The 144,179-nt window shown below is 37.4% G+C and overlaps 1 protein-coding gene across 2 annotated transcripts; it reads right to left on the bottom strand.

The window, feature by feature from the left end:
* Positions 1-61,153: 61,153 nt before the first annotated feature.
* Positions 61,154-112,176, bottom strand: LOC131077998 (ribosome biogenesis protein slx9). Of its 2 annotated transcripts, XM_058015616.2 has the most exons (8): positions 111,931-112,176; positions 109,595-109,663; positions 109,450-109,481; positions 100,645-100,733; positions 73,661-73,710; positions 62,083-62,222; positions 61,708-61,945; positions 61,154-61,619 (listed from the first exon to the last, which is right to left on the bottom strand). In XM_058015616.2, the coding sequence occupies exons 1-7, from the start codon at positions 111,931-111,933 to the stop codon at positions 61,732-61,734; spliced, it is 597 nt and encodes a 198-aa protein (XP_057871599.2). In that variant the 5' UTR covers positions 111,934-112,176; the 3' UTR covers positions 61,154-61,619; positions 61,708-61,731. The 2 variants fall into 2 exon arrangements, with proteins under 2 accessions (XP_057871599.2, XP_057871598.2); XM_058015615.2 differs by having other exon boundaries at positions 61,154-61,945.
* Between the last annotated feature and the right edge of the window lie 32,003 nt (positions 112,177-144,179).

Raw genomic sequence — 144,179 nt, 5'->3', positions numbered from 1 at the left:
ATTTTGTGGTATTTTTTAAGGGTCTCATTTTCTTCAGCAATAGACATAGTACTGAAACCATCCTTCTGAATTTGGACCTGTATTTTCTTGAGGTCATCCTGGACTTTTACTTTGGCCTCAAAAATATTCCCAAAGCTGGATTTATTCCAGAGTCTTATATTGTCCTTTACACTTTTAAGTTTCTTTACAACTCTGTACATAGCGGTTCCCTCAACTTGGATACTCCACCATTTCTGAATATTACAAGTGATTTCTGGGTGATGAGTCCACATTTTTTTAAATCTGAAAGGAAAATGTCTTCTTCTATTAATTGGGTCAGCAATGAAGGTGATGCGAAAATGATCTGACCCAACCCGGATATGGGTAGACAGGGAGCAGAAGTAATGTTTGTACCATTCATCAAAGATAAGAGCCTTGTCAAGGCGAACTTGGATAAGATCATTACCAGTTCTCCTATTAGTCCATGTGTAATTGCATCCCTGTATCTCCACATCATTGAGAGTCTAAGTATTTATAAAGTCCATAAGGGCCAACCTACTTTCCAACTGAGAGGGGCTGCCACCAAATTTTTCCTCCTCTCTCAAAGGAGTATTAAAGTCTCCCATGACAAGCCAGCTAAGATTTTTGAAGCTATCCCTAACTTAAAGAAGTTTTTTCCAGAAGGTGTTTCTAGCTTTCAAGGTGTTGGGTGCATAAATATTGGTGAGGATCCATGATGTTCCATCTTTTAAATGTTCAAATCTGATGCAAGAGAAAAACATTTCTTGAATAAGAACATGGCCTTTGAAACTATTAAGATTCCAAATGGTAGCTATACCTCCCGAAGCACTTTCCGAACTACCACCACTGATACTCCCATTTTTTAAAACTTCAAAGATTCAACTTTTTCTCTACTCATTTTGGTCTCTTGAATAAGAAAAATAGTAGGTTTGTTATCCCTTATCATATCCCTAATAATATCGTGTTTGTGAGGATTACTAAGTCCCCTAATATTCCAAGAGATAATCTTCATAGTTACTTACCGATTCCTACCTCCTTAAGAGTCTTCTGGGTCCCATCAGCAATGTTCTTACTGGCCTCCTTGTCTCTGACTTTATGGTTAGGAGGTCGACCTGGGGAAGAGGAGATATACCCAACATCAGCTTGAGCTATTCTGCTAGATTTCCTTAGTTGAGAAGCCGAGGGAGTGGATCCTTTCTTATTCCTATTTTTTGGTATTTTCAAGTTAGCTTCTTTCTCAAGAACCGCTTCCGGATTACTGAGGATTCTGGATATTTCATCTTCATTGCCCTAGTTAGGGAATCTGGAATCATTTGAAGCACTGTTTACTGTTTTTGAGTTCTGATCTGAATCTGAAAGGTTTATACCCATTATTGCCCATTTTTGGGCTTCTTACATTTTAGAGCTTATCATGAGTGGGGAAGAATCGGTCTTTTCTTCTTGGGAGCCAGGGATCTCCCCTTCCTCAGGTTGATCCTCTTTCTTTTGAGTTTCCTTACCAACATAAGTATCAGCAATTACCACTTCAGCTGTGTCTTTTGAAGATTCAGTCTGTTCTTTCAGTTCCTCTATTTGGATCTGCTCTATCACAAAGTTGTTTACTTTGGTTGGCTCGTTTCTCAATACTTCTTGGGTTGGAGGATTGGAGATAGAATTTGAGGACACTTCATTATTTTCCCCCAATGGTTCAAAACAATTATTGTCAATAAAGTCAGCTTCCTTCTTCTCTGAGTTTTTTACTTGCCATACCTTTTTTGTGGGACCTTTTTACTTTCAACCGGGGGTCTAGTCTGCTTGAGCTCTCCTTTCGGCTTGATAGGATAGGATTTTTCCCAATGACCAACTTTCTTACAATGGAAGTAGGAAAAGGGGATCCCCAACTTTGACACTATATATATCTATTCTGGCATGATGCATGTCTGCATCATGGGCTATCCCTACACAAAACCTAGCATGAGTGAGTCTCCTTTTTGAAGCTATGACTGGGTCTATAGTGAGGAGTTCACCAAATGAGCTTGTGATTCCTGAGAAGATGCTTTCTGCCCAATATTCAAGAGGTAGACTTGGTAACTTTACCCATACTGGAACTTGAGCCAAAAGAGAGTCATTCATGTTCAGATTCGGATGCCATTTCCGAAGAACCAAGGTTGTCTTTCCTACCATCCAGAGACTTCCACAAAGTATCCTTAATTTATCTTCTTCACACGAGAAAGTAAAAGATAGGAGGCCTTTAGGAAAAGCCGAGATTTCAACATTACCATTCAGAGCCCATTTTCGCTTGACCATAAGCCCTTACAACTTCGATGTTTGGACGCGAACCCATAAATTTTCCTACCAAGGAGTTTGACATACTATTTATATTATGATCCAAAACCAGATCAGGGATAGAGATAGCGAACTTTCCACCGGATGGATCAGAAACATTCTTGATAGGAGATAAAGAGGATTTACGAAATGGTTTTATTCCAAAAAGGGATGACCATTTTCTAGGTTCTTTTCCATTCTCCAAGGTCTCTTCATGTGGGTTGGACCCTCCACTAGACCCCTCCCCCGAAAACCCAAAATCCAATTTCTTCTCTGGCAAAGTACCACCAGTCTATGGAATGTCAACAGCCTTCGGAATATCTAGAGGCTTGTCCTTCCCTCCCATGGGACCAGCACCTTCGATCTAGCCGTTCCCACCATTGGAACCAAAGTTCCCACCTTTTAGAGAATTTGAATTTTGAATTCTCCTATTACCACTTCCTACTCCCAACTGCATGTTTAAAAATCAACATGATCTTCTTTGTTCAGTGCATTGGAAAAAATAGTAAACTAATTCAAAAAAAATCTAAAATATATCTATGCACTAGGTATTGATGTCTTCTTTCTATCAAAAAAAATAAAATTGAATTTTGATATTGTTGGCCATTTGGTGGAATTGATTATGTGTTGCATTGATGTTTTGTCATTGATGCCAATACTAGTTGTTTGGATGCTTTACCGACACCCTTATGGTCCCAGTAGGTTGAGTGGTTTCTGGTTAACTTGGATCTGGCATGATCCGGTAGGCTCCGGTATAGTCTGGTGATGGAATTGGCTTGTTCATGATACTCATGCTCATATTTGGTCAGTTGGTTTTGGTCTGGTGAACGGATGCTATCCTACTTGCTTAGAAGATTGGTTTCTAGTTTCAGCGAGGGTTTCACCGGCAGAGCTTTTTGTGATCTTTGATGAATTGCATAAGTGGTGTTAGTGCAGCTTCTGGTGGAGTTTCTGGATGTTGTTGGTGATCATTTTCGAGACTTGGCAGATGGAGATCATTGCTGAAGCGTGTGGACTTATATTGGGTCTCAGTTGATCTAGGTTATGGACTGACTTTAATGTAACATGTGGATAGGACCTATTGATGTATTTTCAGGATGTCTTATGTGTTGATATTATTTGTTTTTCCTTAGGTTGACATGGTTTGTAATTATGTAATCAGATTTTTTTCTGGTGGCTGACCTGATTGTTTATGGTCGAGGGTTTTTATATAAATAGATGTAAGATCTCGTAATGTGTGAATAATGTAATATCATTCAGGAAGAGTAGTTGGTCGATCATTGGAGATCGAATTGGGTTTGTGTAAGAGGAGTTAGTCCTCTGGTATTGAGCTTAACTGGAACTGTACTCAGACATAGGAGATGTTATCCCTTGCAGTTCAACACTTCTCTGGATTGTAGTCTAGATTTCTATGTAGTCAGTGAGCCTCCTTTTGTGATGAGCAGTGAGCTCTAGGTTGTTGGCCTTCCTGCAAGTGCAAGCCCCTCAATTGTAATTCACATACTTACTACAAAAGTATTAGCTAACCATGGGTAGGCTTCCCACCGTGGTTTTTCCCTTTACCGGATTTTCCACGTACACATCTTGGTGTCATGTGGATGGTATTTATTCTATAATTATTGTTTATGCTTAATTGGTTTATCTACTATTATGGTATTAATGTCTTGGGTTCCCTATTAAAATTAAAATTGCTAAAGGTTTTGGTAATCTGAGACAACTAATTCACCCCACTCCTCTCAGTTGTCTTCCAGTTATTTGAATTGTCTAACAATTGGTATCAAACCTTTGGTCCTCTCTGCAAAAAGCTTAACCACTTGAGGAAGATCCTATGGCGAGTAACAGTTCAAGTTCATCCAGTTCTTCTGAAGCTATCTTTCGAAGGGATATTCTGAGGCTTGATGGAACAAATTACACAATATGGAAGATTCAGATGGAGACTCATCTGAGATGTCTTGGCAAGGAGATTTGGGAGATCACACAGAATGGTGTCACACCCTATAATCCGGGTGTAAAGTTATTTCAATTTCAATTAAAGAACAAGTTATGAACTATGTATGCTATAAATGTATATGAGGAATTATGTTGAAGTCTAATAATTCTGATTTTATCTGCAGGTCTGAAAGAGAGAGATCATTTTATGTTTTTCTATGTCTCCTCCAAATGAATTCAATTGGTATATATGTAATTACAAAGGCATGACCGGTCAATACACCCATTGATCGGTGCCTTTGTAATTATACTATTAACACAAGGTTGTTTATCGGTTCAAAACCTCGATAGCATATTGTAATATAATATAATGATTGATCAAGATGATGAATCGGTTCATGTAAACACCGATAATTCAAAATGCACAATGTATGTAATCCAACTGGTGCAGTTGTTAACCACTGTTAATTCCAAATGAAGCGGTGTATGTATTAAGCCCGATAACAAATATGCCCGATGATTAAGCCCGATAACAGATGTGGATCGGTGCCAATAGTTATGCACCTGATAGCAAGTATGTATCGGCTAATAACCCGATAACTTATAGCATTTAATATGCTAAGCAATGTTTGTAAAATCCGATAATCATATGCAATATAAGTTTAGACATGAAGCATGTAAATAACAGAACAAGGAAGGTTAGAAATATCTTATCTTGCATAAGCTACCATGCATTAACACTCCCTCTTAGCTTTGGAAGATAGATAAGGCAACCTACATCACATTTCCTTTTCATAACTAAGATAATGTCAATCAACAAAAATCATTTATACATGAGAAGTACCATCAAGACATATGATACAAAATAGAAGAACGTCACCTGAGTATGTGACATAAAGTATTATTTTAACATGTGATAAAAGTAAGAGAATCATCACCTGATCATGTGAGAAATCACCAAAACATGTGATTTGTAAGATTCATCAAGATATCATCTAACACGTGATATTAGTATTGCCTAATACGCAATACTTAAGGATAAGTCTATGAGAAAGGTTAGTTTCTCATCATATCCAAGTTGTGATAAGTGCAATAACATTTGTAAATGTTTATCACAACATAGTCATGGCAAATCCATGACTTACCAGAGATCCAATCATGATCAATGGTTGAGATATCACCTACACATGATATCAGTATTGCCTAACACGCAATACAAGGATAGCCATATGAGAAGTGCTTAATTTCTCATTATATCCAAATTGTGATAATGCAATAACATTTGTGCAAATGTTGTATCACAACATGGTCATGGCACATCCATGACTTACCAGTGATCCAACATGATTACTGGTTTGACTATCATAAGATCGTCACCTTATGATGTCTACATACAAGTGTTCAGTATCTGAGAGATCGTCACCTCTTAGATATGAACACAGGTGGCAAGAAGCCAAGAGATAGTCCAGACATGACAAAGAAGTTTACACATTAAACATCTTAAATATATGTAAGTATAGATTACAAAGCAGATTACCTTTCTATCATACCTAAACCCTTTCTGAAGTGATCAACCTTCACTCTGGAAAGTGGTTTGGTTAGAATATCTGCAGTCTAATCTCCTGTACACACATATTCTAACTTTATCACATTCCTGTCAACCATATCTCGTACATAGTGATATGGAATCTCAATATGTTTGGACCTGTCATGAAATACTGGATTTACAGAAAGTTTTATACAGCTTTGATTATCACACTGAATAACTGTAGGTTTCATAGGTTCTCCAAATAATCCCACGAGCAATTTCCTTAGCCATACTGCTTCTCGGGCAGCCATTGAAGCTGCAATATATTTAGCCTCTGTGGAACTCTGAGCTACTGAAGATTATTTTCTGCTGATCCAGGATATCATGGCTAACCCTAAACTGAAGCAACACCCTGAAGTGCTCTTTCTGTCAGTCACACTGCCAGCCCAATCTGAATCTGTAAATCCATGTAGATCTATGTCAACCTTTTCATATTTAAGACCAAGCTTTAGGGTACCTTGTAGATATCTCATTATATGCTTTACTGCAACCAGGTGTATCTCCTTAGGTTCACACATGAACTGACTTAAGGCATTAACAGCATAGCACATATCTGGCCTTGTATTTACTAGATACATCAGGGACCCAATCATCTGCCTATATTGAGTGGGGTCAGTAGGTCTTGATTCTACTGCTGCTTCTTTAAGTTTATGGAAGTTGGTTTCCATAGGAGAGGTCATGGGTCTACAGTTTAGCATTCTAAATCTTGTCAATATGTCCAACGTGTACTTCCCTTGGTTCAGTACAATATTATCAGAATTCTGCCATACTTCCAATCCTAGGAAGTAATGAAGAAGCCCCAAGTCTTTCATATCAAATTCTGTGGATAGATCTTTCTTGCATTGATCTATTAGGTGATTATCTCCTGTAATTAATAAGTCATCAACATATAAAATTAAAATTAACATATCACCTTTATTTCTTTTGAGGTAGAGATTAGGATCTGCATCATTCTTAGAGAAATCCAGCTTTGAGAGGTAGGTGTCAATTCTTTCATACCAAACTCTGGGAGCCTGTTTGAGCCCATAAAGAGCTTTCTTGAGTCTACACACATGAGACTTTGCATCATGAATTTCAAACCCTTCAGGTTGCTCTAAGTAGACTTCTTCCATGATCTCGCCATTTAGGAATGATGTCTTAACATCCATCTAATGTACCTTCCACCCCTTTGCTGCTGCAATGGCTAGGACAGCTCTTACTGATGTGTACCTGGCAACAGGTGCAAATGTTTCTTCGTAATCTATTCCTTCTTCTGTGAGAACCCTCTAGCTACAAATCGGGCCTTGTGTTTTTCAATACTACCATCTGCAGCGTGCTTGATTTTAAACAACCATTTAGAAGACACGATAGACTTCTTGGTTGGCCTAGGAACGATCTCCCAAACATCATTCTTCATAATGGACTGATATTCTTCAGTCATGGCATCTATCCATACTTTATGTTTGAGTGCATCTGAAACATTGTTAGGTTCAGCTTTAGAGAGATCATTCATAAGTGCAACATAGTTGACGAATTTATTAGGCCTCTTGCTTTCCCTGAAGGTTCCTGAAGGAGCAGCGAACTTCTGAGCTTCTGCTATAGTTTTGGTGGCCCATAGTGGTCTTTTCTTGTGATTATCTATAGGTGGGTTTTGTGTTTCACTTATAGTTTCCTCAAGATACTCCCTCTGAAGCTCAGGAGTAGGTTCTTCTTCTAGGTTAGAAGTAGGATTATGAATTTCAGGTTCTATTGTATTTTGAGCCCTTTTGAAGGCTAAATCTTCTTCGAAGATTACATCCCTACTGAGTTCAATATTTCTCTGTCCTTGTACATAGATTCTGTAGGCTTTAGAAGTTTCACTGTATCCTACAAGTATTCCCCTTTTTCCAGAGGGTTCTAGTTTTAGTCTTTTCTCTTTAGGTACATGAATATAGACCGGACACCCAAATATCCTAAGATGGCTGATATCTGATTTTGTTTTGGTAAAGACTTCCTCAGGAGTTTTATCTTCAAGGTGTGAATGAGGACATCTACTTTGTATGTACATAGCAGTGTTGGTTGCTTATGCCCAAAGGTTCAAGTTTAGATTTTGATCTAGTATCACGGCTTTGGCAGCTTCTACTATGGTCCTATTTTTCCTTTCAGCTACTCCATTTTGTTGTGGATTATAAGGTATTGATAACTCCCTCTTAATCCCAGAATTTTTACAAAAGTCTTTTAATAGTTCTGATGTGTATTCCCCCCCATTGTCAGTTCTTAAGTTTTTAATTTTGTTTTCAGAGAGATTTTATGTTAATGTTTTAAACTCTTTGAACCTACTTAGGATCTCTTCTGATTCTTTACATTTCAGAAAGTAGATCCACGTCTTCCTAGAGTAGTCATCAACAAAAATTACATAGTACAAAAATCCCCCTAGCGAGGGTACGGACATAGGTCCACATACATCAGAATGAATTAACTCCAAAACTTTGCTAGTTTTCCTAGTACTATTTTGAAATGCATTTTTGGTATTTTTACCTAAGACACACCCTTTGCAAGCCTCTGAATGATATTGCTTCAACTTAGGTAGACCTGTGACAAGGTTTCCCATGGTTGACAAAGCTCTATAATTCAGATGACCTAGTCTCCTGTGCCATACTTCATTTGCATTAGTTGCTTCATGGATCAATGCTAGATTGGGCTCTGTACATAGCTCATACAAATAGCCTTGTCTTCGACCAATGACCTTAGCGTCTTTGATGGAGGATCTCTTTGGCCAAGCCAACACCTTGTTTTCCATGAAGGTCACTCTGTATCCTTGATCTTCTAGTGCTGATATGGAGATTAGATTTCTTTTGATGTCTGGAACATATAGTACTTCTTCAAGTCGTAGTGACATGCCTGACTTCAGTTTGATGGTGCAGGTTCCAATTCCTCTGACTGGATGTGAAGAATCATCTCCGATGGTTACTTCCTCATCATCTTTCTCTATAATGGAGTCTAGTATTTCTCTAAAGCCGATGATGTGTCTGGATGAACCATTGTCGATCACCCATGAGTTAGATTTGTTTGAAGTATGGCTTGTAAGTGCTGAGTAGAGGACATAGTTCTCGGAGTCATTTTCTTTTCTAGATTTCTTCACTTTTGCAAATGTGGCTTGCTTCCCTTTCTCCGGATAGTTTGCAACATAGTGTCTGAATTTGTCACACCTATAACATTGAACATGTGATAGGTCTTTCTTAGAAGTGTTCTTGCCTTGTTTGGCTTTTCTTTTCTTGAATTGCTTCTTTTTGTACCTTTTATTGATGTTTTTATTTAGGACTTGCAAGTCTTCATCTATATTCTTCTGTTTTATTCCTACTTTGTTCAATCGGGATTCTTCTTGTAGACAGTCATCTCTTAGTCTTTCAAACTTAGGATATTTGGACCTTGCACTGATGCCTTGGACGAATGTGCTCCATCCACTAGGCAACCCATCTAAAGCAATGAGTGTTAGTTCTTTGCCACGGATCTCGTAGTCCAAAGTTGCAAGTTCATCTTTTAGAACTGATATCCGCATGAAGTAGGCGTTGATTGTCTCCCCTTTGTTCATGGTGATATGATTTATTTCTCGTTTTAGTGCTAGAGTACGACTTGCATTTGATATCTCAAATGTCTTTTCAAGTTCCTTGAACCTTTTATAAGTCGTCTCCTGCTTTCTAATGATGGGCATTATATTATTTCTTACCCCATCCACTATTATTTTAATAGCCTTATCATTTCCCTCGATCCATGTGGATTTCTCGGTTTCATCTTCTAGTTGTGCACTTTCAGTTTGGACATATGAATCAACTTTGTTTTCTCTTAAAATCATTTTGATTCTAAACTTCCAAGCTGAAAAATCTTCGCTACCTCCGAGTCTATCTTCGAATCTGATAGCGTTGGCCATTATGGAAATGTGATGTAGTTTATAACTTAGTCCTTGAATTTTATCAAAATTGAATAGCCTTAGGTTCGATTACCTTGGCTCTGATACCATGTAAAGTTATTTCAATTTCAATTAAAGAACAAGTTATGAACTATGTATGCTATAAATGTATATGAGGAATTATGTTGAAGTCTAATAATTCTGATTTTATCTGCAGGTCTGAAAGAGAGAGATCATTTTATGTTTTTCTATGTCTCCTCCAAATGAATTCAATTGGTATATATATCATTTAGGCAACTGGTCAATTGGTGTATTGACCGGTCATGCCTTTTAGGCATGACTGATCAATGCACCCATTGATTGGTGCCTTTGTAATTATACTATTAACACAAGGCTGTTTATCGGTTCAAAACCTCGATAGCATATTGTAATATAATATAATGATTGATCAAGATAATGAATCGGTTCATGTAAACACCGATAATTCAAAATGCACGATGTATGTAATTCAACCGGTGCAGTTGTTAACCACTGTTAATTCCAAATGAAGCGGTGTATGTATTAAGCCCAATAACAAATATGCCCGATGATTAAGCCCGATAACAGATGTGGATCGGTGCCAATAGTTATGCACCCAATAGCAAGTATGTATCAGCTAATAACCCGATAACTTATAGCATTTAATATGCTAAGCAATGTTTGTAAAATCCGATAATCATATGCAGTATAAGTTTAGACATGAAGCATGTAAATAACAGAACAAGGAAGGTTAGAAATATCTTATCTTGCATAAGCTACCATGCATTAACACCAAGATCTGGCAAACCTGGACAAGGAGCTTGAAAATTATTGTAGAGCAAGAGAAGCCCTCTTGTGTGCACTTTCTGGTCAACAAATAATGGGATTAACTGACAAATCATCTGGAAAGGCTATATGGGATAAGTTGGAGACTCTTAATGAAGGTGACCCTACAGTGAAGATTTCTAAACTTGATGGTTACCGAGTAAGATATGAAAACCTGAAGATGGAAAAAGATGAAAGGATTATTGAATTCATGGAAAGGGTAAATAAGATTGTTATGGGAATTCAATGTTGTGGTGGAACTCTGAGCGAAGATGAAATTATTTCTAAAGTCCTGAGAGCCCTACCACCGGTTTACAAAATGAAGGCTACTGCTATTAATGAGTTGAGAAAAATGGCCAATACATCTCTCAACAGAGATACTTTGGTTGGGAAACTATCTTCTTTTGAGCTTGAAGAATTTGGACCTTCTGGAGTCATGAAGTCCAAACCTGCTTTTCATGCATCTACATCTACAACTGGTAAGCAAGACTGGAAAGCTTTATATGCAAAGGAATTAGAAGATATGAAGAGAGAAGATGATGAGTTTGAGAAACTTGAAGCACTATTTTCTAGAAGAGTACCTAAAGGACCGGTAGGAAGTAGGTAGGAAGTAAGTATGAAGTAAAAGTACCTTCTAAATGTTTTGCATGTAATAAGATTGGTCATTTTGCATCTAGATGTCCTGAAAGGAATTCCCGATTTGAAGAAAGAGTTAGAAGATCATTTAAGCCTAACCTTGGATATCATAACAAGCATAAGTACAAGAAAAACATAGACAAATCATGCTACATAACAGATGAGGAAGGCATTACTAATTCTGATGATGAACTGCCAGAAGACTCTGCTAGTGGATCTGGCAATGGGAAGGAATGGGTATTCTTGGCTATCAAGGAAGATGATCTGACACTGGAAGAGAATGTACCTGAAGAGAAGACACTTGCTGCTAAAATTAAAGAGAAGGATGAATGGGTAATTGAAAGTGGTTGTTCACATCATATGACTGGAGATAAAGGGAAATTTTTGTCTTTGCAATAATTTGATGGTGGTCTAGTTAGATTTGGAGATGACAAAACATGTATGATCAAAGGAAAAAAATCTATATCATTGGATGGTAAGAACAATACTAACAATGTTTATTATGTTGAAGGTTTAAGGCATAATCTTTTGAGTGTAGGATAATTGGTAGCTAAGGGATTTCAATTATAGTTCAAGGATGGAAAATGCAAAATCATTAACATATTTGGCTTGGAGATTGCAACCGGTACACAAACAAAAGGTAATATATTTCATTTGAACTTCGGTGAAAAGACATGTTTGATTACACAGATTGATGAGAGTTGGCTATGGCATAAAAGGTTGTGTCATGTGAATTTTGATTGTATTGTGAATATTAGTTCAACTATGGCAGTTAGGGATATACCTAAGATTATGAAGCCCTATAATCCGATATGTAAAGAATGTCAAATGGGTAAACAGGTCATAACCTCTTTTAGGAGTATACAAGACAAATAAAATGATGTTCTTGATCTTATTCATACTAATTTGTGTGGCCCTACTAGAGTTAAAAGTTTTCAAGGTGATAGATATTTCATGCTAATCATCGATGATTATTCTAGAATGATGTGGGTTACTTTTCTGAAACAAAAATCTGAACCATTTGAAGAGTTTAAAATCTTTAAGGCTAAAGTGGAAACTGAGATAGGATTGAAGATTAAATGTTTGAGATCAGATCATGGTGGAGAATTCACATCCAGTGAGTTTAACAACTTTTGCGACAAGCATGGTATAAGAAGACAATTTTATGCTCCCCAGAAACCTCAGTAGAATGGAGTTGTGGAAAGGAAGAACAAAACTATCTTGGATGCTGTTAGAACAATGATGATGGAAGCTATTCTACCTCATATCTATTGCAAAGAAGCAGTGATTACAGCGATTTATACATTCAATAGAGTACATATCAAAGGAGAAACTAGTAAGACACCTTATGAATTATGGTTTGGCAATACACTTGCAGTTAAGTATTTTAGGATTTTTTGTAGTAAATGTTACATCAGGAGAGATGATATTATTGAGAATTTTGATCCTAGATGTGATGAAGGAATATTTCTTGGTTATTCTAATGAAATCAAAGCATATAGATGTTATAACAAAATATTGCAAAGAATTGTGGAGAGTGCTAATGTCAAGGTAGATGAGTTGAACAGAAGTCGAATCAGAGTTTATGAGAAGGAACTGGCAGTGGAAATGATTATATCTGAACCGGTAGCACCTTTACCAGAACAAAGAGTTGAACCAGTTACTCCGGCAGTATCATATAATTCTATAGTAACTGAAGAACAAGGAAGAGAAACAGAAAGTCAGAAGACTCCTAGGTATGTGAGATTGAATCATTCAGAAGATCAAATCATTGGGGATAAGAGAAATGGGGTGATGACAAGAAGAAGATTGGCAAATAATGAGGTATGTTTAATTTCACAAGTTGAACCGGTATCAGTAATTGAGGCATGTAAAGATGAATATTGGTTGAAACCTATGGAAGAAGAATTAGATCAGATTGAGAAAAATAACACATGGACATTGGTTCCCTAACCTAAAAATAAAAATCTTATTGGAACTAAATTGGTTTTTAGGAATAAATTGAATGGGGATGGTCAAGTTATAAGGAATAAGGCTAGATTGGTTTGTAAAGGATATTCTCAGAAAGAAGGAATTGATTATGGAGAGACTTTTGCACTTGTAGCTAGGATTGAAGCTGTAAGATTATTTCTTGTCTATGTTGCTTATAAAAACTACAAGGTTTATCAGATGGATGTTAAATGTGAATTTTTGAATGGGGATCTTGATGATGAAGTTTATATTGAGAAACCTGGTGGTTTTTCACTATCAAATGATACAGATATGGTTTGCAGGTTAAGGAAAGCTTTATATGGATTGAAAAAAACACCTAGAGCTTGGTATGCAAGGCTGGATAAATTTCTTTTGAAGCTTGGTTTTACTAAGGGCAGTGCTGATAGTAATTTATATTATAAAATTACTGATGATGATATACTAATTATTGAAGTATTTGTTGATGACATTTATTTTGTAGGTGAAGATAAGTTATGCATAGAATTTTCTAAGAATATGGAGAAAAAAATTGATATGTCTATGATTGGTGAGATGAATTTTTTTTTAGGTTTGCAGATTACTCAAACTGACAAAGGTATTTTCATCTATCAAACTAAATATGCTAAAGAATTGTTGAAGAAATTTGGTATGGGAGATTCTAAACCAGTAAGTACTCCTATGGTTACAAGTGAGAAGTTGACAACAAAAGATGTTTCTGCACCGGTAAATCCTACAAGATACAAATCTATGATTGGAGGTCTGTTTTATTTGACTCAGACCAGCCCTAACATTATGAATGTTGTTTGTATTGTTTCAATATTTCAGAGTGATCCTAGAGAAAATCATGAGATGGAGGTGAAAAGGATTTTTAGATACTTGCAAGATACATCAAAATATGGCTTGTGGTACCCTAAGGATGATAACTTTATTTCATGTGCATATACAGATATTGATTGGGCTAGAGAGGTTGATGACCAGAAAAGCACTTCCGATGGAGCTTTCTTTCTTGGAAAGAAGTTGGTTTCATGGATCAGCAAGAAACAATCATGTACTTCTTTATCTACTGCTGCAATTGAGTATGTTGTGTGAGGATAACTGGTGAACAACTGAGAGGGCGGGGTGAATCAGTTGTTAACAAATTGTGTCAATCAAACCACTTTATAACCTTTGACTAGATCACATAAAAATTAACTACCAGAATAGAAAAAATAGATACCGGTAAACAATACAACTTAACAATAAAACAGATAATCAACACAATGCAACCATACCACATAACACCATGATTTGTACGTGGAAAATCCGGAAAGGGAAAAACCACGGTGGGAAGTGGTGCAGGAGCACCTCATCAAACCCTTCAAGATGACAAGTCAGACTCTGAGAAGGGAGGATAAGGCATTAACAATGTTTTTAGGATGCTTTATATAGGTTTTCAATCATGCATTATATGTTTGTAATAATGAACCCCATCTTGTGAGCCAAACTCCTATTTCAGCATTTCTAATAGCCAATTAGGACTTTTAGACAATATGGGGATCAAATGTGTTGGTTTTAAGTGTTTTAAGATGTTTTAGGAGGGTTTGAACTTGACCCAAGGAATTAGGAGGTGAAAGATGACATTTTAACAACTTTTGCAAAAGTTGTCAAAAGTTGTCATGAGCAACTTTTATGCACTTTTTGCTTTTTGTAATTTGAAACTCCTCTAATGGCTCTAACCTCTTGATTTTTGGTTGAGAGAAGTTGAGGAATGGTTTATACACCTCGTGGATCCAATTTCCAAGAGGTGATTGTATGGAGAAGATTTTTGATGCAAACAAACTAATAATTATGAGTTTTTCCTGCAATTCTAGAGTTTTGGTCCGTGGTACGGTTCTGTATGGATTGGGATCCATTCCCAATGATGTGAATTGGTTGGAGAGGAGAGTTAAATATTTTTTGGTTTTGATTTTAAGTCTTGATTGTGTGTGTTGCTCCTGATAATCAAGTTTTGTTGTAGGTACCCGAAAAACCAGGGTTTACCTTGGGTTTTTCCTCCTCCATGGCCATATCTTGCATTTTACCAATCTGAGGCTCATGGGATTTGGTGAAATGAAAGTATGGTCAGCGTAATTTAGATTTCCAAGAGTGTTTTTTAGGAGGATCAAAGGAGAGAAGTGTTTGGAGCGACCCTAGGTAGACATCTCTATGTGCCTACCTAGACCTTGAACAAACAAAAGTACCTTGTGTGCAAATGGTGATGATTCCCTATTGATTTATGTTTCCCAACATTCCCATGGGATTTTAATTGACCGGTTCATTCATCTGAGCATAGTTGCTTCACAAAAGAGGCTTAATTAGCCCTTTTAGGATAGTCAACTTCCTACTAGAAAAGACCTTTAATTTCCAGACCTTGACCCTTCCTTTTGGGGACTTGTATAACTTCCAAAAGGGTGTTTGAATCCATAATTTTTTTGCCAAGGTGTTTAGGAAAATTTGAATTTAAGGTCCCTTTACACACTAAATAGGGCTACAAGTAACTAGGCCTAATTGGGTGAGTTTCTTAAGGAATGAGCATGTATCCTTGCAAACGGTGCTTTGTCTGACCTTAGGGAGTCTTGTATGACCCAAAACAAATGTGCAAATTATTTGTAACCCTTGGAGGTATCATGGAGTGTGTTGTAGCAAGATACCCCTGATTGAGTAGGCAAGAGTCTTAGAGATGGTGAGAAGAGTGTACTAAAGTTGTAGAGCCTTGTCTTGATAGGATCCCATTCATGTGCTAGGGGGTCAGTGTCATAGATTTTGAGGTGTTTAGCAGGTAACAAGGAGGGCTCTGCATCAAGTGGTATCAGAGCTAGTAATGACTTTGGTAAGAAGATAGAGAACTGAGAGATGTCAGAGGGACAAGAAGAAGAGGTCCCTAGAGGACTAATCACCAACATGGAATTGGCAAAGATTGTGAGAGAGCATGTCACTATTTGCAAGGCAATGCAAAGGGAGCTAGAGAGGTTGAGAGGCAGAGTAGATGGGAAGGAAGATGGAGGCACTGGTAGTTGTGATGAAGGGGATGAGGATGAGATCCCTATGTCGAAGAAAGAGGCAATTCCTCCTGAGTAGAGGCACTTCCTTAATACCCTCAAATCCATGGAGAGGAGAACCATGGAGCATAAGATTGATTTTCCAACTTTCACTGGGAAGATGGAATGAGATGTTGTGATGGATTGGATAGACTCCCTGTCTAGTTTCTTTGAGTGTGAAGACATTCCAGGACACCAGAAGGTGAAGATTGCTAAGTCCAAGTTGAAGGGAGTAGCCCTAACTTGGTGGAACTTTGTCCAAGAGGAAAGAGAGAAGTACAATAAGCCTATTATTGTTTCTTGGAAGAGGATGGTTGCCTTAATTAGAGGCCTATGTACCCAAAGACTATGAAATACAACTCCATAAGAGGAGACAAAATCTTAAGCAGAAGGAGATGGATGTCAACTCATATATAAAGGAGCTCCAAAGGCTATGCATGAAGTCTAAAACAAATGAGGAAGAGAGTGAGAAAGTTGTCCGGTACCTGAATGGATTAAGGTACAACATTCAAGAAGAATTGAACCTTATTAGCCCGGATACAATTGGTAGATGCCATCAACTTGCTATCAAGGTGGAAGAGAAGATCAAAAGGAGACAAGAGCAGAATAATAAAGGAAAAGGAAGACAGCAAAGGGGTGGAAGAAATTTTTTCAGAAGTAAAGGAAATGGCTTTGGAAATCAAAGTGAAACCAGTCAAGAAGGCACTAAAGGAGAGAGCAGTTCCAATAACAATGGAGGATACAATCAAAGAGGTAACTTCAGAGGAAGAATACCACCATTTAGAGGGAGATCTCAAGGTAGAGGTACAATTAGATGTTATAACTGCAATCAAGAAGGACAAATGGCTAACAGATGCCCGAATAAACCTACTAATTCCATAGGAGAAAGAAAAAGTAACTTGATTTAAGAGGTAGACTACCAAAGTGTGGAAAGTGAAAACACATACCAAAGTGTCAATACCCCTAACAGTTATGGATACCCTGAAAGAGGTGAAGCCTTGATGATTAGAAGAGCAGTAACCACTATGAAGATGTCTGATAGGGAACCCCCATAGAGGAAGTCTCTATTCAAGACCACTTGCAAAGCAGGTGGAAAGGTCTGCAAGGTCCTAATAGATTCCGGTTCAACTGAGAACTTTGTGTCTCTAGAGATGGTGGAGAAGCTTAAGTTGAGGAGATTATCTCACCCTTTCCCCTACAAGGTCTCGTGGCTCACACAAGGACAACAAGTTGTTGTGGAAGAGAAGACTTGGGTGGAATTTCATATTGGAACCTATAGAGATAGGTTGATATTTGACATTGCAAAAATGGATGTTTTCCATCTCCTATTTGGGAGACCATGGTAATTTGATTTGAAGGCACAACATGATGGTGCTAGGAATACATATTCCATCACCAAGGATGGTAAGGTGATTGAGTTCCTACCTTTAATGGAGGGTGAGGAGGAGACCAAACAAAAGGAAGCCAAGGTGTTGATATTAGGAGGAAAGTAGTTCATGAAGAACATGGAGAATGAAGGCATGGTTTGTTATGTCCTTATCCCTATTCCAACAGTAACAAAGGTGGAGAAGTCTAAGGATAAGAAAGAGGACAGATTGAGGTCAATTGACCCTGCAGTGAAACAGCTACTAGACAAATACAAGGGTGTCATCTCTGATGGCATGCCAAGGTCACTACCTCCCATGAGGCACATAAACCATTGTGTAGACCTTATACCTAGATCCACCTTGCCTAATAAAGTAGCATACAAGCTCACACCGGATCAGAATGTTGAGATGGCAAAATAGGTTGAAGAATTGTTGGAATTTGGATTGATTGGAAAAAGTTTGAGCTCATGTGCAGTCCCTGCAGTCTTGGCACCCAAAAAGGAAGGCACTGGGAAGCTTTGCATTGATTCAAGATCTATCAACAAGATTACTATCAGGTATAGGTCTCCCATTCCTAGGATTGAGAATTTGTTAGATTGTTTGATGGGTGCTAGATATTTTACAAAAGTTGATTTAAAGAGTGGTTATCATCATATTAGGATTAGGCCGGGAGATGAATGGAAGACTGCATTTAAAACAAATGTGGGGTTGTATGAGTGGAAAGTCATGCCCTTTGGCTATTCTAATGCACCTAGTACCTTTATGAGGTTAATGAATGAAGTCTTTAAGGATTTCATAAGGAAATTTGTTATAGTCTACCTAGATGACATTCTAGTTTTCAGTCAAACCAAAGGAGAACATCTAAAGCATGTAGACCTGGTCCTAAGGAGATTGTATGAAGAACAATTAATGATCAACTTGGAAAAGTGTTTCTTTATGCAGGAAGAGATCATTTACTTGGGATTTGTGGTCTCATATGGTGAATTGAAAATGGATCAAGAAAAGGTGAGTGCTATATTATCTTGGCCTACACCTAGGACAACGAATGATGTTAGGAGTTTACATGGCTTAGATACCTTCTATAGGAAGTTTATAAGAGGATTTAGCCATATTTGTTCCCCTATGCTTGATACAATAAAGGGAGGACAAAAGTGCAGGTTTAGTTGGACAAAAGAAGTAGATAACTCTTTTGAAATACCGAAAAGAAAAGTTTGAGAGTAGACGGTCCTTGCCCTACCTGATTTCAACAAGATCTTTCAAGTGGAATGTGATGCTAGTCATATGGCTATTGGAGTAGTGCTCAGTCAAGAAGGAAGACCTATTTCTTTCTTCAGTAAGAAGTTGAATGAGGCAAAGAGGAGATATTCATCTTATGACCTAGAGATGTATGCTCTAGTCCAATCCTTGAAAAAATGGAGACACTACTTGCTACCAAAAGAATTCATAGTTTTCATAGAAAATTGGGCCCTTAGCTTCATAAATTGTCAAGAAAAGTTGAATCATCGGCACATGAAATGGGTAGAGACCCTATGAGCTTTCACTTTCATTCTTAAGCACAAGAAAGGAGTCAAGAATAAGGTGGCAGATGCTTTGAGCAGAAGAGTCCTAACCGCAAATCAAATTCAGTTGGAGAGTGTTGGAATAGACTCTTTGAAAACCTTGTATGAGGATGATGAAGATTTTGGAGAGGCCTACAAGGTATGTACTTAATTTGATGAACGGTTTCATGTTGAGTATTCTGAATTTTTGATTCAAAATGGATTGTTGTTTAAGGGTGCACAACTATACATACCCAAATTCTCTATGAGACTGAATATCATTAATGAAAAACATTGTGGAGCAATGGCAGGACATTTTGATCTTGACAAGACATTAGATTTGGTAAAAAGACACTATTTTTGGCCCAAACTACAGGCAGATGTCAAAATATTTGTGGAGACATGTGTAATCTACCAAAAGGCAAAAGGAAATTCCACCAATGCAGGCTTATACCAGCCTTTACCCATACCTTCAAGACCATGGGAAAGCATAAGTATGGATTTTGTTTTAGGATTGCCTAGGACAAGGAAAGGATATGATAGTGTTTTTGTAGTGGTGGATAGGTTCAGTAAGATGGCACATTTCTTGCCATGAAAAACCACTTGTGATGCTTCTTATGTAGCAGACTTGTTCTTTAAGGAGATTGTCTGGATACATGGTTTGCCTTTGACCATAGTCTCTGATAGGGATGTAAAATTTATTGGTCACTTATGGAGGACCCTTTGGAAGAAGCTTGGTACAAATTTATCCTTCTCCTAATCCTACCATCCCCAAACAGAGGGTCAAACTGAAGTTGTAAACAAGTCACTCGGGTATCTACTAAGGTGTTTGACTACACAGCATGGAGAAAGGTGGGATAGTATATTGTCTCAGGCAGAATTGTCCTATAATGATACATCAAATAGGAGTACCGGTAAGTCACCTTTCCAGATTGTATATGGCATCCACCCAAGGGGTGTGCTGGAGTTGAGAGAGATACCTCAAGGAGAAGCCATTAGTGTAGATGCAGAAACCTTTGATACTATCATACAAGAGATCCATGACCAAGTGAAGACTCATCTTCAACAATCTGTAGAGAGATATAAAGCTCACGCTGACAAAAAGAAGAGATATGTTCAGTTTGATGTGGGAGACTTGGTGTGGGTTCACTTGAAGAAAGAAAGACTTCCAAAAGGAAGATACATAAAGTTGATGCAAAGAAAGATTGGACACTGCCTAATCTTGAAGAAATATGGTCCAAATGCCTATGAACTTCAACTACCATCTGATCTTGGTTTGTCACCTATTTTTAATGTTTATGACTTAACTCTTTTTAATTGTAGTGTTGATGCAGGCGAAGACACTGTAAAGCGGAAAAACTGAACCCTAGTCGTTCTCCCCTCCCCAACTCCAAGGAGAGAGAAGGGAGAGTCACTAGGGTTGATGGTTTTCACTTAGGAGAGACTTTACATTCAAAAGAGGGGTTGAAACCCACAAGATCCAATCCCACACAATGCAAGATTGGATTCTAAATGAGTTTCAAGGGTTAGGACATCAAGGATACCCTCTTTTGTAAAGAATGTAGATAGAAAGATTGAACTAGGAATGCATATAAAGTAGGAAAGATTCGCTTTAAACAGAGATAGGGATATGGGATGAAACTGCGGACCTGGAATTAGCAGTAAAATGTCGAGACGGTGTTGTTCTGCAAATTTGAGCGAAAGTTGACGGGACGATGGCACCCGGTGTGCACACGGTCCTCCGAAAAATCCGCGAAACGAAGGTGGATCTGTTCGTCTATGCATAAGGATTCCAGATCTTCAATTACAGCCGTGTACTTGCAACCTACACATAGAAAAGAGAGGACGATTGGGGGGGTTAGGGATGAGGGGTTTGCCTTTAGGTCAAACCCCGATTTTGGAATTAACCAAGAAATGAGAATGCTGTAAATGTAAATGTTTGTAATGTAAATAAGTACTGATACCTTGTTGTAAGAATGTTTGTATTCTTACATGCGAAGGTGTAAATGTTGTTGTATGTTGTATGCTGTAAGTGATCTCCTCTTCAATGGTTGAATCCTTGTCTTGAATGCAACACTTAGCCTTGAATGGAGACTTAGAATGATTAATTGCTTGAAGGAATGCTTGAATGCTTGAATATCGCTTCCGCCTTTTTTCTATCTTCCCCCAAAATGAGAGAGGAAATGCAGTTTTTATACTTGTCAATTAGGGTTGAAAGACTGATTTTCCCGACCTTAGGCCGACCAGGAAATATTATTTTCCAATTTGCAAACTTAAAGACCTGAAGCCCCAAAAGAGATCGGGCCCAAAATAGGGCCAGGGACCAGGGCGTTGGGCGCCATGGTCCTAAAGGACCAGGGCGCTGGGCGCCATGGTCCCACCTCCAGGGGCAGCAAGGTGCAAGGAGGATCAGGCCAGGGTGCTGAAAAATGCAGTTTTTGATGTCATGGACAAGTTTCAGGGTCTCCATTCAGGTTCAGTGTTGCGTCGCCATCGTGAAGACCCAAATGCGGTCAAAATTGCAAGTGTTGCAATTTTAGGACGCTACAGACACAATGCAGGATATTGTTGGTGATGACATTCCCAAACATGAACCACCAAAGTTGCATAAGGTTCTAGATACTAAGGTTGCCAAGCAAACTAGGAGTAAAGTCTACATGGAGTATTTGGTGTCTTGGAAAGGACAACCTGCTACTGAAGCAGTCTGGATGATAGATCAATAAATCAAAGATCATGGTGCAGACCTACAGACTCTCATCTCAAGTGGACTTGAGATTTCTTCTTTCGGAGAGTATGGTGAAGGAGCACCTCATCAAACCCTTCAAGATGACAAGTAGGACTCTAATAAGGGAGGATAAGGCATTAACAATGTCTTTAGGTGCTTTATATAGGTTTTCAATCATGCATTATATGTTTGTAATAATGAACCCCATCTTGTGAGCCAAACTCCTATTTTGGCATTTCTATGAGAGAATTAGGAATTTTGGACAATAGGGGATCAAATGTGTTGTTTTTAAGTGTTTTAAGATTTTTTAGGATGGTTTGAACTTGACCCAAGGCATTAGGAGGCGAAACATGACATTTTGACAACTTTTGCAAAAGTTGTCAAAAGTTGTCATGAGCAACTTTTATGCACTTTTTGCCTTTTGTAATTTGAAACTCCTCCAACAGCTCTAACCTCTTGATTTTAATTTGAGAGCATTGAGGAATGGTTTATACACCTCATGGATCCAATTTCCAAGAGGTGATTGTATGGAGAAGAGTTTTGAAGCAAACAAACTAATAGAATTTTGAGTTTTTCCTACAATTCAGGAGTTTTGGTTTGTGGTACGGTTCTGTACGGATTGGGATCCATTCCCAGTTATGTGAATTGATTGGAGAGGAGAGTTAAATCTGTTTTGGTTTTGATTTGAATTCTTGATTGTGTGTGTTGCTCCTGATATTCAAGTTTTATTGTAGGTACCCAGAAAACCAGGGTTTACCTTGGGGTTTTCCTCCTCCATGGCCATATCTTGTGTTTTACCAATCTGAGGCTCATGGGATTTGGTGAAAGGAAAGTATGGTCAGTTTATTTTATATTTCCAAGAGATTTTTGCAGGAGGAGCAAGGGAGAGAAGTATTTGGAGCGAGCCTAGGTAGACATCTCTATGTGGCTATCTAGACCTTGAACAAACAAAAGTACCTTTTGTGCAAATGGCAATGATTCCAGATGTGTAACCTAGAATCCCTATTGATTTATGTTTCCCAACATGCCCATGGGATTTTTCTTGACCGGTTCATTCATCTGAGCATAGTTGCTTCACAAAAGAGGCTTAATTAGCCCTTTTAGGACAGTCAACTTCCTACCGGCAAAGACCTTTAATTTCCAGACCTTGACCCTTCCTTTTGGGGACTTGTATAACTTCCAAAAGGGTGTTTGAATCCATAATTTTTTTGCCAAGGTATTTGCAAAAATTTGAATTTAAGGTCCCTTTACCCGCTAAATAGGGCTACAAGCAACTAGGCCTAATTGGGTGAGTTTCTTAAGGAATGAGCATGTATCCTTGCAACTGATGCTTTGTTTGACCTTAGGGAGTCTTGTATGACCCAAAACTGCTATGAAAATGATTTGTAACCTTTGGAGGTATCATGGAGTGTGTTGTAGCAAGATACCCCTGATTGAGTAAGCAAGAGTCTTGGAGATGGTGAGAAGAGTGTACTAAAGTTGTAGAGTCTTACCTTGATAGGATCCCATTCATGTGCTAGGGGGTCAGTGTCATAGATTTTGATGTGTTTTGCAGGTAACAAGGAGGGGTATGCATCAGGAATCCTACCCACTATTAGATGATACTTCTACAAAAATTATGTGATATAATGAGGGGCCTGGGGCCTGCACATGCAGGAAGGCACACTGCCTAGAGCATATTACTCATTACGAAGGAGTCTCACTGACTACGGAGAGGTTATAACCACCTCAAGATGAATGGACAACAATCCAGAATAATGAACTGCCAGAGATAGCATCTACCATGCCTATTTATAGTCCTGATTAAGCTCAATACGGGAGGCCTTTGACCTCTTCCTTAATCCCAATTCGATCACCTATGATCTACCAAATCTCCTTTGCATATGATATTACATTTCATAGTGAGATCTTACATCAATTTATTCCAACCCTAAGGCCTAAACCAATTAGGTTGGCCACCTAAAAGATATTACAATAAGATCATTACATACATCTATATTACAATGATATGTCATGTCGGCTTGAGACCAAAACAACAATAACCAATCCATAAATCATCCTGGTAACGTGTAGAGAACACGTTAACGTGATACAGGTCCATAACCTAGATAGGCACCCGACCTAATCTGGGTCCACCACGCCAAAGCAATGTCTTCAATCAGTTGAGGCATGATCAAAGAACATCTTCAGCATCCTGAAATCCATATAGAAGCCGCACCAACACCACTTATGCATCATGTCAAGATTTCTCAGTGAAAGCTATGTCAGTTAAACCTTAAACCCATGTCGGTAAGGGTTTGCAAGAGTGTATGATAGCATCTGATTACCAAATCAATACCAACTGACCAAAACATGCTCCAAAAGCATGTAACACATTAAGTCAATCATACTTCATTGATCCAAACATATCAGAAGTGTCCAACAGATAGTCTCTTCTACCGGTAACACTAGATCTTCTACCAATAACCAAAACTTGTCTGCCAATAACCAACCATAACAGCTAGTGTTGACATCAATGCAACACATAATCAATTCATCCATAATGCCAACAATCTCCCCATTTGACATTGATGGCAACACTAGATGTGAAAAAATATCTAAGTACCAAGAAATGTCAAACAAGTCTCCCCCTATGGAAGACAACCAACAACCTCCTGAATATCAATAACTCTCCCCCTGTGAATAATATCTCAATAAAATTTTGAATTTATTTTTCACATCTCTATCTCTCCCCCTTTGACATCAATGCCAAAAATCTGACAAAAATATCAAAGCAAGAATATAAACCTTTGAATCTCAAAGCTAACTACTCCCCCTGAGTAGTTGCACCACTCATCAGTGTCGGAATGAATAATATCTATGATAATGCATGTCGGACTGATGACAAACTGCATTAATCAAGTCTCTGTCGGAGGGGCAGAAACCCCTAACCTATCTCTCAAATACTCAAACAATTCCTTAAACAACAGTTTAGTGAATATATCTATAGTCTGCTCTTTAGTGTTCACATAAACCAATTTGACTTCCTTTTCTTCTACCTTGTCCTTCAGAAAATTATACTTTATTGATATATGCTTAGTTTTAGAATGAAATATTGGATTCTTAGATATGTCAATAGCTTCAGAGTTATCACAGTAGATAACTACTGATTCACTACAATTTAGCTTGATATCCTTCAACATTTTCTTCATCCATAAGACTTGAGTGCAATTAGTTGCTGATGTAACATACTCAGCTTCTGCAGTAGATAAAGAAATGCATGACTGTTTTTTTTTTATCCATGAAACCAATTTCTTTCCAAGAAAAAAAGCTCCACTATAAGTTCTCTTCTTGACATCAATATCTCCTGCCCAATCTGAATCAGTATATGCACATAAAGTGAAATCATCATCTCTAGAATACCATAAACCATATTTTGTTGTTCCTTGCAAATACCGGAGTATCGTCTTTACTGCACATTCATGATTTTCTTTAGGATTACTTTGATATCTTGAAACAATACTTACTGCATTCATAATATCTAGTCTAGTCTAAGTTAGATATTACAAACCACCAATCATAGACTTATACCTTGTCGGTTTTACCGGTGTAAATGTATCCTTTAGACAATTTTTGACTTGTCACCATAGGAGTACTTACCATTTTGGAATTATCCATACCAAACTTCTTCAACAATTCCCTCAGATACTTAGTTTGACAAATAAAAATGCCTTTGTCAGTTTGAGTAATCTGCAAACCTAAGAAAAATCTCAGCTCACCAACCATGGACATTTCAAATTCATTCTTCGTAATATTAGAAAATTCCATGCACAATTTATCTTCTCCTCCAAAAATGATATCATCAACAAATACTTCAACAATCAGAATATCATCATCAGTGATCTTATAATATAAATTACTATCAGCACTACCTTTAGTAAAACCAAGCTTCAAAAGATATTTATCCAACCTTGCATACCAAGCTCTAGGAGCTTGTTTCAATCCATATAAAGCTTTCTTCAATCTGCAAACCATATCTTTATCATCTGTCAGTCAAAATCCATTAGGTTGTTAAATGTATACTTCTTCCTCAAGTTCACCATTCAAAAATGCACATTTAACATCCATTTGATAAACCTTATAGCTCTTATAAGCTACATAGGCAAGAAATACTCTAACAGTTCCAATTCTAGCTACAGGTGCAAATGTCTCACCATAATCAATTCCTTCCATTTGAGAATATCCTTTACAAACCAATCTAGCCTTGTTTATTACAACTTGACCATCCTCATTCAGTTTATTCTTAAAAACCCGTTTAGTTCCAATAACATTCTTATTTTTAGGCCGAGGAACTAAAGTCCAAGTCTCATTCTTCTCTATCTGATCTAATTCATCTTCCATAGCCTTTAACCAATATTTATCTTTACAAGCTTCAATAACAGATGTCCGTTCAATTTGAGAAATAAGACATACCTCTTCGTTTGCAAGTCTTCTTCTTGTCATAACTCCCTTGTTCCTATCTCCAATGATTTGATCTTCAAAATGATTTAATCTTACATACCTTGGTGTCTTTTGAACTTCAAGTTCATTGTTTTGATCATCAGTCACAGTTGAATTTCCTGATTGTATTGGTGTAACTGTCTCAGTTTCATGTACCGGTTGAGGCATTGTTGGTTCAGTTATGATCATTTCCACTACTAGTTCCCTGTCATATGATATAGATTGATTTATGTATTTCTCATCCACTTTCACATTAGCACTCTCCACAATGTTTTGCAATCTTTTGTTATAACATCTATATGCTTTGCTTTGAATTGAATAACCAAGAAATATCCCTTCATCACATCTAGGATCAAGCTTCCCAATTGAATCTCCCTTTTGATATAGCATTTACTTCCAAAAATTTTGAAACATTTAACAATAGGTGTATATCCAAACCATAATTCATAAGGGGTCTTACTGGTTTCACCTTTGATGTGAACTATATTGAATGTGTAAACTGTTATACTCGTTGCTTCTCTCCAGTAGATGTGAGGCAATTTGGCTTCCATCATCATAGTTCTTGATACATCCAAAATGGTTATGTTCTTTCTTTCCACTACTCCATTCTGCTGAGGAGTCCTAGGTGCAGATAATTGTCTCCTAATTCCATTTATCTCACAATAACTGTCAAATTCATGAGAAGTGAACTCACGGCCTTGATCTGATCTTAGACATTTGATTTTCAATCCAGTTTTTGTTTCAACCTTTGCTTTAAATATCTTGAACTTCTCAAAGGCTTCAAACTTCTCCCTTAGAAAAGTCACCCACATCATTCTAGAATAATCATCAATAATTAGCATGAAATACCTATCTCCTTGAAAGCTTCTAGTCCTTGTTGGACCACATAAGTCAGTGTGAATCAAATCAAGCACATCATTAGATTTATCATGTATGCTCTTAAAAGAAGTTCTAACTTGCTTTCCCAATTGACATTCCTTACATATCGGATTATGAGGCTTCATAATCTTAGGTATATCTCTAACTGTCTTTGTTGAATTGATCTTAACAATAGAATCAAAATTAATATGACATAACCTTTTATGCCATAACCAACTCTCATCAATATGAGCAATCAAACATGTCTTATTGTCAGTATTCAAGTGAAAGATATTACCTCCAGTCTGAGTACTAGTTGCAATCTCCAAACCAGTTTTGTTAATGATTTTGCATTTTCTCTTTAAACTGAAGTTGGAAACCCTTGTCCACCAATTTACCAACACTCAAAAGATTATTCTTTAAACATTCTACATAATAGACATTATCAATATTATACTTGCCATCCAGAGAAATAATACCTCTACCTTTGATCATACATGCTTTGTCATCTCCAAATCCGACTTGACCACCATTGTATTCTTGCAGGGATAGAAGTTTTCTTTTATCTCCAGCCATATGATATGAGCATCCACTATCAATTACCCATTCATTCTTATCTTCAACTTTTGCTGCCAGGGCCTTTTTTCATTCTTGATAGCCGATTCCAGTTCATCTTCCTTTAAAGCATAGAACACCCATTCCTTTCCATTTCCGGATCAACTAGCAAAGTCTGTTGTGGGTCCATCCTCAGAGTCATCACTTACTCCTTCCTCATCCGCTATGTAGAATTGTTTACTTTTCTTGAATCTATATCTGTTCTAATTATGCTTAAATGATTTCTTAACTCTCTCTTGAAATCTTGCATTCCTTTTAGGACATCTAGATGCAAAATGACCAATCTTATTACATGCAAAACATTTAAAAGGTGATTTTCCTTCATACTTACTTCATGTCAGTTTTTTAGGTAATCTTCTAGCAAATAAGGCTTCAAGCTGCTCAAATTCTTCATCTTCTTCCCTCATATCTTCCAATTCTTTTGCATATCAAGCTTTCCAGTCATTTTTGTCAGTAGATGATGATGATGCATGAAAAGCGGGTTCAAACTCTACAGCTCCAGAAGGTCCAAATTCTTCAAGCTCAAATGCAAATAATTTCCCAATCAGAATGTCTCTATTAACTGAAGTGTTTGTCATTGTTCTCATCTCATTAATTGCAGTTGCCCTCATCTTGTAAGTCGGTGGAAGGGCACTCAATAATTTGGGAACTATTTCATCTTCACTCAGAGATCCTCCACAACATTGAATTCCCATAAAAATCTCATTTACTCTTTCCATAAACACGGCAATTCTTTCATTATCTTCCATCTTCAAGTTTTCATACGTACCCGATAACCATCAATTTTAGCAATTTTGATAGTAGGATCACCTTCATTCAGAGTTTGCAATTTATCCCACATAACCTTTGTCGATGATTTATCAGTCAATCCCATGATTTGCTAATCAGTAAGTGCACACAAGAAGGCTTCTCTAGCTCTGCAGGAGCGAGATTGTCAGATGTTAGATCATAAGGCATATATCCTTTCTCAGTGATCTCCCAAATATCCTTGCCAAGACATATAAGATGAGTCTCCATTCGAATTTTTCATATCCTATAATTTGTTCCATCAAGCTTAGGGATTTCTCTTCTGAAAATAGTTGTCGGTGGATTTGAAGTGTTAGCTGCCATAGGATCTACCTCAAGCAGTTAAGCTTCTGCAAAAGAGGACCAAAGATCTGATACCAATTGTTAGGATAAAACTGAGAGGGGGGTGAATCAGTTGTTAACAGATTATGTCAATCAAACCACTTTATAACCTTTGACTGGATCACACAAACATTAAGTACCAGAATAGAAGAAATAGATACCGGTAAACAATACAACATAACAATAAAACAAATAATCAACATGATGAAACCATACCACATAACACCATGATTTGTACGTGGAAAACCCAGAAAGGGAAAAACCACGGTGGTAAGCCTACCCACAGTTAGATGATACTTCTACAAAAAGTATGTGATACAATGAGGGGCCTACACATACAAGAAGGCACACTGCCTAGAGCGTACTACTTATTACAAAAGAGTCTCACTGACTACAGAGAGGTTATAGCCACCTCAATATGAATGGACAATAATCCAGAATAACAAACTGCCAGAGATAGCATCTACCATGCCTGATTACAATCTTGGTTAAGCTCAATACTGGAGGCCTTTGACCTCTTCCTTAATCCCAGTTCAATCACTTATGATCAACCAAATATCCTTCGCATATGATATTACATTTCACGACCATGATACATGATCTACAATGAGATCTTACATCAATTTATACCAACCCTAAGACCTAAACCAATTAGGTTGGTGTAGCGTCCTAAAATTGCGACACTTGCAATTTCGACTGCATTTCGGTCTTCACGATGGCGACGCAACACGCAACCTGAATGGAGACCCTGAAACTTGCTCACGACACTAAAAACTGCATTTTTCAAGTACCCTGGCCTGAACCTCCTTGCACCCTGATGTCCCGGGAGGTGGGACTAGAGCGCCCAGCGCCCTGGTCCCTCAAGACCAGGGCGCCCAGCGCCCTGGTCCCTGGGTCCTATTTTGGGCCCGGTCTCCTAAGGGGTCTCGGGTCTTTTTGTTTGCAAATTGGAAATTAACTTTCCTGGTCGGCCTAAGGTCGAGAAAATCAGTCTATCAGCCCTAAATGACAAGTATATAAACTACATTTTTCTCTCTCATTTGGGATGAAGAGGATATGTGTACAAAGCGTGGAAATTATACTCAAGCATTCAAGCATTCAAGCATTCCTTCTAAGTCTCCATTCAAGGCTAAGTGTTGCATTCAAGATAAGGATTCAACCATTGAAGAGGAGATCACATACTACATGCTACATACAACATATTACTACAACATACAACATACAACATCTAAACCTTCGCACATAAGGATACAAACATCCTTAGAACAAGGTATTAGTACTTGTTTTACATACATTTACATTTACAGCACTTGCTCATTTCTTGGTTAATTCCAAAACCGGGGTTTGACCTAAAGGCAAACCCCTAATCCCTACCCCCCCAATCGTCTTCGCTTTTCTGTGTGTAGGTTGCAGGTACGCGACTGAAATTGAAGATCTGGAATCCTTGTGCAGAGATGAACAGATCCCCCTTCGTTTCGCGGATTTTTCGGAGGACCGTGGCGCCGGGCGCCATCGTCCCGACAACTTTTACTCAAATTTGCAGGACAGTGCCGTATCGACATTTTACTGCTAATTCCAGGTCCGCGGCTTCATCCTATAACCCGAACTCAGTTTATAAGCGAATCTTTATCACTTTTTATGCATGCTTAGCTTAATTTCCTTAACAACATTCTTTACAAAAGAGGGTAGCCTTGCTTTCCTAACCCTTGAAATTCATTTAGCATCCAATCTTACATTGTGTGGGATTGGATCTTATGAGTTTCAACCCCTCTTTTGAATGTAAAGTCTCTCCCTTAAGTGAAAAACCATCGAATCCTAGCGAACCTCCCTTCTCTCTCCTCAGAGTCGGAAGAGGGGAGAGCAACTAGGGTTCGATCGCGATTTTTCCGCTTTACATTTTGGTGAACCTAACGTGAACATCCTTTCTGATTTTTCATGCTTAGATCTGAAAAAAAAAAATTGATTACATTTCCATGTTTGATCTTTTGCAAAATTTTAGAGGTGATTGCATAAAAATCCTAAATTTTCTTTTGTGTAATTGAACCTACGAAATGTCTAAATGTTAATGCCTGTTTCAGATCTGTCCTTCTATTACAAATTTTCAATTCATATTTGTGCTTTAATTCTGAAAATTAAGTGGTTAAGTGTCAAAACCCTAATTTTTGAAACCCTCTTGATTCAACCTTTGTCCGACAATTTCACTGATCAAAACATCTCCAAATCAGCTGTAACTTTGGATTCCGCAATAAAATCACAATATCTTTCATCCCTAAAAATTTGGAAAAAAGTTGCGAGGACCGTGGCGCCGAGCGCCATCGTCCCCGACATTTTTTCCGAAATTTCGGGAGCGAGATCTTACTGTATTTTCCTGCTAAAATCCAGAATTTTGGCTGATTTTATCAATTTTAACACCTTCAAAATAATAGTCAAAGTTGGTCTTGTGATTGCTTGGATTAAGGCTTCTAAACATTTAAAAATCATTGAAATTGAAATTTTGTGTCAAAATTGTGTTCTTACTGTCCTAAATCTGAAAAGTGTGTTATCATTCATTAAAAATTTCAGTGCTTTATTCAAATTCTTGCATTTTGTGACTTTTGAAATTAAGTGCTTAATTACAACAACTTTAATTTCCGCTTTCAAAATTGAATTTTGCGTGAAATTGAGTCAATTTTTGAATTTCAAAATTTGCATTGCTCTTGACATTCCCTCTAAAATCATAAAATTCAAAATTTCAGTTTCCCTCTCTTTTCAAATTTTTGCATTTTTCGACAATCTTGATAGGGTTCAATTTCGAGATTACAACTTTAATTTGGCCTATATACAGATCGTAAAATCACTCAATTTTTTCAGATTAGCTCTAAAATCATCATACCTTTCATCCCTGCAAATTTCGAAAAAAGTTGCAAGGACCGTGTTGCACTCCGGGCAAAACGGTCCCGGGCATTTTTTCCGAAATTTCGGGAGACTGTTGTGATTGCATTTAACAGCTTAAATCCAGAAGATTGGCTAATTTTACTGAAAATTGCTACCTCTAAAATCAAAATTTTCTCTCCTTCTCTAGTGCATGAGTTTTACAACAATAAGCCCTACTTACACTATTCCCGTTAGACGAAGCCGTAGAATTAAGTCTTTCCAAGGTTTAACTACTGAGGAGATGGAACCTAATTTGAATAGCCTTTTTAATGAGGACATGGGTAATTCCTCTAATCCTCCTAATGATGAAGAAGCTCTCCATGAGGTTTCTGAAGAACAACTTTCGAAATTGGATAACCAATTTGACGATTTTCGACAATGGATGTCTCAAGAATACCCTGATAGTCAAGCTCTTCCTTTAATTGAGGGTCTAAAACGTATGCTTCAAAGTGATAAGAATGGAATTGATATTTTGCATGGTATTGCACACATTGTGGATTCGAATGTGATGCCTATGAAGAGTTGTGCCGAAACCTTAGGTTATACACAACCTCCTACTCAAGTCAATCATTCTATTCCTTTGACAACTCCTATTGCTAGTATACCTACCTTTACATCAAACATCATGGCTACTTCTATTCCTCCCGTGATTACTAGTCATGGGGGCAACCCTTCTTCTTCAATTAACCCTCTTCCTTCATTCAATCCGACTTCTTCATTCATTCCTTCAATGAGTGTCCCTATTATATCTCCACAAATGAACATGACGCAAGGGGGCAATTCATTTAACCATTCTATTCCTCCTTGTAGTATTCCTCCTGTCCAATCATCTCCTATGACTAATTATCATAGGGTCCCACCACCTTACTCTCTACCTTCTTTCAATAACATAACACCTCCATCTCAATCTAACACATCCAATATGAACTCTTCGACCGAAGCGACCATTAACAATCTTGCACAAACTGTCTCTTCTTTACAGCAACAAATTGCCTCTATGAATCAATCTAAGTTTAGTGTGCCCACATTTGATGTTGCGAGCCCACTTTCTCTTGACATTGTTCGAGCTATCCCTCCTAAACATGTTGAAATCCCGCATTTGGAACTTTATAATGGTAAAGGAGATCCTCTAACACATGTTAAGACTTTTCAAACAATATGTACCGATTTTGCTTATGACCAAAGGTTGCTTGCAAAACTATTCACTAGAACATTAAGAGACAAAGCCCTACAATGGTATTGCTCATTGCCTTCTTATTCTATTACTTCTTTCGAACAACTTGCAAATGCTTTCATTCAACAATTTCAAAACAATATAAGTCCTAAAGTTACTTTGATTGATTTAATGCATTGTAAACAAGGTGTTAAAGAAAAAGTGACTGATTTCATTGGTAGATATAAGCATTTGTATGCTCAAATTTCTTTTCCAGTGCCTGACAATGATATTCAAAGAATCTTTATTTCTAATTTACAAAAAGATATTCGAGACAAACTTCTGTTTTCTGAGTTTACTTCTTTCCAACAGTTGTGTGCAACTCTTCACAATTATCAACTGACTGTGAGTCAAATGGAACAATCACATCCTATGGCTCCGAGTGATAAGGGTGATAGCAGTCAACAACCATTTGGGAAGTTTAAACCAAACAGAGATTCCATCAAATTCAATGAAAACATCATCAACAACAATGTGAATGCAGCATCAGGTGTGCCTCCTATTTCAAAAAATTTCAAGAAAGAAAGAAAGTATACTCCTTTGAATGAATCATTGCATAGTATTATGAATAAGTTATTGGAACAAAATGTGCTTACTCTTCCTCCTATAAGACAAATTGATCCTGCAAAGATTACTTTACCTTATTTTGATAACAAAGCTTTTTGTCAATTTCATCGTCAGCCTGGGCATGATACTGAAAAATGTTTTTCTTTAAAGGGTAAAATTCAAGATTTGATTGATAACAATACTATCTCTGTTTCTGGAGTGAATGATAAAGGCAACACATCTGTAGCTCCTCCTAACCAAAATCTTCAGATTTTCACTGATCCATTGCCTTCTCATACCTCTAATGCAATTGAGGCTAATGATTCCTCTCTCTCATCTAATGGTCTTGTGTCTATGACTCCGAATGTGATTAACTTTGTAGAGCAGCAAGAAATCCCTAAAGAACCTTCTATCACATTTGATTCCAGTGAAACCATTAGGGCACCTGATGGTCCTTTATACATAGTTGCAAAAGTTAAGAATACACCTTGCCGTGGAGTGCTTATTGATCCTTCGTGCATGGTTAATGTTATTACTGAAGAATTTCTTTTTACTTTGCAATTGAATCAAGTGATATATGACAAAACAGATGTGATTGTGAAATTATTTGATGCATTTTCTTCTCCTGCAATTGGTTCTATTACATTGCCTATTGAGGTCCATAACAAATCTCTTGATGTGAACTTTGCTATTATTCCATCTTCCGAACAATTTCATGTGAAGCTTGGCTATCCTTGGCTATCTTCCATGAAAGCTATTGCTTCTCCTATTCATAAGTGTTTGAAATTTCCTCATAATGGTGAAGTTGTTACTGTCAATCATAGTCTCTTTAAACCAGCTGAAAGAACCTCTAGTGTTCCTATTGATTACTTTTGGCCTAAACAATTCCAATCTCTTCCTCCGTGAAGTGATCATCTTTTCAAATCTTATCAAAAGTGGAAAACAGATATGATCCTATCTCTAAGTGAACCTAGAGCACCTAAACTTGATATTCCTATCATTCTTGAGAAGGAAGTTCTTCCTTTGAAAGATAAAACTAATGTCTTTCCTCAAGAAGATTCTCAACCCATCCCTATGGATGTGACTATGTCTATACCTAATAAACTTCCTAAGAGTAGACCTATACCTCCTCGTCATGATGGACTTGGTCTTCTCCCTAAACCAAAAATTCCTCCTTTGTATGGAGCAGTTCCTCCTCCTTCTTTTTATAGAGAGAAGAGACCTTCTTCTTCTCCTATTATCCAGCCTAAGAGACCACAACCTAAACACCCAAGTGCTAAGGATGAGAACATTCCTCCTCCTCAGTCTTCTCTACTTCCTACTAAGACTAGACGAAATCGTTCTGCATGTGAACGCCGACGAAAGCGTCGTCTTAGAGCTCAAACAGCTGCTTCTCAAACTTTACAATCTCCAAAAACACCTTCAACAAGCATTATTCCATTTTCTCCTCAGCCGGACATTGAGCCTAAATCTCCTAAACATAAGATGCATGATGTTCTTGATCCGGTGCGAGTTAAAGATCCTATTTTTATAAATCTTGATGATGATATAGATGAAAATGTTATTCATAATGAAAATGTTACTCCTCTTGCTTCTGATAGTGAATATGAACTTGTTGATGTTGATAACCATTTATCTAATGAGTTTTCTAAAGCACTTATCCTAGCTCCTAGATAAGAACAATGTGGCTCGGAACATGAACATAGCCTTTGTTTGGATCTTGTGATAGCTCCATCTGCTGTGTTGGATGTTCCTCCTCTAGCGTGTTCCCTGCCTTCCCGAAACATTGATCAGCAAGATCGGGGGGTAGATGACATGCTAGACTAGTTACATTAGCATAGCAGATTCTCTCCTCCTCTCTTTTGTTACTTCTTCTATATGTTATTCTCATTCTTCTATTTGTTGTCCTTGGTGTTGTCTACTTGAGGACGATGCAAAGCATTGAGATCTCTCGATCTCTCTCATGTTGACTCAAAAGACACATGTGTTCCCTTCTTCTAGGTGACCTTCCTTGATTGGGGAATGAAGAACAATTATGCATACATACATATGATAGATATACATGAATTATCATACAGCATACTGACCCCGAGGAAAGCGAAGTCACCTTGTGCTTTGTGTTTTGTGTCTATTATCCTTGGGTTTATCTCACACTTGGGGGCTAAATCCTTGCGATAATGTGCTCCTTTCCTTTCTCATTTCTTATGTGTATCACTACGTTAAAACAATCACCCCCGGTGAGGCGTGTGCGATCGCTTTAACGTAGGGGGGCATACATCCCGTTCATATCTTTTCAAGATACTTGAAAATTTCTTGACAAATTTAGCTTTGCCTTGAAAATTTTTGATATCTTTCTTGCATGACTCATAGTGAGGGAGCCTTACTACTGACAGTCATGGTTCTTCCTCGCGATCTTCCCTTTTACTTTGTCAATCGAAGTCGTAAGATCCTTAGTCCACTGGGGGCTTGGTGTATCTTGCCTCCTTGACGTGGTGAAAGTCTTTCGATGTTGTTTCCTTGTACTTTACCGGAAGTATGAGCATACATACTCCCGCTAAAGTGGGGGCTAAATGTAGCGTCCTAAAATTGCGACACTTGCAATTTCGACTGCATTTCGGTCTTCACGATGGCGACGCAACACGCAACCTGAATGGAGACCCTGAAACTTGCTCACGACACTGAAAACTGCATTTTTCAAGTACCCTGGCCTGAACCTCCTTGCACCCTGATGTCCCGGGAGGTGGGACCAGAGCGCCCAACGCCCTGGTCCCTCAGGACCAGGGTGCCCAGCGCCCTGGTCCCTGGGTCCTATTTTGGGCCCGGTCTCCTAAGGGGTCTCGGGTCTTTTTGTTTGCAAATTGGAAATTAACTTTCCTGGTCGGCCTAAGGTCGGGAAAATCAGTCTATCAACCCTAAATGACAAGTATATAAACTACATTTTTCTCTCTCATTTGGGATGAAGAGGATATGTGTACAAAGCGTGGAAATTATACTCAAGCATTCAAGCATTCAAGCATTCCTTCTAAGTCTCCATTCAAGGCTAAGTGTTGCATTCAAGACAAGGATTCAACCATTGAAGAGGAGATCACATACTACATGCTACATACAACATATTACTACAACATACAACATACAACATCTAAACCTTTGCACATAAGGATACAAACATCCTTAGAACAAGGTATTAGTACTTGTTTTACATACATTTACATTTACAGCACTTGCTCATTTCTTGGTTAATTCCAAAACCGGGGTTTGACCTAAAGGCAAACCCCTAATCCCTACCCCCCCAATCGTCTTCGCTTTTCTGTGTGTAGGTTGCAGGTACGTGGCTGAAATTGAAGATCTGGAATCCTTGTGCAGAGACAAACAGATCCCCCTTCGTTTCGCGGATTTTTCGGAGGACCGTGGCGCCGGGCGCCATCGTCCCGACAACTTTTGCTCAAATTTGCAGGACAGCGCCGTATCGACATTTTACTGCTAATTCCAGGTCCGCAGCTTCATCCTATAACCCGAACTCAGTTTATAAGTGAATCTTTATCACTTTTTATGCATGCTTAGCTTAATTTCCTTAACAACATTCTTTACAAAAGAGGGTAGCCTTGCTTTCCTAACCCTTGAAATTCATTTAGCGTCCAATCTTACATTGTGTGGGATTGGATCTTATGAGTTTCAACCCCTCTTTTGAATGTAAAGTCTCTCCCCTAAGTGAAAAACCATCGAATCCTAGCGAACCTCCCTTCTCTCTCCTCGGAGTCGGAAGAGGGGAGAGCAACTAGGGTTCGATCGCGATTTTTCCGCTTTACAGTTGGCCACCTAAAAGATATTACAATAAGATCATTACATACATCCATATTATAATGATATGCCATGTCGGCTTGAGACCAAAACAACAATAACCAATCCATAAATTAGCTCAGTAACGTGTAGAGAACACGTTAACATGATACCAATCCATAACCTAGATAGGCACCGGACCTAATCAGGGTCCACCATGCCAAAGCAATGTCTTCAATCAGTTGAGGCACGATCAAAGAACTCTTTAGCATCCTGAAATCCATCTAGAAGCCGCACCAACACCACTTATGCATCCTGTCAAGATTTCTCAGTGAAAGCTCTATTGGTTAAACCTTAAACCCATGTCGGTAAGGGTTTACAAGAGTGTATGATAGCATCCGATTACCAGATCAATACCAACTAACCAAAACATTCTCCATAAGCATGTAACACATAAAGTCAAACATACTTCATTGATCCAAACATGTCGGAAGTGTCCAACAAATAGTCTCTTCTGTCGGTAACACTAGATCTTCTATCGATAACCAAAACCTGTCTATCGGTAACCAAAACTTGTATGTCAGTAACCAACCATAACAGCTAGTGTTGACATCAATGACAAAACATCAATGCAACACATAATCAATTCATCCATAATGCCAATGTGTTTTTGCTACTACTAATTGTACACAAGTTTTATGGATGAAGCAAATGTTGAAGGATATAAAGGTGGATTGTGATGCACTGGTAGTTATTCACTATGATAACTCTGTTGTTATTGATATACCAAAGAATTCAATATTTCATTCTAAAACAAAGTACATATCTATCAAGTATAACTTTTTGAAGGAAAAGGTGGAAGCAAATGTAGACTGATTTATGTGAACACTAAATAGCATATTGTAGATATTTTCACTAAACCTTTGCCCAAGGAATCATTTGAATACCTAAGAGACAGATTGTGAGTTTATGCCCCTCTGGTAGAGACTTGATTGATATTGTTTGGCATCATTATGGCATGCATTATCAAAGATACTATTCATTCTAGCACTGATGTGGGATGCTACTGCTCAGGGGGAGTAGTCAGCTTTGTGATTCAGTGGTTTATGTTGTTGCTTTGATATTTTGGTCAGATTTCTGTCATTGATGTCAAAGGGGGAGTGATATTGATGTGAAAAAGAAAAAGAAAGTGAAAAAGAAAAAGAAAGGGGGAGATATCGATATTCAGAGTTATATGTAGGAGTTTGTTGGCTATCTTCCATAGGGGGAGACTTGTTTGGCATTTCTTGGTGCTTAGATATTTTTCACATCCGGTGTTGCCATCAATGCCAAAGGGGGAGATTGTTGGCCATTTGGTGAAATTAATTATGTGTTGCATTGATGCCAACACTAGATGTTTGGATGCTTTACGGACACCCTTATGGTCTCAGTAGGTTGAGTGCTTTCTGGTTAACTTGGATCGGACATGATCTGGTAGGCTCCAGTATAGTCTGGTGAAGGAATTGTCTTGTTCATGATACTCATGCTTATATTTAGTCAGTTGGTTTTGGTTTGGTGATCAGATGCTATCCTACTTGCTTAGAAGATTGGTTTCTGGTTTCGGCAAGGGTTTCACTGGCAGAGCTTCTTGTGGAGATCTTTGATGAATTGCATAAGTGGTGTTGGTGAAGCTTCTGGTGGCATTTCTGGATGTTGTTGGTGATCATGTTCGATACTTGGTGGATGGAGATCATTGTTGAAGCGTGTGGACCTATACTGGGTCTCAGTTGATCTAGGTTATAGACCGACTTTAATGTAAAGTGTGGATAGGATCTATTGATGTATTTCTAGGATGTCTTATGTGTTGGTATTATTTGTTTGGCCTTAGGCCAACATGGTTTGTAATTATATAATCGGTTTATTGTCTGGTGGCCGACCTGATTGTTTATGGTCGAGGGTTTTGTATAAATAGATGTAAGATCTCATTGTAGATCATCATGGTTATTGTTAGAGGTCATGGTCAACGAATGTAATGTGTGAATAATGTAATATCATTCAGGCAGAGGAGTTGGTCGATCATTGGAGATCAAATTGGGTTTGTGTAAGAGGAGTTAGTCCTCTAGTATTGAGCTTAATCGGAATTGTACTCAGGCATAGGAGATGCTATCTCTTGCAGTTCAACACTTCTTCGGATTGTAGTCTGGATTTCTATGTAGTCAGTGAGGCTCCTTTTGTGATGAGCAATGTGCTCTAGGTTGTTGGCCTTCCAACAGATGTAGGCCCCTCAATTATAATTCACATACTTACTGTAGAAGTATTATCTGACTGTGGGTAGGCTTCCCACCATGGTTTTTCCCTTTACCGGGTTTTCCACGTACAAATCTTGGTGTCATGTGGATGGTATTTATTCTGTAATTATTATTTATGCTTAATTGGTTTATCTGCTATTCTGGTATTAATGTTTTGGGTTCTATATTAAAGTTTAAATTGCTAAAGGTTCTGGTAATTTGAGACAACTAATTCACCCCCCCCCCCCCTCTCAGTTGTCTTCTGGTTATTTAAACTGCCTAACACATATATATAGAACAATTTATGTGTTCAAATGTACACCTATATCTAAATTATAATTAGTCGGACTTCAAAACTTAATAAAATAAAAAATATTCAACATATCATTATCAAACCAACTGCATGCCCTAGATATTGATGTTACAAACCAAAATTAAAAAGAATTAAATTTTTGTCATCTATAGAAAAAAATGTGTTTCAGGATGCACATCACTCTTAATTAAAAAGAATTAAATTTGTATCATTTATAGAAAAAAAGTTATGTGTTTCAGGATGCACATCACTCTTAAAAAATGTCGTTTGTTGTAAAAAACAACTTTTTGAGGGAGATGGAAAAATCAATAAAATTTTATTCAAAAAAATTTGAAAAAAAAATATTTACAATCTACAAACAAGATGTCACAAATCAATAGTTTACATCGTCTTCAAATTCTTAATGGTTTAAAAGTTATAGGTGTCGAAAAGTGAAGGTTTTTTTCAAAATGTTCATCTAAGTGTCAAAGTTGGTCAAAAAGTGGGACCCAGTATTGTGCATTCACCCTATGGGGGAAACTCAAAATAGTCTGGTTCCACACAACAGGGAGGGCCAAGCTTCCTCAGCATCCAACCATCAAGAAGAACTCAAGTCTCTATCCATGAACTTCAAGCAAAAGATAAAAATAAAGGACCAAGGCATGGGGGGTACTCTTTTGAACCCTTGTGTCTATCTAAATTGCCAACTTCACCAAGGTCTTATGGGCAACCTTCCACATCAAGACATTAGGCAACACAACCCATCACCAAGTTTGATGGTAAATTTATCTAAATGGGCACACTGGCTGAAGAATCAGAAGATAAAGACATCCTTAGTTGGCTATACAAGGATGAAGAAGAAATCGGAGCTGCTACCATAGAAGTTGTACCAACAAAACAATATGGAAATGGGTTCCGGATCATGCAACAAATGGGATACAAAGGAAAAGGACCTATTGGCAAGTGCCAAGAAGGCATCATAGAACCCATACAACTTCGTTCACAATTTGCAAAAGATGAAATAGGACTTGGGTATGGGCAACATATACTGCATGTGCAAAAGCAAACTCACCATCAAAAACCTTAATGGAAGGAAAAGAAAAAACATAACAAAGAATCATGGCAAGAAGCACTGAACCAAGCAGCAGAAAAGACAAGGACGGAGCAAAAGCATGAAGAATACGAGAAACGACAAGAAGAACTCACTATTCAAAAGGAGGAAGCTTCTTATAAGAAAGTACATCATGTACAAGAACCTGATCAAACCAAGGTTGAGCCATAACCTAAAGAAATTACTACTCACAGAAAGGAAACAATGTATGAACAAATTCAAAGAGTACAAGAAAGCACCAATCCCGAATCAGAACAAGCTACTAAACGTGTGTCAATTATCAGTGACCATTTCTCACCATCCAATATACCTGTCAGATTCAGCGAGATAACCTAGGACAGTGATTCTGAAACCGATTCCAATGAATATGAGTGGGATAGTTGTTATGATCTTACTAAAGATATTGAGGTGGATATAATCCACGCATGCACACCCATTTCTCACGAGGGACAAGGCTCAAGATCTCGACGGTTTGAATTCCGACCACAACATATCTATGAGGCTAGTGAGAACGAGCAGCGACAATATGAACAAGGCAATGTCGAAGATAATATCATCGAAAACCTTGAGAATATCATAACCTCACTGATATCCCAAACAACTATGACGACGTCTCCATTGTGACACTTACAGTTGCTAACCTTAACCCACCAAATGACTCCCTACCGCTCATATATTCTGATCTCATAGACTGGGAAGAACCTGAACATCATGATAGACCAATATTCTTGAATGATGAATCAATTGTCCAATACCTGTGCTCAGTCAACCCAGAAACATGCTCCACAAGTGAACAACATAACGATATCTGCAATCAGGGGAGTGCCAAGTCTTTTAGTTGCAAAAATGAAACAAACAATGGATCTAATGGTGAAAACTAGTTAATGGTAGTATTAGATCGCAAAAAGAGTAAAAATAAAGGACATATCTAAAGGTGAAAACCTTTTTGAGGCACCTAAAGATGGGAGACTTGACACTATTCTTGAACATTACCAGGAAAGGTCACCAATCTTGATTGATCCAACTCAATCAATAAATATCGGCACTGAAGTAGCAATGAAAACCATACATCTGGCAGAATCACTCACAGAAAAAGAACAACCAGATTTTATCAAATTCTTCAAGGAGAAGCAAATCAATTTTGCTTGGTCTTATGCTAACATGCCAGGGGTAGATCTCAATCTAATCATGCATCACTTATCCATTGCTCCTGGGGCTAAACCTGTCAAGCAGACATTAAGGAAGATGAATCCACATGTGGCATTATTATTCAAAGCAGAACTAAAAAAGTTATTAGATGTCGGATTCATCCAACCTATAGACTATACCGAATGGATCTCAAATATTGTACCAGTTTCCAAACCAGATAAAAGCATAAGGATTTGCACAGACTTCAAGGACCTAAACAAGGCATTTTCAAAGGACGACTTTCCTTTACTAAGCAGTGATACTATTGTTTATCTAACAGCAAGGCACGCAATGCTATCTCTCATAGATGGCTTCTCTAGCTATAACCAAATCAAGATAGCCCCAGAGGATCAAGATAAAACTGCATTCACCTGTCCATGGGGAACATACTAGATAAAATCTTTCAACAATTGGAGCAATTTAATGTCACAGATTAAACCCTAAGAAATGTGTCTTTGGGGTCACATCTGGCAAACTTTTGGGCTACATTATATCAAAAAAAGGCATCGAAGTAGATCCAGCAAAGGTTCAGGCTATCATGGAAATGCCACCTCCTAAAAACATCAGCCAGCTATGATCTTTGCAAGGCAGGCTACAATCCATCAAACGATTCCTCACTCAATTAGTAGATAAATGTCTTCCATTCAATCATCTACTTCATAAGAATATACCTTTCAGATGGGAAGACAAATGTGCAGAATCATTCCACCAGCTCAAACAATATCTGATGAATCCACCAGTTTTGGTACCACCAATAGTAGGCAAGCCACTCATTTTCTATATATCAACAACAAAAGTATCATTGGGAGCACTACTAGCACAAGAAGATCCAGCAGGAAAAGAGAGGGCAATCTATTATATCAGTAGGACTTTGAACAAATATGAACTCAATTATACATTCATTGAAAAGGCTTGCTTAGCGGTGGTGTTTGCTTCTCAAAAGTCCTACCACTATATGCTAGCCCACACAATCAAGTTGGCAGCAAAAATCGATCCTCTCAACTATCTACTTAGCATGGTTGCTCACACAGGAAGATTAGCTAAATGGGTCATGATCCTAAGTGATTTCGACATTAAATACACAGAACGACGAGCTATCAAAGGACAAGCAATTGTAGATCAACTAGCAGAAACACCACTACCACAGCAACACCCACTACAGGTGGAATTTCCAAATATGGATGTGCTCACTATCACACCTAGGCAATGGACCCTATAATTTGATGGATCCTATACACAACATGGATCAGGTGTTGGCATCATGTTCGTCACTCCAGAAGGGTACACAATTCCAAAATCTTACAGACTGATGTTTCCATGCACCAACAACATTGTTGAATATGAAGCCCTAGTAACCGGAATCACGGTGGTTGTAGAATGGAGAATCGCTGAATTAAGAGTCTATGGGGATTCTCAATTAGTTATTAACCAAATTAACGATGACTATCAGACGAAAGATGATAATCTAATGCCTTACAAGAGAATGGTGGATGACTTCAAAAAGTACTTTGTGCACATCACCTTTGAGAAAATTCCAAGATTGGACAACAGATTTGCTGATGCAATGGCCACTATTGCCTCACTTCTACAAATTTCACATAAACAAAATCATTGCAAATTCCTGGTAGAGCAATTATTTTTCCCAGCCTATGACAATTTTGCATCCCAAGTCATCTATGCCCTAACCGGTTCTGATTCCCCTCTATATGGGAAGATATATGACTATCTCAAAAATAATACCCTACCACCCGACCTATCTTGCAACCAAAAGTGAAGCTTCATCCAACAAGCCGCCCCCTATACCTTAAATGCCGACACACTTTACCACTGAGGTCTAGATGGTACTCTTCTTCGATGCCTCGATCGTAACGAATCTGACTCCGCCTTACATGATCTTCATGAAGGTATTTGTGGTTCACATTCAAGTTGTCCTACTCTTTCCAAGAAACTTATGAGAATGGGATATTACTGGCCGACAATGGAAAGAGAGTCCTATCAATTTGCTAGGAAATATCCTAAATGTCAAATTCATGGTAACCTCATACATGCACCAGCACAGGAGCTGCAACCATTCACCAGATCTTGGCCTTTTTGTCAATGGGGACTTGATCTAGTAGGAAAGATTCATCCTTCCTCTTCAAATATGCATAAATTCATTATCACCGCCACGGAGTACTTCACCAAGTGGATTGAAGCAATCCCAATGACCATTGTGACTGGAAAACAAATCTCATCATTCATCCTCAACTATCTCATTTGCATATATGGCATTCCCATTTGCATCATCACAGATAACAGACATCCTTTCAAGAATCAAGATGTGTGAGATTTATGTGAACGATTGATTTATGCGAACGATTCAAAATCCAACATTGCTTTTCCACACCATACTACCCACAAGGGAATGGACAAGTGGAAGCATCAAACAAAACAATCCTGAAAAATCCTCAAGAAAACAGTGAATGATGTTGGCAAGGATTAGCATGTACAACTCAATCCGGCACTTTGGGCCTACATAACGTGTATCCGCACACCTACAAGGGCTACACCATATTCATTGGTGTATTGTTCAAAAGCAATTCTACCTCTTGAGGTAGAAATCTCATCTCTCCAAGTATCTTTGAAGGGCCTTATACCAAATGAGGAAAATCGAGTGAACATATTGTAGGAACTAGAGCTTCTTGATGAAAAACAATGTGCCTATGACTATCTCAAGGCATATCAATAATGAATGTGCAGAAGCTATAATCACAAAGTCATCCCAAGGGATTTCAAAATTGGTGATCTTTTCCTAAAGGAAAATCCCAGAAATCAGTAAGGTCGAGAAAAGAAGGGGAAGTTTGAACCTAACTAGTTAGGACCATTTGTCATCATATCGACCTATGGATCAAGAGCATACCAGTTGTCAACTTCATAAGGGGATGTGCTAGACGAACCAACCAACAAAATCCATCTGAAAAAATTCTACACTTGAGTCGTCCAATGCACGAATCAAGCAAAAAAGCAAAAAAATCACAAAATCAGAAAAATGCAAAGAAAATGAAAAACAAATCAACAAGTGCAATAAAAACAAGTGGTGAAAACCTGGCAATGAGCACTATTTGTGAGAGAACAACTCCTTTATCTATCAGTAATCACATCATATCTTTGATCCATCTGATCTAATCCCATAGCCATCGTCGAACACTTATACATGCAGCATTATCCCAGACATACTTAGCGTAGTCACTATCCTTGATTCTCTAAACAATTATTTGTATCATATCCCACCATGGGTTGGTGATCAACGTATATATCCACATTGACAAGCGTCCATAGTTGGGGGCAGAATTTATCTCACTTTAGCATTCAGACAACAAACAAGGATCACAACATACTAGGGAAACCATTGTCGAAACTATTCATCGAACTAGAAAACAAGATCATTATCCAACTGCAACTTCAACACACACACGATGGATGATATATTTTGAATTGTGATTTGTTTAAATTTTGGCATGAATTCTTGACTATTTGTATCTTGATTTGTGAATCATTAGATCTCCTGAGCTACTTAAGGATGCACTGAGCTAGAGAAGCAACAAAGAAATCTGATATTTTTCTTTGGTTTTCTATTTGTGAGGCAATCATTCGTATGGTGCAAATTTGTCTCGAGACATGATTGGAAACATATCATTGAAGACATTTTCCATTTTGCACATAAAAATGGTTAACTCTTGTATATTTTACACAAGCAACACTTAGGTCATCTTGGTTCAATTATACCTCGACGCTTGTGTCATCTTGCAATATCAAAACTCATCTAAGTTATACTCAAGTCATTATGGTTCAATTATACCATGATGCTTGTATTAACTTTCAACATATCAAAAGCTCAATGATGACAAAAAGAGCACAAACAAGTGACTAAATGGGAATGACAACGACAGAATTAAAGTGATCATATAGATGCATATCATTTTTTCATTAGCCTCATATCATTATCATTATCATTTACATCTCAATTACAAGACACATCTCATATCATTATCATTATCATTTACATCTCATTTCCAAGATGCATCTCAAAATCATAAACATTCGGGTAATATCCCATCTTGTATCAAAGTAAACACAACAATGCATACCACAAACACCTATTCATCATGAACCATGCATTCACATCATCATATAAATCAACATTAAGAGATCAAGAACATCATCATTATCTAAGAATCTAATTATCCTCAAGGTATCATCATATCAAATAAATGTGCATCATAAATCATATCATCATCAATAACACATCACATGTGGATCAGAGAAAATCAATGCCATGTATCATATATCTCGCAAAACTATCAAAATGTACAATGGGTATCATGTCTATCAAATACAACAAAGTGATCAATACAACAAGACATATCTCTAAGGTATGACTATCTCCTAAGGCGGGCGGTCTAGCAGTAGATGTCCTAGCTCTCTGATCTCCACTAGATAGATCACATCATGTCGGCCCCGTAACACCTGTGTTCTCTGTCCTCGTATGACTACGGCCAGATTGATTGGACGCCACTGCAGCATATCTAGGAGCTCTATGATCTCGAGGGACCACATCCTCGTACAAACGCCTATAATACTCGACCAAGGATCTCCCTCAGTGTGTCCCGGAGTGGAGCACCTGCGGTGGCTCTCTCTAACCTGTCAACAAGGGCCTCTTCTCTGCCCTAACACTCTACTATTGTATCCCTCTCTACTTGTAACTGTGTGATATGTCATTGTTGTGCTAACACCTGTGCCTGCAGCTCCTGCACAGAGACCTATAGTGCCCTAATCTGAGAATCATGTTGGCAGGTCAGCACCTTGATCTGAATAGGTACCTATGTCATGGTCCTAACTGCACGTGTCCCTATCCGAGGCATTGGTGGAGGTAGAATGTCAAATCTCCTCCTCTGAGAAGGTCTCCTATCATACTCTATCCCTCCCACAGCAGCTAACACCACACCTATCCTACCACCCCCACCCGCACCAAGAACGAGACCACCTCCACCACCCCCTCCACCTCCATCTCCTCCCTCCTCTCCCTCATCCTCCTCTCTTCATCTAGGACCCCCTCGCCTTTGTGGTTTCTCCTCATCATCATCGTCAAAAGCTGGCAACAGCTCTACTGGATTAGAGATGCATGCCACTACATGTGCCACGAAGTAGGCTGAGAACTCCTCTGTCATCCCAGCATCCACTACCTCGGCCTCGTAATCTCAGATCTGTCCTGCCAAGGTCATGTACTCATCCATGATTGTTGCACTATCTAGGGTAGGCCCCCACGCCGACATATTATGTCGCCGATGACCATACAAACAATATCCTTGTGGTATCCCCTATTGTCTACCATACTACCGATAAACGCAATTGTGCAAAAATCGCTCATAGAATAAAGGGCATCCGCCCAATTAGGTACCTCAACATATCTACATAGGGCATCTCTATCCCATCCTCCACCCATACCTCACAATCCATATATGGTCTCCAAACAACCACATCAATGTCATTCGAAGCCCTACACCAATGCTCTAGTTTTCCCAGCTTACGTTGGACAACTACACCTATATACCCATATGCATATGCCCGACCAACTGACCTATCCCTGTCTACAAGTGGTCTTGACGCTAATATATGCTCTCAGGCCCACACCTGTAATAACCTCGCCCCAACTGATAGACTAGTGTATCCCAGATATACTACCTGGTGGAGCTCTCGATATAGGTGGGCCAACATACAAGACCACATGCAACCCTGTGTCCCTGCATCACCATATCCTCCAGAACCAATCCCCATCCAATGGCTAGTCCCTTTGACCTATGATCGAGACATAGGAAACCACCAATGAAACTTTCTAATACTGACGGCAATGGAGCGTAACCCAAATCCAAAAACTCCTGCCATGGGATCTCATAGCCATTAATGTGATCATCTTGGAAAATATGGCAGAGAGCCTTTGTGCCACCCTCCTCGGTCTGCACATAGGGTAACAAATCCCCAACCACAAGAATCCGCAAAATGCGATAACAGTTCTCTGGTGTAACTATCATCTCACCGGTCTCCAAATGAAAGGTGTTCCTATCGATGTGCCACCTCTCTGCCAATGTTGTCAGTAACCCCCGGTTAATGATATATTGAGGCATGTCTAGTAAGCATGATAACCCACATCTCTCAATCATATCTTTGTCAGCTTGTGACAAGTGCGGGATAAGTGTCCATGGCTTCGAGAATCACTCCCCAGAATGTAGTACACCAATCTCTGCCTACAAATAAACACATATCCATCATCAATTCTTGATTCAATCAAATCTATCAAAAATCAAAAGCAAATCAACTTGAAAACGCGAAGCATATCAAAAAAAAAAAAATCATCAAGAACATATCTGCATCAATCAATGCATCATATCAGGACTCATTCAATCAATCAAGACCCATATCGAAAACACGACTCGTAACGAAATCAAGACTCGTAACGAAAATCAAGACCCATATCAAATCACAACTCATAACGAAATCAAGACCCATATCAAAATCAAGAAACATATCGAAATCAGATCCATATCGATAACATAACGAAATCATACCCATATCGAAATCAAGAAACATATTGAAATCAAATTCATATCGACAACATAACGAAATCAAATCCATAACGAAATCAAGACCCATATTGAAACCAAGAAACATATCAAAATCAAATCCATATCGACAACATAACGAAATCATATCCATATTGAAATCAAGACCCATATCGAAATCAACATCCATATCGACTCAAGACCCATAACGAAATCAAATCCATATCGACAACAAGACCCATATCAAAACAAGATCCATATTGACCATAGACTCATATCACAATCCAGCAACATATCAGAATCGCACATCATAACAAAACAGGACTCACATCGGATCACGAACCATATCAGACAATCAACCAACCCATATCGACATCTATGCAACCTATCCAATCCATTTGAATCATGACACAATTTTCAAAACACCTTTTGTTTTTGCCCTATGCGCTAAATCAAGGCTTCAAAACGCTAAGCTGCCACGTATGCGCTAATCTTCTTCATGTATGCGCTATAAACCACGCCTTATGCGCTATCTTGCTATCACGCGCTATAACATGACTTCAATACGCTACCCTGTTTGCCCAAAGCGTTGTTTTACCCTATGCGCTAACTGTCATACCAGTCGTGCTACCCTGTTTACCCAATGCGTTGTTTTACCCTATGCGCTAACTATCATACCAGTCGTGCTACCCTATTTACCCGACACGCTAAAGCTATCCTACGCACTACCTGGCATACCCTTTGCGTTGCTCTATGAACCCTATGTGCTAAAATCACCCTATGCACTAACCTACCCCCCGACCACGCTACTATTTGACACTCAAACACTAAACCTACCTAGGGTTTTCTATGCGCTAAACTTCCTATCGTATGCGCTAAAGGACCTACCCTACTCGCTAAATCGGCAAATTTCAATCCAAAAATTAAAAACGTGACAAAAATCAATGAAATTAATCAAAAACAAAGAAGGATTTTGGCCACTTACTGGTGGGCCATATGCATCGGGTCTCCAGTATCGCAAGGCGCGCTCAAATCAGTGCGAAGAGTATGGAATCGGCATCGTGTTCAGAGCTCCAAATGTCACAATCACAAGAAGACAAGTGTGCAAGTGATTTTTCAAAATCACTTTTTACCTTTTAATAGGGTAAATCAAAAGGTTAATAAGTGGGGCATGTATTTTAATCCCACTTTTTCATTATTAACCTTATCCACATCATATTTTTTCGGGAGATGAATCGATAATGTGCATCCAAAACAGTCAATATTCTCATAGCGTAATTAATTCAGAAATGATCATAAACTTGACAGATTTTCACCATATCTTTGATTCATCTCCAAGGGGCATCATCAATATCGTTTGTCAAATCTACATCTGGGGCATCATATCGACAACTTTGGCGACAACATCATATTGAAAAATTTTGATGACAAATCCACCGATTTTTCTTTGAATCAACATGTGCACACACGTCACTTCAAAGAGGGGCAAAATGTAGATGTATAAATCTGACCATCTTCCTAAATAAATATTTAATATTTATTTTAACCATATCCCCTTATTAATTAAATTCTATTTAATTGATTTCTTCGCACTCATCTATTTGATTAAATAAATTAGTCAATTTATTTAATTAAATTCATATAAACCTTTTCTAGCCTTTAATTAAATAAATCACTTTATTTAATTAAAACCCCTTTCTCCCTTTTTAATTAAATTGATCCTTGCAAATAAAGAAATCTAATTTATTTATAAAAATCCCTCCACTTGTACTTATGCAAGTTGCATCTATTTTGGTTGAAATAAAGTAATTTTATTTTCATTAAAATCATTTTCCCTCATCCACTTGCATTTTCCTACATCTCCCACTTGTCTCCTAAACCCCTTCTAGATTCTTCTAATCACTTCTAATTTAGCCTAATTCATCTCCTAATTATTGTCACATTCCTAAGTAAAAGGAAGTCACTTCTCAAAGCCTCCAAAATCTTCAGTAACCATTAAAGGCTTTGTGTCTTCAAATGGTTAACCACTGATGTCTTCCAAACCATTAAAGGCTCTTACATAACCATTTATGGTCAACTCACCTTTGACCTTTGGTTAGAGACTTTCCTCTAACTTAACCATCCTTTTGACTCAAGGGTCTCATCAAACACTTATGGCTTTGACCATAGTTATCCATTTAACCCTTGCACAAGAGTTTATCCCTTGGATAAAAGCTTTATCCATTGGATAACCCTAACCTAACCTTAACCCTTACCTCCTAAGGTAACCTTCATGTCTTCTTAGGCATTTAATGTCTCTTGCATCTCCTCTCAAGCAACCTCTTGCTGACAATTGTCACCATTTCATTGGTGAGAATTGTAAACATGGATTTATTAACTTTCAATCCTAGCCCTTGTTAAGATTATTCCATCTTAACCATCCATTGCCCTATTTTCCCTATAAATAGAGCTCTCATTCTTCATTATCTATATATCCAAGTTTTTATGCATCTACATTATAGCCTAATTTACAAATCATTTTAGCCTTTCTTTGTTAAAACATCATCATAGCGTTTAGAAGTATTTTTCATATCATAGAATATTCATGCTAGGATAGTATATCATGATAAGATAATTTGTTAATCTTTTATCATATCACTATCTTCATCTTAACTTAATCATCATAGCTTTTAACATATCATATAGATCTTAGAATGCATTCATGCATGTAGAATACACTATCACTCGTTCTTGGAGTTGTCATTCCCAAGTCATTTGCTCAATAATCTAAGAGCAAAATATTGACTTTAGGGATCATGTGAGATAGAGAACGATGGGACACCCCTTGGGAAGTTAAACTAGTTCAATTAGTTTATATACTTGCACCAAGAGTCTCATTGGTATGTGGGTCTTTTGATCTCGATTTATTCGTTTTGATCACCGCATTTTCTCGCGTACATTTCTCGACAAGGGCTAGGATTGAAAATTATCAATCCATGTGGTGGATTCAATCCAATCCCAAGTTGACAAATCTCACCTTGAGAGGGCTTGAGAGGAGATGGTGGTTACCTTAGGAGATAAGGTTAAGGTTAGGTTAGTGGATAACCAATGGATAAAGCCTTTACCCAAGGGATAAACTCTTGTGCAAGGGTTAATAGGATAACTAGGGTCAAAGTCATGAGTTCTTGATGAGACCCTCGAGTTAGATGAAGGTTAAGTTAGAGAGAAAGTCTCTAACCGTGAGGAGAGGGTTGAGTTAACCAGTAATGGTTAGGAAGACTTTGGGGACAAATTTGTAAGAGTCCTTCCAAATTTGGGGAACTCAACAAGTTAACTTGTTGAAGGAATAAAGTCTTTATTGAATTTAGAAGACTTTCTTCCAAATTTGAGAAGTGACCTCCTCAAATGTAGGGAAAGGAAATGATTAGGAAATTAGACATGCTTAGGATGGGATTGGGAGGTTTCTAGAAGGAAAATTAGAAGGCAAGTGGGAGATGTAGGATTTTGCAAGTGGGTGAGAGAAAATAGGATTTAATTAAAATAAAATGGGATAAATGGAGATTTTAAATTAAATGTGGATTTAATTAAAATGGGAAAGGGGATAAATGGAGATTTTAAATTAAATGTGAATTTAATTAAAATGGCTAGAGAGGGGGGTATTTAATTAAATGTGAATTTAATTAAATGGTTTAGATAGAAGAAGGGGAATATTAATCAAATCTTTAATTTGATTGATAGGCTAATTAGAAGAATAGGGATATTAATTAAATCTTAATTAAAATAATTGGAAGAATTAGGGATAATTAAATTAATAGAATTCACTTAATTCATTGTGCAAGTTTTAGGTGTCTACAAGGTCTTTAGAGGAGAAGGGGAAGAAGTTATCATCTCTTCAAAGTGTTGATGCAGGGGAGACTAGTGTGTGGAAGAAATCTTCTTTGTCTTCGTGGTGTCTGGAGAACCTTATGTGTTTTCATCATCCTATTGTTGTGGCACCTCACCATCCTTCTTTTTTTTTATAATTTTATCTTAGGCGGGGATAACTTTAAGAAACCACTCCCTCAAAAGAAGATAAAAAATATTAGCAAATATTTCATTTTAAAAAAAATGTTAATTTTTATTAGCAAATCTTTCACTTTTTTCAAAAAAAAAAAATCAATTTTTATTGGCAAATTTTTTACTTCACAAATTTTTTGTAAAAAATCTTGGTGAATCATGGAAAATAATAGGAAAATTCATTATTTATCATGGCAAATCTTTATATTTAGAAAATAAAAAATTATAGAAAAGTAGAGGCCCATGGGTGGAAATCGTTGATGGATTTAAGGGGTAAACAAAATAATATTTAGTTTCTCCCATTAATCAAAGATATAATCTAAGATCTCTCATTGCATTCTATGAGATAAAATGTACCCATAATTTGTAATACTCATGGGTCCCAAAATTACTTTTAGTGATTTTCATTGAGATCGGTCATCCAAAAGCAATTTTAGCCCCCATGAGTATTACAAATCGTACATACATTTTACCTCATGGAATACAATGAGGACCATTAGATTATATTTTAGATCAATGATGGTAACTAAAGATTAATTATATGGCCCCCTAAAGTAACTAATGATTATTGGTGAATAAATTTAGATTTGTACAATAACTTACAAAACTTAGGCAAATTTAATTGAATTATGTTCGAATATTGTGGCAAATTTTTAAGTTAAAAAGTTAAATAAAATAAATGCTTTGGTGATTTAAATAAGACACAAAGATTTTTTTGTAAAAATGTGGCCATTCATCTCACCTCAAAGCTTGAACTATTAGCCAAATTTTGATTTCCAAATTTCAACTATCAGCCAATTGGTGAATATTAGCCACTAAAAAAATTGTTGATAGGCGGTTTTTCTTTATCATTAGACACTTCCTACTCTTGATGAGGAGGTGAAGGGACATTGGAATCTCTTAGAAAAAAAGAATGAGGTGAAGGTAGAAGAGAAGGAACATGAGGTGGATTAGGTGGAGGAGTAGGAGCATGAGGGGGCGAAGGTAGAAAATGTACTTGTGAAGATGGAGATGGAAGTGGTTATTCATAAGGAGAGGAAGATGGGGAGCTATGATGAGAAGGTGGAGGTGGAGCAACTTGAGAGAAAATTATTTTCTTCCTCTAAAGAGGAACTTCAAATATATATATATATATATATATATATATATATATATATATATATATATATATATATATATATATATATATATATATATATATATATATATATATATATATATATATATATCTTTCTCTCTCTCTCGCTTTTGATAGTCTCCTTAGAAACCGCCTTTCCTTTAGCTTTAGCAACAGCGACATTGTAGGACTCTCTCGTCTTGTTCTTTGGTGGATCTTGAGATTTTGGCCTTGGTAGGTCCAACATTTTAAAAGGGGATGACAAACTCTTTTTTTATTATGTCACCACCTAAGCTTACTCTTGCATCCATGTTTAGGTCCTCCGAGATTGACAAATCTACATAATGAATAGGAATATTAAAAATTCCTTGAGAGTTAAAGGCTAGATGCAGCCTCATCCTATCATCTTTCAACTCTTTAGGGACTTTACCAATACCGTAGGCTTTCATGAGGTCTATTGTTAACCTGCAATAATCCATGAGCCTAAATTCATATTCATCAATGTAATTGACCCAATGGTCCTCTAAGGCTAGATCATGTTTGTAGTATGTCCCTATGACTAGGATGGTCAATGGGATCAAATTTATTTTTGATATCTTCATATAAATTTATTGACAAGGGTTTCAATTCATTTTTATCTCTACTATTTTGGCATTTTACATATTTCCACAAGAGTGGAAACCAACCCTTATGGGAAATGGGACGCTTCCCTTGTGCTTTTCATCACCATCTTATGCACTTTAGCTACTTTTCTACAAAGTTCCAATAGCACCAACCTATCATCACAATACCTTGGCAACTTATAGGGTTCCTTGTGGCATCTAACACCTTGATATATGAGAAGGTTTCAAATTGACCATATTGATTCCCCCAATTCCTCTATTATGTTGTAGCCTCCATGGAGAACCTCCTGGTATGAACATTATATAGCTTCTTGATGTTAGCATTGGTGAAAGCACCATTTACCAAACAATATTTCTTTTGGCTTTCACTTAAGATCAATTGGAGGTAGTGGTGATAAATTCTAACATTCTTTGTCTATCAAAAACCAACTATTATAACTCTAAGGAAGGTAGTGTGATATGTCAGCAAATAGACCAAATATGAGGTCATGTAGAATTTGGATCTTTTCAACACGTCTATTAACTAATCACTGTTGACAATACCCCAATCAATCTTCTTGTCATTAGTGATAGTCAAAATGTTGAAACACATCCAAGGATAGAAATCCTTGGCATGTGGATACCCATATACTCTATTGAGTAAGATTATTTGATCTTGGGCACCTACCTTGAATTCACTTTTATGTTGTACTTTGGCCATTTACATGACCACCTTTATGGGATTGAGGGGGAGGTTATTGTTGATGAAGTGGAAGGAAGTCTTGTTTAGTAATTCAATCCTTCTTTCAAGTTGATGTCTATATACTTGGAGTGTAGAGGGATACCAAAGAATTTCTCAATCATCTCTGGATTAATTTCTAATACCACCTTTCCAAAGGGTCCATTAAATCTACTCGCATCTTGGGTTTTAATGTTGTGCTTAAGTTAGGACCGCTTCAAGAGATTGAACTGATACTAGGAAGGTAGTTGCTTCTACCAATCCTAAGCTTTCTAGAGATGAGGCCATTATTGTCCTATCTTATTCATTACGTACGCTCTACAAGAATCCATCTAAGTTCAAATGTCCAAGATTTTTATCCCCAATGTCATTGTAGGGAGAGTAAATCATTGAAGAATAATGATATCCTTTGTACTGGTATTTCATCTTGTCTTGCTCCTCTTGCATTGTACCTACAAATACAATATGTTCTCTTGCTCTCTCACTTGCTCTCTTGCCTTGATGATGGATCATGGTGTTTGATCTAAAATGTTGGCAACATCAAAATCTACACAGTCGAATCCAGAAGAATAACAAGCATAATATGAAATCTATTAAGAATAACCTTGCGATGATTAACAACCTTAAAAACTCAAGTAACTTCCTTATCAAGCTTTGGGCTTTGCTCCTAATCTATATAAATCTTAATGTAATAACCCTGAGTCTATATACTATTTAATTATTCATTACTTCAAGGATCATGGTTCAAGCATGCCACTTATCATTTTTTTCCAAAAGAATAGGTTATTCCTCAAGAGGAAACACCATGTACAGATGCTCAAACAACATTAATGACAAAATAGGATTGTTAACGGTCTATTTAAGAAGGACTTTTATCAGTTTTTGTTAGATCTTGTAAAGGTTAAGCCAAAGGTCTTCAAATTGTAATTGGGTTTGAACTTTTCTCTTCCATGCAAAATAATTGTCTCCTCTCAAAAGTTAGAGTCAAGAAGCATGATTTTTTATTCATTCTTTGCTATTTTCTAAAAATGCTCTATAACTCCCTAACATTTTGTTAACACTACTAATGATTTTCTTATAAGCAAAATATGGACACTTTGTCTCGCAGATTCAAATATTCAAATGCAATAAACAATAATATAGTTTTTAATTGTTCATAACTGTATTAATTGAAAGAGCAAATGAAATTTGATGCACCTGAAAATTGTTGTTTGTCTTCACAACATCTCCAAGGCTTGCAATAGTCGCAATCTCCTCATTTTAGACTTGTTCACCTCTTCTTCAGATGTTACTACAAAAATGACATCAATTTTTGTAACACCCAACAAGTTTCTATCCACCAAGCAAATGGATTTTTTCATGCTAGCTTGACATCAACTTCTTCCAATGGCAGTATCTTCTTGTTATGAGCATTTATACTCTCTCATATGGAGTGTTCTCATGCCAATCTTCAATAGGTCTATGTTTGTTTCAACATCTGCAATCAACACCTCCTTTGTTAGTCCATTCAATGCAACCTCAAATAGATTTAAACGCCTTATCATTGCAAAAGTCAAAGCCAATTTTCTGCAGTTGCTTGGTGCTTTACAACAGTAAAATTTAATACCGCATATTTTTTACGACTTAAATAAACTATAGATGCCTCTCGATAATATCTAGAATGATTGCAAATCCATGCTACTTCTTATTCCTCCTACACACTTATGTCACTCCTCCAATGACTAGGCACAACTCTATTAATTGCTCTAATACCATATTGAGCGAGCACAAATTAGGAAAACTAGGCGATGAATGATATTTAGAATGCATCAGAAAACAAAATTAAATATGGATGGAAGAGGTCAGTTAGAGATCGATCAAGAACCAACTAACTACTAGTCGATTCAACTATCTATGATTTAATAGAATAAACAAAATTGCTAACATTTTATCATCTTAGTGAGGATAAAAGGTCAAAGATTTGGATCAACCTAAAATATGTTCAAGAAAATGGACACTATAAGTGCATTACATGGAGAAATTGTAGCATAGGCAATTTCCAACTTTACACAAACAAAATAAAATCTAACATTTGAAAAAAACGGAAACAAATAAACGTTAATCAAAATTAATATTCAAACAAACACAACATTAGAATTCATGGTGCTCTCATTCGTTCCCCTCTCATTTGCTCCTTTGACCGTTGTTGCAAGTGATTCAAATCGCCTTCTCCCACCCATTTCCCCTATCTCCCTTGAAGCATTTTTTGGAGGTGTTTCCCCTCCAATGCAGGTTGTTGGTGCTACGATTATCATCTTGTCCAGGGTTTATGGCGTCAATCCTTCTCTGGCTACTACTAGTGTCAATACTTTTGTGGCTATGAGTGAGGGTTGTAGACCCCCTCTAAGGCTTACTACTATTGTGGATGGTCAAAGCTTTGTTCATGTTGTCAAATATGTTGTTGTTCCTCTTCCTTGTGCCAAATCCTCCTCAATGGTGGTTAGAAGCCAAGATGTGGAAAATGAGGATTTTTACCAATATAGGGGTCTGGTGTGTAAATTCTTCAATCTTTGGCCTTCTCTTTTTATCTTCACAAATGTGTACTAGATTCTTGGAGGCCTCTTAGCTCTTTCCCTATGCTAAAGGTCTCTTCATTGTCTCCTTGCCTCTTATGAGGAAAGAAATCGAGTGTTGGGTTTGTTAAGGGCATGGGGAGAACACTCTCTCCTTGTCAAGCCTTGGTCAACCTCTATTGAGCTACTAAATGTGTCCAAAGTGAGTTAGAATTTCAAGTCCCCTCTACAGTTTTGAGAGGTTTCATGTTACGAGGCCATTAGTAACTATATTGGTTGCTTCTTGAAAGTTGATGATTCTACTTCATACATGGGGCATTCCACATTTGCTCGCATTCTAGTAGATATTGACATGAACAAGCCTATTCATAGAGAGTGTGGTTTTAATGTTTTAGAACAAGCCTCGAAATCAACCTATTGATTATGAGGACCTCCCTTCAGATGTTGTCGAAGCTTCTCCATCGATCACTTGGCTATGAATTGTCCTCTCTCACATCACAAGGACTTTACTAAATTGTGCAAGGATGCTAATGAAGACCATTTAACTATCTATGCTCCTAATTCTTCATCAGATGACACCTCCCAAGATTATGACGCATCTCTTGCTTCTAGTGCAACTCTAATGCCCTGTACCCTTTTGTGGAACTTCCTACCCTCTCCTTGTAGATCGACCTACCCTTGGCTTTGGACCAACTCCAAACTCCTGAGGTGGATGGGCCCCTTTAGTCTTCTCATGCTAACAAGCTCCCCATGGGGGAAATCCACCTTAATTCACATTGTCTTACTCATGTGGATGATAATGTCTCTTGGATTATTGTTAGGAGGAAGAAAGGTCTTCCTAAATCACTACCCCAAAGTCATTATCATGTATCGGGTGATAGGTCTACTTGTTTTAGGCCTGATATTGTCTAAGTGGGATCCCGATGGTTTCAACTCTTATGTCATTTGCATCTAGCTTTGCAGTGTTCCTCTCCTTTGATTGTGTTGTTTCTTCACTATATCTAGCCATCTTGGGCTTGTTTTTCCTTGCCTTCAACTACTTTGTAAAGGGTCTAAACCCTAATTTCTCATTTTCTAAGTGGTTTTCTTTTGTACAAGGCCCCTTCAATTTGCCTGCTTACTTAATCAAAAACATTAGAATTGAAGACACTAACATGCTTATGAAAACATTATTAAAAAATGTCTTAGCACAAATAGTTAATATTTTAAAACTATTTACATTCAATTTTATTTGTAATTATCATTTGTATTTAATAATTATTAATATAGCTTAAATAAAATGTAATAATTCTCATGACTTACATATTTGAACAAAAAAATATGAAAAGTTCTACATATAATTGCTATCATATAAACTCATTCTAATTATAGATTGCTTGAATAAACTTAAGCATGAATAGCCTTTTGATTTAGATATATATTTTATATTAAAATTATTATTTTGTTGTGTTAAGCAAGCATTAAAAGAAAATGTTTTTTACAAACTAATAATCTTAAAATTTTAATTTAAAATTTAAAATATACATATTATAATTAATTGTGGAAGAACTTAAAAATCATAATTTTTTTATATATTATTATAATGAAACTAAATAAATCATTTTTTCAATCCCATAAAAATAAAAATAAAAAGTTTTACCTCAAACACATGAATAATACAACAATCATTAATAATAGTCTAAAAATCACGGGGTTGACCTCGTAGTGCAATGGAAGTTGCAACTCTGTGTTCATACGCAAGTCCCTAGTTCGAACTTTTAGACCACCTTGTTGCAAAGGATGTCCCGGTGACATTTATGGAGGCCCATGTAGGTGGCATCCGCTAACTGATACGCAAACATAGGTTGGCTACCAAGTCACTAGGGTCGTAACAAAGAAGACGGAGGTGGAAAGGAGTTAGGAGGCAATCTAGGGAGCAGGAGGCGAGGTGTAGCACAGAGGAATCGCCAGTGGTGGAAAGGAGTATGGGAGGGCGGCAGTGAATGAAGTTGGAGGACAATGGAAGGATGCAGGTGGTGCTACGAAGGAGGCTGACGGAACGAAAGATAGGGGTGAGATGAGAGGTACGGAGAGATAAGGAGCAAAGGAGGATGGCGAAGACGGCAGCGTTGGGAGTATCGAGATGGAAAGAGAAGGGAGGTTCGAGACGCAGGAGATAAAAAGGAGATATGAGCAAGAGACAAATCTAGGAGGTGTTAAGGCCTAAGCAAAAAATTATCATGGGGATGGGGTCCTCCATTGTGACTTCACTGGCTCAAAGCTCTAGTCAAAAGCGATTACCGATCAAAAATAATAATAATAATAATAATAATAATCTAAATATCACACAAAAATATATAAAATGCAAAAGCGATTACCGATCAAAAATAATAATAATAATAATAATAATCTAAATATCACACAAAAATATATAAAATGCAAAGTATGTTTGATATGCTAAACAATATATTTGAAAGCAAGCAACAATTCAAGACCTTTCTTTTCTAAGGGGTGTATATAGTATATGTGATATATATGAACTGTTATTAGGAAATAACAAACATTTTAGAAGTCGAATTATATCTCCATATAGGAATAATGGTAAACAATCAATTTAACCAATAAAAGCAAGACATGTATTTCAATATAACGACGGAAATATATAAGAATAAGCAATATGCATGAGGCCTTCCAAATGTAAATAAACTAGGGTTATAGGAAGATACATATCCCACTTTTCGATGTGTCTTTGAAATTGGGACATATAAGAGACGCCTTATCTACAGCCAGACATGTCTTTCAAAAAAAATAAAACCCAACTGAAAATACAAGTTGAATCTCAATGATCTAGCTCTAAAAATTATCAACCATTGCACTCTATAAAGTACTTGTATATCAGGCTACAATCTAACCTAGTACAAATACAAATCGAATATATCCAAATATTTATAAATAATGTTGTTAAATTAAAGATTAAGTTGCTGTGATAGAGAAGACATCTGTCCTACATAATGGATGTTACTTGTTCTGAAAGAAGGGAACATTGTACACTCCATTAAACAACTATAAGGCAAACGAAAGAACAATCCCCTTTTAAGGAATCACTGCCACTTTTGAACTGTGAGTGACTCTAAGAATGTGCAGCGGTAGTCCGTGTCTGTTCAACTGTCTGTTAGTCTTAGACTGTTCTCCAGAGCTCTGTTGTCTACTAGCCTCAGCCTTTCTGCTGTATTCTATTCACTATAATCTTTTAATCTTATTTCATTTTAAATAAAAAACCACAATATGCTCCATACATGCAAGGCATCTTTAGAATGTGCAGCATTAGATGAAATAATAATTGTGTTGAAAATTAGAGCAAATGGTCTCACATTAGCATGTAGGTATACAAATTTAAGATACTCAAAATAAGATGTTCTGGACATAAATTACAACCCCTAAAAAATATAGGTAGATACAAAACCGTATTGCATGCACTCTAAATATAAAGGGCTAGGCTTTCAAACTCAACCCCATGCACCATGGCAGGTATAGCTCCAAACAATTTATTAAAATTCAGCTGCCAAAACCAGTTCTACAAAACATGCTTCTACTCCAGCCCTACCCAGGGATGTGCATGGAGGTGATGTTACTCCATTCAGATTGAACAAGTCATAATTGATCCTCAAAATCATGACTATTTTTTAACTGCAAAACCTAGTATTACTTCTTTCACATTAACAAGTTAGCAATGATCCTCAGAAAACATAATCAGATATGTTTCATTTCTGCAAAATCAAATTCTCGTTACCTGAAAATTAAAAAGCATTTCATTTTTCTTCATAAAATACCAACTCAATTAGCAGAGTTAAAATCAAAACACAATATTTGAAATGCACCTTCCACTTAGAGGGAGGCAACAGTTACTGGTATGTATCCATTGCCTGTGCAGTGCCAATTGATTGTGGCCTCTTCTTCTTTTTAGAGATTTTTCCCTTATTAGCACGTTTAGACTTGGCTTCAGTTTTTATCTGTCGCCCAAGAGTATTTTCAAGGTGTTGTTGAATGGCAGAGAAGGGATCTGAATGAAACACTGGATGTGCCAGCACAGCTGCCAATTGCTTGGTTTCCTTTACTCTGTAGAGAATAAATGCCTAGATAAGTCAAAAAATTAGCAATATTTTAACGTGTCATACAGTATATTCATGGTATATTATTGGTTTCAGACTTTCAGTTGTAAAGAAAGTTGAGGGTTATTACTAAATCCAGCTTACACAAGCTTTTGACGAGACTTGCAGTTCAGCTTGGTACTTGTGGCAACAGATTTTGGGTCCCTAAATGAAGGGAGAGTTTCGGCAAGACATGACAGGTCCTTTAATGTTTGACCTGATTTGTTCCTGTGTCTGCGACTCTTCTGCAACAAGAGGAAATGAAACTTATTATTGTTTTTTGAATGCCATACAGAGGACCTTGCATGTCAAGATGACTAAGACCAGACCAAACTGTCCATAAAATATTAAATTGGAGAAACAAAGATTTGCAGTAAATCTTCAATGACACAAAATGTTGAGTGTTCTCAAGAAATCTCCAATTCAATCTGGAAATCAAATCAAATAGAACTATCAGAAAGATCATTGTCTTTTCCCACTCAAAACAAATCGCTTTTTTATTTGAGATTTGTAGTAATGCAGATGGCCTCACATGTAACGATGACCAAGAGAAGACTAAACTTGTGTCCATAGATACCAGAACCTAGAAACAAGCAGCCATCTTATTCCAGCTGCAAACTTTCAATGAAAAAAATAATTCCAACGTTCTCAGGTATATCTCATTCATTTTGAAAGGAAAACTGATTAGAGCAATTATCAAACAAGTGATTGTTTTTCTAAATCGAAAACAAAGGGCATTTGGAAGTATGGAAATGTAGAATTTTAGAAAAGAGAGGGGGGAGTATTTGTATTCGTCAACTATAATAATGAAGGGAACAAGCAGAGTCTTTGAAGACTAGCGCAACAAAACATAATATCAATTTTCTTACCACAATTCAAATTGGTGGTATGCTTAAATCTTCGAAGGACCCACTTGAGGTAGAATTGTTGTGAGAATTATCACATTGACTTATGTGTGTCTAGACCTATATCAGACGAATTAAGAGAGCTACAAAAAAAAATGAGGAACACTGCTCAGATATCATTTAAGACCATCAAAAGCTCAGAATTAACAGAATGTGTGCATGTTTCTTCTAACGACATTTGTATAGAATGCAGAAATCTTGGTAAGGGAAGAGCTCTCCATGAAGAGAATACTAAGAAAAGCCATTATCACTTGGATATGACTCATGACCACATCAAAAGCTCTTCTTGGACAGAACATATGCATGTTTCTTCTTAAGACATTTTTTTTGAAAAAGCAAAATACTTTAATGAAAAAATAAATATTGTTTTTATGGAGAAACTGATCATAGAATTAAGTATTTGAACTCACTACCTGCAAAAACAATATAACTCATTTGAAAAGGTGATTTATTTATGCCTTAACAGGTGCATGTGTGAAGTCAAACTTGGCAATTACAAATTTTGCTAGAAACCTGGTACCCTGAAAAAAACCATAATTTTGTTCAAAACCTTGTACATTAAAATGCAAAAACTAGAGCTTTCCTTGAAACCTGGTAGCCTCATAAAAATGGAAAAACTACTGAAGGTTGATGACTGAAAACCTGGTTACAGACTTCTAAATGAACAAAACTCTGTTGGTGGGATCAAATTGCGGCAAAGCAAGGTAAAAAGGTCATTCAGTTTCAAAGTGCAGGATCTGCAAGTGTAGAAGCAAAACAAGGAGGATTGCCATACAATATTATGTGAAAAAAAAAACTCACAAGCAAAATAAATTATAAGACAACAGTCAACAAGTGTTGAAATTGTGCATCAAAAAAATTGCCAAAAATCCACAAATTCAAATGCCTGAAAAGTCTCACTTGGTTTCCCCAAGGGTTGAACTTGGCAACTAAGATTTAGGCAAAAAATAGGAAGGTGGGAATGGAAGAATTTGTTATTTAACAAGGATTCGCATTAGCTAAGCTCATAGCTGGAATAGGCTAGTGCAGAATGCCATGATAAAGGAGCAAAGCAGATACTCTCTCAAAGTTCTGAGTTCAAATAAGTTATCCATGAAACAAAGTTCACACTAAGAAAGCTATCAATGGTTGTAAGAAAGTCATCTTATTCTACTTTCTGAATACAAAAGTCATATTTACTTCTATTGGCATTACCCTAAAGTTGCTCCATTGCACAGACAATGTATGTACACGTAGCAAATGATAAACAAAGTCTGCTTTGCAAAAATTGAGCTCAGATTTACTACTGTTGCTCATTTTGAGTCTAAAAGTTAACAATAGAGAAACTTGACAGAATTATAAAGAATTTGACAAATTGTTGTTAGTTGGAATGTCTCTTGTTTTGAAAATTCTCTGAAAATTCTCAAAATTAAGATTGCATCTTTTTCCACCGATCAAAAAAAAAGATTGCATATTTTTCCTATGCATGTATTTATGTAGCAATGAGTTTCTGTGTGAAGAACCTATCTAAAGACATTTTATCTACAGCTCAGAAAGCCAATCTTTCACTGGCTACCATATGATATTATGAACTGTTACATGGAAAAGACTCTGTAGTTGGCATAAACTGTTTATTGTTATATTTGATAATATTTGTTATCTACCAAAGTAATAATTATTTGTATTAAGTGGGTTGTCACTCTTAGGTAGTTATGTGTCAGTTGGTCGACGGTTGTATACCTCTCGGCAACCGTTGGGTCCTTTAAATATGTTGTGTACCGCCAAGGAAGGTAGTAAGGTATAGTCAGGTGAATTGTAATCCTTGGCCCTGGTCTTCTTCTCTATAATAATTGCATGTGCGAATAAAGATATATTTTACTGCTGTGTCTAGCATGCATTGTCATGTTCATTATTATTTCTTGTATTTAAATTATCAGATATATTAACAAACATTTTGGAGTCGTTGCCTTAAAAGAAATTGGGTCAGCCTTGAGTGATTCATGCCCATAGACCCCAATAAAGGTGAGAAGAGGCTACAAGGTGGTCGAGACCAAGCAATTAGGTGATTATCCGATCCTCGACCGAAGGGAGCACAGGGACAAGTAAAAGCCTGGAAGTACCCGGAGTGTTGGAGCCGGACATGTACAGGATGTGCGCGTGGTCGAGCGTGCAAGGAAAGCACCGGAATGTAGTGGTCGAAACAGTCCCCAGGTCCGGCACACAAGGGAGTAAGCAGGTGAAACCAATTTGCAAGAACTTGTCCCTCGTCGAGGAACCAAGAATAAGGGGGCCGGAGCCAAAGACTCCTTTGGTACCTTCCGAGTGAAAACAATGATGAACACCCAGGAGAAGCAAAAACTCCCTAAATTTACAAGGGATGGATCGGAGGATCCCGTATGGCATTGTAAGACATGTATAACGATATGGGAGGCAAGTGGCCAAGATGACAACGATAATTGGCTAAAGGCATTTCCCGCGACCCTTCAAGGAATTGCTATTGACTGGTACACAGATCGAGATGCTAAGGACCAGTCTAGGTGGAGCGAACTAAAGAAGGCATTCGAAGAGGAGTTCAAACTCTTGAGGGATGACAACGAGATCGTGGCCAAAATCTATGATACCAAGCAAGGGAAAAATGAGTGTACACACTTACAACCGTAGACTCAAAGAACTGTTGAACAAGATGGAGAACCAGCCAGCCGATGGGTTGAAGAAGTGGCGGTTCACTGAGGGATTGATACCCTCGTTGCGCAAGAAGATGAAAGTAGTGCCTCCGTCCTCATACACTGATGCTTACAATCAAGTGATGGATATCGAGAGTGAAAACAAAACCTCCTCTCGAGGGAAGAGGAAGACCAACGATGACGAGACCACCGAAGGTAGTAGTGACGAATAATCCAAAATCGTACGAGCCCTCCGACAAGATATGGTGAGAATGATGAAAGAATTGAAGGCCAAGAAAGGAACCAATAAAGTAACGAACTATGGTGTATTAAATGCAAAAACGAGGGGCACACAAAAGGTAATTGTCCTAGAAATATGTTTTGTGAGATTTGCCTAGTGCTCGGGCATTCAGTCAAGGAGTGCCCATACAATTTGAAGACGAGAAGTACACAAGTACTCTTCACATAGGGAGAGTCCACTCTATCGGAACCACATAATGCATCGCCAAGTAGTTATCGAGGGTGAAATCAAATACAGTATGACTCAAAAGGATGTCCTATCATATAATGTCGAAAATGTAGTGAATGGGGACACTTTGCGAGAGACTACCAAAATAAGAAGACAACATACAGCTATTGTGCAAATGGTCTAGACCCGAGATCATGAAGACACCAACTGCTCGAAGCAAAAGAGTATTAATATGCTAGATGTAGAGGAACAAAACAAGGCAATTCTGGCAATCACGAGAGCACAGAGGAAGAAGACGATGTACCCAGAGGCTTGTATGAAGAAGGAACGACTCTAAGAAGCCACAGCCAACGTAGAACAAGTGTTGGCGATTGAACGAGTAACCTCCAATGGAACTTGTTGATGTATTTTTTATGCACATGCGAACACAGAATAAAATACCTAAAGGTACCTTATCCTCTCTTGAACAAAGTTTCTCGACTGTTGAAGATCTCACTGAAGGATCAGTCGGAGTAACTCCAAGGTTCTGATATGTAGGTTCTCTACGTGTGGATAAGCTCTTGCAGTATGATGTGATTTTGCTGGAATCACAAGGGGACTTACATTCGACGACCTAAATGTCTGATTTGCTTTGGATATTGCTGGAAAGTGAGATTTTACTGGTCCTAGACTTTTAAAAAAAGGAAAAAGGAGAAGGGTTGAAACAGGATCTATTTCTAATACTAAGAATGTAAGAGCATGAATGACCTTTGATGAAATTCTAACTAAGTCTTGCTTTGACATCCCAAGACCATCTCCACAAGGTTAGTGTGATCTTCTGAGGGAAGCTTTATGATGTTCAGATCACCGCTACAGGCATGGACACCATCAGGCTAATGCATATCAATGAAGAAGCGACAATTGAAGTTAAGCTTAAGCTGAATGATTCCAGTTGACTACACAAGGCAAGTCTGCAATCAACAAACTGCTAGTAGTATGGATATACAAATTTCACCATCGATCATACATATTTCTTCCACTCATCTAATAACATGAAATCAAATTTGAGAAGTATGGAGACCATGCAAATTGTTGAATCAACCCATAGAATTCACCATTTCTTCAATGAAGTTTACAAGTCCTTTACAACAACATCTTGGCAACAATATTTGCCTTCTCTTTCTACTCTACTCTAACTATTTCCTATTCTCTGACTATTCACTATTATCTATTCTCAATCAACCCACCATTAACCTTTACAAATGAGGAGTCAGGGCTTATATAGAGAAACCCTTTACAAATAGACGGCTCTGATTGATTTAGAATCAATGGCTAGGATTACAAGATAGAAACCCTAATTAGGGTTTGTTACAACAAACTTCCTTAGCCAATTAGAAAATTACATTCCAAGGGTGAGGACCAATAGGAAGCAGGGGTAGGTGCCTCGAAGTTTGTGTCATCCCCGATGAGTCAGGTACATTGAATCTGGTCATGTTGAGGTGGACCAATCCGACTGGAGGAGTGATGACTGGGATGCCACCTTGTCTGATACTTGTAACTTGGTTGATGTTGAATTTGATGATGCTGAGAAGCTAACTTTGATTAACTTTTCTAAGACTATCTGCTTCTTCAACGGACCCTTGCAGTGACCTTATTTGATTTTCCTCTGTCTTTGACATGATGGATGGCTAGTGTACCTTTCCTAGAAATGCTGGCAACGACTTTCATTGTCATCTTGTGGTTCCTTAGTGTGGCAAAGTGAAGGTTTTGGAGGTAGCTGGCAATTCCTTGAACACCTTGAGTCTTCCCTTTTGCCGGTGGAACGTCCTTGACGATGATGGATTGGAATTGGTCGTCCTTGATGATGATGGACTGGAAGAGGTCGTCCTTGATGATGCTGGATTGGAAGTGGTCATCCTTGATGATGCTAGACTGGAAGTGGTCGTCCTTGCCTTGGCCTGGTTTTCTCCATCTGCAAAATAAACCAAAAGGTGATTTAAGTACATATGACATTTCATTTCAACAAAGCATTTTCCACCTTAAATCATCAACAAGAAGACTTCAAAATAAAATTCGCTCAAAATCCTTCACAGGGACAGGCCCTATAAGAATTTCGCCCTGGACTCTTTGGAAGGGTCAGGAGCAAATTTTGCATTCCAGGATAATTCTATCACTTGTTTACTCCAAAATTCCTCCCAAGGCAAACATATGATAGCTTTCCTTCCTCCAAAGCCTAGGGATCCATGCTTTGACCTTTATCATGAGCAAGTTAGGTGAAATTGAGAGTTTCACCCTGGACCCTTTGGAAGGGTCAGGAGCGAATTTCTTGATCATGGACAAAACACTCGCTTCTTTCACTCACAACCCCTTCTAAGACATGCTTGTGGCAATCTTTAAGCCCAATCTACCTTGATCACTGTCTTGGTCTAGCACAAATTTGGAAGAAAAAGGACATTTGGTGAATTTCGCCCTGGACCCTTTGGAAGGGTCAGGAACGAAATTCATGATTTGCTTGTTTTCCTTCACCAAGGTCTATCTTTTTCACTTTCTATACTTGGACTCTTATCCTTGGATCCTTCTCCCATGTTTGCAACATTTTGTTTGACTTCAAAATGACCAAAAAAGAAAATTTCGCTAGAAATCATGGCTAGGGACAGGACCTATAATGGATTTCGCCCTGGACCCTTTGGAAGGGTCGGGAGCGAATTTCTTCCTCTAGCCCAAAATCATCATTTTTGGAGACAACAATCCATTCAAGGGCAATCTCAAGGGCTTCTACCATCTTTCTCTAGGCCTGGCTTGGCACAAATATGAAAGGAATAGGTGGATTTTAGAATTTCGCTCTGGACCCTTTGGAAGGGTCAGGAGCGAAATTCATGATTTGAGCTTATTTTCTCATTCTCCCAACTCTAATCCACCTCCAAGACCAAGGATACATCGCCTCACTCCTATCTAGGCCATAAAAACCAAAAAACTTAACTTGATTTGCAAGGAAAATAGATGATCCTAGGAATTTTGCTCTCGACCCTTTGGAAGGGTCAGGAGCGAAATTCTTGATTTGGCTCAATTCCTTCATGTTCACAGATCACTAGCAACTCAAAGTTTTGCTCAAGGACTTCTCCAATCTTACCCCATCCTAACCCACACTTGACTTAGCATAAAATTGAGAAAAAAGGGTGGTTTTGGGGAATTTCGCTCTGGACCCTCTGGAAGGGTTAGGAGCGAAATTCAAGATTAGGACACAATTCCATCTCCTTCTTCCCTTTCTACGCCATGATTCTCACCTTTGGACTCCTTCCTCATGAAGACAACACTTGTTTGACCCCCAAGAAGGCCTGGAAGGAGAAATTCGCTCAAGACCATGGCCAAGGACAGGACCCATTTGGATTTCGCTCTGGACCCTATGGAAGGGTCAGGAGCGAAATTCATGTCCTAGCTCTAAATCATCATTGTTGATGGCAAAAAAACCAACTCCAAGGCATGCCTAGGGATCCTTCTAAGCTCTATTCATCTTTATCCATGCTTAGCTTGACACAAAATGAAACGAAAAGGTGGATTTTAGGAATTTCGCTCTGGACCCTTTGGAAGGGTCAGGAGCGAAATTTCATTCTTGGACAAAAACCCTCACATTTCAATGCTTTCAATCACTTCCTTAGGCAAGAACATGTCCAAACTTTCACAATATGCCTTAGAAACTAAGATCCTGGTCTAAACAAGGAAGAAATGGGTGCCATCTAGGAATTTCGCTCTGGACCCTTTGGAAGGGTCAGGAGCGAAAATCATGTTCTAGGCCAAAATCCTTCACATTCTCACATTCCATCACTTCAAAACTAGAATGTTGGTCTAAACAAGGGAGAAAATGAGGTTTATAAGGATTTTCGCTCTGGACCCTTTGGAAGGGTCAAGAGTGAAATTCCTTCTTTAGGCTAATTTCCATCATTTTGTAGTCTTAAACCTCCTCTCCAAGGCAAACATGCATCCAAGTCTCCTCAACTATGCCTTAGAAATCCAAAACTTGGCCATGTGAAAGAGCAAAATAGAGGAAAAGGTGAATTTCGCTCTGGACTCTTTGGAAGGGTCAGGAGCGAAATTCCCCTTTTGAGCTAATTTCTTACTTATTTTCTCCTCTTCCTTCATTAGGCCTCCTTCCATCACGATCACATGAATTTGCTCTTCAAGTTGACATCTAGCCTAAGAATTTGGTGAAAAATAGGGTTTTACATGAATTTCGCTCTGGACCCTTTGGAAGGGTCAGGAGCGAAATTCCTCCTTGAGCTCAAGTCTTGGCTTCATTTTCACTTTTCTTCATTTACACAAGTGCTTTTACCTTCATTCAAACCTAGGAAAGGATTAGCTCAGAGCTTGGGTCGAGGTGGAGTGTCTTGTGGAGAAATTCGCTCTAGACCCTTTGGAAGGGTCAAGAGTGAAATTTGACATTTTGGTCTCTCCATTAGGATTCATGTATGGAATATAACATTTAAGTCAAGATCAGGAAGACATTCCAGACTTAGCCAAATTTCAAGGCATTTGAAGATCAGGATGACATTCCAGACTTAGCCACTCACCAACTTGACCTAGCTCACACCTTCAAGGATGATACTCACTCACCAAGCAAGACACAATTAGCAACAAGAGCAAAACCAGGCCCTAAGGAAGACTCTCAAAGAAACCCTAATTCTGGGGCCTCGTGGACTCACCCTGGCTCAAACAGGGCCTGCCATCCTAGTGATCGCTCTGGCAACACTCAACATGCAAAGGCTAACAGACAAACCCTAAAAACCTAGAAAGCAAACCCCAGAAAGCAAAAAAGTAGGGGTCCCCATTTGTAATGGGGCGATGTGTGAATACGTCACAACAAAACTGTAGGTACATCAATGCAAGAGTGTCAGAGAAGAACATAGTTTGGCAAGTGCTACGGACAACCATACCCATCAAGGTGGCAAACCTTCTTCAAACTATGTCGCAACTGAGAATGGAAATTGCCAACACAATTAGTGACGACACAATCATCCAAAAACAATGTAAGCCACAAGAGGAGCAATTGATGATAAAACCACCACCCAAAGGGAATGAGACTAATGATCCATGTTGTTGATTGTGAGCATCGAGAGGAAGCCGGTTGTTGTCGAGATGGAAATAATGGGCCAAAAGTTGGCAAACACCATCGTCGACGGGGGCTCGAGAGTTAATGTGCTGCTGGAGGACACTTGGAAATGTCTAGGGAAGTCAACACTCTGGTTGCCGACCTTCCACTTGGTAGGTGCCGACCAACACGACATCGAGTCGTTGGGAACATTGATGTCACAAAAAGTAATGATTGGGACAACAAATTTTCTTGGACATTGTAGTCATCCCATTACAGAAGAAGGCGTACAATGCACTCCTTGGGAGGGGATGGTTGATTACTGCCAAGGCAAATCATAATTGGAAGCGAAACACACTCTCGATCGAGAGTAATGAGAGGAAGCATGTCATTGCCTTGAGGAACCAGGGGGTGAGTGAAGAACTGGCATCCTCCGACTCAGAGTCCGAGGGTGGAGAGTTAGATATGGACAAAGGGAGGAAAGGCATGGAACCCAACGATGTAGGGGTGCTAGAACTAGAAGATTGCTCTGAAGGTGAAATGAGTTCCCTGAATGGACTATTCCACTAGCAAATGGAGGACTACGAGGTATTTTCACCAACACGTAATTTTCTTGAAGCTACAACTCTTGGTGAAGAGCAACCAATGAAAGCATATAAAGCTATGAAGGATACATCTGACAGTACGAAGAGCAGAATATGTAATGTGGAGTGTACACGTACTTATGAAGGAAAATCAACATCACAAGAAATTTATGGAGAAACTCATACTCCAAACTTCCTTGTACGATAGTTTCAAGTTGCACCCATACGACAATTTCATTTTGCACCTGTACGATATTGTGTACAACAATTCAGGTTGCACCCGTACAACGATCTCCTTTCGCACCTATACGGCGACATTGTATACAACATCTTGCACCTGTATGGCGACATTGTATGCAACATCTTGCACCCATACAAACTCCTTACTATTTTGCACCATGGCAACTTGTTTTATTCTACACTGTACGACAATTTTCCGTCATACGACAACATTTTGTTCTTCCTATACGACACATCTTTGGCCACTCCATACGGTGGTGGCATGTAAACGTACGGTCACGTCCATTGAATTTGGTATGGCAAGGTGGTCATTTCCACACAGAGCAAGTTGTTCCCAACCTCGTAAAGTAGTTTGGCATCTTGGCCCCTTGGCATCTACATGTATAGCATTCCCTTGGCATTTGTCCCATACAGCATAACTATCTCGTACGACATTCATCATGTACGACATTTTTCGTACAGCAGCTTGAGCTCACACATCAATTCGTACTTCCGTCATATGATGTACGACTCTCTTCACAACAATCTGTCTTCCTCGTACAATGTATAGACTGCACGACGGAATTCAGTTTGGTCGTACGATGTACAAATCCTCCCACTTGGCAAATGGACCTTGGTAACATCCTTGTCGTATGTTGTAAGGCATAGACCACACATGATATTCTTCAACTCTACCGTAAGGCATCCAGGCTAGACACCTCGTATGATGCTCTTCAACTCTATCGTAAGGCGTACGGAAGCACTCAGCGGCACGCCCATCAGTTTTGTTGTATGGTGTGCCGAGGACAATTTTGGTTTTGTCATACGGTGTTTGGTAGCCCTACATCAAGCGGTTCGTACGAGTAAGGGGTCTAGTACATTGTGTGAGTCACTTGGCAGCAGCACAACGGCACTTTGGTAGGAATGTAGTGTGGTTAGGTCATTGGTGGTAGCTACAACATCATAAGTTTCGTTCTCGAAGGCATCCATAGCTTCTACATCATAAGTTTGACATGGACCTCCATTTTCCGGCTTCATCAACAATGTTTCTGGCATCTTAAAAAATCACAAAAATCATGTGCATGATAGAGTTCCGGGGCCCCACAAGGGACGCTGACCCTCAACGCCGCAAGGAGCGCTTCCCCCAAACCCCCATTTGATTTGGCAAGTACACTACAAGTTGGGGTTGTCCAATCCAGGTCATTGTCTATCATTAGTCTTCTCGAATATTACTTGATGTTTACTTGTCGTCTGGAAGACGACTTTTTCTTATGGGGGGGATGATGTAGTTGGCATAAACTGCTTATTGTTATATTTAATAATATTTGTTATCTACCCAAGTATTAATTATTTGTATTAAGTGGGTTGTCACTCTCGGGTAGTTATGTGTCGGTTGGTTGATGGTTGTGTACCTCTCAGCAACCATCGGGTCCTTTACATTTTTTGTGTACCGCCAAGGAAGGTAGTACGGTATAGTTGGGTGAATTGTAATCCTTGGCCGACCATCTCTGGTTTTCTTCTCTGCAATAATTGCATGTGCGAATAAAGATATATTTTACTGTTGTGTCCGATATGCATTTCCATGTACATTATTATTTTCTATATTTAATTTATCAGATATACCAGCAAACAGACTAGATTTCTTTAAGACTACCCAATCAGAGTCAACCTATAGAAAAAAACACCATTTTGAAGGGATTCCCCCCTCCCCTCTACTTGTTTATGATTGTGTGCATGCAATTTTCCAATAACTTGAAAAACAATATAGAAAGAATATGGTACAAATGAATCACTAATAATACCTTAGCAATGGTCCGTTTAGCACTCAAAGTTTGTTGGTTCTCTTGCAATTCTGAAGCCAAATTTGACAAAAGTTAAAAAAGATTAGTTTATTTTCCTTGCAAACTTACACAAAAATCAAGTTGATGAAACAAAGTAATGCAGAGTGGTGATCAATTCTTACATATCCAGATTTCCAAGTCAGAACATAAAACTAGGTAGCAAAGTACATTTGAAAAATACAAGCTTTTTATTATGGTTTTACAGCTTTGCCTCAAGAGAAACTATTAGAATAATATCTGCATATTTACTTATTTAATGGTCAATAATATATTTTTAGTTTGTTTAAGTTAGTTTAGATAGTTTCTAGATTTACTTCTGTTTACGATTGCTTCTCATGGAAACATCGTCTTTGTAACTGGCTATATGTTCTTCGACATTTCATTAATCTATTATCCAATTACCTGAACTTGGTATCAGAGTGGGATTCTTTTTTTGCAAATTTTTAGAAGAATTTCATGGGCATTCCTGAATCTTTAATTCGAAGTTTTTTTTCTAAAATTCATGGGTACAGAAACAAGTAGAAGCTATAAAAAAACATAGGTTCATGGTATGGATTTTTGAATGCAAGGAATCTTGATTACTTTTGGTTTAAATATCAATTGAAATAAACAAAATTTTCAACCAGTCAACATACAATTTTTAAATTTATGATAAGCAAATGGCATTGATAGCTGAACAATACTAAAGATTAGGATTATCATAAATAGATCACTTTGATCAGCAAAGGTTGTGCCAAAATTAACCAGGGCTTTCAATGTTAGAACCTGAGTCTGCTATGGCAGAAAAAGAGAAATTAATATAGCCCACAACCTACAGCCTTCAAAGATGATTTTATGCAAGCACCTTCTTTGAACAACAAAATCTTGCAACGATATTTTTTTAAAAGACAAGCCCCTAGAACAACATTGTCTTTGATACCACTCCCAATGTGTCATAATGCTATATAAACAAGCTCCTATAAACCATGGAAAAGGAATCAACATCCATGTTGAGAAGACATTTATTTAATTATTTTCTTCTTTCTGGTTTTCTACCAGCCACCAGACCACAACCTTTTTTCTTGCATCTGTATGTATGCTTTTCTGAATTAAAAGATCACTCAACAATTGTAAATGGCAACTAGGGTTCAAAAATACATTCTTGGTCTTACAGTTTACCTTATGACCTTCATCACCCTTCACAGTGGGTATGCCTGCACTATTTCTATTTTGGCTCTCAACCTTCCATAAGGTTTTTACTGTTTCACTTCTTATTCCTCTAAAGGAAATCATCCAAAAGAAAGCAGAATATGTTTTAACTCTTTCATCTTGTTCACTATTATTGTAGCCATTTGTATATTTGTCAGAGTCAAGTCAAAAAATTTCTAGAATAAAAATATGGCAATGACTAGAATATTATAAACAAGAGTGCAGTTTCTGGATTTAATTGTGTACAAGATTTTTGCATCAACGTTTCAGATCACATTCCATGATCCATCATCAGGACTCTCTTCATCCTGATGATGGATCACAGAGTGTGATCCGAAACGTTGATGCAAAAAACTTGTACACAATTAAATCCAGAAACTGCACTCTTGTTTATATGATGGATTGTGGAAATCTCTTAGAATACTATTTCAAAACACACAAAAACTTTTACATAGAACAGTTTCGCCCAAAGAAGCAAAACTATGCAAAAAATCGTGATTATACCCGATTAATCGTTGATCGCGGGCCTGGCCGATCAATTCCCTGAAAAAATCGCAATTGTTTCGGTCAACACAGTCAACGATTTTATCGGGTGTAATCCTGAAAAAATCGGAACAGTCGCACGCGAGTAGTCAAGAAAAAATCGCTAACACAAAACAAAAAACCTATGAAAACCCTAAACGGTGCGGAAAGTTAAAAAAAGCGGTGAAAATTTTTTATAAGTATGCTCAACGGGAAGAAGAGCCAGGACACACGCCATTGCTAGGTTTCTTTTTACGAAAAATTGCTCAAGTTCTTTTTTACGAAGATTCATATAAATTTCAATGCCATTTTTTAAATGCATGAATACTGTTCGGATATACATAGAAAATCATGTCACAGGAAATTATTAGAATAATATCTTCAGTTTATTTGTTTCTATTATGTTTAATGGTCAATATTTTGTATATCTTGTATAATTAGGATTCTTTCTAATTCTAACAAGTTTCTTTTTAGAAACCTCGTTCATTGTAAATCTATTTAATGATCAGTCTGATCATTTTGTAAATACATCAAATTTTACCAATTACATTTGTAATATGGTATCAGAGCCCACAGGTGAATTTTTTTTGAAAAATTTTAACCCTAATTTCATGTTAGTGAAATTTTTCGAAATTATTTCAGTTTGTCTTTCCAAAACCCGTCGAGGGTTTTCAGTCTTATTTCCGGCCTGTGAAGGTGTGTGGTTTGGTGTTGGATTTGTAATTCGTGATTTTTCGCATGAGATCCTTTCGTTTTTATCACACTACTACCCATTCTTTTTTAGTGATCGTGCGACGGGTTTGTGTTTTGTAAGACGGGGCAGTATATTTTCCGCAGCGTTTTGCCTTTCGAGAGGGGTTCCTGTGCGATTTTTTCATCAAAACATGTTGATTTATGTGTTTCTTGGGCGACAGTCGGTTTTCCTTATTGCGTTTTTCTGCGATTTTCTTGCCCGTGTGACTTCCTTCACCGTTTCCACGTGTTGTTCTCTCGCGTCTGTGTGGTGTATGCGGCCTAAACGTGTCGTGATTTTCGTGACCTGTGATTTCCATGGCATTTCTCTGCAACCCGTAACGGTATTTTTTGATCCCTCTGCAACCCGTGTCTGTGTGTTTAGGGTTTATTTTGAACCCTCTTTTCTGTTTCTGCGGCCCAAGATTTTCAATTCTACAAAATCAAAGACCCAGGTTTTTCTGGGTTTTTCATCAACTTTTCTAGGTACCTATCAATTTTTTATGGGTCCTCCATAAATTCGTACATTGGGATCTGTGCTGGAAAATTTATTGCAATCTACCTCGAAATCAGCACCAATTCTCTGTGTCCGTTTTCTTGCACACGTCGCGTTTACGCGATTTCACGCATTTTTCTGCCTCGATATTCATGCCATTATCCGATCAACCAGCTTTGACCTTAGTTTTCAGCAATGGCATCTTTGATGAAATTCTGCTCGAGGGCAGTCAAAAATTCAATGGCAGAAATTATAACACCTAGAAACAGCAGATGCTCACCATTTTTGAGTATCGCGTTATTGATCAATTAGTTCTTGGAAAGGTCTCCCGTCCCTCTGCAGCAAGTCCTGAACAAACAGAGTTTGATGAACAAAATCATGAAGCAATCATGCTCATCAAGCTCTCAATGACAGACAATCAGCTTCCTCGGATACCTTCCGACAAAACAACTATCGAGATATGGGAGCATCTCAAGACGTTGCATGAGACATCCGATGAGGAGAGCAGAGCCTTCAATGACAGACGATCAGCTTCCTCAGATACCTTCCGACAAAACAACTATCGAGATATGGGAGCATCTCAAGACGTTGCATGAGACGTCCGATGAGGAGAGCAGAGCCTTCTTTCTGCAGCAAGTCCTGAACAAACAGAGTTTGATGAACAAAATCATGAAGCAATCATGCTCATCAAGCTCTCAATGACAGACGATCAGCTTCCTCAGATACCTTTCGACAAAACAACTATCGAGATATGGGAGCATCTCAAGACATTGCATGAGACGTCCGATGAGGAGAGCAGAGCCTTCTTTCTGAAGAATATGCTCTTTTCTATTGTCATGGATGAGAGGAAATCTCTTCAAGATCACCTCAATCGGATCACAGAAATACGTGACCAGTTGGAGGCCATTGGCTGGAAAATGGAGGACATGGTCGTGATAACTCTAAAGAGCTTACCAAAGTCCTATGAGCATTTTGTCAAAACTTTCAACATCACCTCAACTGGTGTTGATCTGAAGTTCGTTGATCTCTGCGCTAAACTTCTACAGCAGGATCGGTGGAAGCAGTAGTTCAGCAGTGGTACTAGCTCATCCTCTTCAGAACAAGCATTCACAGCTAAATCCTTTCATAAGGATAAAGGCAAATCTCAACCTTCTCAGTCCTCTCAACAGAAGAACTCTGCTCCATCATCAGAAGGCTTGAAGAAGAAAAATGTCCAGTGCAATTACTGCCATAAATTTGATCACATGAAGCTTGAGTGTCGTAAGCGCTTGGTTGCACAGGCTAAGCAAAGTAGTTTGCAGCCGAAAGCAAATGTAGCAGAGCACACTGAGCAGAGTGAGTTTGCCTTTTACGCCTTCAAGGCTAAAAGACCTGCAAACCAAGTCAAATCCTCTACCTGGTATATAGATTTAGGTGCCTCATGCCACTTCACTCATCACCGAGATTGGTTCACTGATTTTCAGCCTTACTCAGATTCAGTAATTTTTGGAGGGGAAGAGTACACTGTTGTCGAAAAGGGCAATGTGCAGATTCAGTCCGGAGGAAAGAAATTAATTTTCCTTGATTTGTACTATGTTCCGGGAATGGAACTCAACATTCTCCCTGTCAGCGAAATTCTGAGACATTCTCCTCGGCTCGACGTGACCTTCAGTTCACATCAGTGCAGCATCATTGATCGGGAAACTCAGACAACTGTTGTTGTGGGTCTTGAGGATCATGGTCTTTTCAAACTAGTTGATTCTGGTGATTCTCAGGAGCTTGCCATGGCAGCCAAGCACTCCTCTGTTAGTACACTCTAGCATCAGCGGTATGGGCACGTAAATGTGCACTATCTTTCTCAGCTTGTTTGGAAAGATCTTGTGATCGGACTGCCAGAGATCCAAACCCAGCACCTCGGAGTTTGCGGAGCATGTCAAGCTGGCAAACAACATCGGACTCCCTTTTCGGATGGCGACTCCTGGAGAGCCTCTAAGGTACTACAACTGGTCGATGTTGATATTTGTGGACCTATGGCTACTCCTTTTGTTACTGGGTCCAGGTATTTTCTACTTTTTGTTGATGATTTTAGTAGAAAAATGTGGGTGTATTTTCTTCATCAAAAATCAGAGGTTTTTGTTGTGTTTCAAAATTTAAAGCATTAATCAAAAAAGAGTCTGGTAATCATATTGTAACTCTTCAGTCTGATAATGGGGGAGAATTTAGTTGTTCTGCTTTCTCCCATTTCTGTGAACAACATGGCATCAAGCGCCAACTCACTACACCTTACACCCCCTCAGCAAAACGATGTCATTGAGCAAAGAAACTGCACGATTACCGAAATGGCTCGGCCTATGCTAGAACACAAGAGTGTTCCGAAGAAATTTTGGGCTGAAGCAGTTAATACTGTAGTCTATCTTCTTAATCGGTCTCCTACTGTGGCTATGAAGAAGAAGACTCCGAAAGAGGCCTGGTCAGGCCGCAAGCCCAAAATCAATCACCTGAAGGTTTTTGGCTCCACTGCCTTTGTTTGGATCCCTGATGCAAAATGTACCAAGTTGGATGCCAAGAGTCAAAAACTCATGCACACCGGCTACAGTGATAATCACAAAGCCTACCGATTGGTTGATATTGAGACACATCATGTCATCTTCAGTCGGGATGTGGTTTTTGATGAGGGTCGAGGGCCATTTCAGCTCTCTCCTCCAGTTGTGGATTCAGAGGATCAGCCTTTGAAAGCTTCAAACTTGGGTGTTCGTCTTCCATTAGGTCCACCTAATGGGAGGGTTCCAGTTGTTCCAACTCCTACACCTTCACCAGTTCCTTCTCTTGCAAGATCACCTAGACATGCAGCTGCACCACCTGATTTTCCACAAGATTCATCTGATCTTCTGTTAGATGAACTTGATCCTGTTGCACCTCCTGCATCTGATGTTGGCACTTCTACTCTTCGGCCTAAATGGTGGGTTAAGACACCTATTGATCTTCATGATGATGAGCTCATCAATGGTAGACCTGCTCGGAAAAAGAGCAAGCAGCCTAATTATGTCAATTTTGCTCTCATGGCCAACATTCACAGTGTGTATGAACCTCAAACATAAACAGAGGCGAAAGGGATACCTGAGTGGGAACAAGCTATGGCAACTGAGCACCAGAGCTTGCTGAAAAATAACACTTGGGTTCTGTCAGGTCTTCCTCCAAGCAAGAAACCCATTGGGTGCAAATGGGTCTATAAAGTCAAATACAAGGCTGATGGTACTTTAGATAAATACAAGGCTCGTCTTGTTGCCAAAGGCTTTTCTCAGCATGAAGGCATTGATTACGAGGAAACCTTTTCTCCGACTGCAAAGATGAGCACCATCAGATTAGTCCTAGCCTTGGCAGCTCAGTATGGTTGGAAGGTCGATAAGATGGATGTCAAGAGTTCCTTCCTGAACAATGAGTTAAAGAAGAGGTCTACATGACACAACCTCTTGGATTCAAGGTTGCCGGCAAAGAACACCAGGTGCTCAAACTGGTGAAAGCACTCTATGGCCTGAAACAGGCTCCTCGGTCATGGTACATAAAAATTGATAAGTACCTCACAGATCAAGGTTTCCAGAGGAGTCCTTCTGACTCAAATCTGTATGTCAAGACTACTGGCAGTGATATCATCATTCTGGTTATTTATGTTGATGATCCGATCATCACTGGCAACTCAGCATCTTTGGTTCAAGGAATCAAATAGAATTTATGCCAGTCTTTTGACATGACCGACCTTGGGCTTGTGCACTACTGCCTAGGTGTTGAGGTTTGGCAGCAGTCTCATGGCATCTTCATTTCTCAGTCCAAATATGCCAAGGCTCTGCTAGACAGATTCAGAATGCAAGATTGCAAACCTCCATCTCCACCTATGGAGAGAGGCCTGAAGTTGTCGGCCAAATCTGGTTCTTCAGTTGAGAATGAATCCGATTTCAAGCAACTAGTGGGCAGTTTAATATATCTCACCTCCACTAGACCCGATCTGTGTTATGCAGTCACCTACACATCCTGCTTCATGACAGCTCCTACATCAGAACATTAGGTTACAGCGAGGCAGAACCTGCACTATGTCAAGGGCACTTCAGACTTTGGTATCCTTTATGGACGAACCAAAGATCCCAGACTCATCGATTACACAAATTCGAACTGGGCAAGCTCTGTTGATGACAGAAAGTCTACATCTGGATATGTCTTCAATTTGGGCATAGGTGCTATCACTGGGACCAATAAGAAGCAGCAAGTCGTAGCTCTTTCCTCGATCGAAGCTAAATATCGAGGAACAGTCAAAGCAACTTGTGAGGCAGTTTGGCTTCGACGGATGCTTTCAGACATCCAACTATCTCAAGCTGGTCCTACACCCCTCTTCTGTGACAATCAAGGGGTGTTGAAACTCACAAAGAATCCAATCTTCCATTAGAGAACCAAGCATGTTGAGCTTCATTGTCACTTCATCCGCAAGTTGGTTGAAGATGGATCCGTCAATCTGCAGTATGTTCCTACAGAGGACCAGACTGCAAATATCCTCACCAAGTCTCTACTTCCAGATAAGTTTGTTAAGTTTAGGGGGTTGCTTGGTGTCGTAGACAGATTGACCATTAAGAGAGTGTATTAGAATAATATCTTCAGTTTATTTGTTTCTATTATGTTTAATGGTCAATCTTTTGTATATCTTGTATAATTAGGATTCTTTCTAATTCTAACGAGTTTCTTTTTAGAAACCTCGTTCATTGTAAATCTATTTAATGATCGGTCTGGTCATTTTGTAAATACATCAAATTTTACCAATTACATTTTTAATAAAAATTATACATTTTTTAAAGTAATAATCTTATTTATTACAGAAAATTCATTTTGTCTATAATAAATTATATACACAGCAAATTTAAATCGCATGAATACTGTTAGGATATTATATGTTTCTGTGTATATAATTTATTATAGACATTGAATTTTCCATGTATAATTTTCTGTAATATATCAGATTATTTTTCTGTTAGGAAATGCCCTAAAATATTTTTTAAAAGTAGTTTTTGATTGTTTTTCTTCAATTTTTTATGTTTTTTTGTAAATCTGATTTTTTCAAAAAATCTTATACTTTTGTTTTGCCGATTAATTCCCCAAACAATTATTGCTTCCATGGAACTTTCGCCTAATAGCATCCACCCATTGAGAAAACTGGAAACGCCACCTTGCAAACCCTACTGATAGCTCAAAGAAAATAAACACATAAAACATCAACTAGCTAAAATATGCACAAATTTAATTCTACTTTATTTAATTTAGTCATCAATATTCTCTTAAGGTACATCTGTTTAACAGGGATGTGGGTATAATATTTAATTTGCCCTTTTGGACAAAAATTCAAACTTCAAAATTTTAAGACCATTTACAACTTTGAGGTCCCCAACCCCATATAGTTATGCCATGTAATTTGATGACATTTTCCCCAAATATCCTTTTACAACTTTGAGGTCCCCAGCCCCATATGGTTATGCAAAATGGATGATTTTTTAACCAATAGACACATCTACGTTTACACACATGGAAATGGGAAGAGGTTTAAATCAAACCTTTTGAACTGACAATAACACAAGCACTATAAAAAAATTGATACAACACTTAAAACACTATTTAAATTAGGAAAACGTATCAAAAGCTGTATTACACAGGGACATGTCCCCGCCCCTCAAACCCCCACCCCATCGCCTTAGGCATTTTGGAGACAGCAGGACAGAAAGGGACGTCCCTTGGTGGTCCCCCCAACAAATAAATCTGAAGAAAACTTTATATAATGTTTTATGTAAGGAATTCATTACTAATATTAGAAAATGGTTAAATATATCATGACAGCATTATAACAGCAGTATAACAGCAATTTAATTAACCATGACAGCAGTGATAGCAACAACTGTAATATAATGGCAGTAAATATATCATAATTCAGATTCGTTATTAATGATATATCATATAAGTTATATAACAGTTAACACTAACAGCAAAAATTTGGAGTCCTGATTTCAATGTTCAAAAAAGTCTCGCTTCAAAATTCTTGATGTGTTATTACTTATTAGAGTCAATTATTATTGTTAGTTGTAAAAGAGATCAAAGATGCATTTGCCATGGTCTGGTACAGTGTGGTATTGTGTGAGAACTGCAAAGAAACAATTTATTTTTGGAATGTATTTGGCATGCAGGATTCTGCAGACATCAACCAACATCATTTTAACAGTGTGATGTTATAAAGATGCCGTTATCCTGCAGTTCATTTAACTTGTCGAAATTTGAATCTCTCTCTCTCTCTCTCTCTCTCTCTCTCTCTCTCTCTCTCTCACACACACACACACACACACACTCACTCTCTCTCTCTCACACACACACACCAAATGAGGATGCAATGGATAATGTGATTGCTTGAACTGACAGAGATTCTAAGAGAACATTACAGATATTTTATTAACAAGATCGCATATAGTGAAAGCTAAGAACATACATCTGTTTTTGACTCTCTAAGATTTGGCTTCAATATAAACTCCAAATTTGAATCCAAAACCAAATGTCTCACAATCAAGCAGGCTTGTGGATTTATAGAAAACTGTTGATGTTGGAAATAAGCCACACCCGGACCGACGATGGACTGGTCCAAGAGGTGCCAGTAGCTCAGTGGTAGAGCACTCCAGCAGCGTATGGAAGGTCCTAGGTTCGAGTCCTAGCTGGTCCATGTCTCAACATGGTATTAGAGCCAGGTCCAGGCTAGGAGCGCCAAGCACACGAGAGGTGTGGCTTAAGGGGGGGGTGTTGGTATTGGTGTTGGAAATAAGCCACACCCGGACCGACGATGGACTGGTCCAAGAGGGGCCAGTAGCTCAGTGGTAGACGACTCCAGCAGCATATGGAAGGTCCTAGGTTCGAGTCCTAGCCGGTCCATGTCTCAACAAAAACTCACCTGATCTTTTACTTCAGTGCTATAGATTCGTTTTGAAATCCAACCATATGAAAACACCATGCATCCTACTTTATTAAAGCTAAAAGGATGTAGATAGCTGTTAGCAGCCTATTGTGAATGAATGTTTTAGTGCCAGACAAACATCACTTTTGAGGGACCCAAAAAGTGAGAAGTCCACTTTATATCCAAAAGTGGCTACAGGGGTCTTACTTTTTGGACAGATTTGATTCCTGTTACCAGATCTTAGCATGGCTGACATCATGGCACTATCAAGCACATGTGCTCGCTTTATTATGGAAAATGACTTGATGCAAAAGTAAAAAACATAGGTAAAGGTGAAAATATCTCCATTGTATCATTATCATTTTCTCTAAACAACAAATGAATTCTGGAAAGTTCGTCTAGCAATATAGTGCCTCATTCTATATGCCTCACCACTCTAGCTAGGTTCAGCTTCATTTCTCCATCTTCAATGATGGCTTTAGAGAAGCAATGATGCATGATTGAATAGAACGCAATCTTGACAAGAGGATACTGTGTGATGTTTAACAAATATTCCACAATTCCTTCACAAAATTGAGGGCTTAATCCAGGTTTTGTGTAATCAAAGAATTATACAAGGTCTGTACTGAGCTAGGCTCCAAACACATATGTATGGTCTTCATATTCAAATTGGTTAAAGGTTAGACTATTGATAAAACCATATATTTACAGACCTTTAAGAGATTCCTTTTTAAATGCTTCGGCCAAAAAGGAGATGTATACCTTGGGATCTGAAGATCCATGGTCAAGTTGTTCCTGAGTTGAACAGTAACAAGAGCTTCATTAAGACTGAAGTTATTTAGAAAGAGTTCTTCAAAATCAATGAACCCTAAATCCCAATTATCTGTTATAAGGATTCTTAATATATCCAACTATTTATCAAAAATTACACAATCCATAATTAATTGAATCACTAGATTTGGAAGGATAGGTAATTCTGGTTGTTCTAAATATCCTGAGATGACTACCACTGAAGTAAATTCTCTAGTCAAAACATCTACTAAGGGATCATTTTCTCATTTAAAACATTCATTTGAAATCATAACCAAGAAATTTAAAATGCCACCTGTTGTGATGTAATCACACATCGCTCCATTGCAAATGGGAACCCCCACTTTTCGCTTTTTAGGTGGTCATTTTGTTTAGTTTGCTTTGCTTGGCAATAGTTTTTAAGTCATTAGCCTTTGCTTATAAGAGGATAGGTCTTTGGGTCCCGGATTAAAGTCATGGTTCATTATCAAGGTTAGGTTTGATCAAGTTTGGAGATTCTAATCAAGTCTGGAAAGTTGAGTTATAGATTTATTAAAGCCTCGTTGATCGTCATCTTCTCCACGTCAAAGTAAGGTAAATCCCTAGTTTCCTTCTAGGGGTCTTTTTTCCACCCTTTGGAGAAAGATTTACATCCTAAGGATTCAGTGTTGTTCTTGGCATCTCAGCATTTAGAGGCAGTCATCTTCAACGCACTTGGCGACCCTGCTCAAAAGTCCAATTTCTTGTTCGTGACTAGTTCCTAACTCTGGGACCCCGAAACCCCCAGGTTCCCAAGTCACCAACTTCGGAACTCCGGAACCCCCAGGTTCTGAAGTTCGCAAGTTCGGAACCCCGAAACCCCCAAGTTCCAAGGTGCCTAAGTCCTCAACTCCGGAACTCCAAGGTTCTGAAATCATGCAGTCCTAAGCCCAAGCCAACTGAAGGTTCGGTGTGTTCTTCAGTTCATCAAGCCTTTGGAAGCAACATCTTTCAAGCACCTAGCAACTCTGCAATCATTTGGTGGATCTATGGTATGTTATCAATCTCTGGTTGAGAGGGTTTGTCTGCTCTTTTAAGCATTTTGTTAAAAAAGCTCCATCTCTTTCAAATACTTTAAAATGAGTTCATATCATGGGTGTAACTTCTATTCACCCTCATTCTATGAGAATGCCAACCATTTTTCCCCTCCTTACCAACAGGACCGAACTAGGACTGCTCCTAGTTTCAACCCAAACAACTTCACTTCAGCAGCAGGTGGGTACTTTCCTAATGCTTGCCACCCACCCACCCCTGCTCAACGTTCTTGCCAACCCAACCAACCCAAACATGATGAAAAAAGGCAAATTGCAGAAATCAAAAGTGTGTTGCTTGATTTCACCAAGCAGCTGGAGGAGTTGAAGGGACAACAGGAGTGGGATTTACAGCAAGAACAGCTTGCTTATCAGGCTCAGCTTCAGCAACAACAGATGGGAGCCCAAAGACAACATAGGCAATTCCTTGCAAGGCAGCTTGCCTCTGCTAGGAAGAAAGAAATTGAGCACCTAGCAGCCATAGAGATGCGGCTCATACAAGAGGAGGTTTCTGCTCCTAGGGTTCCTAAATTTGAAATCCCAAGCTTCAGACAGGGGAGACCTCCCAAGCCTTCAACTAACCCCCCTAGTTTTAAAATTCCAAGTTTCAAGGGAGCTCCAACTGTTGTTATACAAGAGCCTTCTCCTCAGTGCCTTTTGCAAAACACCCCACCACCTAGGCCCTTTCCTGATGCTATCTCCCTTTTTAAGGGCGGACCTGTTGTATGGAGGACGGATGGTTCCCATCCTAATCAAGACGAAGGGGTTCAATCAGCCATTGGTGAGTCTTCATATGCTCTAAAGGAAAAGGAATCGGCAATGCTGCAAGAGGATATTGAGAACAATCAGTTGTAGAAGCAGGTCATTGAACATGAGGAGTGTGAAGGTAAAGAGGAGGACATTGTCCTCTCATTTGAAAATCTTCCTTTCTTTATTGATCATGAGGAGAAGGATATGTCTACACCTCCACCTCCCCCGGTGGTAGCTCTTGAGCAACATGCTAGTCTTGAGGAGGGCACAAGGGGTAATGTTTCTACTACAGATTGCATGGCGGATGGATCGTGCCATGAACCTGAGGTTGTTGCATTCTATTGCCAGGAGGAGGAAACAAAAACAAAGGGACAATCTAAAGATTTTAGTTCTTCTTTTGAGGTCTCTCATAAACTTGAGATTTGTGGTGATGAGTTGGATATTAGCACATGTGATTATGATGTATGTTGGTTCTCCCTTGTCCCTGAAAGTGATGATGTTGAATATGAGGTCTTCATTCAAGGTGAAGATGTTTCTTTTGGCATTAGGGATGATGTGCCTGAGCTTGAATGTTTCACTTGGGACCAACATGCCAAGTTTGATGACGTTGAGCAACAACATGTTGCTCATGCCGACGGTCTTTTGGTTGCTCAACTTGACAGTATACCCGAGCTTCAAAGTTTCCAATTTGATGTGTCTGAAGAGCCCCCTTGTGCTGGCCAAGACAGAGATATGGTATACTTTCCATCACCATGTGAGTTCGAGGCCTTTTCTTTTGGTTTCAACTCACGCCAAGAGGAGGTCGACTATTGTGGAAAAAATGATGCCCCCTTGTATAAAAGAGATGCCTTCTCTTTTGCAAGGAGTAGTTCTTTTGATGCTAGCTGACTCCTAAAAAACTCCCCCCTTGCTACTATGTGTATGCTTCATGCATCCCCGGATGTGTATGGCTTCCCTATGGTGGCAAGGTAAATGGTGAAGTGCTCTTTCACCACATGAGTAGTATATGTGATCTAATGCATGCATACAAGAGATTTCAACTATTGCAGCTAGATGGTGAATGTAACAATGGTATGAGGGGGATCAGCTCCTTCAAAAGGTTCCTCTTTGACAGAGGAAAAAGCATCAATTGCCTCTTATTATAACAATGTAAATATTAGTTAGGTTTCTTGTTTTCCAAGAAGTGCACGAGCACAGGCTGTTCCCCTTCAGAATCGCTGATCTTGATCCTTTGCAGGTTACAGAGGAGAGAGTTTTCTTCTTTCTTGTAGTTGTGACAATGTGCCCAATGGATTACACAGGCTACTGATATGCTTAGCAGGCAAGCATCCCGCAGAGGTCACCAAAAATGTTGTCATTTTATGACACCCTTGGTCCATCAGTGAGAACCGATCAGAGATATGTTCTATGGACCAGTGCTTCCTCAGTTGATCAAAGAGAAAACAATGGAATCATGAAGTGTGATGTGTTGTCTTGCCGAAACTCCGGAACCCCCGAGTTCCCAAGTTCCTAAGTCTTCAACCCCGAAATTCCGGAACCCCCAGGTTCCCAAGTCTTCAACCCCGGAACTGAGAACCCCCAGGTTCCCAAGTTCCTAAGTCCTTAAACCCGAAACTCCAGAACCCCCAGGTTCCCAAGTTCCTAAGTCTTCAACCCCGGAACTCCGGAACCCCCAAGTCCCCAAGTTCCTAAGTCTACAACCCCGAAACTCCGAACCCCCAGGTTCCCAAGTTCCTAAGCCTTTCTTCCTTTCTTTCTTTGGAACTCCGAAACCCTGAGGTTCCGAAGTTCTCTTCCCTTGCTTCCTTCTTCTTTCCCAAAACTCCGGAACCCCGAGGTTTTGAGGTTCCTTCCTTAGCCTTTTTTTCAATTCTCCGGAACCCCGAGGTCCCGAAGTTCCCTATTGCTCTCTTTTCTCCTCCCCAAAACTCCAAAACCCCAAGGTTCTGATGTTCCCTGCTGCTCTCTTTTCTCCTCCCTGAAACTTCGAGAACCTGAGTTTCCGAAGTCTCTGGACTTCTTTCCGACTGACGACACTTCCGGATGGCATGATCGACACTCAAGGCTTCAAATGCTCTGACAGTTTTGGTGACTTATGCACCTTCTTTGTGGAGCCACAGGGGTGCATTTAATGTTTTTAGCAGGATTTCCATCAAGGAGGTACGGGGCCATGCTTGTTGTGGTGACCTATGTCATGTCTGCATGCTCTGACTTTGGAAGGTCAGTCAATCCACCTTCTCAGGGTTGCCTTTTGTGGGTATGGCTAGGTTGCTTGCATGTACAAAAGTCAAGTGCATGTACTTCCCTGCACTCCCAGACTGACATGCAGGGGTCATGATCACTCTTGTAACCATTTTTCTATATAAAGTTGTTAAGCCTCATTGTAAAGAGTTCTCTCCCTGTTGGCTTGAGCTATTCCATCCTCTCCCACTTCTCTTGTATTTATCTTGCATTTGTACAACTGTAAGTTTGGCCATTGGCTTTATAATTAATTGAAATCACCATTCTTGCCTACTTTCAACTTATGTATGCTATGTATGTTTCCTTACCTTCATCACAAGTGTATGTTTTGTGGTTTTTCTCTCATATATGTTGTGTTAAATTTATTTCTGAGTGTGACTTGTGAGAAACCTTCTCCCCTCTTGGTATTCAGTGAATTCTAACCTTCATACATGCATTGGGGTCACTCACACAACTGAAGTTTGTGCATCTCCTGGGTGTTTCAGTTGATTTTTTGTGTCATTTCGGGTAGGGAGAGGAACAATCTCTTCTTGGTGCATCACCTCCTTTTATTTCAAGCATTTCTCTCTTCCCTTTACCTCTGCAATTTGTTAGGATAGGCCTAGGAGTTAGTTTTGAAGTGTTGAGTTGGTTCAACACCTGCACCTGGATTGAGAAGGAAGCCAGCTTTCTCCGGAGATTCAACTCCCTTGCACGAGGTTCCACACTTCGGGGTTGTTTCCATGTTTCACAAGGTTGCTGAGTTGATAGCTCAGCAAGGGTGCAAGCTTTTGTGATAACACATACCCAAACGGATCCCCTTTGTTAGCATACTGTAAATACCTCTGTAACAGCCAACTGTAGGTCTGCAAATGGAGGAGACAGCCAACTAGGTGACTCAGAAATTAAGTTGTAGCATATTCAAACTTGGTTTTCCCAACCAGCAATGGTCCCAAACAAGAACTCTGACCTAGGCGCCTATAAAGAGCAGAAATATCCTTTCAAAACTAGGCATTTGGTCCTTGAAATCCCACACCCCTCAAGGTGAGCTGTGTGGCTTCCTTATGAACTGAGTTTGCTGATATTGAACTCATACAACCCTGAAAACTGTCAAACACTATTATTAAAATTTAATTTATTACTATTATTACACAATACACTGTATTCAAAAACTACCTTTCCATTGTCATTGAGAAATCTTGCAACCCAACACTGGAAAATAGTGGGAATGACCCCTCCAAGCTCCAAAATGATTCCAAATGGGATGGTGTTGTGACCTTTTCACACATCACCCCATTGCAAATGAGGACCCTCCCTTTTTTGTGCTTTCTAGGGTTTTTTAGAGCCTTGTGACCTTCCTCCATCAGTATTACCAAGTTTGTCAGTTTTGAGCGACATGAGTTTTGAACATTACGAGTCAGTGTGTGCAAGCCATGGTTAGAACAGATTCTAGACGTCGTCATTGTGTCTAGAAAGCCCAAAGGACGAAAATCGGAATTGATTTGAGCTAATTTAGACAACTTTCTATTTTTGTAAAGTTTTGCTTTTTTGCTTTAGGAAGTTTTGTTTTTGGCATTTTGAGCACGATCCCCGGAATGGCTATTTTTAGAAAGTTTTTCCTATTTTTTTTTAGAGAACCTTTCTTTTTCTATTTTTATCTCACACAAGAGATCACTTGGAAGATAGATCTAAATTATTAGTGTTTATCATCACTTTATTAGACTTAATTAAATAAATTAAATATTCACTTTATCACCTAAGTGAATTACAAAATAGAAATAAGTAAAACTACTTACACATTTGCACCGAACCTGTGCAGAACTAAGCTAAAAAAACATTTAGGATATCTTTCTTGAAACTAGACATAGAATACTGGTCTCTGAAGGAAGAACAAATCGTTGAGGCCTCTCCACTAACCAATCCTTAATGAGGTGCAAGTGAGCTATTTTTGCCCCAAATAATGTCTACCTAAAAACCTAACAACCTTCAAGTTCATTCTCTTACTTTCCAACAATCATTGTAGAGCAAACAAACATCATTTTAATAGAAAGCCGACACAATTTTGTATCAATGCCAATCAAGGTATGGAGGACACATGAACAAATTATCGTTCATTTTTCAAAGAGAGAAAATTTTCTTCTAATTTTTCAAACACTACAATTTATTCTTGCATCTTCTAACTTCTTTCATATCTTCAACTGCCCTTGGTTAGTCAATATACCAGGCATAGGGCTATTGGCAACATAAAAATAGAACATAAAATTATATTGATGTCTAGAAATAAACAAAGTAGATCATCGAGACTCAAAAGTGCAAGTTACAAGAACTAATCACGAGTGCTAAAAAGACTCCAATTATCAAATATAAAAGGAGACAAACATCAAACTAAAAATGAATCTAAATTTAGTAAGTATAAGAACCTCACGTGGAGGTTAAAACTATGTTACTAGTTCATTAGCCAAAGGCTTTGGATCCAGGTCCAATCTGTTCCTGGTTTAGAATCTGGTTTTGTGCAGTTGAAGAGTTGTTCAAGGGGCAGTGAAATCATTAAGGGTTCATCCTAGACATGCCTAGTCAAACCCAAAACGAATCTAGCAAGATCCACAGCAACTGAGACCAAGACTGCAACTTTTTGGAGGATTCTTCTATTTTTTGTAAAATAAAAAATCATGTTACAGTCCTTTGATTCTCCCCTACCCATCTGGTGTTGCCAGCTCATGGCTGGCTACAAGTGACATATGTATCTGATTTCAATATCATGCATATTAAGATAGATTGAGATCCCAATAACCTCTTCTCCCTACTCAAATGACTGCCAAAGAAGTTTCCTATCCTCGAGCTGAGACATGGGAGATGGCCTTTAAACAGGTGTCGTGAGTAATAATGACAAGACTACAATTCAAGGGTGTCGCTTGGTAGCATGTTCATCCCCAACCAAGCATTGCAGAGATCATCCTTTGACAATCATTTTGGTGGACTATAACAATTTTTAAAATCCTATTTTTCAATCAATGATAAAATCCTATCATTCAATAACATTATTAAGGTTTAAATAATTATATTGACATGTGTTCATTTATAAGGATTTATTTATTTATTAATTATATTTTATTAAGGAAAAGCCTTTTATGATTTGCCATTTAAAAATTAAATTAAATTAGTTCAGGGATTTAAAGGGGATGTATACACTATTTTTATATGTTTTTGTATGCACAAAACCCCAATTTTTTTTTTGGAGTAAATCCACTAACCGAATCCCTAAACCCAAACCAGTATCAAGATAAATAGCTTAAAGGTTAAAACCAAACAAGTAAAAACCTCATTAAATCAATACATACAAAGATATGCATTACCGAAGAAACATATGAAAGGATGGCCTGATAAAGGAGCATTCTAGGAGTTGGGGCCCTAGTAACCTCGCATTATTTATAACTCTTCTTTTATAGTTCTGATTCCCCACCTAGTTTGCTTTAATTGTTTCTTTGTCGTGTTGTGTACTCCGAGCAGGTTGTGAACCTGTGCAACTTTTGTGCCTGTGCATATTGTTCTTGTGAATCCTAGCATTTAAAGCACAATCTTTCAGTCTTGTGCAGCTTCTTGTTCTCACACACCTTGTGCAATTTGTTGCTCACATACATGACTATTGTATGTGTTTGGTCGTGGAATTTGCACAAACCTTGGTGAGCACCTGTTAATCCTGCATGACCCATGTATGCTACCATGCAAGCTTCTACACAACCTCAGCAGTCTTCTCTGATACCATGCAAGTTGGTAGACTTCTTTGGATTGTAACACAATTTTCCATGCAGACTTATGTTTGTTATGCTACCCTAAATTATGTTTTGTCCATGCAGACCTTCACAGCACCTTCCCAATGTCATACAATCATGAGTTCCAATTATGAAGATTCTTAGTGGATGACTTGTCCAGTTGTCAATAAATTCCATGCAGTTGTTCTGAGGTCAATTGAAGTGTTGCATGCAAGTGAGTAGTTTATGTCCACTGGAAGCTGAATTTGCATCTTCTTGAGTGTTAGTTGAACTCTTTTTCGAATGATGGTTCCACATTTGGTCACTGACACTTGGCAAAGTTGATGTCATGTTTCCGTTCACTGGAGAAAGCCAAAAGTCACAGTTATTGGTTACTTAACAATGCATTTGCATGGATGAAGATGCTGGCAATTTGAGAGCTTGAGGTATTACATTTTGAGATTCAATTGCTAATTACTGGGTTTGGAATGCTTGGTTAGATTGTAAATTAGAGTGTCTCTCTATTGCAGGATGATTCATTTTGTCGGTTTCCACTTTGAGTAAAGGCCCATATGCATGTGGAATTATTTCTGCAGTTAATAAAGCATTTTGTTTTCTGAATATTCATTCTTATCTTCATTTGCTTCTACTATGACTCTGCAAACCTGTTACTGATTGTTCATTTGACCAGTTAGAGTGCTGCTGCACATCCCAAGCTAGAAAGAGAAAAGAAAGAGAGCCGAGAGAAGGAAGCTGATGGAGAACACAGCATAAGCCAGCACCGTACTCAAGAGTAAAAGATAGGCCAATCCTCAATGACAACCATAAAAGGACTTCCAATGTAGAGACTTATGATGTCCTACAGAAAATCATCTGGGTTAAGTGAACCAGAGGAAGTGGTATTATTAGTAGCTCTCATAACATTCACTGTCAAAGATCCTCTGGATGTAGAGAGAAAAATGGAAGTGCATTCTGCCAACACTGAACTTGTTGAATCTGGACTCCTCAAACATACCAAATCAGTCTGATCTGCTCTGGACATTTATGATTGATTTTGGGTTTTATTAATTTAAGTTTATTTCTCTGCTAGTACACATTCCAGCCAGCTTGATCTACTCAGCCAGAAATTAAATCATATTTCTTACACCCCACCACACCTCTTCCCCCAAAACACAAATACATTTTTTTCTCCTTAATCAAACTTCCACAAAAGGAAACTGAAATTCAGAATTTTCAGATTGTTTGCCCCCCTACTGCGAATCTGGATTCCAAAATTTAATAATTATGATTAGACAACCAACCCTCCATACAGAGAGTAAGAATAAGTTGGTTGAGGTGGCTTAGTGCCCACTTGCAAAAGTGCATGATGCCTCATGGATCTATCACCATCTGAATTACTAAGTGTTGTAGCCACCTCCAGTGGTGAAATAGATTAGGAGTAAATACGGAAGAGCCCTTAAAAGGCAACAAGCTCAATGTCTGTAAATATGTACCTCCCAAAGGTAAAGGGACAAATATCTCTGACTCGAATATCGGAACTATTAGAATATTTAATTATATTTTAGTCACCTATATTTAGTTCCTTGTTTAATGGTCATTTAGCTTTTTAGTTAATTAGCTTTTAAGCTTTATTTAGCATTTAGCAATTTCTTTTTAGTTAATTAGCTTTTAAGCTTTATTTAGCGTTTAGCTTTTTAGTAGTTCACTTTAAACGACTTGTTCTTAATTTAGAACGTCGTCCTTGTAATCTATTTATATACATTTGTATATTGTTGAACAGATTATCCGATTATTGAATCATTCATTCAATTTATTTTTCATGGTATCAGAGCAGGTCGATGGGATTCTTTAAAGTTTGGCGAATTTTTTAATAAAAATTCACGGCTTTCTTTCTGGAATATTTTTCAGATTTTTTTAATTGTTTTTTTATAAAAAACGATTTTGCTTTTTTGAAGACTTTTTGAGGGTTTCAAGGGTTTCAAGGGTTTCTGGTTCGTGGGCGAATTTTTTTGTGCTGAGCAACAGTTCATGCTTTTTTTAGGGTTCTGGAGATTTTCGAGCCTACAACCTGGAGGTGTTTTTTTGCAGATTGAAAATTTTCCTAGGGTTTTTGCAATTTTCGACCAGGGTTTTGACCCTTCAGTTCAAGTCGAAATTTTATTCTAGTTGCAAATTCTTGGTGGATTTTTCAAGACCTCAACTGGGTCATCATATTTTTTTGGGTGCATCGTTTTTTGTGCCTCGATTTTAAAGCCGTCGGATCTGCATTCTAATTTCAGATTCTTGGTGGGTTTTTTGAGAGCTTTCTTGGGTTGGTCTCATATTTTTCTAGGTGCCTCGTTTTGCCTACCTCGATTTTTGTGCCAACAAATTTGCCTTGGAATTTAAAAATAGTACACGATTTTTGCTAATTCGGTGGGCGCTATTTATGTTGTACATCCGACCTAGGGTTTTTGCCCCTTTTTTTTTTGCGTTTTTTTTTTAAATTATCTATATTTTTCTATTTTTTTTATAAAAAAAAAAATAAGAGGTATTTTTTTATCTTCTACAAATTATTATTTTTTCTGATTATTTTCAGGAAAAATTTCAGGTTTTAAATTTGCAGAAAATTTTAATTTCTGGGTTTCTTCCAAACCTCGAAATTTGTGCCTTAAAATTCGTGCCAATGCCAGAATTCTCTTCCAAGGTTTCAAATTTTTTGTGCAACTGCTTCTATTCTAATTTTTGAATCAGATTCTTTTGTCTCATGCTTTCACTAGGTTGACCTCGTTCAACCAACATTTTCATGATGGCATCTTTGACAAACATCATGTTGGAACACAGTCAAAAATTCAACAACTACCAAAACACCTGGAATCAGTGCATGTTCATGATATCTGAATATCGTTGCCTTGATCAGATTGATTTAGGCCAAACCTCATCCTACAGGTCCCAGGGTTTTCACATTTTTTTCCTCAAAAATTGTTCACAGGGTTTAGAATTTTTTCCTTAAAAATTATTATTGTCATCTGCAAAGTTTGTGTGGGTTTTCTGATTTTTTGCCATAAAAAATCATGGGAGGGTTTTGCTTGATTTTTTTCTCAAAAATCAGGGTTTTACCACATGATGTCTGGTATTTTACCACGCGATGTTGTCTGGTGTTTTTCCACATGATGTTTGATGTTTTACCGCATGATGTTTGGTGTCTTACCACATGGTGTTTTGGGTCTTGCCATGCGAAGTTTTAGGGTTTTGTTCAATTTTTTCCACAAAAATCGTTTCAAGGGTTTTTACCATTTTTTTCTACAAAAATGATGATTTGTATCTTCAATTTTGGAGGGTTTGCCGATTTTTCCTCAAAATCATGGTTTCAAGTTTCAGTTTAGTTACCCAACGTCAAGTTGGATGGATTCTAGTATTCTTGGTCATCAACACTTTTCAAATCTAGGGAGGGTCTCCACCGCAACAGAGTGTTCTTTTCATTTGTGATCAAAAGACCTACAGTGTCTTCTGTAGGGTAGTTAGTGGATAGAATGACCATTAAGAGAGGGTCTTAGAATATTTAATTATATTTTAGTCACCTATATTTAGTTCCTTGTTTAATGGTCATTTAGCTTTTTAGTTAATTAGCTTTTAAGCTTTATTTAGCATTTAGCTTTTTCTTTTTAGTTAATTAGCTTTTAAGCTTTATTTAGCATTTAGCTTTTTCTTTTTAGTTAATTAGCTTTTAAGCTTTATTTAGCGTTTAGCTTTTTGGTAGTTCACTTAAAACGACTTGATCTTAATTTAGAACGTCATCCTTGTAATCCTTTTATATACGTTTGTATATTGTTGAATAGATTATCCGATTATTGAATCATTCATTCAATTTATTTTTCAGGAACTAGGTAGAAGGGTATCCTCCTATCTTTATGAGACTGTGTACAAAGAGTGTTACCTCCTCATGGATCTCACGATACATTTGGTACCTGTTGTGACGTATTCACACATCACCCCATTGCAAATGGAGACCCCTACTTTTTGCTTTCTAGGGTTAGTCTTCCTGGCTTAGTCGTTTGGGTCTTGGTTATTAATCTTTGCATTGGAAAGTTGCCAAAGAGCTCATTGGGATTGAATGGTCTCCTTGAGTTGAGATGAATCAGTAGGTGGTCCAAGTCAGGGTCTCTTTGAAAGCCTTCTCTAGGTCAGGCCTTGCTCTAGTTTTGGGGTTATGCCTTGATTGAGTTTGGGAAAGTCTTTGCATTATGTCTAGAGCCTTGTTTGATACCAATTCCACTCATTTACCCTTCGAGGAGCAAAGAACATGAAGCTTGAGCATCAAAACTTGGAGGAAAGTGGAGAATTTGAGCTAGAACCTCAAATTCGCTCCTGAGCCTTCCAAAGGGACAGGAGCGAATTCTTCCTAAACTCCTTTGCCCCCTTTATTTGAAAGGAAATCTCACTTTAGAGCGTTAGTTGGGGGGAAATCAACTTGAATTCACCTTTGAAATCAATTTAATCACACTTGGGCTTGAAGATTTGATGAGGAAGAGGGTTATTTGAACCAAAAGATCAAATTCGCTCATGACCCTTCCAAGGGTACAGGAGCAAATTTCCCTAAAATTCCCTTTTGCCTCTTACTTTAGACCAAAACTCACGCTTCTAAGGCTTGATTGGAGGAGAAATGATTTATCCATGCCCTTGAAGCAAGATGAAACAAAGTTGAAAGATTAAGAAGTTTAGAATTTGACCAAGATTGCCAAATTCGCTCCTAACCCTTCCAAAGGGACAGGAGCGAATTTTCTTAGATCTCCTAACTTAGTCTATAACCCTTGCTTCCAGGCCTCAATTAAAGGAAGAATGATCTATAAACGCCTCTTAAATGAATCGAAGCAAGCTTGAAGACCAAAATAAGAGAAATTTCAGCCAAGAGGCAAATTTCGCTCCTAACCCTTCCAAAGGGACAGGAGCGAATTTCTCCAAGAGCACCTCCTTGCCCCTTATTTGGATCAAATTCATGATTCTATGCCTTGAGTGAAAGAGATTTGATTCGTACATGCCCTTGAAGTGGATTCAAACAAAGTGAAGTTATGAAATATAATGAATTTATGCAAAAAGCAAAATTTCGCTCCTAACCCTTCCAAAGGGTCCAAAGCGAAATTCTTTGAGGTCATGTACCTTCCAAAGGTACCCAAGCGAAATCTCTTGAAGCCTCCTTTTTTGCTCCTAATTTGCATCAAATCTAGGCTCCAAAGGCATTGGTTAAGGTTGAGACACCCTTAGACAAACATTTGAGTGAATTGTGGTCGCAAAATGTTAGGAATTTGAGCAATAAATCCAAATTTTGCTCCTGACCCTTCCAAAGGGTCCAAAGCAAATTTTCCTAGGAGTCATGTACCTTCCAAGGGTACACAAGCGAACTTGTCAATAGTTGCTCTTTGACTCCAAATTTGAGCAAGGAAACCCTTAGGATGCCTTCCTAGCATGGACCAAGGTTAAGGCGAAAGTAAAATGAAGGATGGATTGAGCATGAAAAGCTAATTTCGCTCTTGACCCTCTCAAAGGGTCCAGAGCGAATTTCTCTTAGCTTGAGTACCTTGCTGAGGGTCTAGAGCGAATCAAGGTGAGACATGCATCTTACAAGAAAAATTTGAAGGAGTCTCCACTTAAGCTCTCTTAAAAGGTTTGAACTTGTTAAAATTCATGAGCAATGATGTGAAAATTGAGTGAAGATATGAATTTCGCTCCTGACCCTTCCAAAGGGACAGGAGCGAATTTCACCTAAGCCCATGTACCTCTCAAAGCGTCCAGAGTGAAATTCCTAGGAAGTCTTGTGCCTTGCCTAAGCCCTTGAGCGAAACCCATTCTTAAGCATTTTTTAAGGCAAATGATTTGATCTTGATAAGGTAAGGGTGAGAGATGAAGTTCTATGAAGGAAGAATTGAGCAAAAGGAGCGAATTCGCTCCTGACCCTTCCAAAGGGTCCAGAGCGAAGTTGATCCTAGTGCCTTCTTGTTGATGGTTTGAAGTGAGAAATACCATGTTAGGATGAATATATCATATGTGCTTGACACCATCTTTGGTTTGTTTTGCAGATCTACAAGACCAAGTTGGAAGAAGATCAGGCAAGGACAAGGACGACCTCTTCAAACCTCATCATCATAAAGGACACCTTAAGTGCAAGGAAGAAGACTAAAAGTGTTAAAGACTTCAAGTGTTCATGGAATTGCAAGCAATGGAGCTAGCCATCCTCAAGGACCTCATTCTATTGCATAGAGAAATCACAAGATATCAAAAGAAGGATCATACAAATATTTCAAGGCAAAATGAGCTTCCAGAGAAGAAGGAATGACTTGACCGTGAAGAAGCCTCATCAAACACAAGAGATTTAAGGAAAGGTACATCATTCATCAAGTACATCAGGGACAAAGGAGGATCAACCAAGGTCAGTGCAGGGGTACGTTGACGAAGCAAATAGTTCCAGAAGAATTAATCAAAGTTAGATTCTCATTATCACTACATTGAGTATCAAAAGAGATATGACATTTCTTGACCAAGCAAATGCTAGACGAGGTGGCATCCCAGTCACTATTCCTCCAATCAAAAGACTCCACATCAGCATGTCTAGATTCGATGAACCACATTTATGCACGAAGGCACAAACTCCTATGTTCCTACCCCTGGCATCTATTGGTTCTCAAGCATTGAATGTAATTTTCTCATTGGCTAAAGGAGTTTGTTGTAACAAACCCTAATTAGGGTTTTCATCTTGTAATCCTAGCCATTGATTGTAAATCAATCTGAGCCATTGAAATGTAAAGAGCTCTCTATATAAGGCTCTGGCTCTTCATTTGTAAAGGTTAATAGTTGGTTAATAGTCAATAGAATAGTCAGTAGCAGAAGAATAGTGAAAAAAGTAGCAATTAGAGTAGAGTAGGAAGAGAAGGCAAGGCATTGTTGCCTTAATTGTAAAAGAGTCCATTTTCATTGACGATAGGGTGAAATATGTTGTTTCCTTGCAATGTGCATGGTTTCTTGTTGGATCTTCAAGTTTGATGATAGATAATTAGATTGAATGGAGAAAATTGTTGAATGCACTCGTGTGGAATCCGCCTAGTCCATACCACTAGCCTCTTACTCATTGTAAGTGCGCCTTGCATGGTCAACTAGCATTGAATGAGCTTAATCTTGAATTGTTATGCGTCAATTGTTCATGCATTAACTTGAATGGTGATCAATGTCTGATGGTGTAACGATTTGAACATATTCGAAGCATCCCTTAGAAGATTGCACTGAGCTAGTGTCGAATTGTTCAGTTTGATGGTGAGACCTAGCCCAGTAGGACTCCACCTAGTCATTCATCTATCTTCTTACATTCTAGGTCTTAGATTAGATTCTCTAAACCCTGTATCTTTTGATATTTCTTTATTTCTCAGTGAGTAATTAGGACTCAAGTTCCAGCAGATTAAACGTTCAGGCATTCGAATGTAAGTCCCCTTTGTGATTCCAGCATAATCACATCATACCACAAGAGCTTATCCACACGTAGAGACCCTACATACCAAAACCTTGGAGTTGCCTCGATTGATCCTTAGGCGAAATCTTCAGCATTCGGGGAAACTTTGTTCAAGAGAGGATAAGATACTTAAAAGTATTTTATTTTGTGTTCGCATGTGCATGAAAAACACATCAACGGTACCTAAGATAAAGAGACCCTCTGTCACCACCTCCAACGAGAGCAAAGAGCCATTGTATGGATTCACTATAATTGGAGTACACGATGAACATTGAAGATCCAAGGGAGAAACTTGTAGGAAGTTCTAAATTTCTAAGTAATTGTGAATTTCTTTATGGCATTTTTCCTATGGTGATGAGTTTACATTTGACCATATAAATACATATGCACACATGCATATCTATATTTATATATGTACATGTCTGTATCTATAGACAGGTGAGGGGGCGGAGAAAGAGGGAGAGGGATCTGGAAAAATTTCCAAAGAATGTCAGATTAAGCTATTCCTATGTTTTTGCTACTAAATCCATAGGGTTGGAATAAATAGCAATCTTGCAATATCCTTTGTTTAAGTACACCTTATTCAAGTTTGCAATTATTAAACTATTTTTCTTACACATTTGCAAGGATTAGTTATGTTGTGTGTTTGAATTCCAGTATTAACCATGTTTTCACACTAAATTTATGCAGCATCCAGATAACTTTTATTCAAGAACCTGGAACATGAAAACTTTGCTAAGTATAACAAACTAGAAGGAAAAAAACATTCAATTTGAATTCAGGAATGCTTATGACAAGTTAATGATCAAAATTGTTGTCATAAAACAAAGGAAAAATATTGGAAGCATATCAAAACTCGAAGAACAAAAAAACAATTTATTTGATTTGAGCAATGCTTATGGCAACTACAAAATCAGAATAATTGTCATTAAACAAGGAAGAAAATTGTTAACATGCTCAGATAACAACACTATCAAATCTCATTAGATAGAGCCAAGTCCAGAAAACATACTGGCATAGAAGAGCATTTGCTTTAGCATTTTCCGCTTCATATTTTGTGGAAGTTGTTCATACCCATTCCCTGCAATCGCATCAATTGAACTGCAACAACAGGATGTTCTTTAGATTATAATTGTGTCAATATAAAGGAACAAATACTTGTATAAGACTAACAAACAAACAATCTTGCACTATTTTCTATATGGAACTTCAACTCCTACCAATAATGAATAGTTAATTATATAATGAGTAGTGAACAATCACAAATATAATGAAACTCTCTGAACTTAATCCATAGTTTCTGAGGTATAACATTCATAACAAATTTATAAAATTGAATAGATTATGAATCCAACCAAGCTATACAAACAATTAGTGTTAGACAGCCTAATTCATTATTAAGACAAACAAAGCTTACAAGAGCACATTCTTTCACAGTTATAAACAATCAAAACTTAATTGCCACAGCAACATACCCATTGAAATATGCCAACTAGAATTTAGCACAAATCTGAAGTTTTGTTTTCAACTTGAATCTTTGACCAGCGAATGCGTTGAATTGGTTTTTTTTTTTTAAGAGTTTTCATGATTTTAGCATTTTTAGGGTTTTTGTTTGTTTGATTGACAATGCAGGATGAAATTCAAATGCAAAACATAAACTAATAATTGACTGAAAGTAAATCTCAGAATTCTTTTGTTTATTGCAGCAAATACTAAATTCAAGAATTGAACAATTTATAGCATTCAGAGCCAAGACTGGCATACCAGGTGTCCTGAGCTTGCCTGGAAAGGCTTATTTTATTGCATGAACTGATGAATAGGATGAAAGAGGAGCTTCCAAAGGGCGACAATGGCTCCAATGTTATTTATTTGCTATCACTATAATTATCAATCACTTTTATTGCAACAATAAGTAAATCTGAAACCAATTTCTCCAGGTCACCAGGCAAGATGACCAAATTCTGACAATTTTCCTTAATGATTTGTTGGTGTAGTTCACATATGCCTTGATAACCTTGAACAAACCCTGGATCTGCTCATATTTATTGCTAACAATGAATTTTGTAACAAATTGCAGCCTCAAAACTCCTTATTTATTTTATTTGGTTTCCCAGGTGCCAAAGGGGAAGGTACGGCCTGCTGGAAAAGGGCACAGTTGCTGCAATAATAATTATGGTTGCTCATGGGGGCTTCCAAATAGCCCAGATTTGCTGTTAATACACCTCCAGTGCTGCTGTTTCTGCAAAACTACCACAATTAACCCAATTTGCTGTCTAGTGAAAGGGGCTGCGTCCTATCACCAGGATAATGGAGGTTTTTGACTCCTATCTGCTCTCAGACCTCTGCCTTGTCGTTGCAGACCTGCTGATGAAGATATAATTCCAAAAAATGAATAATCTGATGCCAAAATGCTACACCTTGCTTTGCTTTATGCCTCCAAACCCTAAATCGTACCTTCTCTTAGCAAGATTCTAAGATAACAAGGGAATCTTCTTCCTCCTTAGCTATGCCCAGGTATGAGGGTGATTACATCATGACAAATTTGACCGCCTTTTACAAAAGTCTTATTCACCTAGGGAGGCGTACCATGGTAACTTTACGATAAAGTTACTTATTAAGTCACTTTTATTAACATTTCTAATTTTAGAAAAAAGTAACTTTATAATATAATATTATAAAGTTTTCATTAGTAAAGCTCACCAAGGCCAAAATTTACTAAGTATAAGTCCCCCTTGGTTAGCCAATCATCTCCTAACCTCCAAATTTGCCTGTGGAGATGGCTAACAGGCAAATCCGTGCTCCTAAGAGGCAACTAGCGAAGAGGGGACATTACACCCATTAAGAGATGCATATTCTATTATGACATTATGCAAAATTCCTAGGAAATTAATCATTCCTAGGATATCAATCATACTCTTCTATTACAACCCTTCATTTTATTTCCACTTTACAGTTTTTAAAACAACACAACCATGGATAGAGAATCTCTTGTATTTTATAGGTTTAACAAAGTATGATCAAACTGGTTCATAGGATCAACTAAAGCAACCGATTCAGAAACAATTTTATCCTATCATGATGAGAAAAAATTGGCAATTTTTTAAACAAAAAAAAAGGACAAAGTGTGCTAAAGTACATTCATGAGTTTTGAAAAAAGGTTGTCCAAACGAAGAAAGATGTGGAAGATGACAAGCGTTGTGCTTTGCACACACACCCCATTTTTCCCAAGGAAAATGAGGATCCCCCCTCTACTGATTTAAGCCCTTGATCAGGTTTTTAGTCTCCTCTCATCTCTTGATTTGCTCAGTGAGCATGATCTTAGTCTTCAATCTAGTTGGTCAGGTTGAATTGGTCCTGATTGTTCTTAGATTGGTTGAGATTTGCTTCAAAAGATCTTATTTGACTACTTGGTTCACTGAATCTTTGAGGTTACATCCCATGTTGCAAAAAATGAGTCCATTCAGTGTTTGATGCTTTCGTGGCTATGGTCATTTAGCAAAGTTTAATCTTTCCTTGTCTAAGGTGTAGGTCCTAAATCATTTAAAGTTCGGGGTGAGAGGAATGGATCTAAACTACTAGCAGGAAGTCTCAACCAGAACTTTGGTTTTCAGCAGGTCATATTGAGGAGGATATGAGTCACACTTATCAAGGTTTGGTTTGATATCGCCTTTCTTAGCTTGCTTAAGGCTCACTCAGAGAGGTATTTTAGGGGCTATGTATTTCAAATGGGACCCATTTGAGGTTAAAATTTGGTGCATAAGATTCTGCAACTCTCCTTGGTTTGTCATAGATCTTTTTCAACTTTCCAAGCCTCTTTGGTGCCTTACAAACCCTCTCACATGCCCAAGAGCTTTCCAAACTACCTAAAACCCCCATGTTGCATTTAAACCCCTTAAACAAGTTTCATAGTCCATTTGGGCACCAACTAATTCAAATTTACAGAGGGAAGGGGATTTTGCAATGAAAATTTAAATTCAAAACTTTAGATTTAACCCTTTAACTCTCAGCCATAGATTGTGCAATTAGTTGCATGACCTTAAGATCTAAACTTTCATTACCCTTTAAATTAAATTTGACAGCCTCCTCTTCTAAGTATTAGTAAACACTGATTTGCCCTTCATGTCTTGTTGACAAATTGACAGCTATCTTTTTTACTTTTGGGCCTTTATTACAGCTGTAAAAGCACATTTCTGGGCGCCCATCTTGCTATGCAGCTTGCCCACACATGGGTGTTATTCAAGACCAGTTAACAGCTATTTTGTCTTTTTAATGTTGATTTTCATGCTTATTTCTGGCGCTGGTCTGGGAGGGGCAGCTTGTCCTTTGCCTGGGTTATCTCTGTATTATGTTATCACTTGTCTTGCTAATTTTGGGACCTAGCACCATGTTGAGTGCATAAAAGGAGTTATTTTGGGCATTTGACCAGTCATTTGCTAGTCTGAGCAAAGGATGAAAGGAAAGAAGCTTTCAGAGGTCATATTGTTCAGCTACAAGTTCAATCAATATATACAATGGCTTTAATTACATATGAAATCTGTTATTTGACATTTGTATATCTCTGTCAAGAATTTGACATTTTCCTTCTTTTGTCATGCATAGAGATAGAGGAAGGTGAAATACAAACGATAGGATGGATTAATGGGTTGTACCTTTGTTGATTGGGTGTGCCACTTGATGTAGCATACCCATATTGTTAAGAGGCTAATACTGCTTTGTTCTCTGTATTGTAGGGCATCAGGTTCTTGATGCATTGTTCGATCACATTCTTGATGCCTCGTTTGATCACTCAAAGACTGTCATGAAAAGGTGATTGTTCTTAGCTGTTATTGGAGATATGTAATAGTCAAACCAAAAGATAAAGGCATATTGCCTATGAAGAAGATTATCAGCATATTTCCTTTGTCAAATCAGACACAGCTGGCATAGCATTATTGCTATCATTTGAGAAGGAGATTCAAAGCATACACATACGATTGGCCTGTCAGAAAGAGCAGAAATCTCTCTCTTAGTCTGCAGATTGAAACATCTCATCTACAGCATATCCTACAGAGTTATATCAGAAACGGCAAAGTAGCAGACCCGAGATCATCCTTGCACGAGCATCATCTAACATATTAGGAAGAGCAAAGATAATCCATACCCAACATTGATTGCATTAGTGTACATATATTTATATATTGATCAAGATCATTTTGCATACACTTAATTGTCAAGTCAGAGATAGCATTGATATTGACTTCATACCATCATAATACAAGTGAAAATCATTGTCTATTAAGTCATTCTTGCATCAATTATCCTTATTTATAAGTATTAATAGTGAAACTGATGGAAGAAGTCTCTTGCAATTGACTCTTCTAAGTTAGTTGTTCCCTAATTCATAAAGGATAACATAAGGGGACACTACAAGTGGTATCAGAGCATTACATTTTGTGGTTATATTGCATTGTCCTTATTATGTGACATTATAATCTTATTGTCCTCTAAATTTATCAATAAGTAAAGAACTATCGAATGAAATAGCCATCATAGTTTACAACTCACTACAACGCACTACACAAGTTCACCATTCAAAATAGATATCCTCTTCCAAGGATAGATGACTTCTTAGACCAAATTCAGCATACAAAGTATCTTACTAAGTTGGATCTTAAATCAAGTTATCATCAAGTGCACATGAAGAAGGAAGATACCTAGAAAATTGCATTCAAAAGAATGTAAGGCCTTTATAAAAGGTTATTCTTCCATTTGGTTTGTGTAATGCACTGGCTAATTTTATGAGATTTACAAATGATGTTTCAAGGGATTTCATAGATACATCTATGATTGTATATCTAGATGACATCCTAATTTTGAATACTAAAAAGGAAGAACGTCTCACCCAAATAAAACAAGTCTTGCAAATATTGAAAGAAAAATAACTACTATGTAACATGAAAAAATGTGAATGTAACAAAAAAATCATTGGTATATCTAGGACATGTAATTGCACAAGGGGAATTGAGAATAGATACTTCAAAAGTCCAAGCTATTACAGATTTGGCCTACACCAAAAAGTGCTCCTGAAACTAGGAGTTTAGTGAAGACTACTTAGTATATGAGGAAATTCATTCCTTCATTTTCATCTATAGCCTCATCTTTACTCCAAGTTGCAACTATGCAGAGGAGTTTCATTTAGTTAAGAATGTGATGAAGCTTTTGAAACATTGAAACATAAAATAACTATAAGCCATGCTCCTCTACTTGCTCTTCCTAACTTACAACTACCTTTTGAGGTAAAGGTTGATGCAAGTGAACACCATATGGATGTCGTCTTGCTTCAAGGTGGTAAGCATGTTTGTTATCATTCAAAGTTGTTTGCTTCAAAAATTAGACGATATCCTATTTATATAAGAGAATTCTACGCACTAATTCAAGCTACTAATAAATGGAGCCATTACCTATATGGTTAAAAAACTATTGTACATGCTGACCATCAATCTCTAGAATATTCACAAGCACAAAATAAATTGCAACAAGCAAAACACTGCAAATAAATAGGATTCTTACTGCAATTTCATTTAATGATTAAAAATAAAAGTGGAAGTTCTAATGTGGTGGCAAGTATGTTATCTATCTAAACTACCTACTTCCAAACCAATTTTAAGTTTGGCTATGATTACACAATTGGATCCTTTCACAAAAGAATATACTAATGATGAAGACTTTGGAGAAAACTTCAATGAGCTACAAGCTCAAGGTGATGCAACAAATGATGAAGACTTCTGTCTCAAGTAGGATTGCTTTATAGGGTAGGAAAATTACGTCTGCTAAAAAACTTCTTATGAGGAAAAAGCATAACTCAAGAGTGGCAGGTCACTTCAATGTTGGTAAAATAGTGGCTCATTCGCAAAGGTATATATTTTGGCCCAAAATGCAACAAGAAGTAGCAAGGTTTGCTAAAGGTTGCCAATTGTGTTGCATTAACAAATCTTAAAAAAGAGGGAATGAATTTGCCTTTTCCTATCCTCACAATGCCATGGAAAAGCAATTTTCTGGATTTTGTAGGACTATGTAATGATTAGGCATATACATGACTATTTGTTTGTGGTGGTAGATAGATTCAATAAAATGTACAAACTAACTATTTGTAAAAAGACTATTACAAAAAACGATGCTACTGAAATGTACTTTGCTGACATATGGGTGCAGTTTGGGCTTTCCAAGTCCATTGTATCAAATAGAGATAATAGATTTGTTGGCAAATTTTAGTTTGCTTTGTGCTTTGAGGAACATGATGAATAAAATGCTAAAAAATGTACTACTTATCACCCACAAACAAATGGGCAAACAAAGGTGGTCAATAACCCTTGGTGCAGCTCATAAGAGGGTATAACCATATAATAATAAATGTCGCATAACTTGGGATGAATCTCTTTTGGTAGGCAAATTGATTCTTCTGCAAATAAATCACTTTTTCAGGCATGCTTGGCGTATTTTCCCTCAAATACAGTTGATTCAACTTTAGAACAGCAACAAGATTAGGCAAAGGTGTTGAGATGGCAATGGTTTTAAAATTTATTGAGAGGATTAGATCAGTCCAATTTAAAGCTAAGTTACCGGTTCGGTTTCGGGCACCGGTTCGGGTTTGAAGAACCCGGTACGCCGGTACGGCAAAATTTTGAAAAGGGGTTTGGGTTCGTTTGGGTTCGTTAGTACAAAAACATGTAAATTATATATATATGCAGCCTATAAGCATGAATTAAGATTAGCATGTCATATAGCATCATATAAACAACAAAACCAACATAAACTTGTAATCATAGCATCATGATCATACCATAACAGCATCATATGCATCAAGTTTAATATCAAAATGATAAAATATTCAAGTATCATTGTTTCAACTTTCAACAATTTAATGTTTGATCATTAAATGGATTCTCTAATGGGGGTTTGGGGCAACACCCCCAACAGGGTCAAGGGGCAGCGCCCCTTGCGGGGGTCTGGGGGCAGCGCCCCCAGCAGGGTCAAGGGGCAGAGCCCCTTGCGGGGTTGAGGGGCAGCGCCCCTCGTAGGGTCCCGGGGCAGCGCCAACACCAAATTACAACCTTCAAACCCACACGGAACTCCATGGCGTGCATCATTTTTTCTGCTTTTTTAAGACGTCAGGAACAAGGTCAAAGAAGTCAAAATTCTGATCAAGGTGCATTCTCCCGTACGGGAATTGTGTTTTCTGACTTGTTCTTTCGTACAGACTTGTGCTTCTCTCTTGGAATTTTAATTTTGTATGTTGTTGAATTCAAAAAAAAAAAAATTGCAAAACAAAAATCCATTTTTGGGCTGTCAGACCCCTGGGTTCGACTTGGGTCCTCTTGGGTTCGACCCTAGGTCCTCTTGGGTTCGCCCTGGTTCGAACCAGGCCTGTGAACCACAAACCCTGTTCGAACCACAGGCAAACCAAACCCGAACCCCGAACCCGGACTGTACCGGACCAGTACCAGGGGTCTAGGGGGCCGAAGATTTAAAGTACAGGAACAATAGAAAAAACTCACATATGTACAATATAAGACACAATCAGCATAGAATGAAGCACAAACTTAAGGTGAAGGATAAAGCTTGGCATTCCTTAGCTAAGGAAAGACTACAGGTGCAAGCCAAGATAATTATGCCCCTTAGATATGGACCTCTCACTAATTTGGAGGCCATGGGTGAAAATTCTTTTAGAATTGATTTACCTACCCCCTTTCATGAAGATACCTTCAGCTCTAAATTATGAATTCTTGAAGTTTTATGAGCCCTCTATATTGGATGAAGAAGAGGAACAAATGCTAACCTCTTTAGAAGAATTGGGTGTGGATGGAAGAGCCGTACTTACAGAGAATGAGGTACTGCAAAAAAACAAGAGAGACCATAGATAGAATCCAAGGGTCTTTGAGAGTGGAACTCAAAGATCAGAAGGTAAACCAAGCCAAGTAATACTCCAAAGAAAAAGTGAGAAAACTCTTCCCCCACTTAGTATCTCATTGATTTTTTGAGATTAATGCCTCTCTGAGAAGGAAGGCATGATCCATAGGGATTAGGATAATAATACTTGAATAGTGAGTTGAATTTGGGAAAAAACAGAGATTAAAACAAAATGACAGAAACGAAAAACTTACAAGGATGTTTTCACAGTTTTGGGACAAATCTGTGCACACGGATATGACCACCAACTATTGAAAACTCAAAACTGAAACAAGGCAGTATCCTTTGCACTTCCAGCTTCCAGAGAATTCTTCTAAGGCCTGGAAAAAGCTCTAGTATCACCAGCAACTATAAATCGAGGTGGAGAGTACATCTTTTGGCATGAGAGGGCTGATTTGAGTGTTGTATTGATGAGAATTAGAGAACTTCATAGTTTATTCTGGAGATATTTGTGTAGATTAGTACTTTCATATATTTGTGCTCCTTACATACTTCTATTTCAAGAGTTTAAAGATCATTAATGAACCGAAAAAAAATTGTACTTCAAAAGTTAGTAAAATGATGAAATTAAGACCTCATTTCTTTCATGCATGCTTGACTGCAATAAATCCATATACATGAATATACTTTAAAAGTTGGTAACAAGATGAAATTAAGACCTCATTTCTTTCATGAATGCTAGACAGCAATGAATCCATTTATGCAACTAACATGGAATTTGTATTTTCACCAAATGTAAAAAAAAGGAATCATGTGATGTGAAATAGGATAGAAGAAAAGGGGAAAAAAACAAGGCAATCGAATGCCCATACTCTACATAACAACTACCACCGCTAGGAAAAGAAGACCTTGTTAATAAGTGGTTACAGACCTTTCTTCTGCTGGTGTCGATGCAGTTTCTTCCTGAACAATGACAATGCAACAAAAACATACATGATCAATAGTTAAAAGAAAAGTTCCAACGTCACAAAGGACTTTAAAAAATATGCCTTGGCACAAATTCTGCTGAGTCATACCGTCGTCGTAGCAGAAGCATTTTTGTTGGCTTTATCTTTCACTTTTTGACGGGATGTCCTTTTTTTAACCTGCTCAAAATAACTATCCATGAGGTATTCCACTAACATTTTAAACAAAACAAAAAACTTTGGCCACAGCTCACAAGAACAGAACATATTAGTTTAATTCCACACATAACCATGTATCTTTCATTTACGATTAATGAATGACAAACACAGCTCTATAAAGTGAGTAGCAAAGTACAATCATTTTGCATAATACATACTTCAAGGTTGTTATTAAGAAACATTATCATAAAGACATTAAAATAATTCCACTTTTGCTATCGTTATATTTGTTGGTGTAAAAGGGGTATTACCTAACTAGTTCCACTATTAGGTCTTCTTCACACCCTATACTTTAAGTTTACTTAGGGTACACATAGGAAACTTATCAATTTATGTCTCATACCATAACATTAAGACACTTGTCATAACTTTATGATATCCTATGTGACTATGTCTCACCTTGGCCTAATATCCTATGCCTCACCTTGGCCTATATAACCAAGGGGTTCCCTTTGTAATCTCATTCTATTCACTCATATTGCAGATTTGAGTTCATTGATAGGAATACAATTTATTCTTGTCATATTGATCTTCGGATTTCATTGTGCTTTTCATTAGACCTCTAGATCTTGGGTGGCTATCTCCATAGCCAAATCTTACAATATTATCTACAGCATTATTCTATATTCCTCATTTATTCTTCATTGATATTCATTTTATTATCTATTTAATTATCCATCATCATTTATATAAATGATTCCCCATTATTTAATTAAAATAAGTTAGCTTCCCACAAATATTTAGATAAATTAATTAAAATTATACCTAATATTCCCCAATTATCCATTGAATAAATAATTAAATCTTCAAAATCCATCTCATTTAACTAATAAATCAAAATTAGTTAGATCATCAGTCAAATCAGTCCACTCACCAATTTGTTCGATTCACTCCCTCGTGAAATTAGTCACTTTGTCATTTCACACATCCTTGCAATCAGTTGACTCTTCCATGCACTTAGTTAATTATTTCATGCAAATAGTTAACTCTTAACTCACTAGTCAATCCAATTCACTCACCCATCAAACTTAGTTGACTAATAATCATCATTTAGTTAAAAAATTAAAATAATCCTCAATTTAATCATAATTGCCACCTCTCTATACTAACTACATAATCAAAAGAATTCAAGATACATAATCAAAAGAATTCAAGATCAAATCCGAACCATCAATTCATCCTCCCGAAAAACTTTAAATGCATCCTCAACCCATCCTCTTCATCACCAATCATCAATACAAAGTAATGATGTTAATTTTATCATCCAAGGAATGCTAAGGTTATGCTAATGAAATGAGCATCCACATAGCAACATCTTGAGCATATCACATTTCACACTCAATCGGAGGTTTGCATGGATTAGAGTAATTGTGTTTTTAATTGTTGTTTTATTGTATATTGGTTGTTCCCGATTTCCTTGCTTACAACTCGAACAGACAAAGAATATGTTTATGGTTTCAGCTCTTCAACCTAAGTTTCTGGCCACTCTTTGTAGACCATCACCAGAATGAATCATTCATGCAAAGCATATTTTGAAATATTGATTCAATTGTTCTTTTCCAAACAAATAGTATTCTAAAACAATTTTTACTAATCATTATGGATTATTAAAGCTTCGATCTCTCTAACAAAATATGCAGGACTAATGATTGTTCGTCCCTAGAAACTGGTCTGGACGTGCCGATGTTCCCAGTTATCTTAAAGAAAGAACGAATTGCATTTTCCATTCTTGCGCTGCTGGCACAAATTATTTAACTCCTTCAACAGCTAAGTTTTATATTTTGTTAAGGAGGAAATCGCCCTCTTTCAGAAAAACAACCAAGAGTTATACACAATAGGCATGACAGCTTGAGATTGGTTATTTTTCAGAATGGAAATTCAGGAATCTTTCTAACTCAAAGAACTACAAAAATAACAATTTTAAGTTACCTATGATGAAAAATATAAGGTCTCCTTCTTGCAAGATTCTTCTAGATTAGATTCGATAGAGTGTTTATGTTCTAATATTAAAATTTGGAAATTCTAAACAATATAAATAAACAACGAATGCAATGCTGAATTCATTGAAACATCAATATTCTACCGTATAGTTTTAGGTTTTCCAAATTAAAACCCTAATATCTGTAAATACGCGAATATTTTACTGCATAAGTATAGGGTTTTAAGATTAAAACCGTAATAAATGTAAACAGAACACATCAATAAAATTGGAAGGCACGTGAACTCACCATTTTTAAAAAGTCGAAATTATTTCAAAATGGTTGTCAATCTAATCGTGGTGGAGATAACCTGCTGAAGTGACTTGGATTGCAAGAAGAGACAAGCGCCTGAAACTGTGAAAGAGTAGTAATCAATTGTGGACGGCGCCTAAACCGTGAAAGAGGAGTAATCAATTGTGGACGGCGCCTGAAAGAGCAGTAACCATGAAAAACATAATTTAGGCTAATTATTAAATAACTAATAATTATTTATAAATAAAGTATAATGTAAAAGATATTCTATAAATACATGTGTAGATATCAAGGGTTAAGAAGTCAATTAAAATCTTATTTGCTCGCATTTTAAAAGGTTAGTTTTCTTTGCATGGTGGATCTTATTAAAAACATTCATTTATTTTTAATATGTTAAAAACATCTATAGATATCATTATCTAGAAAATTATTATTTTTATTATTATTTCATATAAAAAATTATTATATTATTTGTTATTTCAATCATCTTTCTATCAATGGGTGAGCTATTAAATCCAAACCAAATAATGAAGTAAAGTTGGCAGAAAGGGTTCTTTGAAATTGTATTTTGTTTTTCTTTCATGGATTCTTGTCTTTGTTGTTGATCTCATATAAGGGTTGTTGCAACTTTCTAATCCAATTGCTCTCTTTACCAAAATTGATTTGTTGAAATTGCTCCTTGTAGCACTTATTTATTATATTCTGCAATAGTAGAGTGCACTATGCAATAATCATCATCATTATAATTCTATTACTATGTATTATATTTTTTTATAATATATTACATATATTTTAAATTAATCTACTATATATTAAATTATGTTATTATTTTAAACTAATCTATACTTAGAGAGGTGGTTAGTGATGGTATGATGAAAGAATAAGTATCTGGTAGAATACTGAGAGGGGGGGGGGGATTAATCAGTATACTGAAAAACTGATACAAGCTCCCAAACTCAAAAATAAACTTATCAACAAATAACTCAGTCAAGATAATATCTCAAAGATTACCAACATCAACTAATATCAACTGGTTTGACTGTTATGACAACTTAACAGTAAACAACTTCAATCTTGTAAACATCAAAAATGCTTAATCATATGTCAACATATTCATCTTTCAATGCTTCCAGTTATCATGCCTTATCAGAATAGTTAAGTAGTTAATCAAATCAACAAATAAGATCATAACCACAAAAGCATTCACCACTTGACACAAATATTTATACGTGGAAAACACGAATAGGTAAAAACCACAGTGAGATGAGACTCACAAGGATAGCTATCTAAACTCTTATGAAGTTTGTCCTATTAGGAGCCAAGTCTGTTAAAGCTTTTACAATAAGTCATGTTAAGAACTGATTCTGTTAGGAATCATCCGGTTAAGGGATTTATAAATATGCCTTGATGAAAAGCACAATACCCTGTTAGGAGTAACCTTGTTGGAGGATTTGAGAATCCAAACTAATGGACCACCTTGTGAGAGGATTTAGAAAGTAACCAAGCTTGTTAGAGCTTACCCGGTTAGGGGATTTCAATTTCTGATGTAATTGTTAGAAAACAACAGGTTTTCTTGATCTGTCTGAATAGCACTACATATGCTTGATCAGATCCTTCTTAAGCTTCAATCTGCCTTTACTCAAACTGTAGATCCATCCACCGGTTAGGCAACCACACACTCAACTAGTTTTTGCCAATCTTGTCAACTTTGCCAACTCTTAACAAAACAATATCATTGACCTTAAATACAAATGAACTACTTCGGTAACACAACAAAAACCTAATTCTCATCATCGAGATTACAAACAAGTCGGTACAATCTTGACCGTTAGAAATCATAACAATCTCTTCACATTAATCAAGAAAATTCCAACCACTCCATGATCACCGCTTCATCGTACTTGTAACTCACCACGCGTTATGCATTAGATGCAATCCACTTTGCTCCTTTCCAAGACAACAAACAAATGCGCCAAATCAATCTGAACTAATCCTCATACAATGATCACATGTGTCTCCATCATTACTACTCAAAATTAGATCTTAAACCAATAAACTTAATCGGTTAGGGTTTAACAGAAAACAACTGGTAGGGATTACTGGTTACATAACATAGAAATGTTTAACCCTTTCCACCGATTCAACTTGCAAACTACCATTTACCGGGGTGAACTTACAATGTTGGTTCCCACTTTTTTGTACATCCTGGTTTTTTGATGAAATCATACATTTTTTATAAATTATAATGATTTAAGATTTAAGAGGTCCAATTTTAAGTAATTAATTGAAGAGAGTTAGATCAAAGGCTCTTAGATCAAAATTTCTTGGATAGAACCTCTCTACTTCTAAATCATACTTGCAATGGAGTCTCCTTTGCATCTATCAAATGTTGCTAAAAAAACAATTTTACATTGGCTTTTGGGGGGTCAAATGAATTCATTTAGAAGTTTTGTTTTTTTAAGCATTTAGTCCTTATTATAAGAGTATAAATTTTAATATATTTAATTTCATTAATATATTTTTATTTTATTTCTTATGAATCTAGGTTTTTCACCGAACATGAACTTCTTTGTTCAATGCATTGGGAAAAATAATAAACTAATTCAAAAAAAATCTGAAAAATATCTATGCACTAGATATTGATGTCTTCTTTCTAACAAAAAAAATAAAATTGAATTTTATATATAGAACAAATTATGTGTTCAAATGTACACCTATATCTAAATTATAATTAGTTGGACTTCAAAACTTAATAAAATGAAAAATATTCAACATATCACTATCAAACCAACTGTGTGCCATGAGTATCGATGTTACAAACCAAAATTCAAAAGAATTAAATTTTTATCCTTTATAGAAAAATAGTTATGTGTTTCAGGATGCACATCACTCTAAAAAATTGTTGTTTGCTGCAAAAAACTACTTTTTGAGGGAGATGGAAAAATCAATAAAATTTTATTCAAAAAAAATTGAAAAAAATATATTTAGAATCTACAAACAAGATGTTACAAATCACTACTCTACATCATCTTCAAATTATAAACTGTTTAAAACTTATAGGTGTCAAAAAGTGAAGGTTTTTTCCAAAATGTTCATTAAGTGTCAAAGTTGGTCAAAAAGTGGGAACCAGTATTGTGAGTTCACCCACCGGTTTACAACATTTTCCTTAAAGTTTATCATACCGGTTACAAGACAATAGCAATAACAATAATAACATCAGCAATATCATGAATACCATTCACCGATTTAATTGACATCAATGACAACATATCATTAATGCAATCTATATGCAAAATGCCAACAATCTAAAAATGTCAACGATCTCCCCCTTTGGCAGTGATGGCAATACAAATATCAATGCCTCTGATTGTTGTCATGGATTGGTGAATAGGAATCCTGGTTTACATTACCAAGTATTCACCATGCTCTGTTTGTCTTCAGTCTGTCACTAGTTCACCTAATCAAACACATAATTCTTCTCCTCAATCACATAATTCTTCTCCCCCTTTGACAACAATGCCAAATTGAAAGTAAAACATGTAATTCCAAATTTTCATTGTGCATCAACATACTGCAACTTGATGCTCCCCCTATGGAATACATCCACTTCCAAAAACATCAATCCATGTAAGATTTTGCAAGTAATTCAAGGACTAATGCAATCAGCATCATGTTCAACTGACCTCATGAAGAGGGACAACCCCAACCGACTTCTAAGATACTCAAAAGTGGTCTTAGGCAGAGGTTTGGTAATGATATCTGCAAGTTGCTCCTAGTTAGAAACATGCTCTAAGATAGCATCTTTACTTTTAACTTTTTTCCTCAAAAAGTGATACTTCACTTCAATGTGCTTAGTCCTTGTGTGCAAAATAGGATTCTTAGAAATATTTATTGCACTTGTATTATCACACAAAATCTTTATAGGTTCTGAGATCTTCATTTTAAAACCTTCCAAAATGTGTCTCATCCAAATAGCTTGTGTGCAATTCATATAAGCTACTACATACTTAGCTTTTGCAGTAGATTGTGAAGTGCAACTCTGCTTCTTACTACTCCATGAAACTAGCCTTCCTCCTAGAAAGAATGCGCCACCGGTAGTACTCTTCTGGTCATCAATATTTCCTGCCCATTCAACATCTATGTATGCCTTCAAATCAAAGTTTCCTTCATATGGATACCATAACTCATAGTCAACTGTACCTTTCAGATATCTAAAAATTCTCTTAGTTGCTATCAGATCTGCTGCCTTTGGATTTTTCTAAAATCTAGCAACTATACCAACTGCATAGGCAATATTCGGTCGCCTATGAACAACATAGTGTAATTTGCCAATCATTGACCTGTATTCCTTTTCATCTATAGACTTAGATGCATCTTCCTTAGACAATTTACAACCTGTGACCATTGGAGTTCCAACTGGTTTATAGTCACTTATGCAAAAAGTCTTCAAAACTTCTTTCACATATTTAGATTGAATAATGAAAATACCATTCTTCATCTGTTGTATCTGCAAGCCTATGAAATTTTTTATTTCCCCTACTAATGACATCTCAAACTCATTCTTCATTTCACCTGCAAAACTATTGCTCATGACATCATTACCTCCAAATATAATGTCATCAACAAATACTTCATTAACCAGTATTTCATCTCCTTTAGACTTGAGATAAATGTTGTTGTCATCACTGGTTCTTGCAAAGCCTATCTTCATCAGATGTGTATGAAGCCTTTCATACCATGCTCTGGGTGCCTGCTTTAATCCATATAAAGATTTATGCAATTTTCATACCATGTCTTCCTTATTTGTCAATCCATAGCCATCAGGCTGCTCTATATAAATCTCTTTTTCGAATATCCCATTCAAAAATACAGACTTAACATACATCCGGTATACCTTGAACTTCTTATGGGCTGCAAATATTCTAACTCCTTCCAGACTTGCTACTAGTGCAAAAGTTTCACCATAATCTTCTCCTCCTTCTTGTGCATAACCCTTGCAAACTAATCTTGCCTTGTTGCGAACTACAACACCATCTTCATTTAACTTGTTTCTAAACACCTGTTTAATACCTATAACATTCTTGTTTACCGATCGGGGTACCAAGGTCCAAGTGTTTTTCTTCTTAATTTGATCCAATTCCTCCTCCATTGCTTTCACTTGATGATCATCACCAAATGCCTCCTTAGCACTTCTTGGTTCAATGGTGGAGATCATGCAAGAGTTCTCTCTAATTCTCCTTCTAGTTAGTACTCCAGCATCCTTATCCCCAATAATCTGCTCAGGACTGTGATTCAGTCTCACATATCTAGGAATAACATGATCATTATCTTCAGGTTCAGCTTCTTCATTGTCTTCTTCCTTTGAATTGGTTCCTTCTGAAATTTCAGGACATTCATCTACATGAACATCAGCACTCTCAACAATTCTCTATGTCCAGTTGTTGAAGCATTTGTAGGCCTTACTCTTGGTGGAATAGCCAAGAAATATGCCTTCATCACTCTTAGCTTCAAACTTGCTTACGTAATCACCTCTTTTAATAAAATACTTGCTACCAAAGTTCTTAAAATAGATAACATCAGGTGATCTTCCGTACCAATATTCATAAGGTGTCTTGTCCTTACCTCTTTTCACCAGAACTCGGTTCATTGTGTAGACCGTTGTACTTACGACTTCTCTCCAAAATGTTTTTTGCTACCTTTCCTTGTATCAACATTGTTCTAGCTACTTCAACCACTGACCGGTTGTTCCTCTCTGCTATACCATTTTGTTGTGGTGTCCTTGGTGTAGAAAGTTGTCGCTTGATACCATTCTCATCACAATACTTAGTGAATTCCTTAGAAGTGAATTCACTGCCTTGATCTATTCTCATAAATTTTATATTTTTGCCACTCTCTTTCTCAGCTAAGGCTCTGAATGCCTTGAATTTACCAAAAGATTCATTCTTATACTTCAAGAATGTGACCCACATCATCCTTGAACAATCATCAGTGAAGATCATGAAATATCTATCACCGGAAATACTTCTAGTTCTTATTGGTCCACATAGATCTATATGAACCAAATCTAACAAGTGCTCTGCTGAGAAGGACTTGCTCTTGAAAGTTGAAGAAGTCATCTTTCCTAACTGACATTCTTTACAAAGAGCATTAACCAGTTAGTCTATCTGAGGTAGACCTCTTACTATCTTAGACTTGGTCACTTTAACAATGTTATCAAAGTTTATATGACAAAATCTCCTATGCTAAAGCCAACTATCATCTATCTTTGCAATCAAACAATTGCTAACTTTAGGATTAAGATGAAATAGATTACCTCTGGTTTGTTTTCTGGTTGCAATTAATTCACCTTTGTTGTCAAAGATTTTGCACATACCATTTCTAAACTCCAATGGGTATCCTTTATCATTAAGTTGTGCCATGCTCGAAAGATTGTGCTTTAGGCCTTCAACCCAGTAGACATCGTCAACACTGCTCTTCCCATTAAGAGAAACAAATCCCTTACCTTTAACCATACAGGGTGAGTCATTGCCAAATCTGACAACACCACCATCAAATTCCTTCAAGGAAAGAAATTTGCTTCGATCACCAGTCATATGATGTGAACAACCACTATTAATGATCCAATAATTAGAGTTATCCATCATAGACACTAGTGCCTTCTGATCTGATATCTCTTCCTTAATAGTTACAAACACAATATCTTCACTAGCATCATCATCAAATTCTTTATCAGTAATACCACTGTCAATAGCAACAAGATAATCTCTCTTGCCTTTACCCTTATATTTCTTAAATTTGTCTCTCTTGTATTCATTTTCACCATTAGGGCAATTATCTGTTATATGACCAATCTTATTGCAAGCAAAACATTTCAACAGTAGCTTACCTTTGTATTTCCTAGTGCCTCTAGGCAGTTGTTTTGCCAACAATGCTTCAAGCTCCACTAAATCGTCTTCATCATTAGCATCTCTACTGGATCTAGATTCATAGCTATGGTGGTATCTCTACTTCTTCTCACAGATGGGTTAGAGATAGAAGCTTTGAATACAAATTCTGATTTTTGTACACTACCATCGTAGCCATTTAGTTCAAAAGTAGTAAGTTTGCCAATGATATAGTCAAGAGTTACCTTTGTTTTGTCAATAGATTTCAACTCTTGAATAGTTGCAACTTGAATAGCATAGAACGGTAGCAGGGCTCTCAGTACCTCAATGATCACTATGGCATCTTCCACTTTCCCTCCTGCACTCTTTATTTCACCAACTATCTCTTTTATCCTTTGACCGTACTATTGGATATTCTCATCTTCAGACATTCTCATGTCATCAAACTTTCCTCTTAAACTGTCCTCTTTAGCAATCTTAACATGTTCATCACCACTATAAATCTCTTCAAGTTTTTTCCATACTTCATATGCAGTTTTGAGACCATGAACATCTACATATTTAGCATCAAACAGGGAACTGATAATAGCCTCTAATGCTTGATCATTCTCTTGTTGTTCTTTCTTTTGATCATCAGTTAGAGTTCCAGTAGGTGCAATATACTTAGTTTCTACATGACCCCAATACTGACCTCCCAGACTCTCAATGTAAATCTTCATTGTGTCACTTCATATCCTATAGTTATCTTTGTTGAACTTCAGACCTTCTTTCTTCATCATGATCTACAAGATCTTTTCCTCAAGTTGTTAGGCTTTAGGTTAAACAGGACCTGAGATGCTCTAATACCAATTGATGGTATGATGAAAGAATAAGTATCTGGTACAATGTTGAGAGGGGGGGGTGAATCAGTATACTGAAAAAACTAATACAAACTCCCAAACTCAAAAATAAACTTATCAACAAATAACTCAGTCAAGATAATATCTCAAAGATTACCAAAATCAACCAATATCCATCGGTTTGACTGTTATGACAACTTAACAGTAAACAACTTCAATCTTATAAACATAAAAAATGCTTAATCATATGTCAACATATTCATCTCTCAATGCTTCCGGTTATCATGCCTTATCAGAATTGTTAAGTAGTTAATCAAATCAACAAATAAGATCATAACCACAAAAGCATTTATCACTTGACACAAATATTTATACGTGGAAAATCCAAATAGGTAAAAACCACGGTGAGATGAGACTCACAAGGATAGCTATCTAAACTCTTATGAAGTTCACCATGTTAGGAGCCAAGCCTGTTAAAGCTTTTACAATAAGTCCTGTTAAGAATTGATTCTATTAGGAATCACCCGATTAAGGGATTTATAAATATGCCTTGATGAAAAGCACAATACCCTGTTAGGAGTAACCTCGTTGGAGGATTTGAGAATCCAAACTAATGGACCACCTTGTGAGAGGATTTAGAAAGTAACCAAGCTTGTTAGAGCTTACCCAATTAGGGGATTTCAATTTTTGTTGTAATTGCTAGAAAACAACAGGTTTTCTTGATCTGTCTGAATAGCAGTACATCTGCTTGATCAAATCCTTCTCAACATTCAATCTGCCTTTACTCAAACTACAGATTCATCCACCAGTTAGGCAACCACACACTCAACTGGTTTTTGCCAATCTTGTCAACTTTGCCAACTCTTAACAAAATAATATCATCGACCTTAAATACAAATCAACTAGGTCGGTAACACAACAAAAACCTAATTCTCATCATCAAGATTACAAACAAGTCAATACAATCTTGACCGTTAGAAATCATAACAATCTCTTCACATTAATCAAGAAAATTCCAATCGCTCCATGATCACCGCTTCATCGGACTTGTAACTCATCACACGCTATGCATTAGATGCAATCCACTTTGCTCCTTTCCAAGACAACAAACAAACACGCCAAATCAATCTAACTAATCCTCATACAATGATCACACGTGTCTCCATCATTACCGCTCAACATTAGATCTTAAACCAACAAACTTAATCTGTTAGGATTTAACATAAAACAACTAGTAGGGTTTACCGGTTACATAACATAGAAAGGTTTAACCCTTTACACCGGTTCAACTTACAAACTACCATATACCAGTTTACAACATTTTCCTTAAAGTTTATCATACCGATTACAAGACAATAGCAATAACAACAATATCATCAACAATATCATGAATACCATTCACCGGTTCAATTAACATCAATGACAACATATCATTAATGCAATCTATATGCAAAATCCAACAGTTAGTCATATAACAATTAATATAATTTTAGTATAAATTCAATATATAAAATAGATAAATAATTAAATGATGTATAGATATTAAATATAATATAATATATAAATTTAGTTTCAAATAGCAATATTATTTGCCAACCTAAATCCATTACCCTAAAGATAGTAAAGTCTGCGAATAACATGCAATCGCAAAAGCAAATTTTCTCATAACCAAATAGAAGACTGCAGAGCAAATTCCAGTCCTTTCCCAAGGTAGTCGATCTGAGCCATAAGTCAGGGCTCAATACTGGCAGTTTCTTCAGGGGTTGCCCCCCCCCTCCCCCCCACACACAAACATCCCAGGAACCAGATGGACTTTAGTCAAAAGTAGGAAATCCAGAGCTACTGAGCGGATGTGGACATATTTGAACATAAAGGATGGGATGTAGGTTATTCCAATCACTTCTAGAATCCCGCAATTTGCTTCTGGCTCAAATAGGGTTGCGTTGGGATATCATCCCAACCCCAAGCCTGGTCAGATTCGCCTAAGTCATGTTTTTCAAGCGACAAATATCAATAATAGGTTCCTACCTTTGCAAAATATTATGGGGGGTTCCCTAAAACCAGCCCCTCAAGGGAAAGATCAAAATCTTATTTATAATCATAGTCAAAATCATATCTGGAGGCAACCACAGAACCCTAAACCTAGGGTTCAAAAGTTGGCCCTTCCACACATTAACTCAACATTTATATGGCCATCTCAAAACCAATTTCAATGGAAGAATTATACTCAGCCTGCCCCATATTCCAACGGGATCCCTGCACCTCCATCGAATGATCTAAAAATGCCACCTATGCAAATGCTTAACACCGTCCATATCAGTAAAAAGACCACTATGAATCTTATCGAAGATATGCAGTCACACTGCAAAAAATATGGTTTGTTGCAAGATGGAATGGGTATGGAATTGTAGGGGAAGAGGTAGATGAATGGTTCCAAGGAGCTTACAAGGCGAAGGTAGGTATTGTTGTCCTATCTGAAAAATTCTTCTATATTGATTGCTTTAATTTAAATATTAAAAAATGAATTTCTCATTGGTAAAGGTCCTTGTTTCAAAGGTAAAAACTTTACATTTCTAGAATGGCAACCTAAATTTAACCCTAACAATATCAAAGCTTTTAAAGTAGATAGACTGGTAGTGCTTCTGAAGCTCCCAATTGAATTAATGAATAAAGAAATAATAAGATGCATAGGTAGCCAATTGGGTGAAGTTGTAGGGTTTGAAGAGGAAAAATTGTCATACTCTAATGTTGTCATTGAAGTAAGGATGGGTATTAATATAAGCTCACTAAAAACCATTAAAATAAAAACCAATAATGAGACACATGTGATCAAGTCAGTATTTTTCAAAGGGGTTGCAAACTACAAAAGAACTAGGCTAGAGGCCCTTGACAATTATCAATTAGCTTCTCTTTCTGTGAAAGATAATGAAGTTGAAATCAATATGAACAAGGAGAAGGGGGGATTCACAGTAAGCTTTAAAGAAGATGTTTGCATCCAGGGTGGCTTGGGAGATTTGGAGGAAGGGGAGATAGTGGGTGATAGGGCAGGGATCCCAAAGGAAAATGATATTAGGAATTCTACAGACAAGACCAACACTAAAAATAGTAAAAAAAACATTGTTCCATTAGAAAAAATTCATCAACCCTTGAAGTGTCTGCTGCTCGATGTGGATCCGAAAATTATTCTTATGGAAGCCAACATCGATGAGGACAACCTGGAAGTAGGGATGCCTAGACTATGTAATGAGGCTTTTGAAAATGCTATTGAGAGAATGATAGATGAAACTACCATTGAGGATGATAATAAAATTCAAGGAAGGAATCAAGGGTTAATCAAGAAATTGCAACAGATTTGCCTAACAGATCACCTACAGAGGTTATAACTGGGAATCAGTTCAATATGGATACACCCTGTCCTACGGATCCCATATTAGACAACAAAAAACTATCTATAGAATCACTATGCAATGCTTTTGATGTTGAGAGAGCTGAAGAGAGTTCTTTGATCTTAAATAGAAATGCACAAGTAGAATAAATCTGCAATGAAGTTCTTGAAGAAATCATCGACAAAATTGTTGAGGATTTTACAGATATGGAGGTCATAAACTAAGAAAAAGAAAAGCTAATTAGCAAGATTATAGAATTAGATCAAGAGGAATTGGCACAAGAAATGATGGAAACAACATTGGTTGAACTAAGCAACAAATAATTGGAGAGTAATGACCCCACTCTAGGCATTGCTATGATACTTTGACAAGGTTACTCCAAGCTGTGCCAAGAGCCTGAAGAAAATAGGAAGGAAGTCCCTATCGGAATTAAGAGAAAAGGATGGTTTGGCAAGGGATCAGACTAAGATAACTACTCTACTGAATGCAGGGAAGGGTAAGTACCTTCCCACAGAGCCATGCAACTCCTATCTTGGAATGTTAGGGGCCTAAATGCCCCTAACAAGCAACGGCTCCTTAAGCGCTGAATCTCCACCTACAAACCAGAGATTCTGATACTATAAGAAACTAAAATTAAGCATGAAGAAGAGGCAACACTCAAGAAAAAAGTTAGGTATTTGGGATATTGTGGGGAGTCAGGGAGATGGTGCTTCAGGGGGACTGGTTGTTCTATGGGATCCAAGATGGGTCTCCTATTCGTTGATGAAGGGTAATAGAAATAGGATGAGTGGTAGAGTTAAAAGCATCATATCAAACCTATATTTCATATTGATTAACATATATGGACCGATTCATAATATTGATAAAAGAAGAGTTTGGTACGAAATAAAACAATTTCTTAAATCAATACCAGATCAAATATGCATTTTTGGTGGGGACTTTAATGTCATCCTAGACCCCAAAGAAAAGAGTGGCGGATCTGCAAGAATATCAGTGGCTACAAATGATTTCAGAGCATGGAACAATAGGAATCATCTTATTGAAATAAAGTATGAACATGACAAATTTACATGGAATAACAGGAGACGAGGTTTCAATGACATGGCAAAAAAACTAGATAGGATCCTCTTCAAGGGTAATTGGGCAAATTTCTCATACAACCTCAAAGCAGAAATATTACCTTTCTTAAGCTCTGACCATTTTCCTATTCATCTTAATATAACTGAGGATTGTCAACCCAGCAGATGCCCTTTCAAGTTTGAGAAAATGTGGTTCAAAGATGAAAATATCCTCAAACTCATGGAGCAATGGTGGATTGGTACAAGTGTAAAAGGATCCAAACTTTTATGTGTGGTAACAAAAATGAAAACTATTAAAAAATATATATGTGCTTGGAATAAAAACAATTTTGGCAACATCTTTGAAGCAAAAAATAAAATTGAAACAAAAATGGTTGACCTTACTAAAAAAATTATCGATAAAGGCATGAATGAGGAACTCTACATGAAGGAGAAATAGATAAGAGTAGACTATGAGAATATACTAACAAAAGAGGCAATCTTCTGGCGTCAAAAGTCCAGAGAAATGTGGTTAGAAGCTGGAGACATAAACACAAAATTCTTTCATAATAGCACTAAGATCAGGAGAAGTGTGAATAGGATTACTAAGATTAAGGACTCCAATGGCTACTAGATGGAAGAACCCAAACAGATTGTAGATTTAGCCGTTGAGTACTTTGAAAAGATTCTAAATAATTGGGAAGGATCTAATCTAAAATGTCAACAAAAAATTTTGGACAACATTCCTAAACTTATATCTGCAAAACAAAACTTGATGCTCATGGCTAAATTCACCAAGGCAAAAATTGAACAAGCAGTTAAGCAAATGCAGCTAGATAAGGCACCAGGCCCAGATGGTTTTCCAGCCCTATTTTTTCATAAGTGTTGGCATTTCATTGGGGAGGAGGTAATAGAGGCTATTGAAGGAGTAAGGAGTTCAGGGTGTCTCTTGAAAGAGATTAATAATACATTTCTTTCATTCATACCTAAGAAGGAAAAGGTTGAATGTTTTAATGATTTTAGAACTATTTCACTTTGCAATACAATATATAAAATACTGACAAAAGCAATGGTGAACAAAATTCATAAGGTTCTCCCAGATATCATTAGTGAAGAACAAACAGGGTTTGTCCCTGATAGGTCTATCTATGATGGAGTAATTATAGCCCAGGAAGAAATCCACTCAATCCAAAACAATAGGAAACCAAACATGATGGTAAAGATGGACATTAGAAAAGCCTATGACAAAGTTGACTGGCAGTTTTTATTCAAGGTAATGGAAGGTTTCGATTTTGCTAAACAATGGATCAACCTCATATTTGAATGTATATCAAGCCCTACAATATTTGTCTTAATTAACAAAACCCTAGAAAGATTCTTTAAAACATCTCGAGGTCTTAGACAAGGTGACCTGTTATCCCCTTTTCTTTTCATTATTATGGTAGAAGCCCTAGGAAGAACCATTTCCATAGCTCAGGAGACAAGAATACTCCATGGTATCAAAATCACAAATGGCCTAAATGCAACTACCCACCAACAATTTGTAGATGATACCATGTTATAAGGAAAATGCCAAAAGGAGGAGGTTATTGCATTTAAAACCATTTAAAACACATTCACAACTGCCTCTGGAAAAGAAATTAACCATACTAAATCTGAGATCTTCTTTTTTAACACTGACCCCAACACTGAAAAAATGATATTTGCACTATCCTAAACTTTAGAAAAGGAGAGATGCCAAACAAATACTTGGGACTCCCCCTAAATAAAGGAAATAGAGACACCTCCCTATGGGACAATATAATCTCCAAAATTAAAATGAAAACAAATTCTTGGAAAGGTAAATAGCTCTCCTCAGTCGGGAAGGCAACAATGCTCAGGATAGTTCTCTCTAAAATACATGTCTACCAACTTTCATGCATCAATCTTCCTATAGACAAAAGAGAGGAAATTAACAAGATTCTCAGGACCTTCTGGCAAGGTTCTGAAGATAAAAAGAGGATGGCTCTAGTCTTATGGGACAAGATACGTAGACCCAAGGATGCAGACGGTCTAGGACTTAAAAACATAAAAGAGCAAAGCAAGGCACTAGGTGCTAAGCTAGTCTAGAGAATGTATATTAACCCAAACCTGAAATGGGTTAAAATTATGAGATATAAATACTTGAAAGGACTGCCCCCTGAGAAATTGTTTAGAATGGCCATCCCCCCAAGAGGTTCCATGATTTGGAACTTCATGATGGGCTATAGGGAGCTCATAATAGAAAGATTAACTTGGAATCTCGGTGATGGGAAGGATGCCCTATTTTGGGATGATTCATGGGGGGGCTTTGAGGTTCTTAGTAGATCATATAATCTAGATATATCCAAAAGAGTCCTTGAATCAAGCTAGGGAAGATATGTTAAGGACTATTTGGAAATCCCCAATAATGACACCACCTTTACAAGGTGGAAATGGAAATCTTTTGACAACGAGAATCTCCCTGATGGTGATAAGAGGTTATTCAATGAAACCCTTCAGTCTAGATGTGTGGCCTTTAAAAATGAGAGGGATACTAGTTTGGGATGGATCCAAATCCGGTGAATACAACACTAAAGATGGATATAGACTACTAATAAAAAAAAATTATGGTCAAAAAGCAATCTCCCTTTAAGCCTGTGTTGGGATAAAAATTGTCTTCCAAAAGTAGGATTATTCACTTGGATTTCCCTACAGAAAAAGATCCTCATTGCTAACAGATTCACCAAGATGGGCTTCGAAGGACCTAGTAGATGTCTCCTTTGTGAGAGGGAGGAAGAGTCTGCACACCATATCTTATTAAATTGTGATTTTGCTAATGATTGTTGGAAATGGTTGATTGGAAAATTAGGTTGGGTAACAACTCTCCCCAATAACATCCTAAATCTCTTCCAAACATGACCCAACTTGAACAAACAAAGCTGCTATAACATTATTTGGACAATAACCCCCTCCATCATGTTATGGGTATTGTGGAAGGAGAGGAATAGGCGCATTTTCAAGGAAAGAAAGTATCATTTGAACAACTTCTATCTAAACTAGAAGGAAGCATAATAAAGGTTATCAATAGTATAATTATGAAGTGTTCTATGGAGGAAGCCAAATGACTCATTAGGATGCTAAGATGAGAGGAAGGTGGCATGGGCTAAAAATCCCCCCTTTCATTGGTCTAGGTAATCAAAATAACATCATTAAGCGGCAAGAATGCAAATGGGTACTCCCCAAGGAAGGTTGGTTTAAACTCAACTTTGATGGGGCCTCCAGGGGCAACCCAGGGATAGCAGGCTTGGGTTGCATCATCCATGACTAGGAAGCTAAAGAAATTGCAAATATTTCAAAACAATTAGGACGAGCCTCTAACAACTATGCTGAACTCATGGCTCTGATAGAAGGTTTGCGAGTTTGCAAGGACTTAAATATTGAAAAATTAGAAATAGAAGGTGATTCGGCTATTATCATAAATGCTCTAAGAAAGGGGAGTATGCCTAATTGGAAATTAAATTATCTACTATCTATGACTCTTAATATTATTAACACCTTTAAAAAATGCACTTTTAACCATATATTTAGGGAAGGTAATGGAAAAGTGGACAAACTGGCTAACGATGGGACTGATGGGATATGTCTCATTAACATTGCAACCTAATATCCTTGTATCCGATCATTAAGGTTAACTCATTCCATATCTAGTGAACTTACTTTTTATTAGCGTTTAATAGGGTGTTAGAACCACTCTGATATAAACTCATCGACATAGCTCTTTGAGATTAATGGGTTCCTCTATTTTGACCAAAGGTTATTGTCGCTATTGGCCAAAAACAGTTATACTTGGTTCAATTTATGATATAAAGGTCATTTTTGCTTTGCCTAATCTGGGTAATAGAATTATATATTAACACCAATATGAATCTAATAGCTATGTGGAGCAGATATTATTTGTTTTCAGGTAGGTCCCCTTACGTTGTTATAACCTGGGTAATCTCTTACCTTGAGGACAACCAATAGAGTTACTAGTTTGTTTCCATGATAGGAGACTTACCCGGTTACAATATATTCGGGGGATCTTTGCTATTTCGGAACTTTATAAGAAATGTTTGTGATAATCTATTGATTTTTTCTATAATTTTATTTCAGTCTGAGTGATTACTAACAATGATCTTGGCCAAGAGTAAGAAGTGTGATTGCAGGCGGAAGGGACTTATGAAGGACTTACCAAAGACACTGAAGGCATCCAAAGTTCCCATGGTTGCAAATATGGTCCCTATAGGATCAAGATTGTACTGAATCCTCCACCATTGATCATCTTTCTCTGATAGTAGATTGTAGTTCTACGTAGTTTGATACTGGATGGCTTTATGTGATGCCAACAAGACTATAATGTAATATGTAATATATAAAATGTATCAATATGTGGATTAGTAGTTGATTCCAATCCTAGATGGGGATATGGGCAAGATCGGAGGTTTTCTTCCCTCCATTCTTTCCTACAGGTGCCCACACTGAATGGAGGTGTAAAATTTCATTTTAATAATAATAAAATCTTTTGGCCTAGCAACTTGTGGTGTTGTTGTTTGTGTTGGCTCTGTTGGACCCTGCAATTAAGATTCAATATACATTATTCAATAAGATTATTCAAGAAGAAACAATCGGAAGACCCATCATTAGCCGAAGAAACAATCTGCACGCCTCTGTTAAAGTTTGGTTTCGTCAAATCTCCATCAGAGAAGGCTCTACGAGAAAGTTGCAATTGACAGAGCCTTGAAGCCGCTGTGAGAATCTTGTCAGAAGAAGCCCTTGCATACAGTAATGAAACCCACTCTCATTCAATACTTTCAAAGTTTCTTCGGATAATGGTGGGTCTAAATGAGAGAATAGTTTTTCTGTTAAACCATTTTTCGTCTTAGACTTCATGTCCGCTGCCATAGCTGATAATTGCCCAACAAGCTTCCACAATTGTAGTTTAGGGTTTAAAGCTTACTCCTGCATTGAACATCGATCAAGTTTCAACAACCTCCTATTCTAACTTCCAGAGCAAGGACGATAGTCGAAAGAAAAAAGTTCAACACTATTTAGACGATATGAAATGATGGATAAAGTGTGCGAATTGTTTGACAAAATGCCTCAAGAAAATGCGGTTTCATGATTGCAGGATCCTATAACTTTGAATACCCATCAACATAGATTTTGTTATGGTTTTCCAAATAATGGAATCGTCAACTGTATGACTAAACGTTTGAAGGAATTTTGATTTCATCAACAACGAAGGGAACGAACTGTTTGACAAAATGTATTGAAGCAAATTGTGGTCACATGACATGACAGATTTTTCAAGGCTCTCCAGGGAGGACGAGCAAAAACCATGGGAGCAGCATAAAAAATGCCACAACAACAACAAAAAGCCATGGTAGCAGCATAACACAACAATAGTAGCAAAAGAAACCCGACACCAGCGACGAAGGGTACAATTTTTTTTTTTTGACCAAGATCGCAGAGGATGGAGAAAATGGTGAAAAGAAAACTTTGAGCACCACCATCCAAAAAACCTAAAGCAAAACGCCACCAACAGCGAAACACCAACACAAAAACCCGAACTGGAGAAGCCATTAAGCATCGATAGCAATGCAACAGGAAACTAGAAAAATCGAGGGCAAACTGTGAGAGGAAGTTGAGCATTGAGTAACTCAGAGTGATGCAACAAAACATGCAACCAGGGTTACTAGGACCTGGACCTGTGGGAGTTAGGTGGGTTAAGTGGCAGCTACATGATGATATATCAAAGAATAAATGCTCTTTTGATGGAGTCCATCGGTTTCTAGGCAGGCATCAGGATAAGGGGAGAGAAAGAAGATTCCCACGACATCGATTTGCATGCCGACTAGATCAAACACCACAACCCTCATTTGACATTTGTGAGGGGACACCACCATTATCACATCGTTCTCTATCTGAATCGTAGGCTAATCCTGCTAATCTTCCATCATATGTGACTTGGCCAAACAATACCCAGTTGATAAACCCCAAATTCCTTTCAACCCCAAACAATCTCCCAATAAACAACTTGCGTCAAGGAGCACCCTTCAAACCAAAACAGATTACACAGAGCTAGAGAAAGAAAACCCTTCCACATTACTTCCTAATCCACAAGCACTTAACTCGGATGCAGAAGGTAATGGGCAATGTCTAAATGAAACAGCTAAAGAGGGTAGTCGGGCTCCAGTCTCGTCAAAGAACAAGATTGCTACTAACACTGGAAATTCAGGCAAATCCGAAGGTGTGTATAAGATCATTTTGTCGGACCACCTTATTTAGCCTCAAATAGATCTACTACACGCCACGACCCTCATTGGTAAACTTCATTCTACTATTTCCTTTATGCAACTTTCATTTTGGGCTAAATAGAATTGGTTGGGCTTGAAGGATTTTTTTTGATGGATAAGCAGTCTCTCTTTTTTATTGCCATTTTTTAGTCTAAAGAATATAGAAATTGTGTTCATAGATATAAGGGATGGTTCTGTAAGGGTATTGGTATTATCACTTTGGCATGGGTTCCAAATTTTAGCATGGAGTTAGTTCCCCCTCTTTTCATGCCTTTTTGGATTACTCTCCTGGGGCTCCCTCTTGAATATCGTGATCCAGATATTGTGGAAATTTTGGCTAACCAAATGGGTATTTTTATCAGCACTATCTTATCCCATATGAACTGGCCCATTTAACCGTCAGGGTATGCTTACTACTAAACCTCACAAAGCCACTTCCCAAGTCCATTATAATGACTTCCTCCATAGCGAAATGGAATCAAGACATTTGCATATAAGGTAATAGAGATATTGATGACCGTATAGATAAATTGGGTCATTTTAATTCGCAGTGTCAAGGTTCGGGCATTGATGTTGTTAGGGTCTGCAAGGACTTTGTGACTGATTACCATAAATACTCCTTTTTATCAATATGCTCTATCTCCTCCTTCTACAACAAATGGGACAACAAGTGTAATTAACTCAACAGAGAGCTCTGTACCTATAAACAATGTTGATAATATTGCAAGACCTTTCTAGGGTGCTCAGTTGTTTCAAGATGTTTCTCCTCTCTCTCTGATCCCCTCTCAATCCTATTTGGGCTCTATGACTGAAGCTTTACTTCCAATAGAAAAAAGAACAAATCCCTCCAATTTGAAGAAATCTCCTCACTATCAGATTGCTATTTCTAGTTTAAGTTCTCTGCAAAAAATTGGGGGGAGATACAAGAAAGTATCTTTTAAGATCCACTGCTCTTCAATCCTGGTTGATTGGTTGTACAAGAAAATATTTGCTTCCTCTCTCTTTAGGCAGCTCACTTCTTCTTTTTTGAGTTTAACTTCTATGGGAAACTCAGATACTCAACTCCAGGAACTCTATATATCACAAGAATGCAAAGGTCAACCTGATTCACAACTTGATGTTTAATTGCCAACCTTTTCATGTGATTCAACGCAGTCCTCCCATTGTTGGATCCTCGTCAGATTCTCCAAATATTGAATTAATGGCACATGATATCCTTATCTCTGTTGTATCAAACTTGATAGATGAAATTGCTCTTGAGGAATTTCCAGAAATTCAGGGTGTCCCTGTTGTTGATGTTATGCCTCTTGCTCTCAATACTTCACCACCCATTCCCTCATCCTTGTTAGAATCTAGTCATGTTGAACACCTTGTGGTTGAAGATAATTCATATCAGCCCTTTGAGCCTTCCACATAGCTTGACTTTGATTTTGCTCAACATATCTCTCTTGTTCAAATGGTTTCTTCATCTCCTCTGTTATATAAAACACCTAAAAAAAGAGGTCGGAAGCCAAAGATTCTTAAAACCCAATAAGAGATTGCAGCAGGTATCCAAACCACAATTGTAGATAAGTTTTCACCCCACACAAGACCGAGAGAACATGTTGTTCTTCTTAGATGCAATGAGGATCTTATCTTGGAATGTCAGAGGTTTGAATGCCTCTGACAAGAGGGGGCGGATCAAGTAGCAATTGGATTCCTCCCAAGCAGACATAATTTTACTACGAGAAACAAAGCTTTCAGATGAAGCCTCTCAAAAGATTTTTTAAAAATGGACTTTATGAGATTTCATACATATTCCTGCAGTAGGGGCTTCCAGTGGTATTTTGACCTTGTGGAACAACAAGACAATCAAAGCAAAAAATTTAAGTCAAAGGACAAACTGGCATCTTATTCTTACTAAAATTTTTGATTTATCCTTTGTTCTCTTTAATATCTATGGCCCAACAGCTCCTCAAGAGAAACATGCTCTTTGGAATACTATAACTTGTCAGATCCAACATCAGGGAGTTCAGAAAATCATCTTAGGAGGTGATTTTAATGCCATCTTGTCTCAGAATGAGAAACAGGGAGGCAATCCTACATCACCTAAGGTGATTGAAGACTTTAGATCTTTTGTGTGTGATAACGCCCTTTCTGACATTTCACCTTCTAATGGTAAATTTATATGGACAAACTAGAGAACTTCCCTTCAAATTGCAAGTAGATTGGATAGGTTTTTCACTTCATATGAATGGATCCTTCAGAAATATACTTTCAGCTCTAAAATTCTATCATTCTCCGGGTCTAACCATTTTCCTATCAAATTATGTCTAGATAAACATGAAGTTTCTCATCATAGATCTTCTTTTAAGTTTGAAAGAATGTGGTTTCGACACCCACATTTTCATGCTCTACTTTGTCAATGGTGGGTGAGTGCTCCCTTCTACAAGGGGAACAAAATGTTTCAACTTTATATGAAAATGCAGTTTGTAAAAGCAAATATCAAAGTCTGGAATAGGAAAGTATTCAAAAATATCTTTGCAGAAAAAACAAATGTAGAGAAGGAATTGAAGGACGTCAATGAACTTATCTTTTCTACTGGGATTAATCCAAAAAATTTCTTAAAGCAGAAGCATTTACAAAGCTACTAGGAAGAATTGTGCTCTAGAGAGGAGGAATACTGGAGACAAAAATCAAGGGAATTATGGCTAAAAGAAGGAGATAAAAATACTAAATTCTTCCAGGCTTCTCCAAAGATTAAGCAAGCTACATCTACTATCTTCTATAAATGCCTCTTCTTCGGGGGAAAAATTAACTAATGAACAAGAAATTAGGGAAGAGGGTGAACTCTTCTATAAAAATCTTCTTGCTCCCTCCCCTCCTTTTGTTTCTGAGGAGTCTAGTGTCGACATATTGTTAGACTCCATTCCTTGTCTGATTTCACAATGTGATAATGATTATTTGATGCAACCTTTCTCTCTTGTTGAATTACAACAGTTGGTATTTTTTATGGCTCCTGACAAGTCTCCAGGCCCTAATGGTTTCACCATACTATTCTTTCAAAAGTGTTGGGATGTTTTAGGCTTTGATCTTTTAATGGCTTTGGAGGAGTCAAGACAAAAAGCTTTTATTCTCAAGAACTTCAATTTAACCCATCTTGCTCTTATCCCCAAATCCAATAACCCTCAATCTTTTGCAGATTTTAGGCCTGTCTCCTTATGTAATTCAGTGTACAAGATTTTCACAAAAGCTATCTATCTCTAGTTAAAATCCTTGATACCTAAAGCATTATCTCTTCAACAAGGAGGTTTTGTTCTTGGCAGGGAAACATTAGAAGGTGCACTTGTGGCCCATGAAGTTGTACACTCAATTAACTCTTCATAGTCCCCTACTTTTATAGCTAAATTAGACATGTTGAAAGCATATGATAAAGTATGTTGGTCCTTTCTTTTGAGAGTGCTTAAAAAGTTTGGCTTTTCAAATAAGTGGTGCAAATAGATCAAAAATTGCCTCTCTGGGGCACATTTTTCAATTATTGTTAATGGTAATCCTTCTAGTTTTTTTCAAGCCACCCAAGGGGTTCAACAAGGTGACCCGCTATCACATTTTCTATTCATTATCATGGCATAAGCTTTTAGTAGATTGGTCAATAAGCAGTTGAGTATAGGTTTCTGGAAGGGGGTATGCATCCCTAATACCTCAATCTCTATCACCCACACCTTATTTGCAGATGATACACTTTTATTCGGTTGTTCCAATATACAAGAAGCAAGGCATATTAAGAAAATATTGGACATATATACTTCTAGATCTGGACAAAAAATTAGTGAGCAACAATCTAAACTATTCATATTCAATACTTCTGAAATGGTGTCTAACAACATTATCCAGACATTGGGCTTTCCAGTGGATTCTCTTCCATCATCGTACTTGGGTATCCCTTTCTTTATGGGAGTAGGGAAACCTTCTTTTTGGAATTCTGTGATTGACAGATTAAAAAGAAATATTTCTGTGTGGAAAGCTAGATGGTTATCTCTGTCAGGCAGAATCCTTCTTGTCAAAACTGTTTTGGCTACAATTCCAAACTACTACATTTCAGTCCTTCAAGCCCCGAAATCTATTGTCTCTCATATCAAGAAAATTATTCAAAATTTTATTTGGAAAGGTAATCTTTCAGAAGAGAAAAAGATCTCGCTTGTGTCTCTCAACAAAATGAGTTCAAGCAAATCTACAGGTGGGGTGGGTCTGCATGATCTGTCAAAAAGGAATAAGGCCTTTGGGGGAAAGCTAGTTTGGAATATGTATGAAAAACCACATGCTTTATGGTGTCAAATTATGCAAGAAAAGTATTTAGATACTCCTACCCCTTCACGTATATTTACTATCCTTGATCCTCCATCAGGATCTGCAGTTTGGAACTTCATGATGGACTCTAGGAATGTGATTACTAGATACTTATCATGGCAAGTACATAATGGCAAAGAAGTCAACTTTTGGCATGATTCATGGAGTGGTCTCCCCCCTCTTAATCTGGAGGAGTCCCTAGTAGATGTGATCCCTATATTTACTGCTCATTGGGGTTCACACCTTTATGATTACATAGATGATCTTGAGAAGCCCTCAAATCGTGTCATTTGGAAGAAGCCAGCTGTACTCCCTATCTCCCCAGGTCAAAAGGTAAAATTTCTTTGATTCTCAAGAACTGCATTATCTTTATCTCTAATGGTTTGGACAAATTGATATGGTGCCCTGTGAAGAATGGAAAGTACTCTATCAAGGAAGGGTATAAGGCAATTCATCAAATGTCTGTTCAATCCTATTCACAAAGAGCCTACAATTTCTGTTGGATTAATAGTGTTCTTCCCAAGGCAGGGATGTTTTCTTGGCTTGCTCTACATAAGAGAATACTCACCAATGAGAGACTTGTTAAATTGAGTATTGCACATCCATTTGCTTGTGTACTTTGTGGTGAACACAGTGAAACGTTAGATCATCTCCTCCTCCAATGTGATTTTGCTCACTATTGTTGGATGTTCATGCTTGATAAGCTTTCCTTTCGCACACCTCTTCCAGATAATGTATGGGATTTATTCCAGTCATGGCTAATCTTATACTCATCCTCTCTTTTTGCATGTATTTGGAATGTGATCCCATTCATAGTAGTATGGTCACTTTGGTGGGAAAGAAATAAGCGTATTTTTAGAAAGCAAACATCTCCTCTTTCTGAAGTTTTCAATTATATTGAAAAATTAGTATCAGAACTAGTTAATGCTCAAGTCTCAAATCAGTTCAATTCAAATAGGGAATTTACTTCTTGGGATGGTCAAGTTATTAACTGCTGGAAGGGCATCTCTATTCCTGTATCACCTTGTCTTCCAAGAGTGAGAAATAGTAAAATTGATAGAAATAAAGTGAAATGGTGTCCTCCGGATTCAATGCATTTCAAACTAAAATTTGATGGCTCCTCTAAAGGGAACCCAGGTGATGCAGGGATAGGAGTATGCATAAGGGATCACACAGGATGTGTTTTAGCTTTGAAAGATGCTTTTATTCCACTGGGTACTAACAACTTTGCAGAGGCATACGCTTTACTTGAAGGTATTCTACTAGTAAAAAAACTAAACATCTCATATATACACATTGAAGGCGATTCAGCTATTATTATCAATGCTTGCATAAAGAGAAATATTGATAATTGGCAGATAAGATATTTACTTGAACAAGCATGGACACTAATTGATACATTTACAAACTTCACCATTTCACATGTGTATAGAGAAGGGAACCGGGTTGCAGATCATTTGGCAAATTGTAAAGCTCTGATGCCAATAGCTAACAAGATGAGAGGGGGGGGGTGAATCATACAAACTTAATCTTCCATTAAATCAACAGATTCAACCTTGGTAACTTATACTTCAACAATATAACCAAAAACTACTAAACATGCAAACTCATAAACACATAATCATCATAACACATATAACACCAGATTTAACGTGGAAACCCAAATAGGGAAAAACCATAGTGGGATTTCAGACCCACTAAGAAATATACTCTTCTAGAGTATGCTCGGTTAAAAGCAAATCTTGTTAAAGATTACAAACACATTGCTAGATGTGACCCGGTTAAGGGATTTCCCTCAGATCTATTAGGATCTTCACTTTGTTAGAAGTGACCTTGTCAAAGGATTTCAAACACTCATTTAGAATGTTACCTTGCTAGAGGGTTTACAAATAAGACTGTTAAGTCCACTCGGTTAAGAGATTTTCTGTCACTTACAAAATAACAGTAATAAAATATATCTGCAACTTCACATCTAAAATACTAAAGCAGATTCTTATTTGCTCAAAAAATCTTGTCATAGGACTTATATTGTCCCTCTGCTGGGCTCCCTACTCTGTTATTCAAATAGGTCTTCAAGCTTCTGTGCTCGATAATCACTATGTAGCATCCATGTGCTTAGACTTGCCCGCATACATTGTTCATCAACAATTTCTTATTTATAAACAATTTGCTAACCATTGAATCTCCTTGATCACATTTCCCATGATCAATCTTAGCCATCAGATCTTCAATCTTGACTAGGTTCAATGCATCTTTCGATCTGAAAATGTTTTACCTCGCCTTGGGACTTGCATTCCTTTCTTGGAACTTGCACAAGGTTATTGCGGTTCAATTTGCGTTGTAGATCTTCCTGCCAATCTTCCATTGCCATAGATCCTTAACAAACTTCATGCACGACATACCAATCAATTAATCATCTCCAGCTCATCATTGTCCTTCATTAAATAATGCTTTTATCCATCCAATGCGATCTGTCATAACTCAGTTGCAACTCGATAAATACTAAACTTTACTCGGTAGACATTCCTCCATTAATCGATATCGATAACCTTAGGGTTTACCAACTAGGTTCCTTAGGGTTTATCGACTAGGTTCTTTGCTCGGTAACATAGTATAGTATTAACCTTACAATCAACAACATTTGTAGGATATCAAAACAATCTAAACATCATGATCTCATCATTGTCTAATTCGGTAATAGTTGCCCATTGAATATCTTATTTCTCCCCTTTCTTATCACATTCTTTCTGTGTCTTTAATTGACCACTTAATACTCATCAAAACATACTTCTTAAGATATGGCAACATCATACTGAATCAGAAAATCAATTTCTTGACATCAATGATAAAATAATGTTATAAAGATAGTTATCATCATTTTTCAGTTATATCAAATAATCTTCAACAACCTTCTCAATATCCTTAATGAATATCAACAATCTCCTTCTATTGAAATGCCAACAATCTCCCCCTTTGGCATTGATGGCAAAACCAAATTTTAAATGGTAATACCAACAAGATATTCAAATTGATTTGGATTCAGATTGCTGTTAGACTTCTCCTATTATCCTTGAGCTGTTAAAATCTCCTGAAGTCTTCTCCCTTTTTCATTAGGTTTCTGAGCTATTGTCTTGCATTTAGTCTGCTCCCTTTTGTAATCTTCTCCCCTCGTCATTAGTCTTCTGTTATCTTCTTCATCTAGGATTTTACCATTTAGTCTTCTCCCCCTTTGACAACAATGCCAAAAAGTAAAAGAACTAAATCATGATTTCTTCCTCTGTGAAGTGATTTGCCTTGCTGTGTATCTTCTCAGTCTCGGTCAGAGCAACTTGTATCTATTCACTATTTCCTACACACCTTTAGAAAACCTTATAAAGTGCATAATGATAGTTCTGATACTTAATATAAGTACATATCCAATAGTCAACAAGATGAGAAGGGGGGGGGGGGTGAATCATACAAACATAATCATCCATAAAAACATCAGATTCAACCTCGGTAACATATATATCAGTAATATAACCAAAACTGTTAAACATACAAACTCAAAAGCATATGAATAATATAAACCTCATAACACCAGATTTAATGTGGAAACCCAAATAGGGAAAAACCACTGTGGGATTTCGGACCCACTAAGAAATATACTCTTCTAGAGTATGCTCGGTTAAAAGCAAATCCTATTAAAGATTACAAACACATTGCTAGATTTGACTCGGTTAAGGGATTTCCCTCAGATCTATTAGGATCTTCACTTTGTTAGAAGTGACCTTGTTAAAGGATTTCAAACACTCAATCAGAATGTCACCTTGCTAGAGGGTTTACATATAAGACTGTTAAGTCCACTCGGTTAAGAGATTTTCTGTCACTTTCACAAAATAATAGTAATAAAAATCTATCTGCAACTTCACATCTAAAATGCTAAAGCAAATTCTTATTTGTTCAATACAATCTAGACATAGAACTAATCTTGTCTATTTGCTAGGCTTCTATACTTTGTTATTCTAACAGGTCTTCAAGCTTCTGTGCTCGGTAATCACTATGTAGCATCCTTGTGCATACACTTGCTCGCATACATTGTTTATCAACAGTTTCCTATTTATAAACAATTATGTAACCGCTTAATCTCCTAGATCACATTTCCCATGATCAATCATAGCCATCAGATCTTCAATCTTGTCCAGGTTCAATGCATCTTTCGATCTAAAAATGTTTTACCCTACCTTGGAACTTGCATACTAGTCTTGGAACTTGTGTCGGGGTATTGTGGTTCAATTTGAGCTGTAGATCTTCATGCCATCTTTTCATTGCCTTAGATTTGTTAACAAACTTCTTCCACAACTTACCAATCATTTAATCCGCTCCAGCTCATCAGCTTCCTTCATTAAATACCGCATGTAAACATTTAATGCATTCTGTTATAGCTCGGTTACAACTCGGTAACAACTCGGTGAATACTAAACTTCACTCGGTAGACATTCCGCCTTCATTAACCGATAGCGATAACCTTAGGGTTTACCAACTAGGTTCCTTAGGGTTTACTGACTAGGTTCTTTGGTTGCTAACATAGTATAGTATTAACCTTTACAATTTACAACATATGTATGATGTTAAAACAATCTAAAACATCATGATCTCATCATTGTCTGACTCGGTAGTAGTTGCCCATTGAATACCTTATTCATCCCCTTATTCATCATATTCTTTCCTGTGTCTTTTATCGACATCTTTATAATCTTCATATCATACTTCTCAAGATATGGCAACATCATACTAAATTAGAAAATCAATTTCTTGACATCAATGACAAAATAATAATATCAAGACAGTAAAACATCTTTAATCAGTTATATCCATAATCATCAACAACCTTCTCAATATCCTTATAAAATGCCAACAATCTTTCATTGTCTGTTATAATGCAATATTGCCAACAATCTCTCCCTTTGGCATTGATGGTAAAACCAATTGATTTGACCTTAATAGATTCAGATTGCTGTGATTCTGAAATGCTAAAATGCTCTCCCCCATACATTAGACTTCTCCTCATTTCTGTCTTCTTTCCAATCTGTAGTTTGCTCTTAGTCTTCTCCCCTGATAGGTCTTCTCTCAGTCGTCTCTCCTTCATAGTAGTCTTTTCCCCCTTTGTAGGTCTTCTCCCCCTTTGACAACAATGCCAAAAAGTAAAGAACTAAAACATAATTTCTTTCTGTAAGAAGTTATTTCCTGCTGTTGTGTATCAACTGAGTCTCGATCAGAGCATTTTGTCTTCAATTCTTGTTCCCTGTAATATTTCCTGTATTAATTTCAGTACACTTTTAGAAAACATCCTAAAGTGTGTAACTCAGCATCAACTCCCAAAAGATATTCATTAGAGTCATCGGATTGATGCTTTCACCAAACTCGGTCAGTGAGTAGAAGATAAGGGTAGGACCCTTAACTTACATCTGAGATATTCAAAAGTGTCCTTTGGTAGTGGCTTGGTGAAGATATCTGCTATTTGCTCCTTTGTGCTAACATACTCCAATACCACTTTCTTCTCTTGAGCTTCTTCTCTAAGATAATGATATTTGATAGATATGTGCTTTGTCTTAGAGTGCATAACAGGATTCTTTGAAATATTAATGGCACTAGTATTGTCACAGAATATAGTTATTGGCTCGGTAACTTTTTCATTTATACCTTCCAATAGTTGTTTGATCCATGCAATGTTGGTACAATTCAATGCTGCAACAATGTATTCAGCTTCTGCTGTTGACTGTGAAACACATCCTTGTTTCTTGCTAAGCCAACTCACTAGTCTTTCTCCTAAAAAGAAAGCTCCTCCACTTGTGCTTTTCCTATCATCAATGTTGCCTGCCCAATCAGCATCAGTATAAACTTTTAAATCAAAATCATTTCCTTTCTGATATACTAAGCCATAATCCTCTGTGCCTTTCAAGTATCTAAAAATTCTTTTGATTGCTGTCATGTGTGTTTCCTTAGGATCTGCAGAGAATCTTGCAACTATACCTACTGCATGTGCTATATCTAGTCTGTTGTGAACAACATATTGTAGTTTTCCAATCATGGATCGGTAGAGTGTCTCATCAACAGATGCAAATTCATCATTCTTTGATAATTTGCACTTGGTAGTCATAGGAGTACTTACTGGTTTTGAATCATCCATTCCAAATTTCTTCAAGATTTCCTTTATGTACTTGGATTGAGTAATGGAAATCTCATTTTTCATTTGCAGTATCTGTAAACCTATAAAATACTTTATCTCATCAATTAATGACATCTCAAATTCTTTGCTCATTTCATTTCCAAAGTTCTTGCATAAAGAGTCATTTCCACAAAATATAATATCATCAACAAATATGGCTGAGATCATTATTCCATTTTCATCATTCTTCATGTACATGTTGTTGTTCTCACTTGTCCTTATAAAACTAATCTTAATCAAATAAGAGTGCAATCTTTCATACCATGCTCTTGGTGCTTGTTTCAAACCATATAAAGCTTTTTTCAATTTACATACCTGATCTTTATTATTGTCTTCAACAAATCCTTCAGGTTGTTCAATGAAAACTTCTTCTTTTAATATTCCATTCAGAAATGCAGATTTGACATCCATTTGATATATCTTGAAGTTCTTGAAAGCAGCATAGGCCAACAATGTTCTAACTCCTTCAAGTCTAGCAACAGGTGCAAAAGGTTCACCATAATCAATTCCTTCTTCTTGAGCATAACCTTTGCAAACTAGTCTTGCTTTGTTTCGAATGACTTCACCCTTTTCATTTAGCTTGTTTCTGAAAATCCACTTTGTACCGATTACATTTTTGTCCTTCGGTCTTGGGATTAGTGTCCATGTGTCATTCTTCTTGATTTGATCAATCTCTTCTGTCATAGCATTTACCCAATCTTCACTGTTAAATGCCTCTTTTACTATTCTCGGTTTAAATTCAGATATCAAGCATGTGTTCTGTCTCAGTTTGTTCCTTGTTATCACTGGATCATCCTTATCTCCTATAATCTGACTTGGTGCATGATGTCTTTTGACATACTTGGCTAATACAGGCTCGGTAGGCTCTGTATGATCTTCTTCATCACTCGGTAACTGCATATTCTCTTCATTTTCTTCAACAGTCTTTTCGGTAGGACTTCTCGTTTGAACATAGACAAATTCATCATAGTCTTCTGGTTCCTTGGAATTTCCTTCATCATTTATTTCTGCAAATTCATCAATTTTCACATTTGCACTTTCTACTATTTTGTTAGATGATTTGATCAGACATTTAAATGCTTTGCTTCTAGAAGAGTAACCTAGAAACATTCCTTCTTCACTTTTCTAATCAAACTTGCCATTTCTATCATCTTTATGAACATAGCATCTACTTCCAAAGATTTTAAAATAACTAACATTAGGTTTCTTATCATACCAGATTTCATATGGTCTCTTCAAAGTACCTTTCTTCAATTGAACTCGGTTCAAGGTGTAAACAGTTGTGCTTATTGCTTCTCTCCAAAATGTTGTTGCACCTTCTTTTCAATCATTAGTGTTCTAGCACAATCCACAATAGATCTGTTTCTTCTTTCAGCTATTCCATTCTGCTATGGATTTCTTGGTGTAGAGACTTGTCTTTTAATACCATGATCATTGCAAAATAAGTTGAACTCATCAGATGTGAACTCTCCTTCTCTATCTGATCTAAGACATTTCAGTTGTCTTCCTGTTTCATTTTAAACTCTTGCCTTGTACCATTTAAAAATTTGAAAAGCTTCTGATTTTTCTTTTAAAAACATTACTGACATCATCCTTGAATAGTCATCCACAAATAATATGAAATACTTATCACCATAATAACTTTGAACTTTCATAGGACCACAAAGATCAGTGTGCACTAGATCTAAAATTCCCTTAGAAGTGTAGGACTTGTAAAGCTTGATCTTGTCATCTTACCCATCTGGCATCCTCGACACATAGCATTCTCAGGTTTTTCAAGACTCGGTAGACCTCTTACTCTGTGCTTCTTACTTATTTTGATTAGATTATCAAAATTGACATGACAAAACCTTTTATGCCATAACCAGGTATCATCAATCTTTGCATGCAAACACTTATTCCGAGTTGAGTCAAGGTGAAATGTATTACCTTTTGTTTGTGTCCTGGTAGCAGCTAACTTTCCATTTTTGTCATGAACTTTGACAATTCCCTTCTGAAATTCTATTTGGCAACCTGTGTTGTTTAGTTGTGCTACACTCAACAAATTGTATTTCAAACCTTCAACCCAATAAACATCATTGCATTTCGCATTATCAAGAAGTGTTATAGATCCTTTACCTTTTACTGGACAGGGAGCATCATTACCAAATCTAACATAGCCTCCATCATAATCTTCTAATATAACAAACTTGTGTTTATCTCCTGTCATATGATGTGAGCATCCACTATCTATAATCCAAGAATCATTAGTGTTTATGTGAGATATTAGAGATTTTTCTTGATACCTTTCTTCATCTGATCCATCCTTGATAGCCACATAAACTACTTCCTCTGTATCAATCTCATCTATTTTATCATTGTTAGATTCCTTATCAGCTATTAAGCATGTCTTTCTATCTCTTCTTCTGAAGTCTCGGTGTCCTCTGTAATGATTATCTTTTTGTCTGTTATCTCGGTAATCTCTCTTTTCAGTAAAATATTTGTCAGGATAGTTAGAAGCCATATGTCCTATCTTATCACAATTGAAACATTTCAAAGGTAGTTTTCCTTTATACTTACCTTTGCCTCTCGGTAACCTTTTGGCTAATAGTGCTTCAAACTCTTCTTGCTTTCTGATTTCTTCATACAGTTTGTGTACTTCTTCCATGTTCTTCCGAAATCTTTCACTTGCTCCATAGTGATCTCCTTCAGAGTACTTATATTTTCTTTCATTGTAATCATTAGATTCATCAAGATGAAAAGAACTAAATGCAGATTCAACTTTATTTACCGAAGATCCACTGTTATCAAAATTACTTAACTCAAATGCATGTAGCTTACCAATAGTAGCATCTAAAGAAACTGGCATATTAGGTACATACCTCAATTCATTGATTGCAGAGACTCGAATTGCATAAGCTAGTAGAAGGGTTCTCAACAACTTACTTGTTATATCCTTTTCTTCAATAGTTCCACCCGCCCCTTTGTTTTGATTGACAATCTCCTTTAGTCTTGTATTGTACTGAGTTATGTTCTCACCTTCATTCATCCTCATAGATTCAATTTGTCCTCTCAGACTATCTACTTTTTCTCTTTGAACATGTTCATCTCCTCCATATACTGATATGAGCTTATCCCACATTGCATTTGCATCATTGCAGCCTTCTAGATCATTAAACTCTGAATCGGTCAATGCAGATGTAATTTCAATCATTGCTTGAATATGTTCTT

This window comes from Cryptomeria japonica, chromosome 5 (assembly GCF_030272615.1).
Source record: "Cryptomeria japonica chromosome 5, Sugi_1.0, whole genome shotgun sequence".
Lineage (NCBI taxonomy): Eukaryota > Viridiplantae > Streptophyta > Pinopsida > Cupressales > Cupressaceae > Cryptomeria > Cryptomeria japonica.
This window is presented reverse-complemented; position numbering and strand designations above follow the sequence as displayed.

Excerpts from the sequence above, each read along its gene's own strand:
- LOC131077998 (XM_058015615.2), bottom strand. Across the intron at positions 62,223-73,660 it reads CTAAACGGACCATTGCTAAG|AAGAGTCGCAGACACAGGAA; the intron begins GTATTATTAGTG and ends CTCTTGTTGCAG. Across the intron at positions 61,946-62,082 it reads AAGTCTCGTCAAAAGCTTGT|AGTAAAGGAAACCAAGCAAT; the intron begins GTAAGCTGGATT and ends TATTCTCTACAG.